Source organism: Coregonus clupeaformis, chromosome 21 (assembly GCF_020615455.1).
Source record: "Coregonus clupeaformis isolate EN_2021a chromosome 21, ASM2061545v1, whole genome shotgun sequence".
NCBI lineage: Eukaryota > Metazoa > Chordata > Actinopteri > Salmoniformes > Salmonidae > Coregonus > Coregonus clupeaformis.
In genome coordinates this window covers 49,404,865-49,512,611 of record NC_059212.1, presented here as the reverse complement: position 1 = coordinate 49,512,611, position 107,747 = coordinate 49,404,865, and the positions used below count along the sequence as shown (strand labels likewise).

At 43.4% G+C, this 107,747-nt stretch overlaps 5 protein-coding genes across 7 annotated transcripts; 2 read left to right on the top strand and 3 right to left on the bottom strand.

Annotated features, from left to right (window-relative positions):
- Window positions 1-17,944: 17,944 nt before the first annotated feature.
- On the bottom strand, window positions 17,945-50,442 carry scp2a (sterol carrier protein 2a). Its single transcript, XM_041842437.2, has 16 exons — window positions 50,164-50,442; window positions 49,277-49,331; window positions 49,004-49,075; window positions 48,489-48,620; window positions 46,922-46,986; window positions 46,377-46,503; window positions 46,136-46,199; window positions 45,365-45,451; window positions 44,993-45,143; window positions 44,675-44,822; window positions 44,109-44,216; window positions 34,761-34,914; window positions 29,782-29,875; window positions 27,591-27,720; window positions 23,136-23,215; window positions 17,945-18,167 (listed from the first exon to the last, which is right to left on the bottom strand). Exons 1-16 carry the CDS (start codon window positions 50,341-50,343, stop codon window positions 18,072-18,074), a joined length of 1,743 nt encoding a protein of 580 aa, XP_041698371.1. The 5' UTR covers window positions 50,344-50,442; the 3' UTR covers window positions 17,945-18,071.
- LOC121535402 lies at window positions 19,135-20,745 on the top strand. The gene is made up of 2 exons (XM_041842438.2): window positions 19,135-19,185; window positions 19,231-20,745. Exons 1-2 carry the CDS (start codon window positions 19,144-19,146, stop codon window positions 20,743-20,745), a joined length of 1,557 nt encoding a protein of 518 aa, XP_041698372.1. The 5' UTR covers window positions 19,135-19,143.
- A 281-nt stretch (window positions 50,443-50,723) lies between the features above and the next one.
- Window positions 50,724-53,443, bottom strand: czib (CXXC motif containing zinc binding protein). The gene is made up of 8 exons (XM_041842436.2): window positions 53,384-53,443; window positions 53,206-53,289; window positions 52,670-52,726; window positions 52,484-52,565; window positions 51,971-52,002; window positions 51,666-51,743; window positions 51,211-51,276; window positions 50,724-51,066 (listed from the first exon to the last, which is right to left on the bottom strand). The coding sequence occupies exons 1-8, from the start codon at window positions 53,387-53,389 to the stop codon at window positions 50,989-50,991; spliced, it is 483 nt and encodes a 160-aa protein (XP_041698370.2). The 5' UTR covers window positions 53,390-53,443; the 3' UTR covers window positions 50,724-50,988.
- A 1,199-nt stretch (window positions 53,444-54,642) lies between these two features.
- On the bottom strand, window positions 54,643-74,499 carry uck2b (uridine-cytidine kinase 2b). Of its 2 annotated transcripts, XM_041842434.2 has the most exons (8): window positions 74,356-74,499; window positions 60,200-60,265; window positions 58,645-58,738; window positions 56,285-56,381; window positions 55,931-56,073; window positions 55,650-55,747; window positions 55,494-55,542; window positions 54,643-55,243 (listed from the first exon to the last, which is right to left on the bottom strand). In XM_041842434.2, exons 1-8 carry the CDS (start codon window positions 74,458-74,460, stop codon window positions 55,104-55,106), a joined length of 792 nt encoding a protein of 263 aa, XP_041698368.2. In that variant the 5' UTR covers window positions 74,461-74,499; the 3' UTR covers window positions 54,643-55,103. The 2 variants fall into 2 exon arrangements, with proteins under 2 accessions (XP_041698368.2, XP_041698369.2); XM_041842435.2 differs by lacking the exon at window positions 60,200-60,265.
- Window positions 74,500-88,467: 13,968 nt separating this feature from the next.
- LOC121534670 (zinc finger protein 587) lies at window positions 88,468-92,614 on the top strand. Of its 2 annotated transcripts, none has more exons than XM_041841253.2 (4): window positions 88,468-88,990; window positions 89,591-90,151; window positions 90,412-91,177; window positions 91,558-92,614. In XM_041841253.2, the coding sequence occupies exons 3-4, from the start codon at window positions 90,772-90,774 to the stop codon at window positions 92,520-92,522; spliced, it is 1,371 nt and encodes a 456-aa protein (XP_041697187.2). In that variant the 5' UTR covers window positions 88,468-88,990; window positions 89,591-90,151; window positions 90,412-90,771; the 3' UTR covers window positions 92,523-92,614. The 2 variants fall into 2 exon arrangements, with proteins under 2 accessions (XP_041697187.2, XP_041697188.2); XM_041841254.2 differs by having other exon boundaries at window positions 88,469-88,990; window positions 91,561-92,614.
- Window positions 92,615-107,747: the final 15,133 nt, after the last annotated feature.

The following is a 107,747-nucleotide window of genomic DNA, read 5'->3' as shown; positions in this document are numbered from 1 at the left end:
CCAAAGTTTACTGACACCGGCCATATTCAACGGGTTTTGAGCGTTCGCAAATTCCTCAGTTATTCTGCGCTCTGGCACACTCAGACGAGAGTGCTCTGAAATTGGAGTAGATAGCCAGAGCGAATTTACGAATGCAACCTATATGACAAGGAGACATTCTATAGGACAAGGAGGTATTGTATATAACAAGGAGGCATTCTATATGATGAGGAGACATTCTAAATGACAAGGAGACATTCTATATGACGAGCAGCCATTCTATAGGATGAGCAGACAGTCTATATGAATAGCAGACATTCTATATGTTGAGAACACATTCTACATGACAAGGAGACATTCTATATGATCAGGAGACATTCTAAATGACAAGGAGTCATCCTATATGACGAGCAGACATTCTATACAATGAGGAGATATTCTATATGATGAGGAGTCATTCTATATGACGAGCAGACATTCTATACAATGAGGAGATATTCTATATGATGAGGAGTCATTCTATATGACGAGCAGACATTCTATACAATGAGGAGATATTCTATATGATGAGGAGTCATTCTAAATGACAAGGAGTCATTCTATATGACAAGCAGACATTCTATACGATGAGGAGCCATTCTATGACAATGAGACATTCTATATGATGAGGAGACATTCTATATGACAAGGAGACATTCTATATGACGAGCAGACATTCTATATGATGAGGAGTCATTCTATATGAAGAGCAGACATTCTATATGATGAGGAGTCATTCTATACTTTGAGGAGATGTTCTATATGACAAGGAGACATTCTATGTGACGAGCAGACATTCTATACAATGAGGAGACATTATAAATGACAAGGAGATATTATATATGAAGGGCAGACATTCTATATGACAAGGTGAAATTCTATATGAAGAGCAGACATTCTATACGACGAGGAGACATTCTATATGATGAGGAGAGATTCTATATGATGAGGAGTAAGTCTATATGAAAAGCAGATATTCTATATGTTGAGGAGACATTCTATACGATGAGGAGTCATTCTATATGAAAAGCAGATTTTTGATATGATGAGGAGACATTCTATGTATGATAAGCAGACATTCTATATGATAAGTATACATTCTATACGATGACATAAGGGATAAAGAAGAGGAACTGTGGGAATCTTCAGTCGGGGATTGGGGAACTGTGGACCTGTGGCTAATGACAGGACAGCTAAACTTGAGCTTTAGCCTTCCATCTTAGCTAATCAACGCCCCCCTCACAATGGATGTGTGAGTCTGTCAGTCTGTCTGTCTGTCTATCTGTCTGTCTGCTGAGCTGAGAGGTGAATGTGACTACGATCTCATTACCTCAGTTGGTAGAGCATGGCGCTTGCAACGCCAGGGTTGTGGGTTCGTTTCCCACGGGGGGGGGGGGCAGTATGAAAATGTATGCACTCACTAACTGTAAGTCGCTCTGGATAAGAGCGTCTGCTAAATTACTAAAATGTAAAAATGTTGTGGATTATGGATAAGTAGGAAGCGCTAATTTCTTTTTTGAAAAATTATTGAAATGTTATTGAAAAATGTTATCATATTTTGCGTTGTTTTTTTCTTGTTGATTTTTTTATGTTTTGATCAATCAGTTCTTCTCTTTTTGAACAACATCATCACACAAACAAATATAATGTTCCCTCAAAACCCCCACACAGGGTTATGGTCATTTTAGGCTCATTGGTTAGTCTTATATACCCAGCAGGTTACTCTCACAATCATCATTGGAGGTTATTTGTAAAACTTTTCAGCTAAGGTCAAATCTAGCTGAGGTCAAATCTAGCTAAGGTCAAATCTAGTTATTTAATTTTTTACCACATCTAAAACAAAGAGATACATGTCTAAATGTTTTCTGTCATTGAGAAATGAGTTGGTACATTTACTCTGGCGGTTATGTTTTGGAAGAACTCCGTTCATCGATATCTAGAACTGCTTTTCAAGACATTTGTGTTCACATTCAGCAAAGAAGGGATCTGTAGAACTCCTATTCTCACTGCTCTACTCTCCTTCCTCAGCAAACTGAGCATGTTGCATCTCTCTCACTGATTTCAACCTTTTGGTACCTTTTCTGCTCAACATTTCCATCCTATTTTCTTCTTTGCCTTTTTATTCCCTTATAACACCTCTGACTCATATATGGTACCTGGCATGATGGAGACCAAATGGCATCCTGTTCCATATACAGTGCACTGTACACTGTAGGGAACAGGGTTCTATTGCCCAAACTCTAATGCACTATATAGGGAATAAGATTCCATATGGGACGCACACAATGACGGAGATAGGTTATGTATGTGTCAGAGCCATAGTGCGCCAGTTGGTGTTAGCCCTTATTGAAAAATGTCTAGTGTAAAATTATTTGCACCCATAGTATTCCCTCTTTGGCTTAAAGTACAAAGGAGAAGCATGTGGGGAGATAATACAGTCGTATACAGTATGGGGGTACCCCAAACCATATGGGGGTACCCCTAAACATATGGGGGTACCCCTAAACATATGGGGGTACCCCAAACCATATGGGGTACCACTAAACATATGGGGGTACCCCAAACCATATGGGGTACCACTAAACATATGGGGGTACCCCAAACCATATGGGGTACCACTAAACATATGGGGGTACCCCAAACCATATGGGGGTACCCCTAAACATTCAAGGCAAGAGCAGCAAGCTAAAACTAAATAACCACAGGTCATACTCTGATAATGTTTATGATAATATATGCTGTACATATATTTATTTCAAAAGTGAAAAGGAATTTGTAGTTTGTATAAACAGACAGTATGATTCAACAGGCGCCATTATATCTCTTTGTCATGAAATGAACATAATTATTCATTGTTTCATCTAGTCCAATTGCACCAAATGTAACCCCCTTTTCTGTAAAAACAAAACAAAAAACAACAACAAATATATAAGGAAACACAAATACACATATTGAACTGTGGTGTATTGTTTCTTTTGATGATCTGATTGTTTGGTGTTCTTATTTGAAATCGGTAGTTTGGAATTGCTAGCCGAGTTGGATTTTCTTGCTATCGTAAACACACTTTCTGCGCCGTATTATGTTGAACAAAAAGAAAGACCATGTTAAGAGTTCAAAGAAGACCGACAACACAGAAGGGACATGGCAAACATTCAAAATGCTCCTCTGAGGAAGGAAACGGTCAGTTACAAAAGTTCAAAAACCAAATGGATAAATTCTCAAAGAACCCAACGTTCTATCAAAGTCATAGTTACCATAATCTATAGCAACCGCTAGCGTTGATGTGCACGGCCCACAGCCTGACAGGGTGAGAGAAGATAAGCTGCTACGCACTCCTTGGTGAGCTCTCCTGAGTGAGCCAGGAACGAGATACAGTCTCAGAATAGAACATTGAGTTCACACTTTCCATACTGTGGCCACTGTCGCATCCCAAATAGCACTCTATTCCCTGTGTAGTGCACTACTTTTGACCAGGGCTCTGGTCAAAAGTAGTGCACTATATAGAGAATAAGGTGCCATTTGCGACACAAACCCAAATCGGTAGTCCTTAAGGGATCCCCTTAGTCTTAACACCAGCCTGCCCTGGTTCTCTTCTTCTTAGATCAGATCCCACTAGTTTCCCTTATCCGGTAACGTTAAGGTGCCTTAAGTCTGGGAGCCCGGGACTGAGGGGATTGACTAAATGGTCCCTGAGCCAGGCCACACGGCCACAGCTGTTGGCACCGTTGGATGGAGGAAGGGAGGGGTGGATAGAGGGAGGGGAGTGGAGGGAGATATTAAGAGCCCAGGCTGTATCTGGCAGAAGGTGCGGCCCGGTGGGGTTAGATTTAGGGTGGAGGTGGGTTAAGCGTGGGGGGAGGGCAGGGCAGGGGGGGGGTAGGGCATCATGAGATGAATGCACAAAATGGAAATTACAAATGCCTCGGAAGCCATTCAGAATTTGTTCTAATTCGGATCATCTAGAAACAGTGCTTTTTGTTTTGTTCTGTTTGTTTTGCTTTACCAAAAAGCCTCAGAGGCTTAACCGCAATGACTGTATATATGAACCACAGGAGGCTGCTGAGGGGAGGACGGCTCATAATAATGGCCAGATCGGAGCAAATGGAATGGCATCAAACACGTTGAAACTATGTGTGTGATGTATTTGATACCATTCCACTGATTCCGCTCCAGCCATTACCATGAGCCCGTCCTCCCCAATTAAGGCGCCACCAACCTCCTGTATATATGAATGGACAAAGCCATCGGTCACGTGACACCATTCATTCCTATGTGAAGACTCAATAGCGCATTGAAGCCAAATGAAGTCTGTTAAAGATGGCGTCTCATGGAGACATAACATGCACAGTTTGAGCTACTCCAGGAAGTGACGTTACAGGCTAGCTCAGTGCTGCCCCCTCTCACTGAGTAACTCAAGTTGAAGGCCGACCGTGGTACTGCAGGCTGCAATTAGCAACTAAATGATCCTCTTCTGCGTGCGATTTTAAAATAATTGGTTCAAGGACATACATCTGGTGTACTATAAATAATTATTGGTACCATGATTGTTTTCAAAAATAATTTTTAGATACACAAAGATTGCAATTTTTCCATTCACTATAATGGGGATCCTGTTTTCTGCTAACAATGCGTGCAGTACCGCGGTCGGCCTTGAACTTCCGTGGCTTCAATGAGAGGGGGCAGTCGTTCTCCCCTGCTTAACCCTCATACTAGCAACATATTTTACATACATGGATTACCAATTGGGATCGTTTTGACCCCAAGAAATAACTACTGGAAAAAGCAACAATCATAGAAAAACATCAACTTAATTCTTATCAAAACATCATTAGACATGTAAATAATGTTATCTGAAAAAAAATAAAAAAATTAAATTACAGTAATTTGCATATTCTGTAAAACGAGAATATAAATGTTTCCCTTAAATAATGTGCAGCTTTTTTCCAAAGTACAATCCACATAAGTACTAAAAAGCATGATTTGATTGTGATATAATTTTAGTTTTTTGAATTTTGAAGTAAATACTACACTGAACAAAAATATAAAATGCAACATGCAACAATTTCAAAGATTTTACTGAGTTACAGTTCATATAAGGAAATCATTCAATTCAAATAAATTCATTAGGCCCTAATCTATGGATTCCACGACTGGGAATACAGATATGCATCTGTTGGTCACAGATACCTTACAAAAAAACGTTGGGCGTGGATCATAAAACCAGTCAGTATCTGGTGTGACCACAATTTGCCTCATGCAGCGCGACACATCTCCTTCGTATGGAGTTGATCAGGCTGTTGATTGTGGCCTGTGGAATGTTGTCCCACTCCTCTTCAATGGCTGTGCGAAGTTTCTGGATATTGGCGGGAACTGGAACATGCTGTCGTACATGTGGATCCACTGCATCCCAAACATGCTCAATGGGTGACATGTCTGTTGAGTATGCAGGCTTTGGAAGAACTGGGACATTTTCAGCTTCCAGGAATTGTGTACAGATCCTTGTGACATCGGACCGTGCATTATCATGCTGAACATGAGGTGATGGTGGCGGATGAATGGCACGGCAATGGACATCAGGATCTCGTCACGGTATCTCTGCATTCAAATTGTCATCGATAAAATGCAATTGTGTTCGTTGTCCGTAGCTTATGCCTGCCCATACCATAACGCGACCGCCACCATGGGGCACTCTGTTCACAATGTTGACATCAGCAAACCACTACCCCACACAATGCAATACACGCTGTCTGCCATCTGCCTGGTACCGTTGAAACCGGGTTTCAGCAGTGAAGAGCACACTTCTCCAGTGTGCCAGTGGCCATCGAACGTGAGCATTTTCCCACTGAAGTCGGTTATGATGCCGAACTGCAGTCAGGTCAAGACCCTGGTGAGGATGACGAGCACGCAGATGAGCTTCCCTGAGGCGGTTTCTGAATGTTTGTGCAGAAATTATTTGGTTGTGCAAACCCACAGTTTCATCAGCTGTCCGGGTGGCTGGTCTCAGACGATCCCGCAGGTGAGGAAGCTGGATGTGGAGGTCCTGGGCTGGCGTGGTTAAACGTGGTCTGTGGTTGTGAGGCCGGTTGGATGTATTGACAAATTCTCTAAAACAACGTTTGTGGTAGTGAAATGAACATTACATTCTCTGGCAACAGCTCTGATGGACATTCCTGCAGTCAGCATGCCAATTGCACGCTCCCTCTAAACTTGAGACATCTGTGGCATTGTGTTGTGAGACAAAAATGCACATTTTAGAGTGGCCTTTTATTGTCCCCAGCACAAGGTGCACCTGTGTAATGATCATGCTGTTTAATCAGCTTCTTGATATGTCACACCTGTCGGTGGATGGATTATCTTGACAAAGGAGAAATGCTCACTAACAGGGATGTAAACAAATTTGTGCACAAAATGAGAGAAATAAGCTTTTTGTGTGTATGGGATTTTTTATTTCAACTCATGAAACATGGGACCAACACTTTACATGTTTCTATTATATTTTTGTTCAGTGTAATTTGGTCATATTTATATGGTAAAAACGACTGCCATTTAAAGGGGCAGTACACAATACTGATACAGGTCCCCCTCCACCCACTGGTGGTATGTCTCCAGAGATAACGAGATTCAAATAAAGGTCCTATCTATCAAATTACTATAGGCAGAATTAGGTGTTTTTGGCGGGGGTGAAAATGACCTCAAAGGACTTTTATTAAAAGTCTATATTGATACAGAAATTAAACAATTATTTAGATTTATTAAAAACAAGTTGATGGACAAATCATGAAAATTTTGAAGAACTGAAAAAACCACCTTTGGGCTATGATCAAAAATATGCCTTTGGGGTCAAATTGATCCCAGTCGGTAGTATGAGGGATAAAGAGATTCTCCGGTACTTTTGTATACTTTTTAGCCAGTAGTTCTGAAAGTAGCGCTCATGAGCCAAAAGTGGTCCCCGAAAATTGCATAGCTGTCACCCAAAAGGCAAGGGGCTGAAGCTCACTAGATGAACCTCGAATTGCTAGGGGGCTGGCCCATGTGGGGGAAATATTTAGGGAAAATGGTGTAGCACAGCTTCCAGAAATCCGTCGCTTGCAAACTAGGGATTTCGTGGCTAATTGAGGTAAGACAGTAATTCTGCTCATAAATTATGTGTGTATGAACTACACATTGACACATCCAGCCCAAACCGGGAAGTTTTAAAACACACTAGTCACCAAAGTTCCCGGAACATGTCTTTAAGCCAGGATTCAATCAAATGCAGATAAAGGATTTTCCCTCCAAAAAAAGAAAGGTTTTCTTCCAAAAAGGTTTAGGAACAAATATACCACAGAGGCACGCTCAGAGGTAGATTGCCTGAGCATGTTCAGCCTAAGGATCTCTCCACCACAAATCTAATGTATACCTTCAGGGCCTGAGCATGAACCACATCAGCTCCTAACACGTCTGGTCACCTTCACCAACCAGAACTAACTCCCAACGCCACTACACAATCACCTTCACTCTCTGTCAGACAAACACGTGCACATGCACACTTAAGTGATAATGCCAGAGAAGCCGGTGTTTGGAGGATACATTGGCACCGGTGTTGTTCTCCTATATATCCTCCAAACACCGGTTTCGAGGGCATTATCACTTTTATACAACAGGTTACCAACATATTCAAATAATGATAGACATATTTTCGTTATAAATATTAGTTTCTATTAATTTATTCATGCTATTTCATCCTTCCACAAGATATAGTCCCGACACAAATCTAGGGCTGCTACCCAAGCCGGCTGGTCGTTCAGTCTTTTTGTTCTGTAACTATGGACGTAACACAGTCGTTCGTTCTAAATACTGGCTGGCAACGTACTTATCCCTTGCTTGCTAGCTAGCTAGCCAACTACGGCTAACTTACAGTCACGTCAAAAAGTGCAGCCAGAATAACAGTAAAGTAGCCGCATTTGCATTTGTTTAAGCTCTTTTCTAGTGACATTTATTTGGATACATCCATAACAATGAGCTAATGAGGTGCGATTTCGCCTGGCATAGAAAATGTGCTCACTCGTCAGGAAACTGTTGTTCAGAGGAGCTAGCAAACAACACAGCTAAAGCAATCACTTCCAACTGAAGCTGGAAAGACTGCAAACTAGCTGCTTACTTCCTAAATGGCAAAAGTAGTGCACTATATATGGTCAAAAGTAGTGCACTATATAGGGAATAGTGTGTCAACTGGTATGCAGAAGTTCTGTCTTTGTAGAAAACCAATCATGTCCTGAGAGAAAGATCAACATGACATTTGACCCTTAAAGATACTTGTGTACAACATAACAGAACAAAAATCTAGGGTCTAGATTCAATCAGATCGAGCGTTAACTAGCGTTGGCTGACATCCACATGTTCTGGTGGTGTTGGAGGTGTAACTGATAGCAGATGTTCTGGAGTGTTGGAGGTGTAACTGATAGCAGATGTGCTGGAGGTGTTGGAGGTGTAACTGATAGCAGATGTTCTGGAGGTGTTGGAGGTATAACTGATAGCAGATGTGCTGGAGGTGTTGGAGGTGTAACTGATAGATGTTCTGGAGGTGTTGGAGGTATAACTGATAGCAGATGTTCTGCAGGTGTTGGAGGTATAACTGATAGCAGATGTGCTGGAGGTGTTGGAGGTATAACTGATAGCAGATGTTCTGCAGGTGTTGGAGGTGTAACTGATAGCAGATGTTCTGGAGGTGTTGGAGGTATAACTGATAGCAGATGTTCTGCAGGTGTTGGAGGTATAACTGATAGCAGATGTGCTGGAGGTGTTGGAGGTGTAACTGATAGATGTTCTGGAGGTGTTGGAGGTATAACTGATAGCAGATGTTCTGGAGGTGTTGGAGGTATAACTGATAGCAGATGTTCTGGAGGTGTTGGAGGTATAACTGATAGCAGATGTTCTGCAGGTGTTGGAGGTGTAACTGATAGCAGATGTTCTGGAGGTGTTGGAGGTATAACTGATAGCAGATGTTCTGGAGGTGTTGGAGGTATAACTGATAGATGTTCTGGAGGTGTTGGAGGTGTAACTGATAGCAGATGTTCTGGAGGTGTTGGAGGTATAACTGATAGATGTTCTGGAGGTGTTGGAGGTGTAACTGATAGATGTTCTGGAGGTGTTGGAGGTGTAACTGATAGCAGATGTTCTGGAGGTGTTGGAGGTGTAACTGATAGCAGATGTTCTGGAGGTGTTGGAGGTATAACTGATAGCAGATGTTCTGGAGGTGTTGGAGGTATAACTGGTAGCAGATGTTCTGGAGGTGTTGGAGGTATAACTGATAGCAGATGTTCTGGAGGTGTTGGAGGTGTAACTGATAGATGTTCTGGAGGTGTTGGAGGTGTAACTGATAGATGTTCTGGAGGTGTTGGAGGTATAACTGATAGCAGATGTGCTGGAGGTGTTGGAGGTATAACTGATAGCAGATGTTCTGGAGGTGTTGGAGATATAACTGATAGCAGATGTTCTGGAGGTGTTGGAGGTGTAACTGATGGATGTTCTGGAGGTGTTGGAGGTATAACTGATAGCAGATGTTCTGGAGGTGTTGGAGGTGTAACTGATAGCAGATGTTCTGGAGGTGTTGGAGGTGTAACTGATAGCAGATGTTCTGGAGGTGTTGGAGGTGTAACTGATGGATGTTCTGGTGGTGTTGGAGGTGTAACTGATAGATGTTCTGGAGGTGTTGGAGGTATAACTGATAGCAGATGTTCTGGTGGTGTTGGAGGTATAACTGATAGCAGATGTTCTGGTGGTGTTGGAGGTGTAACTGATAGATGTTCTGGTGGTGTTGGACGTATAACTGATAGCAGATGTTCTGGAGGTGTTGGAGGTATAACTGATAGCAGATGTTCTGGAGGTGTTGGAGGTGTAACTGATAGCAGATGTTCTGGAGGTGTTGGAGGTGTAACTGATAGATGTTCTGGAGGTGTTGGAGGTGTAACTGATAGCAGATGTTCTGGAGGTGTTGGAGGTGTAACTGATAGCAGATGTTCTGGAGGTGTTGGAGGTGTAACTGATAGCAGATGTGCTGGAGGTGTTGGAGGTATAACTGATAGCAGATGTTCTGGAGGTGTTGGAGGTGTAACTGATAGCAGATGTTCTGGAGGTGTTGGAGGTGTAACTGATAGCAGATGTTCTGGAGGTGTTGGAGGTATAACTGATAGATGTTCTGGAGGTGTTGGAGGTGTAACTGATAGCAGATGTTCTGGAGGTGTTGGAGGTATAACTGATAGATGTTCTGGAGGTGTTGGAGGTGTAACTGATAGATGTTCTGGAGGTGTTGGAGGTGTAACTGATAGATGTTCTGGAGGTGTTGGAGGTGTAACTGATGGATGTTCTGGAGGTGTTGGAGGTATAACTGATAGCAGATGTTCTGGAGGTGTTGGAGGTATAACTGATAGATGTTCTGGAGGTGTTGGAGATATAACTGATAGCAGATGTTCTGGAGGTGTTGGAGGTGTAACTGATGGATGTTCTGGAGGTGTTGGAGGTATAACTGATAGCAGATGTGCTGGAGGTGTTGGAGGTATAACTGATAGCAGATGTTCTGGAGGTGTTGGAGATATAACTGATAGCAGATGTTCTGGAGGTGTTGGAGGTGTAACTGATGGATGTTCTGGAGGTGTTGGAGGTATAACTGATAGCAGATGTTCTGGAGGTGTTGGAGGTATAACTGATAGCAGATGTTCTGGAGGTGTTAGAGGTATAACTGATAGCAGATGTTCTGGAGGTGTTGGAGGTATAACTGATAGCAGATGTTCTGGAGGTGTTGGAGGTATAACTGATAGCAGATGTTCTGGAGGTGTTGGAGGTATAACTGATAGCAGATGTTCTGGAGGTGTTGGAGGTGTAACTGATAGATGTTCTGGAGGTGTTGGAGGTATGACTGATAGATGTTCTGGAGGTGTTGGAGGTATAACTGATAGCAGATGTTCTGGAGGTGTTGGAGGTGTAACTGATAGATGTTCTGGAGGTGTTGGAGGTGTAACTGATAGATGTTCTGGAGGTGTTGGAGGTATAACTGATAGCAGATGTTCTGGAGGTGTAACTGATAGCAGATGTTCTGGTGGTGTTGGAGGTATAACTGATAGATGTTCTGGAGGTGTTGGAGGTGTAACTGATAGATGTTCTGGAGGTGTTGGAGGTGTAACTGATAACAGATGTTCTGGAGGTGTTGGAGAGGTAACTGACATATGAGCTGACATATCGGTGAGCGGATGCTCGTGTGTCACAAACCACTACCTTCCTTATTGTCCCCACTGCGTTAGAAGTTCAAAATGGCGCAAGAAAGTGTAGGCTCTATCGATTTTAGAAATAAGGACTCTCAAATGTCAAACCATTGATGTTAGACTAATGCATGTTTTCATGTTCATTTGGGCGGGGGGGATTTATGGCCTATCGGTCTAATTCAAGTGTTTGAACTTGTAATTCTGCTGCATGAACTTCTAATGCGGCTGCATGTGATTTGCCGGATTAAAGTCGGGTGTGGTTTTGTTGCATCCAATGGCAGTGTCCGCGATAAGGTAATGCAACGAGCCGCTTGTGGATTTGACAGCTCTAATGCAGTTCCGACACCGCCAAAACAACCACTATGCTGATGTCAATTTGTTTTAATCTAGTCCTGGAACTTTGAACTTTGCATCATTACAATTCCAGAGTAGTTGTGCCAGAACAGTATTTAAAGGGGGCAATCCTCATTTTAAACAATGACAAAGTTAATCTCGCCACTTGACTTTTGGTAAAAATCTAAGGGATGGGGCTATTAAAATGTAACCACTCTCAAATTCATAGACAGAGCTATAGATGCAAGGACTGACCGTCCGTGATATGAACATTCTAGTTTTAACCATGGTTTGAGGCTATCTAGTGTTTGTTTACATGTACTTTGTTTACAAACATTGGAGTAAAACAAGCTTATATTTTGGGTTCTGATGGGGTAGGACAGTTTAACTAAGCTCATGAGCCATTTATAAGTCACTCTTCTAGAATCAATGGGTACGTAAAATGTATTTATAATTCAAAAAATTGATGTAGCAACTGCAGATTGCCCCTTAAGGCAAGGGGAATTTAAAAGGAAACTTTGACTTCTAGCAATACTCGTATACGTAATAAAACTAAAAAGAGGAGTGTCAAACATTGCATAATTACAATTCCAGACCAGTGAATACAGTGCCTTCAGAAAGTATTCACACCCCTTGACTTTTTCCACATTTTGTTGTGTTACAGCTTACATTTTAAATGTGTCACTGGCCTACACACAATACCCCATAATGTCAAAGTGGAATTATGTTTTTATAATATATATATATATATTTTTTTTATGACTAGCTGAAATGTCTCGAGTCAATACAGTGGGGAAAAAAAGTATTTAGTCAGCCACCAATTGTGCAAGTTCTCCCACTTAAAAAGATGAGAGAGGCCTGTAATTTTCATCATAGGTACACGTCAACTATGACAGACAAAATGAGAAAAATAAATCCAGAAAATCACATTGTAGGATTTTTAATGAATTTATTTGCAAATTATGGTGGAAAATAAGTATTTGGTCAATAACAAAAGTTTCTCAATACTTTGTTATATACCCTTTGTTGGCAATGACACAGGTCAAACGTTTTCTGTAAGTCTTCACAAGGTTTTCACACACTGTTGCTGGTATTTTGGCCCATTCCTCCATGCAGATCTCCTCTAGAGCAGTGATGTTTTGGGGCTGTCGCTGGGCAACACGGACTTTCAACTCCCTCCAAAGATTTTTTATGGGGTTGAGATCTGGAGACTGGCTAGGCCACTCCAGGACCTTGAAATGCTTCTTACGAAGCCACTCCTTCATTGCCCGGGCGGTGTGTTTGGGATCATTATCATGCTGAAAGACCCAGCCACGTTTCATCTTCAATGCCCTTGCTGATGGAAGGAGGTTTTCACTCAAAATCTCACGATACCTGGCCCCATTCATTCTTTCCTTTACACGGATCAGTCGTCCTGGTCCCTTTGCAGAAAAACAGCCCCAAAGCATGATGTTTCCACCCCCATGCTTCACAGTAGGTATGGTGTTCTTTGGATGCAACTCAGCATTCTTTGTCCTCCAAACACGACGAGTTGAGTTTTTACCAAAAAGTTCTATTTTGGTTTCATCTGACCATATGACATTCTCCCAATCCTCTTCTGGATCATCCAAATGCACTCTAGCAAACTTCAGACGGGCCTGGACATGTACTGGCTTAAGCGGGGACACGTCTGGCACTGCAGGATTTGAGTCCCTGGCGGCGTAGTGTGTTACTGATGGTAGGCTTTGTTACTTTGGTCCCAGCTCTCTGCAGGTCATTCACTAGGTCCCCCCGTGTGGTTCTGGGATTTTTGCTCACCGTTCTTGTGATCATTTTGACCCCACAGGGTGAGATCTTGCGTGGAGCCCCAGATCGAGGGAGATTATCAGTGGTCTTGTATGTCTTCCATTTCCTTATAATTGCTCCCACAGTTGATTTCTTCAAACCAAGCTGCTTACCTATTGCAGCTTCAGTCTTCCCAGCCTGGTGCAGGTCTACAATTTTGTTTCTGGTGTCCTTTGACAGCTCTTTGGTCTTGGCCATAGTGGAGTTTGGAGTGTGACTGTTTGAGGTTGTGGACAGGTGTCTTTTATACTGATAACAAGTTCAAACAGGTGCCATTAATACAGGTAACGAGTTGAGGACAAAGGAGCCTCTTAAATAAGAAATTACAGGTCTGTGAGAGCCAGAAATCTTGCTTTTTTGTAGGTGACCAAATACTTATTTTCCACCATAATTGACTAATAAATTCATTAAAAATCCTACAATGTGATTTTCAGGATTTTCTGTTCTCAATTTGTCTGTCATAGTTGACGTGTACCTATGATGAAAATTACATGCCTCTCTCATCTTTTTAAGTGGGAGAACTTGCATAATTGGTGGCTGACTAAATACTTTTTTTCCCCACTGTAAGTGTTCAGCATCTTTGTTATGGCAAGCCTAAATAAGTTCAGGAGTAAAAATTTGCTGAACAAGTCACATAATAAGTTTCATGTGCTCACTGTGTGCAATAAGTTTAACGTGGTTTATGAATGACTACCTCATCTCTGTACCCCACACACACAAAATTATCTGTCCAGTCGAGCAGTTAATTTCAAACACAGATTCAACCACAAACACCAGGGAGGTTTTACAATGCCTCGCAAAGGAAGGGCACCTATTGGTAGATGGGTAAAAATAAAATAAAAAGCAGATATTGAATATCCCTTTGAACATGGTGAAGTTATTAATCACACATGGTGAATCGATACACCCAGTCACTACAAAAATACAAGCATCCTTCCTAACTCAGTTGCCGGAGAGGAAGGAAACCACTCAGGGATTTCATCATAAGGCCAATGGTGACTTTAAAACAGTTACAGACTTTAATGGCTGTGATAGAAAACTGGGGATGGATCAACATTGTAGTTACTCCACAATACTAACCTAATTGACAGAGTGAAAAGAAGGAAGCCTGTACAGGATAAAAATATTCCAAACATCCTGTTTGCAACAAGGCACTAAAGTAATACTGCAAAAAATGAGGTAAAGCAATTAACTTTGTGTCCTAATAATAATAAGCCATTTAGCAGACACTTTTATCCAAAGCGACTTACAGTCATGCGTGCATACATTTTTGTGTATGGGTGGTCCCGGGGATCGAACCCACTACCCTGGCGTTACAAGCGCCGTGCTCTACCAGCTGAGCTACAGAGGACCACTGAATACAAAGTGTTATGTTTGGGGCAAATCCAATACAACACATTACTGAGCACCACTCTCCATATTTTGGTGGCTGCATCGTGTTATGGGTATGCTTGTAATCGTTAAGGACTGGGGAGTTTTTCAGGATAAAAATAAACGGAATGGGCTAAGCACAGACAAAATCCTAGAGGAAAACCTGGTTCAGTCTGCTTTCCACCAGACACTGGGAGATTGATTTACCTTTCAGCAGGACAATAACCTTAAACACAAGGCCAAATCTACACTCAAGTTGCTTACCAAGAAGACAGTGAATGTTCCTGAGTGGCGAGTTCCAATTTTGACTTAAATCTGCTTGAAAATCTATGGCAAGACCTGGAAGTTGTTGTCTATCAATGATCAACAACCAATTTGACAGAGCTTGAAGACTTTTGAAAAGAATAATGGGCAAATATTGTACAATCCAAGTGTGCAAAGCTCTTAGAGACTTTCCCAGAAACACTTACAGCTGTAATCACTACCAAAGGAGATTCTAACATGTATTGCCTCAGGGGGTTGAATACTTATCTAATCAAGATATATTAGTGTATTATTTTTCATTATTCTATTTACAAATATATTAGAATTTTTCTTTCACTTTGTGATATCGCTATGCAGACTGGAAGAGACTTACTACACAAACACAAAGCCATTTTCAAAACGGCACAGTATTCCGTTTTTAGTGCACTACTTTTCTGGTCAAAAGTAGTGCACTAAATAGAGAATAGGATGCCAAATCCCAAAGCTGTAGCCCCCTAGGTTTCATCAGAGAAAACTGGGGAAAGGGATTTCATTGCTATGCATTAGACCTTTAACGACAACAAAATAAACTACTTCAGAACAGAATAATTGTTGAGGAAAATGTAAGGAAGGCATATTGGGAACAAAGCAAACGGTCCGTGTACGTATGCACAGATAATTGGTTCACCCAAAACACTTCTGGTCAAGCATTTCAAGTTTCAGAGTGTATTCGCCACGTGCACAGGATACAACGGGTGTAAAACAGTACTGTGAAATTCTTACCTTGAGAGCTCTTTCCCAAAAATGCAGTGACTTTGTGAAGTAATTAAACGTAAAATCAGCAAACACATGATTAATACGGTCTCATCTGTATGTAATTAATGAAACGCTCAGTCTGCTGGTCAATATAGGGGGTTATTTATTATTTAAAAATCAATAGCATTCGCTCAGTCATTCACACATATACATTCTATACAAAATAATTTCCTCAAATCAGGTCCTATCAGACTGTCAGTTCATAGAAAAAGACCCCAGAGCCACATAAAGTGGTGTCCAGACAGTATTATTATCAACTAGTCCACAATGTTACATTACTATTAAACATTATTTACTACACAATCATAAAATATTGTATACATTTACTGCAATGACAGTGTTATTATTATGTAGCGGGAGAGCAGGCGAGAGTCCCTGCCGTCTTCTCACAGCTAACGCCTGGTCGCTGTGGTATTAAATGACTGAACAGCAGTGCCGGAGATCAAACCAGATTAGTTGGGTCTTAAAGATGATATTTTCCTTTTCTTGACACAGCAACAGCTTCATAAGCTGTTTATAAGATGGCCGTCAAAGAGTCCAGAGAGAACTCAATTGCGTTTCACAACTTTCACAATCTCTCCTCCTCCAGTTTATCCCAGCAGCTGATAGCAGAATATTGTGACAACAGTTAAGACACATTTCCCAGTTCTATGTGTATATATATATATGTATCTTCACATTGGTTGGTCGAAACATTAGGAACCCATAATCATGAGGAAAATGTGAATTAAATATGAAAAATATCTAATTATTAATTATGTTAGAGGACACTTGAGGCAGTTAGAATCTTGGCACACTGGGGTTGATTTCTAACTAATTATCTACTACAGAATCTATTTCAAAGATCGAGACAAAGAGATCGATAGACAGATCGAAAGACACAGAGAGATAGAGAGAGCAAGAGGCTATATTATTAAGAGTGAGTGTGAAAGGGTGTGGAGGAGAGAGATGAGATGGCATGAGGTGAGAGAGGAGGGGAAGTAAGAGGGGTGAGAGAGAGGTGAGAGAGGAGGAGAGGTGAGAGAGGGGTGAGAGAGGAGGAGAGGTGAGAGAGGAGGAGAGGTGAGAGAGGAAGAGAGGTGAGAGAGGAGAGGTGAGAGAGGAGGAGAGGTGAGAGAGGAGGAGAGGAGGAGAGGGGAGAGAGGAGGAGAGGTGAGCGAGAGGTGAGAGGAGGAGAGGTGAGAGGAGGAGAGGTGAGAGAGGATGAGAGAGAAGGAGAGGTGAGAGAGGCGGAGAGGTGAGAGAGAGGAGGAGAGGTGAGAGAGGAGGAGAGAGAGAGGAGAGGAGGAGAGGTGAGAGGAGGAGAGGTGAGGAGGCGGAGAGGTGAGAGAGGAGGAGAGGTGAGAGAGGAGGAGAGGTGAGAGAGGAGGAGAGAGAAGGAGAGGTGAGAGAGGCGGAGAGGTGAGAGAGGAGGAGAGGTGAGAGAGGAGGAGAGAGGTGAGAGAGGCGGAGAGGTGAGAGAGGAGGAGAGGTGAGAGAGGAGGAGAGGTGAGAGAGGAGGAGAGGTGAGAGAGGAGGAGAGAGAGAGAGGAGAGAGGGGAGAGAGAGGAGAGGAGAGAGGAGGAGAGGTGAGAGAGGAGGGAGGAGAGGTGAGAGAGGAGGAGAGGTGAGAGAGGAGGAGAGAGGAGGAGAGGTGAGAGAGGAGGAGAGGTGAGAGAGGAGGAGGAGAGGTGAGAGAGGAGGAGAGGTGAGAGAGGAGGAGAGGTGAGAGAGAGTGAGAGAGGAGAGGAGGAGGTGAGAGGAGAGGTGAGAGAGGAGGAGAGAGGAGGAGAGGTGAGAGAGGCGGAGAGGTGAGAGAGGCGGAGAGGTGAGAGAGGAGGAGAGGAGGAGAGGTGAGAGAGGCGGAGAGGTGAGAGAGGCGGAGAGGTGAGAGAGGAGGAGAGGAGGAGAGGTGAGAGAGAGGTGAGAGAGGAGGAGAGGTGAGAGAGAGGTGAGAGGAGGAGAGGTGAGAGAGGAGGAGAGGTGAGAGAGGAGGAGAGGTGAGAGAGGAGGAGAGGTGAGAGAGGAGGAGAGGTGAGGGGAGAGGTGAGAGAGGAGGAGAGGTGAGAGAGGAGGAGAGGTGAGAGAGGAGGAGAGGTGAGAGAGGAGGAGAGGTGAGAGAGGCGGAGAGGTGAGAGAGGAGGAGAGGTGAGAGAGGAGGAGAGGTGAGAGAGGAGGAGAGGTGAGAGAGAGAATGTGCATAACTGCTACATATGGCAGGAGTTCCAGAGCTGAGGGTCTATCAGCCAATCACAACTTGGCTTTGGCTGGCACCAGCTGCAGACTCTGAAGCTTCATGGCCATGCCCATGTTTCCTGCGATCTTCAGCTTGCCCTGGAAGAACGCCTGCAGCGGACATGTAGGGGAGAGAAATTATAATCAGAGGAGAATGGGTTAAAACATAGGGAAAGTCAACTACGGCTCAGGCTCAGCGGTTTAAAGGGTTCAGGTTACCCAGTTGCAGGATTAATACGGTACACTGAAAACTGGGACACCGGAGAGAGGGAGAGAGAGAGAAAGAGGGGGAGAGAGGGACGGAGGGAGGGAGAGAGGGACGGACGGAGAGACGGAGGGAGGGAGGGAGAAAGTGGCTGGCCATGTCAGTGTTGGTCAGGGTGACAGCTTTCAGCCAGGGAACGGCTCTGCTCTGACAGGAACCAACTGGAGGCGTGCCTGCCTGCGTTTCAGCCGTTCAGATAAAACCCAATGCAGAAACGGTGACAGGATTAATGGCCCAGACCTAAACCCTCAAAATAACCATAACATTACAGGATTCATCCTAGAGGAAGTATGTGTGTGATGTCTGTTAAAGTTACAAAAATAGGTTTCTAACCTCAAGTGTCTTTCCTGTTTAAATAAAGGTTCAATTAATTATGCTTGCTGATGCTGACTCTCAAAATAAAAGCTCTGATGAAGACTAAGAGTCCGACACGTAAAGCTTGAATAACATAAGTGATAGTAAGAAGAGCAGTGTGCGGGTTTATTTTTCCTTTGGGGAAATGAAGGAGGGGAAAACAGAGAAAGGATTGTGTTCAGTGTTGCTGAAAGGATAAATTCAACCAAATAAATCAATGGCCCCAGGTGTGTGGGTGGGAAGTTGGCCTAGATCTGGCCTGGCAACAAAAGTTTGATTGAAAATCGCCCACTTCACTTGCCCAAAAACATCCACTATCACTAATCACATTCTTCCCCTGTTGAATTTCTCCTCTAATTGTATTGTTTTTGTATCAGTGGCAAAAAGTTGATTGGAAAACGCCCACCTGCTGAAAACATCACGATAATCAATCTAATCTCTCTGCTGTGTCTTCTCCCTCTCTCCTCAATGTCAGACAATGATCCTGGGAATCACTTCAATAATAGTCTGGTCCCCCAGCTGGCCTCGGGACGAGGTTACTTCAATAATAGTCTGGTCCCCCAGCTGGCCTCGGGACGAGGTTACTTCAATAATAGTCTGGTCCCCCAGCTGGCCTCGGGACGAGGTTACTTCAATAATAGTCTGGTCCCCCAGCTGGCCTGGGGACGAGGTTACTTCAATAATAGTCTGGTCCCCCAGCTGGACTCGGGACGAGGTTACTTCAATAATAGTCTGGTCCCCCAGCTGGCCTCGGGACGAGGTTACTTCAATAATAGTCTGGTCCCCCAGCTGGCCTGGGGACGAGGTTACTTCAATAATAGTCTGGTCCCCCAGCTGGCCTCGGGACGAGGTTACTTCAATAAAAGTCTGGTCCCCCAGCTGGCCTGGGGACGAGGTTACTTAAATAATAGTCTGGTCCCCCAGCTGGCCTGGGGACGAGGTCACTTCAATAATAGTCTGGTCCCCCAGCTGGCCTCGGGACGAGGTTACTTCAATAAAAGTCTGGTCCCCCAGCTGGCCTGGGGACGAGGTTACTTAAATAATAGTCTGGTCCCCCAGCTGGCCTGGGGACGAGGTCACTTCAATAATAGTCTGGTCCCCCAGCTGGCCTCGGGACGAGGTTACTTCAATAATAGTCTGGTCCCCCAGCTGGCCTGGGGACAAGGTTACTTAAATAATAGTCTGGTCCCCCAGCTGGCCTGGGGACGAGGTTACTTAAATAATAGTCTGGTCCCCCAGCTGGCCTGGGGACGAGGTCACTTCAATAATAGTCTGGTCCCCCAGCTGGCCTCGGGACGAGGTTACTTCAATAATAGTCTGGTCCCCCAGCTGGCCTCGGGACGAGGTTACTTCAATAATAGTCTGGTCCCCCAGCTGGCCTGGGGACAAGGTTACTTCAATAACAGTCTGGTCCCCCAGCTGGCCTCGGGACGAGGTTACTTCAATAAAAGTCTGGTCCCCCAGCTGGCCTGGGGACGAGGTTACTTAAATAATAGTCTGGTCCCCCAGCTGGCCTCGGGACGAGGTTACTTCAATAATAGTCTGGTCCCCCAGCTGGCCTGGGGACAAGGTTACTTCAATAATAGTCTGGTCCCCCAGCTGGCCTGGGGACGAGGTTACTTCAATAATAGTCTGGTCCCCCAGCTGGCCTGGGGACAAGGTTACTTCAATAACAGTCTGGTCCCCCAGCTGGCCTCGGGACGAGGTTACTTCAATAATAGTCTGGTCCCCCAGCTGGCCTGGGGACGAGGTTACTTCAATAATAGTCTGGTCCCCCAGCTGGCCTCGGGACGAGGTTACTTCAATAATAGTCTGTTCCCCCAGCTGGCCTGGGGACAAGGTTACTTCAATAATAGTCTGGTCCCCCAGCTGGCCTGGGGACGAGGTTACTTCAATAATAGTCTGGTCCCCCAGCTGGCCTGGGGACGAGGTTACTTCAATAATAGTCTGGTCCCCCAGCTGGCCTGGGGACGAGGTTACTTCAATAATAGTCTGGTCCCCCAGCTGGCTTGGGGACGAGGTTACTTCAATAATAGTCTGGTCCCCCAGCTGGCCTGGGGACGAGGTTAGTTGAATAACAATACATCTAATCTCTCTCAGGTCTTTGAAATCCTTTATATCTGAACGGAGGTCTGGGACCAAACCTGGCCCCTCTGGCACCTGGGTTCTGAACGGAGGTCTGAGACCAAACCTGGCCCCTCTGGCACCTGGGTTCTGAACGGAGGTCTGAGACCAAACCTGGCCCCTCTGGCACCTGGGTTCTGAACGGAGGTCTGAGACCAAACCTGGCCCCTCTGGCACCTGGGTTCTGAACGGAGGTCTGAGACCAAACCTGGCCCCTCTGGCACCTGGGTTCTGAACGGAGGTCTGAGACCAAACCTGGCCCCTCTGGCACCTGGGTTCTGAACGGAGGTCTGAGACCAAACCTGGCCCCTCTGGCACCTGGGTTCTGAACGGAGGTCTGAGACCAAACCTGGCCCCTCTGGCACCTGGGTTCTGAACGGAGGTCTGAGACCAAACCTGGCCTTTCCCTCTGGCACCTGGGTTCTGAACGGAGGTCTGAGACCAAACCTGCCCCCTCTGGTACCTGGGTTCTGAACGGAGGTCTGAGACCAAACCTGGCCCCTCTGGCACCTGGGTTCTGAACGGAGGTCTGAGACCAAACCTGCCCCCTCTGGTACCTGGGTTCTGAACGGAGGTCTGAGACCAAACCTGGCCCCTCTGGTACCTGGGTTTTGAACAGAGGTCTGAGACCAAACCTGGCCAAATCTGGCCCATGTGTTACCTGGGTTCTGAACGGAGGTCTGAGACCAAACCTGGCCAAATCTGGCCCATGTGTTACCTTGGTTCTGAACGGAGGTCTGAGACCAAACCTGGCCAAATCTGGCCCATGTGTTACCTTGGTTCTGAACGGAGGTCTGAGACCAAACCTGGCCAAATCTGGCCCATGTGTTACCTGGGTTCTGAACGGAGGTCTGAGACCAAACCTGGCCAAATCTGGCCCATGTGTTACCTGGGTTCTGAACGGAGGTCTGAGACCAAACCTGGCCTTTCCCTGTGTTACCTGGCTTCCGAACGGAACTAACTCCTTCAATAAAATGTTTTCTCTGCCTGTTACATGTTGAGTGTATTGTCCTTGGTCTGTGGGCGTTGTCAGACTGTGTCCCTTACGTCCAGGGTCAATGTCCATGAACAGAGAGGGGGCTGATGCCCTTAGTACACTTAATACATCTGGAGGCCTTGACTAGACATTTATTTATTAGGGGAGGGGTGAGAGAGGGGAGGGGTGAGAGAGGGGAGGGGTGAGAGAGAGAGAAGGGGAGAGAGAGAGAAGGGGAGAGAGAGAGAAGGGGAGAGAGAGAGAGAGAAGGGGAGAGAGAGAGAGAGCTCATCAAGTTATACAAGCATCGCTAGTAGCTACCGAATGTCATTTTCAGTGAGTGGGGACATTTACAAGCGAAAGTGAACGAGATTAATTGTGAAAATGAACAAAGTTGTGATGCATGCTTTTCTGAAGGAAGAGCAGCATGTGCACACGGAGCAGAGGGGAGAACGGAGGAGGAAAAGAACACTAGCAGGAAGCACAGGGACAAAATGGCAGCTGTACAGAACTCATCCAGGGCTCTTTGACTTCTGGCAGAAAGCCATTATAAGATATCAAACATTTAGTAGTGAATTGCATACAAGTTTAACTTCATCACCTGTCCGCCGCACAACAGAGAGTATAGAACGCTATGGACTCACCAGCTCAACACCTGTTGTGTTATTTACAACAACAAAACACGTGACTGGCTCAACTGTTCTGGGGAACTACGGTAAGCCTCATAATGTAAAATAAAGTGACAAGTGAAATGAAGAATGTGATCTGCTTTATCTTCTAACGTATTGCACAAGTTCACTGCAGGTATTCACTTAAAAAGCAGCTACAAACATTGACATTTATTGAAAACTTTAAATAAATAGTTTTGACGGTATTGAAAAACCATCCCGTGGCTTTTTCCAAATGCCCTGGTGTACCGCCCAAGCCTAATTTGGACTAAAAGTGAGTGAAGAATCTCAATATAAAAGATATTGAAATGACTGATCTCCATCAATGAGACATAGAGATCCACTTTACTGTATATAACTTCAAGTGTGGTCATATCCAGGTGAAGTACTCACCCTTCACCCAAAAATGTGTAAACAGCAACACTTCGCCACTTTCATCCATGCATGATTATAACCAAGACGAGGGATCCATTTTAGGAGCTTTCATTCTCATGTGACATCTGTGTAAAGTAAATGCACACGTGTTCTATAAAAGGTCATCTAACACCTATTTACCTCGTGAAAACTGAACAAGAGGACAAGAGCATTGGGCTTTATCCCAAATGGAACCCTATTACCGTAGGTCTTTGGTAAAAAGTAGTGTACTATATAGGGAATAGGCAGCATTACTCATTGTTGTTTTAAAGACTCACCGTCTGTGGATTCATCTTGCCTGTCATCAGCATCATTAAGTCTTCATCTCCCATGGTGATAGTGCAGTCAGCCTTCTTATCTGAATGGAGGAGAGAATAAAATAACAGAGCTTCAATTATCCTGCCCTACAAAACCTTCCTTCAATTATCCTGCCCTACAAAACCTTCATTCAATGATCCTGCCCTACAAAACCTTCCTTCAATGATCCTGCCCTACAACACCTTCCTTTAATTATCCTGCCCTACAAAACCTTCCTTTAATTATCCTGCCATACAAAACCTTTCTTCAATTATCCTGCCCCACATAACCTTCCTTCAATTATCCAGCCCTACAAAACCTTCCTTCAATTAACCTGCCCTACAAAACCTTCCTTCAATTATCCTGCCCCACATAACCTTCCTTCAATTATCCAGCCCTACAAAACCTTCCTTCAATTATCCTGCCCCACATAACCTTCCTTCAATTATCCTGCCCTACAAAACCTTCCTTCAATTATCCTGCCCCACATAACCTTCCTTCAATTATCCTGCCCCACATAACCTTCCTTCAATTATCCTGCCCTACAAAACCTTCCTTCAATTATCCTGCCCCACATAACCTTCCTTCAATTATCCTGCCCCACATAACCTTCCTTCAATTATCCTGCCCTACAAAACCTTCCTTCAATTATCCTGCCCCACATAACTTTCCAGTATTAAAATGATTACTGTACTACTGATTACATGTGACATAGGCTATGTCCCAAATGGCAACCTTTTCCCTATAAAGTGTAGTACTTTTGACCAGAGCCTATTTGGGACACAGACATACATAAGTGGGTAGGGTGAGGTGAGAATGGTCTGATCAACAATGCAGTACATGGGAACATCAATTATTTGCACCATAATAATAAGGACTTTGCTATTCATAGCTAGACAGATGATAGACTCGGTTGTTGGGTCGTTCCACCAATTGGGTGCCTTTTGAGTAGTATAACTTTGTCCAAAAAAACCGTTTGATTTCACCTAATTTTAACATTGTTTTAAAGAGCACATGTTATGTGCGCTATGATGAAACTGACTCACATGTTCAACTTAATAAAATAACAAATGTTCACATCAAGAGTTTAAATGTAAAAAAAATACTATAGTAAAAAAAATAAATGCCTATAAGTTCCAAATAAAGTATCAGGGTTGATGATTTCATCTTATCAGCCATAACTCCCCTTGTGACAGGGGGAATGGAAGCTTGTTGTGTGCAACAGCGAGGGGCAATTGAATGCATGTTTCACCAAAAAAAATGTAATGGTTAAAAACATTTCTAGCCTGTCTATCTATGGATAAGAGGGTTTTTACGTGTTACGCTCGAGCCCCTCAGTTTTCCACCACAAAATGGCGAAAAAGAGCTCACCCTGATTGTACATTATGATTTCACTATTAGATGTTCAATATTTATTTGGAATATAAAACGAGAGTTCAGTTCAAGTAACAGGGTTGACCTTAAAATGAGAGACGTAAATGAATTACTAATCACATGATTAAATAATAGTCTTTCAGAAATGACTGTCAAAGCAACAACAATACCTAGAGCTTTACAATGATGGTGAAAACTTGGGGAAATGTTTGGGTGAAGTAGGTTAAAATCTTCCTAGTAGCTGTAAAAACATTAGGGGACATGGAAACTTTCGCAACCCACTGGGCACAGACGTCAGTTCAACGTCTAGTTTTTGTGGTCCTCTGTAGCTCAGCTGGTAGAGCACGGCGCTAGTAACGCCAAGGTAGTGGGTTCGATCCCCGGGACCACCCATACACAAAAATGTATGCACGCATGACTGTAAGTCGCTTTGGATAAAAGAGTCTGCTAAATGGCATATTATTATTATTATTATTATTATTATTAACTCAACATGAAAACAACAACAAAAGGCTAACTCAGCTCCATCATTCATTGAATCAGATGGCTCATTCATCACAAAACCAACTGATATTGCCAACTACTTTAATAATTTTTTCATTGGCAAGATGAGCAAACTTAGGCATGACATGCCAGCAACAATTGCTGACACTACACATCCAAGTATATCTGACCAAATTATGAAAGACAAGCACTGTAATTTTGAATTCTGTAAAGTGAGTGTGGAAGAGGTGAAAAACGTATTGCTGTCTATTAACAATAACAAGCCACCGGGGTCTTACAAATTGGATGGAAAATTACTGAGGATAATAGCGGACGATATTGCCACTCCTATTTGCCATATTTTCAATTTAAGCCTACTAGAAAGTGTGTAACCTCAGGCCTGGAGGGAAGCAAAAGTCATTCCGCTACCTAAAAATAGTAGAGCCCCCTTTACTGGCTCAAATAGCCGACCAATCAGCCTGTTACCAACCCTTAGTAAACTATTGGAATAGATAGTGTTTGACCAGATACAATGCTATTTTACAGTAAACAAATTGACAACAAACTTTCAGCATGCTTATAGAAAAGGACATTCATCAAGCACAGCACTTACATAAATTACTGATGATTGGCTGAGAGAAATTGATGATAAAAAGATTGTGGGGGCTGTTTTGTTAGACTTCAGTGCGGCTTTTGACATTATTGATCATAGTCTGCTGCTGGAAAAACGTATGTGTTATGGCTTTACACCCCCTGCAATAATGTGGATAAAGGGTTAACTGTCTAACAGAACACAGAGGGTGTTCTTTAATGGAAGCCTCTCAAACTTAATCCAGGTAGAATCAGGAATTCCCCAGGGCAGCTGTCTAGCCCCCTTACTTTTTCCCATCTTTACTAACGACATGCCACTGGCTTTGAGTAAAGCCAGTGTGTCTATGTATGCGGATGACTCAACACTATACACGTCAGCTACTACAGCAACTGAAATAACTGCAACACTTAAGAAAGAGTTGCAGTTAGTTTCGGAATGGGTGGCAAGGAATAAGTTAGTCCTAAATATTTCCAAAACTAAAAGCATTATATTTGGGTCAAATCATTCACTAAACCCTAAACCTCAACAACATCTCATAATGAATCATGTGGAAATTGAGTAAGTTGAGGTGACTAAACTGCTTGGAGTAACCCTGGATTGTAAACTGTCATGGTCAAAGCATATTGATACAACAGTAGCTAAAATGGGGAGAAGTATGTCCATAATTAAGCGCTGCTCTGCCTTCTTAACAACACTATCAACAAGGCAGGTCCTACAGGCCCTAGTTTTGTTGCACCTAGACTACTGTTCAGTAGTGTGATCAGGTGCCACAAAGAGGGACTTGGGAAAACTGCAGTTGGCTCAGAACAGGGCAGCACGGCTGGCCCTTAAAAGTACACGGAGAGCTAAAATTAATGACATGCATGTCAGTCTCTCCTGGCTCAGAGTGGAAGAGAGATTGACTTCATCACTGCTTGTTTTTGTAAGAGGTGTTGACAAGCTGAATGTACCGAGCTGTCTGTTTGGAATACTGGCACACAGCTCGGACACCCATGCATACCATGCATACCCCACGAGACATACCACCAGAGGTCTCTTCACAGTCCCCAAGTCCAGAACAGACTATGGGAGGCGCACAGTACTACATAGAGCCATGACTACATGGAACTCTATTCCACATCAGGTAACTGATGCAAGCAGTAGAATCAGATTTTTAAAAAACAGGTAAAAATACACCTTATGGAACAACGGGGACTGTGAAGAGACACACACAAAGGTATAGACACATGCATACGCACCCTTTGTGATATTGTTGTATGGTGGTATTAAACATGTTGTATTGTAGATAGGTAGTGGTGTAATAATGTTATATGATGTACTGTTTTATACTTTGTTTTTATATGTAATGTAAGTGTTTTAATATGTTTGGACCCCAGGAAGAGTATGTTCGCTGCACTTTAGAGACCGTTCAACGTACTGTTGGGGCTGTGTCCCAAATGCCACCCTATACGGCTCTGGTCAAAAGTAGTGCACCATATAGGGCATTGGGTGCAATCTGGGACGCACACAACATCCTAACAAGTGAGATGGGTTTGATAACATGCTCAGAGGAAGGTCAAGTTTAGAAAGGTTTTTCAACAGAGCTGAGTGGAAGAACAGGACACTGGTCCAGACAGCCATAATGGAAGCAATTTAAAAGTTTATCTGTGTGACTGTGTGTGTGTTTCCTAAAGGATGCAATTTAAAAGTTGTTTGTGTGTGCGTTTGGCGTTTGATTAAAATCCTTCTTTGTCTTTGCATTAGAGAGCTGCTCTCAGAAGACAGACTGTCCATCCTTTTATATTCTGCAGACAACCATCTCCTCAGACGGACATTCGTTCTGTTTTTTTTTTGTCAGGAAATCTAATATGGCAGAATCCCAGCTCCTCCAAGTCCTCTAACGCTCACATTGATAAAAACACTCAACATTGTCAAAACACAAAGACCAAATATTCTGATGAGACACGCACATAGACACACACGGACAGACACACGGACAGACACACACCAGCATCGTTGCTCACGGAGCCTTGTCCATTCTTCACGTCTACGACCCACAGAGCGTCTCTCCCCTCTGGTCCATCTTTCACCTTGAAGGCAAAAACTCCACCAATCTTCTTCACAACGTCTTTTCCTTCCTGCAATGTGACCCAATCAGAGCAGAGAGAGATGGACTGTTATGGCTTTGCGTTCTGTTGGGTTGTGTTAGGTTAATGTTGCATCACCATACTTCAAAGTCTTGTCCATCACTCAAACACGGAAGCGGAGGGCTGGCGTCGGGTTAACGTTACCTAAATATATACAGTACCAGTCAAAAAAGTTTGGACACCTACTCATTCCAGGGTTTTTCTTTATTTTTACATTTTAAAATAATAGTGAAGACATCAAAACTATGAAATAGCACATATGGAATCATGTACTAACCAAAAAAGTGTTAAACAAATCAAAATATATTTTATATTTCAGATTCTTCAAAGTAGCCACCCTTTGCCTTGATGACAGCTTTGCACACTCTTGGCATTCTCTCAACCAGCTTCATGAGGTAGTCACCTGGAATGCATTTCAATTAAACAGGTGTGCCTTATTAAAAGTTAATTTGTGGAATTTCTTTCCATCTTAATGCGTTTGAGCCAATCAGTTGTGTTGTGACAAGGTAGGGGAGATAGCCCTATTTGGTAAAATACCAAGTCCATATTATGGCAAGAACAGCTCAAATAAGCAAAGAGACAGTCCATCATTACTTTAAGACATGAAGGTCAGTCAATACTGAAAATGTCAAGAGTGCAGTCGCAAAAACCATCAAGCGCTATGATGAAACTGGCTCTCATGAGGACCGCCACAGGAATGGAAGACCCAGAGTACCTCTGCTGCAGAGGATAGGTTCAGTAGAGTTAACTGCACCTCAGATTGCAGCCCAAATAAATGTTTCACAGAGTTCAAGTAACAGACACATCTCAACATCAACTGTTCAGAGGAGACTGAGTGAATCAGGCATTCATGGTCGAATTGCTGCAAAGAAACCACTACTAAAGGACACCAATAAGAAGAGACTTGCTTGGGCCAAGAAACACGAGTAATGGACATTAGATCGGTGGAAATCTGTCCTTTGGTCTGTTGAGTCCAAATTTGAGATTTTTGCTTCCAACCGCCGTGTCTTTGTGAGACGCAGAGTAGGTGAACGGATGATCTCCGCATGTGTGGTTTCCACCTAGAAGCATGGAGGAGTTGGTGTGATGGAGCTTTGCTGGTGACACTGTCAGTGATTTATTTAGAATTCAAGGCACACTTAACCAGCATGGCTACCACAGCATTCTGCAGCGATACGCCATCCCATCTGGTTTGCGCTTAGTGGGACAATGACCCAAAACACACCTACAGGCTGTGTAAGGGCTATTTGACCAAGAAGGAGAGTGAGGAGTGCTGCATCAGATGACCTGGCCTCCACAATCACCTGACCTCAACCCAATTGAGATGGTTTGGGATGAGTTGGACCGCAGAGTGAAGGAAAAGCAGCCAACAAGTGCTCAGCATATGTGGGAACTCCTTCAAGACTGTTGGAAAACAATTCCAGGTGAAGCTGGTTGAGAGAATGCCAAGAGTGTGCAAAGCTGCCATCAAGGCAAAGGTTGGCTACTTTGAAGAATCTCACATTTATTTTGATTTGTTTAACACTTTTTTGGTTACTACATGATTCCATATGTGTTATTTCATAGTTTTGATGTCTTCACTATTATTCTACAATGTTTAAAATAGTAAAAAATAAAGAAACACCCTGGAATGAGTAGGTTTGTCCAACCTTTTGACTGGTACTGTATGAGGTGACGGACTCACATAAATCACGTAGCTAGCTAGTTGTACTGGGTTCTGAGACTACCTTGACATTGGTCTCTGGTGACAGACTGTTAAACAGAGACAGAAATGACCTCATAAAGTCATTATTATAATAATAAAAAAAAGCTTTGTTAAATAAAATTCAAATGTGGCAAATAAGTCATTATTATAATACAAAAAGCTTTGTTAAATAACATTAAAATGTGGCACTTAATTGATGTGACAAACAAGCAGCAATGACACTGCAGAGTGAGACTGAGGTAAGAGTCTGCAGTCGTCAGCACCCACACAGAACATGAATACATTTGGACTTTGCATAAAAAGGATATAAATGGTTAATAGGAATTTGGTTTGTCCAGGGGGTGTACCTCGTGTAGTTTCTTCTCTATCTCCTGGAAGACAGAATAGGCTTTGAAGCCCTCCAGACTTTCTGCTCTGGTGGGGACAGCCGCTATCTGGGACCTAGAACACACACACAGAGACAGGCTTCAGTTGGAGAGCGTTCTCTACGAGAGAGAAAGAGAGGCTATTAAAAATGAGTGTGTGTTTGCAACATCATCATTGAAGGACAGTCATAAAGTAAACGTGTGTGTTGAAAGGAGTCTGTCCAAGGTCATACTGCAGTGGCTCCACTTAAACTGTTCCAACACAGAAGGTTAAAGTACAGGCTGTGTCTGAGGCCCAAATGGTACCCTATTCCCTAGTTTGTGCACTACTTTTGACACACACAATAATGGCCTTGGACACACCACTTTCAACATTGGTACATTCAAACACAAAAACACACACACACACACACACACACACACACACACGCCTTGGCTTTTGTCCTACTAAAAAGGCATTTAATAAAACACCAGTAGCTAGTAGATCATAATGCTCTGCTGTTGTTAGTCCTTTGTACAGAATGTTTTAAGGTAAGTACCACAGTACTTTTAGGTCTGTCTACCTACACATCAGGTAGACTGAACGACAGGCCTACAGTTGAAGTTGGAAGTTTACATACACCTTGGCCAAATACATTTAAACTCAGTTTTTCACAATTCCTGACATTTAATCCTAGTAAAAATTCCCTGTCTTAGGTCAGTTAGGATCACCACTTTATTTTAAGAATGTGAAATGTCAGAATAATAATAGAGAGAATGATTTATTTCAGCTTTTATTTATTTCATCACATTCCCAGTGGGTCAGAAGTTTACATACACTCAATTAGTATTTGGTAGCATTGCCTTTATTATTATTATTTATTATTATTATTATTTATTATTATTTATTATTATTATTATTATTATTATTATTATTATTATTGCCTTTAAATTGTCTCCAGAGTGGCGCAGTGGTAGCTGTGCCACTAGAGATCCTGGTTCGAATCCAGGCTCTGTCGTAGCCGGCCGCGACCAGGAGACCCATGGGGCGGCGCACAATTGGCCCAGCGTCGTCCAGGGTAGGGGAGGGAATGGCCGGCAGGGATGTAGCTCAGTTGGTAGAGCACGGCGTTTGCAACGCCAGGGTTGTGGGTTCGATTCCCATGGGGGGCCAGTATAAAAAAATAAAATGTATGCACTCACTAACTGTAAGTCGCTCTGGATAAGAGTGTCTGCTAAATGACTAAAATGTAAATGTTTAACTTGGGTCAAACGTTTCTGGTAGCCTTCCACAAGCTTCCCACAATAAGTTGGGTGAATTTTGGCCCATTCCTCCTGACAGAGCTGGTGTAACCGAGTCAGGTTTGTAGGCCTCCTTGCTCGCACACGCCTTTTCAGTTCTAACCACACATTTTCTATAGGATTGAGGTCAGGGCTTTGTGATGGCCACTCCAATACCTTGACTTTGTTGTCCTTAAGCCATTTTGCCACAACTTTGGAAGTATGCTTGGGGTCATTGTCCATTTGGAAGACCCATTTGCGACCAAGCTTTAACTTCCTGACTGATGTCTTGAGATGTTGCTTTAATATATCCACATAATTTTCCTTCCTCATGATGTCATCTATTTTGTGAAGTGCACCAGTCCCTCCTGCAGCAAAGCACCCCCACAGCATGATGCTGCAACCCCCGTGCTTCACAGTTGGGATGGTGTTCTTCTGCTAGCAAGCTACCCTCTTTTTCCTCCAAACGTAACAATGGTCATTATGGCCAAACATAATGACCATTGGTCCTCTGTAGCTCAGCTGGTAGAGCACGGCGCTTGTAACGCCAAGGTAGTGGGTTCGATCCCCGGGACCACCCATACACAAAAATGTATGCACGCATGACTGTAAGTCGCTTTGGATAAAAGCGTCTGCTAAATGGCATATTATTATTATTATTTATTATTATTTTTGTTTCATCAGACCAGAAGACATTTCTCCAAAAAAGTATGATCTTTGTCCCCATGTGCAGTTGCAAACTGTAGTTTGGCTTTTTTATGGCGGTTTTGGAGCAGTGGCTTCTTCCTTGCTGAGTGGCCTTTCAGGTTATGTCGATATAGGACTCGTTTTACTGTGGATATAGATACTTTTGTACCGGTTTCCTCCAGCATCTTCACAAGGTCCTTTGCTGTTGTTCTGGGATTGTTTTGCACTTTTCGCACCAAAGTACGTTAATCTCTTGGAGACAGAACGCGTCACCTTCCTGAGCGGTATGACGGCTGCGTGGTCCCATGGTGTTTATACTTGCGTACAATTGTTTGTACAGATGAACGTGGTACCTTCAGGCATTTGGAAATTGCTCCCAAGGATGAACCAGACTTGTGGAGGTCTACAATTTCTTTTCTGAGGTCTTGGCTGATTTCTTTTGATTTTCCCATGATGTCAAGCAAAGAGGCACTTTGAAGGTAGGCCTTGAAATACATACACAGGTACACCTCCAATTGACTCAAATGATGTCAATTTGCCTATCAGAAGCTTCTAAAGCCATGACATCATTTTCTGGAATTTTCCAAGCTGTTTAAAGGCACAGTCAACTTAATGTATGTAAAACTTCTGACCCACTGGAATTGTGATACAGTAAATTATAAGTGAAATAATCTGTCTGTAAACAATTGTTGGAAAAATTACTTGTGTCATGCACAAAGTAGATGTCCTAACCGACATGCTAAAACTATAGTTTGTTAACAAGAAATTTGTGGAGTGGTTGAAAAACGAGTTTTAATGACTCCAACCTAAGTGTATGTAAACTTCCGACTTGTTCCGAACTGTACACATCAGGTAGACTGAACGACAGGCCTGTCTACCTACACATCAGGCAGACTGAACGACAGACCTGTCTACCTACACATCAGGCAGACTGAACGACACATCAGGTAGACTGAACGACAGACCTGTCTACCTACACATCAGGCAGACTGAACGACAGACCTGTCTACCTACACATCAGGCAGACTGAACGACACATCAGGTAGACTGAACGACAGACCTGTCTACCTACACATCAGGCAGACTGAACGACAGACCTGTCTACCTACACATCAGGTAGACTGAACGACAGGTCTGTCTACCTACACATCAGGTAGACTGAATGACAGGTCTGTCTACCTACACATCAGGTAGACTGAACGACAGGTCTGTCTACCTACACATCAGGTAGACTGAATGACAGGTCTGTCTACCTACACATCAAGTAGACTGAACGACAGGTCTGTCTACCTACACATCAGGTAGACTGAACGACAGGTCTGAACGACAGGTAGACTATTTACCTGAATGCCAAGTGTTTTTATATAGCCTGTCACTCAGGAGAAAGAACAGGTGGAAAAAAGACAAGTAGGTCTGTCCCTGTTGTTGTGTGTTTGTGTGTGTGTGTGTGTGTGTGTGTGTGTGTGTGTGTGTGTGTGTGTGAGAATGTTTGCTTTTCTCTGTTATTAGTGTCGTGGAAATTCTAATCAATAATGAGGAGAGACAAGGTCAATCACCAATCAGGATATTACTTTATTCAAAACGTATTAATAAGGTAGTAAAGTGAGGCTGGTCGACCCAACACTCTTGACTGTTGGGTTGAGAGCTCTGACATCTTTTATAGCACGATACCCCCTCTCACTCTACATGACAAACAGCAGATGTGTGGAATGAGTCAAAAGGTTAGGATTTGTATGAAATCAATTAATAATTCACAGCAGACAGTATCTGCGGTGAAGACTGTTCTCATTGTATGGAAACCAGGGTTTGGCCCCCAAGACAAGGTTCTTATCAACATTATCCACACCCGAGTCATCTCTCCCTGGTACCTTACACAAACACCAATGCAGGCTCAGTCAGACCGGAGACATCTCCCTCTCACACATCGTTAAATGGAATGTGGCTGTTGGTTTTATCACCTAGACATTCATAAATCAGTTGCCAGCTCCAGATACCCATATCTCAAGTAAAAACCCATGTCCTTGACCACACGCCTAGACTAGCTGCAGGGAGCTGGAGTAGAAACCATCCCTTTACAAAAACACAGCATTAATAGGACAGAAATGTCTTACTATTTGTTAAACAAAGCAGGTAAACATGTTACGCATTCATCTTTCTCTCACATTAGGAACTTTTTTACAAAACATGGGTTTGGTGCAGTATAGAGGATAAGACCGAGTTGTGAGGAATGCTCACATTTTACCTCACAATATTCACAACAACTATCATACAGAGAAGCAACAAGATTGTTCACAATGCCACCAACTGTTATCGTTGAAGCCAATTCAATACCGTGAAAAACAGTTTTGAGATGAGAACCATGTTACCCAGCTCAAACAATGACTTTTTGAAGATGTAAGCCTGAAGAGATCCTGTACCACAGCCATTTCCTCTGTAACAGAATTACACTGAGACGATTTTGTCACTTTAAAATATTTGCCTAACAAAAAAAACATTGATTTCAACATTTGATAAACCAAACAACTCTATGTACAATGACTACTTTGAACAATTTAAAACAGTCAATTGTTTTTATAAAAACCTTTACTGGAAAAACGTTGTATCTGTGTTGCAACATGTTCTGTGGAAATGGTTTAAAGTTGTCCTTGTGCATAGAGTTTTATGGTTTGTTAAACATGGAAAGCAATGGTTTTATTTATTGTACATTTTAAAGTGGAAAAATTCTGTTACCATGGAATTGCCCCTAAAAAAAAAATACTTTGCCTTTATGCTAAAGCTGGTTTCTATTATTTTAAACAACATACGATTTCTGCAAGGATCTGAGAGATATAGACTAAGAAATCACACATTATTAACTCTTCTAGTAGTCAGTTAAGTCAGTTCGCTAATTAGTTTAATAGTTTGTTAACTAGTTAGTTAGCTAGCCTAGTTATCTAGTTAGTTGGTAAATCACCTCAGTGGTGTGTTTCTCACCTAGTCAGTTAATTAGTTAGTTGGTAGGCAGATAAACTCACCTGGCGTCCTGAGGGAACCCCATCCTGTAGAGAGTGACGACCACAGCTCCTCCCAGGCCGATGTTGTGCTGCAGGGCCACCTTCGCCCCCGGGACCTGCCTCCTCTCAGCCTGGCCTCTCAGCTGCCAGCACAGCTCCGCACACTGGGCCAGACCTGAGCAAGCAAGCAAGCAAAGAAAAAGACAGACACACAGACACAGAGACAGAGACAGAGACAGAGACAGAGAGAGAGACAGAGAGAGAGAGAGAGAGAGGGGAGGTCAATGACACATACACAGAGAGAGAGATCAGATCAGAACACATGGGCCAGACCTGAGTAATCAACCACAGAGAGAAATGAGGCCAACACACTGGGACAGACCTGAGCAATCACACAAACCGATAGGGTCAATGCACTGAGCCAATCACAGAGATCAGAACGCTCAGCCAGACCTGAGTAATCAACAAGAACAAACGAGAGAGAGAGAGAGAGAGGTCAGAACACAGGGCCAGACCTGGGCCAGCACATCTGTAGCCATGAAGTGCTTTGAAAGGCTGGTCATGGCTCACATCAACACCATTATCCCAGAAACCCTAGACCCACTCTAATTTGCATACCGCCCCAACAGATCCACAGATGATGCAATCTCTATTGCACTCCACATTGCCCTTTCCCACCTGGACAAGAGGAACACCTACGTGAGAATGCTATTCATTGACTACAGCTCAGCATTCAACACCATAGTGCCCTCAAAGCTCATCACTATGCTAAGGATACTGGGACTAAACACCACCCTGTGCAACTGGATCCTGGACTTCCTGACGGGCCGCCCCCAGGTGGTAAGGGTAGGTAACAACACATCTGCCACACTGATCCTCAACACGGGGGCCCCTCAGGGGTGCGTGCTCAGTCCCCTCCTGTACTCCCTGTTCACCCATGACTGCATGGCCAGGCACAACTCCAACACCATCATTAAGTTTGCCGACGACACAACAGTGGTAGGCCTGATCACCGACAACGATGAGACAGCCTATAGGGAGGAGGTCAGAGACCTGGCAGTGTGGTGCCAGGATAATATAAAAATAAATAATATGCCATTTAGCAGACGCTTTTATCCAAAGCGACTTAGTCATGCGTGCATACATTTTTGTGTATGGGTGGTCCTGGGGATCGAACCCACTACCTTGGCGTTACAAGCGCCGTGCTCTACCAGCTGAGCTACAGAGGACAACCTCTCCCTCAACGTGACCAAGACAAAGGAGATGATTGTGGACTACAGGAAAAAAAAGAGGACTGAGCACGCCCCCATTCTCATCAACAGGGCTGTAGTGGAACAGGTTGAGAGCTTCAAGTTCCTTGGTGTCCACATCACCAACAAACTATCATGGTCCAAACACACCAAGACAGTCGTGAAGAGGGCACGACAAAGCCTATTCCCCCTCAGGAGACTGAAAAGATTTGGCATGGGTCCTCAGATCCTCAAAAAATTCTACAGCTGCACCATCGTGAGCATCCTGACTGGTTGCATCACCGCCTGGTATGGCAACTGTTCGGCCTCCGACCGCAAGGCACTACAGAGGGTAGTGCGTACGGCCCAGTACATCACTGGGGCCAAGCTTCCTGCCATCCAGGACCTCTATACCAGGCGGTGTCAGAGGAAGGCCCTCAAAATTGTCAAAGACTCCAGCCACCCTAGTCATAGACTGTTCTCTCTGCTACCGCACGGCAAGCGGTACCGGAGTGCCAAGTCTAGGTCCAAAAGACTTCTCAACAGCTTCTACCCCCAAGCCATAAGACTCCTGAACAGCCAATTATGGCTACCCGGACTATTTGCACTGCCCCCCCACCCCCACCCCCCACCCCATCTTTTTACGCTGCTGCTACTCTGTTAATGATTTATGCAGTCACTTTAACTCTACCCACATGTACATATTACTTAAACTAGCCGGTGCCCCCACACATTGATTCTGCACCGGTACCCCCCTCTATATATAGCCTCCCTACTGTTATTTTATTTTACTTCTGCTCTTTTTTTCAACACTTTTTTGTTGTTTTATTTTACTTTTTTATTAAAAAATAAATGCACTGTTTGGTTAAGGGCTGTAAGTAAGCATTTCACTGTAATGTCTGCACCTGTTGTATTCGGCGCATGTGGCCAATAAAATTTGATTTGATTTGATTTGACACATCAACCACAGAGAGGGGAGGTTAATGTACTGAGCCAGGCCTGAGTAATACGCCACAGAGAGGGGAGGTTAATGTACTGAGCCAGACCTGAGTAATACGCCACAGAGAGGGAGGTTAATGTACTGAGCCAGACCTGAGTAATACGCCACAGAGAGGGGAGGTTAATGTACTGAGCCAGACCTGAGTAATACGCCACAGAGAGGGGAGGTTAATGTACTGAGCCAGACCTGAGTAATACGCCACAGAGAGGGGAGGTTAATGTACTGAGCCAGACCTGAGTAATACGCCACAGAGAGGGAGGTTAATGTACTGAGCCAGACCTGAGTAATACGCCACAGAGAGGGGAGGTTAATGTACTGAGCCAGACCTGAGTAATACGCCACAGAGAGGGGAGGTTAATGTAATGAGCCAGACCTGAGTAATACGCCACAGAGAGGGGAGGTTAATGTAATGAGCCAGACCTGAGTAATACGCCACAGAGAGGGAGGTTAATGTACTGAGCCAGACCTGAGTAATACGCCACAGAGAGGGGAGGTTAATGTACTGAGCCAGACCTGAGTAATACGCCACAGAGAGGGGAGGTTAATGTACTGAGCCAGACCTGAGTAATACGCCACAGAGAGGGGAGGTTAATGTACTGAGCCAGACCTGAGTAATACGCCACAGAGAGGGGAGGTTAATGTACTGAGCCAGACCTGAGTAATACGCCACAGAGAGGGGAGGTTAATGTACTGAGCCAGACCTGAGTAATACGCCACAGAGAGGGGAGGTTAATGTACTGAGCCAGACCTGAGTAATACGCCACAGAGAGGGGAGGTTAATGTACTGAGCCAGACCTGAGTAATACGCCACAGAGAGACGAAGGAGGTCAGTCACAGAATTACATATAGAACTGTAGGGTGTCTGTGAGATCAGAACACTGTGCCAGAACTCCCAGGTCACAGGTCACAGGTCAACGCAATCTACAGCTATATAAGCGTTATATAAGAAACTCATCATGCTGACGACCAGAGGGATTGGAAAGCCTACTGTAATATCTACTTGAACAACAAACTGAATATCACGTATGAACATTTCATATTTCAAACGTTTTCATATTTGAAAAGGCATCTCAATGATCAGATTGATTTCCTATCACAGATGACAGATTTCCTGTTTCAGTCCTTCCTTACGCACACACACACGCACTGCACATGGGCACAGACAAACGGGCTCACACACAGCCCCATCCAGCCTGTGAGTGCTAATGCTGGATTGTTAAGTCTAACCAGATGGACAACAGGCATCTGAACCCAGAGTGTGGCTGAGGCAGGATGTCATTTCACAAATTAAAAATAACCCTAGGTCCCCGACACAGCACGTCATTGGTCCCTTTAAAAACACAACGACCTTCCATTTTGATTTTCTCATTTTTTACGTTGGAAAATGACCACACAGGGTCTCCATTACAGACATTTATAATCCTCTCCGATTTAACCAGGTCGGGTCATCGTGGTCAAAAATCTCACTCTCTCTAGTGTCGCAATGCACTTAATTTCCATAAACTCTTTCCTGCCACATCAAAGAGGGTTGACAAGTTGACACTGTAGCTGGTAGGGCTCTGGTCAAAAGTAGTGCAGTATATAGGGAATAGGCTTCCATTTAGGATGCATCCTGAGGCAAACTAACCTTTTAGAACAAAGTATGGAAGGATGCTAATACTGTAGTATAGAGGTCTATGCTAAAAAACGTTTTTTTAGGTTTAGGCAACATTAAATACCTCAAACCTCTCACATAACTAGAATTGAAAGCTGGATCTCTATGTACAATAATCAACAGTGTAAAGTCCATTTTGAAATCATCCTCCATCTACGCTCACCACAACTGACATCAGGCTGTCAAAGTGAAGGCAGAAAATGTGTAATGTCTGAATTAGTCGTGTCAATTTGTAAAATAAACAATATCTTCTATATTTTCAGTGTGCAAATGGCCAAACCGGAGGACACGTGCTGTGCCCCCTCCTTGCCATAATAAGCATCACATCCTGGACTTCCTGGCAACAACTAAAAACATGTTATTGTTGACAAAAAAGGCCTCCAAAAAGTTAACTACTGGTAATCCATACAGCCGAATAATAATTCATAACGGATCAATAATTTCCCCCATACATATACATTAACTGCCTTAAAGTTGCTGGACCCCAGGAAGAGTAGCTTCTGCCTTGCCCCAGGAAGAGTAGCTTCTGCCTTGGCAGGAACTAATAGGGATCCGTAATAAACCCCAGGGAGAGTAGCTGCTGCCTTGGCAGAACTAATGGGGATACTTAATAAACCCCAGGGAGAGTAGCTTCTGCCTTGGCAGGAACTAATGGGGATCCATAATAAACCCCAGGAAGAGTAGCTTCTGCCTTGGCAGGAACTAATGGGGATCCATAATAAACCCCAGGAAGAGTAGCTTCTGCCTTGGCAGGAACTAAAGGGGATCCATAATAAACCCCAGGGAGAGTAGCTTCTGCCTTGGCAGAACTAATGGGGATACTTAATAAACCCCAGGGAGAGTAGCTTCTGCCTTGGCAGAACTAATGGGGATCCTTAATAAACCCCAGGGAGAGTAGCTTCTGCCTTGGCAGGAACTAATAGGGATCCGTAATAAACTCCAGGAAGAGTAGCTTCTGCCTTGGCAGGAACTAATAGGGATCCGTAATAAACTCCAGGAAGAGTAGCTTCTGCCTTGGCAGGAACTAATAGGGATACTTAATAAACCCCAGGAAGAGTAGCTGCTGCCTTGGCAGGAACTAATAGGGATCCTTAATAAACCCCAGGGAGAGTAGCTTCTGCCTTGGCAGAACTAATGGGGATCCTTAATAAACCCCAGGGAGAGTAGCTTCTGCCTTGGCAGGAACTAATAGGGATCCTTAATAAACCCCAGGGAGAGTAGCTTCTGCCTTGGCAGGAACTAATGGGGATACTTAATAAACCCCAGGGAGAGTAGCTTCTGCCTTGGCAGGAACTAATGGGGATACTTAATAAACCCCAGGGAGAGTAGCTTCTGCCTTGGCAGGACTAATGGGGATCCTTAATAAACCCCAGGAAGAGTAGCTTCTGCCTTGGCAGGAACTAATGGGGATCCTTAATAAACCCCAGGAAGAGTAGCTTCTGCCTTGGCAGGACTAATGGGGATCCTTAATAAACCCCAGGAAGAGTAGCTTCTGCCTTGGCAGGACTAATGGGGATCCTTAATAAACCCCAGGAAGAGTAGCTGCTGCCTTGGCAGAACTAATGGGGATCCTTAATAAACCCCAGGGAGAGTAGCTGCTGCCTTGGCAGGAACTAATGGGGATACTTAATAAACCCCAGGGAGAGTAGCTGCTGCCTTGGCAGAACTAATAGGGATCCGTAATAAACCCCAGGAAGAGTAGCTTCTGCCTTGGCAGAACTAATGGGGATCCTTAATAAACCCCAGGAAGAGTAGCTTCTGCCTTGGCAGAACTAATGGGGATCCTTAATAAACCCCAGGAAGAGTAGCTTCTGCCTTGGCAGAACTAATGGGGATCCTTAATAAACCCCAGGGAGAGTAGCTTCTGCCTTGGCAGAACTAATGGGGATACTTAATAAACCCCAGGAAGAGTAGCTGCTGCCTTGGCAGAACTAATGGGGATCCTTAATAAACCCCAGGGAGAGTAGCTTCTGCCTTGGCAGAACTAATGGGGATCCGTAATAAACCCCAGGAAGAGTAGCTGCTGCCTTGGCAGGACTAATGGGGATCCTTAATAAACCCCAGGAAGAGTAGCTGCTGCCTTGGCAGAACTAATGGGGATACTTAATAAACCCCAGGGAGAGTAGCTTCTGCCTTGGCAGGAACTAATGGGGATACTTAATAAACCCCAGGGAGAGTAGCTTCTGCCTTGGCAGGAACTAATGGGGATACTTAATAAACCCCAGGGAGAGTAGCTTCTGCCTTGGCAGGACTAATGGGGATCCTTAATAAACCCCAGGAAGAGTAGCTTCTGCCTTGGCAGGAACTAATGGGGATCCTTAATAAACCCCAGGAAGAGTAGCTTCTGCCTTGGCAGGACTAATGGGGATCCTTAATAAACCCCAGGAAGAGTAGCTTCTGCCTTGGCAGGACTAATGGGGATACTTAATAAACCCCAGGGAGAGTAGCTTCTGCCTTGGCAGGACTAATGGGGATACTTAATAAACCCCAGGAAGAGTAGCTTCTGCCTTGGCAGGAACTAATGGGGATCCTTAATAAACCCCAGGAAGAGTAGCTTCTGCCTTGGCAGGACAAATGGGGATCCTTAATAAACCCCAGGAAGAGTAGCTTCTGCCTTGGCAGGACTAATGGGGATCCTTAATAAACCCCAGGAAGAGTAGCTGCTGCCTTGGCAGAACTAATGGGGATCCTTAGTAAACCCCAGGGAGAGTAGCTGCTGCCTTGGCAGGAACTAATGGGGATCCTTAATAAACCCCAGGGAGAGTAGCTGCTGCCTTGGCAGAACTAATAGGGATCCGTAATAAACCCCAGGAAGAGTAGCTTCTGCCTTGGCAGAACTAATGGGGATCCTTAATAAACCCCAGGAAGAGTAGCTTCTGCCTTGGCAGGAACTAATGGGGTTCCTTAATAAACCCCAGGAAGAGTAGCTGCTGCCTTGGCAGAACTAATGGGGATCCTTAATAAACCCCAGGAAGAGTAGCTTCTGCCTTGGCAGGACTAATGGGGATCCTTAATAAACCCCAGGGAGAGTAGCTGCTGCCTTGGCAGAACTAATGGGGATCCTTAATAAACCCCAGGGAGAGTAGCTGCTGCCTTGGCAGGACTAATGGGGATCCTTAATAAACCCCAGGAAGAGTAGCTGCTGCCTTGGCAGGAACTAATGGGGATACTTAATAAACCCCAGGAAGAGTAGCTTCTGCCTTGGCAGGAACTAATGGGGTTCCTTAATAAACCCCAGGAAGAGTAGCTGCTGCCTTGGCAGGACTAATGGGGATCCTTAATAAACCCCAGGGAGAGTAGCTGCTGCCTTGGCAGGACTAATGGGGATCCTTAATAAACCCCAGGAAGAGTAGCTGCTGCCTTGGCAGGAACTAATGGGGATCCTTAATAAACCCCAGGAAGAGTAGCTTCTGCCTTGGCAGGAACTAATGGGGTTCCTTAATAAACCCCAGGAAGAGTAGCTGCTGCCTTGGCAGGACTAATAGGGATCCTTAATAAACCCCAGGAAGAGTAGCTTCTGCCTTGGCAAGACTAATAGGGATCCGTAATAAACCCCAGGGAGAGTAGCTTCTGCCTTGGCAGGAACTAATGGGGATCCGTAATAAACCCCAGGAAGAGTAACTGCTGCCTTGGCAGGAACTAATGGGGATCCGTAATAAACCCCAGGAAGAGTAGCTGCTGCCTTGGCAGAACTAATGGGGATCCTTAATAAACCCCAGGAAGAGTAGCTGCTGCCTTGGCAGAACTAATGGGGATACTTAATAAACCCCAGGAAGAGGAGCTGCTGCCTTGGCAGAACTAATGGGGATCCTTAATAAACTCCAGGAAGAGTAGCTTCTGCCTTGGCAGAACTAATGGGGATACTTAATAGACCCCAGGAAGAGTAGCTGCTGCCTTGGCAGAACTAATGGGGATACTTAATAAACCCCAGGAAGAGTAGCTGCTGCCTTGGCAGAACTAATGGGGATCCTTAATAAACTCCAGGAAGAGTAGCTGCTGCCTTGGCAGAACTAATAGGGATCCTTAATAAACTCCAGGAAGAGTAGCTTCTGCCTTGGCAGGAACTAAAGGGGATCCTTAATAAACCCCAGGAAGAGTAGCTGCTGCCTTGGCAGAACTAATGGGGATTCTTAATAAATACAATACAGTGCCTAAAAAACATGTCAACCCCTATTATTTCACACAGAGGGAGTCCATATAACTTATTATGTGATTTGTTAAGCCAAATTTTACTTCTGAACTAATATAGGCTTGCCTAAACAAAGGGGGTGAATACTTATGCAACAACTATATTTTATTCATTTATTTTGTACATTGAGTATTTTGTGTAGATCAACAACAAAAAATTACAATTAATTACATTTCAATCCCACTTTGTAATGCAACAAAATATGATAAAAGTTCAAGTGGGTGTAGGGCTATATTTTTCAATAATATAATCTTTGAGAAATAACAATCACCAAAATAAAAGCTACACAGTCAGAGAGAATAGAAAATCAACAATTAATTTAGCGGTATAGATTTTGTTATTATGTTTGAGAAAAAGAACACAACATTAGTCATGTCAAAATACATAGAATTGGCAGCAAATTTGCTTTAAACTGCAAAAATGTCTCTCAGCTCTATGGAGAAATGTGTAGAAATGCTAACATTTCTCTACACCGCCAAGATGGGGGCCTCTAAAATTATTTCAAATTCAGCTGCGCCGACGGGCCGACCGCGCCCCCTGCCACGCCCACCACATATGCCCCTTTTTGATCACTTATTGCTCTCTCGAATGGACCCAGCACTTAGCAGACCGTTCAATATCCTCCAGGATGTCACAGCCTGTCTGTCTCTCTCTGTCTGTCTGCCTGGCTGGCTCTCTTTCTGCCTGTCTTTCTGTCTGCCTGCCTAGCTGCCCGTCTGTCTGCCTAGCTGTCTTTCTGTCTGTCTGCCTGCCTGTCTGCCTAGCTGTCTTTCTGTCTGCCTGTCTGCCTAGCTGTCTGTCTGCCTAGCTGTCTGTCTGCCTGTGTGTAACAGGCAGAGCATGGATAAAGGCTTTTGTGGGAGTTACTGACTTTCCCAGGAGACTAGTTCCCTCTTGTGGTCATGACTGAAACACATTAGTCACATCACACATCCAGATTCCATTAGATATTTATTTTTTTGCAACTTCTGAATCTATAATGTTGCTTTTTCAACATGATTTATTACATACATAATTAGTTGTTGGATTAGGAGGATGATGAAGTCAGGGGTGAAAGGTCAGGGGGTTAGAGATCACTGGGTCAGCAGGAGGTGGTTGTGTTGTTTACCTGTAGCTCATATAGGGGTCAAGGGTTACGAGGTCAGGGGTTATTGGGTCAGCAGCAGGTGGTTGTGTTGTTTACCTGTAGCTCATCTAGGGGTCAAGGGTTACGAGGTCAGGGGTTATTGGGTCAGCAGCAGGTGGTTGTGTTTACTTGTGACGGCCAGACGGGTGAGGGGTTAGAGGTTGTTATTACCTGTGGCTCCCAGAGGGTGACCTTTAGAGATGAGTCCTCCGCTGGGGTTGACCACCCACTGGCCTCCGTACGTGTTGTCTCCTCTGTCTATCAGCTCTCCAGCCTTACCTAGGAAAATAGAACAGTGATACATTAAATCATATAATCCACTTCATCTTTAAAGCACTTTTCATGTAGGCCTACAGGCAGACAGTCACAAAGTGTGGTACAAAGGTAAAACAGAACAGAATGCTAAGGGAACACAGCCAGGGGACAAACTCAGAATGCTAAGGGAACACAGCCAGGGGGAAAAGTCAGAATGCTAAGGGAACACAGCCAGGGGGAAAAGTCAGAATGCTAAGGGAACACAGCCAGGGGGGAAAACTCACTATGTTTATGACAGGAGTATGACAATAGTTAAAATAGACACACAGATGGCCTCTCATTCTGACTATTAATAATTAAACTATAGTAAGACATTGAACTGAACATTAAATCAGAGACGGTGAAAAAACATTATAGGGAGTTTAACAATGCTACTTTTATGTGACCAGAAATAGGTCGTAGATTGGTAGGGTCAGACTCACCCTCTGGGCACAGCCCCAGAGCCTCGTACGTGATCAGCTCGTTGGCAGAAAAACAGTCGTGCAGCTCGATCACATTGACGTCACTGGGTTTCAGACCCGCTGACTCAAAACACTTCTTGGCTGCCAGGGAGGTCATGTCATATCCAACCTAACGGGAAACAACTCCAAAAGGTCACTACTTGGTGTTTTATTGAGAAACCTTGCTTTTCCCCCCCCCAGATTTTAGCTCAAGGGAAATACCCACACCTTGAATAATAACTGATCATGCTATCTTTTTGTTGGAGACACTACTTTTGAACAGCTTTAAGTCCCTCTCACCATTTTCATGCAGCTGTTGTCCTCGAACGTGGTGGCGAGGTCTGTGACCATCTCCTGGGCTAAGATCTCCACCGCCTGGCCCTCTAGACCATGGCGCCTCACAAAGTCCTCACTGGCCAGGACAGCTGCCCCTGCACCGTCGGAGGTAGGACTGGGAGGGGGGGTAGAAACAACAGTGTTAGTTTCCCCTAGATTGTTTTCCGGACAGAGTGCAAAAGCCCCAAAGCAACACCCTGGTCCTTAACACCAACATTTTAAATTGTATTCAAATAAAGCCAAACTCTTTTAGGTGGAGGTCAGAGGGGCCTGCCCCGCCCTGCCTATCCTCTGGTAGGGGAAACACTGCCCCAGAGAGCTAGTGGGGCTCCTTACCAACACTGGAGCAGAGTGAGGAATTCAAACACCTTCCTGGACTGTTTGACCTGGTCCAGACTGTACTCATCCTGGAACTGAGAGTACCTGTTCCACACACACACACACACACATATATACAGTGAGGGAAAAAAGTATTTGATCCCCTGCTGATTTTGTACGTTTGCCCACTGACAAAGAAATGATCAGTCTATACTTTTAATGGTAGGTTTATTTGAACAGTGAGAGACAGAATAACAACAACAAAAATCCAGAAAAACACATGCCAAAAATGTTATAAATTGATTTGCATTTTAAAGAGGGAAATAAGTATTTGACCCCCTCTCAATCAGAAAGATGTCTGGCTCCCAGGTGTCTTTTATACAGGTAACGAGTTGAGATTAGGAGCACACGCTTAAAGGGAGTGCTCCTAATCTCAGCTTGTTACCTGTATAAAAGACACCTGTCCACAGAAGCAATCAATCAATCAATCAGATTCCAAACTCTCCACCATGGCCAAGACCAAAGAGCTCTCCAAGGATGTCAGGGACAAGATTGTAGACCTACACAAGGCTGGAATGGGCTACAAGACCATCGCCAAGCAGCTTGATGAGAAGGTGACAACATTTCTTTGTCAATGGGCAAACGTACAAAATCAGCAGGGGATCAAATACTTTTTTCCCTCACTGTATATATATATATAAATAAACATATATGTGTTGTCTTGCAGTGGCAGGAAAACATTGATCAGGCCTTCTGTGTGTTGAAAATAGTTGATGGCTGCAGTCTTACGGGTTGTTGGTGGAATGCTTGTGGTTCTTCCATGCGATTTTGGCAAAGTGCTCTGGTGTAGTGCCTGGAAGAGTCCCGAGAATTAATAGAAATAGTTAACTATTCTATGACAGACTTCCCAGAGTTCCACACTCACACGCTACATGGTGTATCATCTAAATGAAAGAAAAGGCTAAGCACAGCACCAACAACACACTTCATACAGTACTGCGCACACGTGCACGCACGCCATCATGTTTACCGTATTTCTCCATGTGTTCTCTGCCGGCGTTGCCGAACATCTGTGGTGCTGCTGGTGCTGCTGCCATCCCATATGTGTTGAACATCACCTCCATGTGCTTGTCCATGGGGTTAGTTCTGTCCATGAACTATAATACAAAAACACACTGGGTTAGTCCTGTCTATGTACTACAACACACTGGGTTAGTCCTGTCCATGTACTACAATACACTGGGTTAGTCCAGATCATGTACTACAATACACTGGGTTAGTCCTGTCCATGTACTACAATACACTGGGTTAGTCCTGTCCATGTACTACAATACACTGGGTTAGTCCTGTCCATGTACTACAATACACTGGGTTAGTCCTGATCATGTACTACAATACACTGGGTCAGTCCAGATGATGTACTACAATACACTGGGTTAGTCCTGTCCATGTACTACAATACACTGGGTTAGTCCTGATCATGTACTACAATACACTGGGTTAGTCCAGATTATGTACAACAATACACTGGGTTAGTCCTGTCCATGTACTACAATACCCCACCCCTGGTCTTACCTTTGATGACAAGGAGCCTCTCTCCATCTTCTCAAAGCCCAGGGCTAGTGCACACTCAGCCAGACCTACAGTCAGCAAAGATAAGGTAAATGTTCAGGTCCAGCATAAAACGTATCATAGGAGATGAACACGCGTCCTATTTCAGTTTGCTTATTTGTCAACTTTCAACAGGAAATCTTCCAGGACATGGCATCACTAGGGCCAGGAGTTTGTCCTGAACATGTGACCAGAGCAGGGAAAGACTAGGCATTAATCCTGCCCCCCTCTCTCCCAGTTCCACTCACCTCCCTGTGTCTCATCCAATGACGTACTGAAAAAAAAGTATGTGGACACCTGCTCGTCGAACATCTCATTCCAAAACCATGGGCATTAATATGGAGTTGGTCCTCCCTTTGCTGCTATAACAGCCTCCACTCTTCTGGGAAGGCTTTCCACTAGATGTTGGAACATTGCTGTGGGGACTTGCTTCCATTCAGTCACAAGAGCATTAGTGAGGTTGGGCACTGATGTTGGCCGATTAGGCCTGGCTCGCAGTCGGCGTTCCAATTCATCCCAAAGTTGTTTGATGGGGTTGAGGTCAGGGCTCTGTGCAGGCTCCAGTCATGTTCTTCCACACCAATTTCAACAAATCATTTTTATACGGACCTAGCTTTGTGCACGGGGGCATTGTCATGCTGAAACAGGAAAGGGCCTTCCCCAAACTGTTGCCATAAAGTTGGAAGCACAGAATCATCTAGAATGTCATTGTATGCTGTAGCGTTAAGATTTGCCTTCACTGGAACTAAGGGGCCTAGCACGAACCATGAAAAACAGCCACAGACCATTATTCCTCCTCCACCAAAATGTACAGTTGGCACTATGCGTTCGGGCAGGTAGCATTCTCCTGGCATCCGCCAAACCCAGATTCGTCCGTCGGACTGCCAGATGGTGAAGCGTGATTCATCACTCCAGAGAACGTGTTTCCACTGCTCCAGAGTCCAATGGCGGTGAGCTTTACACCACTCCAGCCGACGCTTGGCACTGCGCATGGTGATCTTACGCTTGAGTGCGGCTGCTCAGCCATGGAAACCCATTTCATGAAGCTCCCAACGAACAGTTATTGTGCGGACGTTGCTTCCAGAGGCAGTTTGGAACTCGGTTACAACACTCACGATTTTTACTCGCTACAGGCTTCAGCACTCGGCGATCCCGTTCTGTGAGCTTGTGACCTACCACTTCGCGGCTGAGCCATTGCTGCTCCTAGACGTTTCCACTTCGCACTTACAGTAGACAGGGGCAGCTATAGCAGGGCAGAAATTTTACGAACTGACTTATTGGAAAGGTGGCATCCTATGACGGTGCCACGTTAAAAGTCACTGAGCTCTTCAGTACGGGCCATTCTACTGTCAATGTTTGTCTAGGAGATTGAACGGCTGTGTGCTCGATTTTATACACCCGTCATTAACGGGTGTGGCTGAAATAGCCGAATCCACTAATTTTAAGGGGTGTCCACATACTTTTGTATATATAGTGTACTGTATGTATAACACAGATATGATTAATGTATCTATGGTCGAGTCCCACGCACCTCCCTGAATTAGCTGTCGGGTCATGAACAGGGCAGTGGAGCCTGTGGAGCAGTTGTTGTTGACATTGATGATGGGGATCCCTGACAGGCCAAGGCTGTGGTAGATGGCCCTCTGGCCACAGGTAGAGTCACCTGAAAAAGTATGATAATAACATGGTCATTTACATCGACAGTAACACAAGTGGAGTCACCTGAGACATGATGAGACACAAAGATGGACGGACAGATGTCAAAATGACTTCATCTTAAAGTGATCTTGTATTAAACACGATAGTTCATCACTAGATAGTTATCTTCATGACACAGACACAGGTCAGCTCAGGTGAAGGATTACATTGTGTTATAATATCTTACAGGCCTATACAACATCATAGCTTATTACTAGGCGGACACTTACAGCCCTTTTTAACTGAATTTGAAGCCAACTCACAAGGCGTTTAATATGCCCAAAAGAATACAGTTAAGTAACGTACCGTTAACCAACTTACAATTAATAATCAATGACAGTCTCTTACCATACACATAGCCCACACAGGCTTGCTCTATGGCAGAGTAGGGGACTCCAGCATCAGACAAGGCCCTCTCACCTGACTCATAAGAACGTGATTAAAAGACACAAGCACAGGGAACATCACTCAAAATGTTGCATGTAGAATGGGGCTATTATATGACATGTATAACACAGGGTATTATAACCAGGTAGTATCCAGGTGAATGTAGTAATGTTGGCAAAAATGTTTTATTTATAGCTAAGTACAGGACAGGTGCAGTAATGAAATGACAACCACCTGCTATCTTTGCCATGTCGGGATAGTCAAAGTCTTCTTTTCCTGGCTTCTCAAACTGCAAAGACAAAACACGGGAGAGGGCTACGGATAAAACCTCAGACTGGGGATAACAGTTCAATTACTACACAGACAGCGCTCTAGGTCAACATGACTGCTGCGTACTTGAGCAAGGCACTTTGCCCGTTTACTGCTCGGGCCTATAGCTGACCCTGGCTTCCAACTCCTGTGTGTGATCTAAAAAGGCAATGGACAAAGAAAGTATTCTTCTAATTCTGACTGTACAGGAGGTACGTCCTTCAGCTGCATGTAATGTAGCTAGTGATTATCTAGCTATCGGTGTGTACAATGCATCCATGACCCTTGGCACAATTAGCCTTTGACCATGGAGTATTGGACTTTCAGATAAGACGGTGTTTTAAAATGCCACGTATGACAATTGCATTTAGCAAATGCATTTCCAAGCCATACTTCACAATACAATTGTAAACATCGTTAGCCCAATACATTTGTTATTCAATGTTTCGTGTTAGCTAACTAGCAGAGCTAGAAAGCTGACAAGTAGCTAAGTTAGCTACGGTAGCTACCTAGTCAGCTAGTAACACCAACATGAACAGCTCACAAAAGCCTTGAATCTCGCGTTAGATGTTAACTAGCTAGTTAGCCTACGTTAAATATCGAAATAAATTACAAGCTACTGTAGCTACCTACGTTTTTGGGAAATGCTGCTAGCCAACGTGACATGACAGGTAACGTTTGCTAGCTAGCTAAGGACAACTCGCTAGCTCTTTGCTAAATTGTCTTTCAATGCCAGATAGCAATCCAGCTAGCACGGATGCTAGTCGAAATGCAACCCTTTATAGGTTATTATATCGAATAGCAAGATTTACCTTTGTCATTCCCACTCCAATGACGAATACTCTGTTCTTTTGAGGAGCCATTCTGGTTGTTGTGCTGAGACTAGTGCTTCCAAGAGGGCAGAGTGACAATACGGATGATGACAGTTTACCCAACTGAGAAGTCAAAGTACTACGAAGAAGGAGTTTCAGTGGAGCACGTGAACGCAGCATAACTCCTTGCCTGTCGTGTAGCTAGCTCCCTTTACCCATATTAACGTTACACAATTCAATGACTTCTTAATGAAGTCAGTTGAAAGTGTATCCAGTTGTGTAAGCAATGGATATACTCTGTTGACATAAAGGGGCTGACCAAATACGTAGCTAGATAACGTTTTGCTATTGGCTGTATTAAAAAGTGCATTTAAGAGCAAAGTACTGTACTATTGTTGACAATAGTAACAGACAAACTTTCAAAAAAAGTGGCAGTCACACATTGCTGAGTTTCATCACTACTTCTTGTGACCGAACTGCCTCAGATTTACTCAATGCATTCTGATACTGATCATTCCAGGCAGAGAAGAAAACATTTAAAAAAACACATGATCTGGGGGTTTTCTTCCATTCATGATCTTTATTGGGGTAGTGACAAGGCAATGCATTTTGGATCATTCAATCCAGCATGATGTGGACGGCCATTCCATCCAATCAATCCTCCAATGCTTCTTGCTCGTCACAAACCAAACAGCACTGCATTATAACTGTCAACAGCACTGCATTAGCATTGGAAGTGTCTGATACCGACAGACATTTCAGCCAGTGGATGAGTGGATATCTGGCCATAGTGTAGCTGGTCGTACAAAAGCGCTTGACCGTAACTCAACACTTGATGAACTGATGTGTGACCTCATAGATGCCCACTGACTCGCTGGCCTTCTCGTCGTAGTCTGTCCAGTCCTGATATGGAGAAGAAGTATTAAAAATGCTTTCCTAGAACTGAAAATAACTGTATTGTATTGGGTACTGGAAACTAGCCTTATTATCAATATTCACATTTACTATGTTGACCTACTGGCCGTAGAGAAAGAAAAAAATACTCACTTTTTCCAGTAGGGTGATTTCAGTAAACTTGGTCCCAGACTCAGCTCCCTCTGCTGCAAAGCCCGCCTGGTGTGTTTCAAGGTCAAAGTAAAATGTGATGTTAGAGACATGGGACAAGGTTGAAGTGTTGTAGTATTGTAAAGCAAATGTTTTAGTTGACTTTATTGTTATTTCAGCAGTATTACAAGTTCTTAAGAACAATTGTCATTGAAAACTGAATTATTTGCTGTTACAAAAAAAAAACTTTTACAAACTTACTAAATAAAGAAAATGTCAAGGTTTTAGAAATGTCTATGCTAAACATTTGGAATCTGTTTTTGAATGGTAGAGTGGATCCAATTTTTATACTTTAATCAGAAATAGTCATAAAGGAAACAAATTCCACTTTGATGCTGTAACCGCAACCTTAGTTGAGATTTGACAACATATAGTACAAGAGTGTACTCTGTTCTCACTTGTGGTTGGAAGTCCACTGGCTCCAGGCCTCGACACTCAAACTGCACCATGGTCTTAAACCTCTCACTATCCTCAGCCTTCACAGCAGCAGCACCGTGAGAAAGAGATAAGATGGTGTGAGTGGCTGAAATAAAGAAATACTCTTGTGTTTTAAAGATGTATTGTTCTGTACCAGTACAGCAGAACACTTCAAGCATCAGCAGCAACAGAGTGGTAGGATGAAATAGGCAGTATTATTACTAAACATTTCCCGCCTTCAATTGATCGATTGAGAGGTAAGCTTCGCAATAAGTACTGTACTCACGTTGTAAGGGGTGATTGTGTCTCTCATGATATCTGTGAACAGACACATACATATGAACATCATTGCAGAAACAAGGTGGAGCTGTTGCTTACCCCTATCCAGTCATCTTAGATCCCCAAAGGAGAGTGAAATATTTACATTTTAGTCATTTAGCAGACGCTCTTATCCAGAGCGACTTACAGTTAGTGAATACATATTTTTTTTATACTGCCCCCCCGTGGGAATCGAACCCACAACCCTGGCGTTGCAAACGCCATGCTCTATCAACTGAGCTACATCCCTACCGGCCATTCCCTCCCCTACCCTGGACGACGCTGGGCCAATTGTGCGCCGCCCCATGGGTCTCCCGGTCGCGGCCGGCTGCGACAGAGCCTGGATTCGAACCAGGATCTCTAGTGGCACAGTTAGCACTGCGATGCAGTGCCTTAGACCACTGCGCCACTCAGGAGACTATATAGGCAGAATGTGTGAAACAACTTAAAATGCAGATGTGTAATGCTTCTGTTTGCTTACCGATAGAATTCTCCCTGGCACAGAGTTTACATTTCTGCACCATGCTGGCACTCCCTCGTCCTCCTTTGAGTGGCACACTGTCCTAGGGAAACTGACAGTCACTGCAAAGTGTGCGATAACCGTTGTCACCATATCAATGTGACATTAAATAACAAAAAAGACATTTATAAATCCACCTTTACTTACCATAAGGTTGATATACTGCCATTTCTCTGGGATCTCACCACAATTGGCACATTTTAACTGTAACAAAAGTAGGTATGTTATATTTGTCCCAAATCGCACCCTATTGCCTATATAGTGCACTACTTCTGATCAGGGCGCATGCTCTGGTCAAAAAAGTAGTGCACTCAATAGGGAATAGTGTGTCAACTAGGGAAGCACACATTGTGTGTGATTGTGGCATAGAGATTCTATTCTAACCCTAATTCTATGGGTTATTGTGAGTCCACAACACTGCATCAGCATTGCTTTTGTTACCTAGCGAACAGTAGCGTAGCTAACGTTACACGTCACATACTTAATGCTTACTGGCTAAAAACGAGCAATAATGTTTTGAAAATAACGTCGCATGAGTACCTTTCGTTGCTAGTCGTGTTTTAAATGTCTTGTTTATGTAGTGACACACCTTTTCACCATTTGACAAATTCGCTTATTGTGTGTCATGATATAGAGCTAATCGTAAATAGCTAGCTTCAGCTTGTTAGCAAGTTCTTAGTTACCTTTAGAAACCAGCGGAAGTCTTCACCCACTGGCCGCACATTTGTGACATTTTCCAAAGTGGCTTTGAACTGCAGCCCAATTTTCTATGAAAAATATAATAACACGTATTTAATTCATTATAATGTAGATATTATTGTTGGCAGAAGTGCATGCTCTGAATGATGTGGCCTCACTTACCACCATCTTGACACTAGTACATTTGCGTAAACACTAGTTTCAAAATACGGAAGCGTAGCTACGTCAAGGCACGCTTTTCCGTATTCAATTACACTGTTACTCGTACATACCGAACTGAGATTCTCAAGAATCAATGAGTTATTGAATGAAGCCAAACACGCTTCCAGTTTTTCATAGACCATTGTGCAATGGGCTTTTATTGTTTCAATCATCCAACATCGACTCCACAAAATTGTATGGTAAAAATCAAGTCACAATTCCGCAACTGTATGCTTATTAAATACAGCACTTGGCATATAAAAGCCATTTGAACACATGTGTATTGCTGTTACGTGACCCTTCAATCAGTTTGACTAATATCTCTGCACTTTAATGGTTTTCCGTCAACCTGAGAAAAGTATTCAGAAAAAATCATCACGCTATTTCTGGAAATAACCACTACTAAATGACGACTAGGGGAAATTAAACTAATATAATTAATTTGTTACTAATGATAATTAATCTTGAAGCATAATTAATTTAAGGAACATTTTATAAATTAACCTGACAAAAATAAAATATATATTTGTGCTATATCACGCATCATGACTGTGTTGATGACGAGTTTGGATTGGGATTACCCCACCAGGAAATACACAATACAATTATCATGGACGAGTCAGCCCAAACTAACCACATCACTGCTGTCAGGTAAGTAACATCTAAATTGGGCTTCCATAAAGGAAAACCCATGTTTGAGAATATTCAGCCTTTGTTACTACTTCTTAGCTCACTTTTCTCAACCTCATATTCTGTGTGTCTATTAGCGTTTCTGAATGCCATGGAGTTTGGAACTGCCCTACTGTGGAGGTTCTGTAGCTTTGAGAATGGTGCAGGTTAAGCGCACAGGTACAAGACAACTCGGCTAGGGAATGGAACATACAGATTTAAAAAAAACACAATAGGACTGACAAAAAGGGGTAGGAAAAACCTACTTCAAGATTGTCAACAAAAACAAAACATTTTTTACATTTTATTCATTTAGCAGACGCTCTTATCCAGAGCGATTTACAGTTAGTGAGTGCATACATTTTCATACTTGCCGCCCCCCCCCCCGTGGGAATCGAACCCACAACCTGGCGTTGCAAACGCCATGCTCTACCAACTGAGCTACACAGGACTACGTGAGCAATCCTGAGTTCACATTTCAACTTTCAGTCTAGTTTCGTCCACATTTTCTAAATCCAAAATTCTTCTCACTGATGAATTGGATCCCAGCCTGTGATTTTAGGGTTTCATTTTCATTGGACAACACCAACAGTTTCCCCTCTTTTATTCAGTCTGCCAAAATGCAGCAGACGATATGAAATACTTTTTTAAATACAAATTTGAAATAAACGGATGAAAACAGAAAAGGGGTTCATTCTTAACACATGGTCTCGTTGCAAAAACCAGAGGTTCTCTCTCTCCCCGCCTGAAACAAATCAAGTCCAACAAATACAATAAAAGTAACTGTAATAACAGTAGTAGTAATAATAATAATAATGAAGGCATTGTAGTTCCTCTTTCGGCTGCATCCCGATTCTCCACCCTTCTCCTATAAAAGGACTTCTCCTGCAAGCACAAACTCCGGTAAAAGGGTAGAGAATCAGGACGTAGCCTTCCTCCATCTTAAATACAGCAATGCCATTGGGAATTATGTACAGGTCTAAACCACACTCCACCTTCAATAAAGGAGAGGTCAATGAGGGCGACTGCTGGACTCGGAGGTCAGTCGTTGCCGGGCGGGCGTGCTGTGCCCGTTCATGCAGCCGTTGTGCCGCTTGGTCAGTCCGCCGTTCAGAATGTCCTGGATGTGCTGTACTATCAGGTTTATTGCCACTGAAGAAGAAAAAAAGTCAGGAGGAAGGGAAGAGCGAAGTCAGTGTGACCATGGTACATTCACAAAGAGGTATCAACAAGGAAACTACTGAGGGAAAATTAATGAGTCATGTAACGTGACGGCTCCATAAGAGCCAACATTTCCTTACCATACCCCTTTACTATATTATTGACAAAAAGGGGCAAAAAATGATTCCATACAACACAAAGGAGTATTCAAGGATCGGATCTCATGGACCTTCCTCCTTACCCAAGTTATCTGCTCCACGAGGGATGATCACGTCAGCATACTTCTTGGTCTGGAAACAAACATTACAATAACTAGGCAAGTACTTGCAAAGATTGTGCTGGTCAATGAAGCCAGGCATACAATATAAACAGAGACGTACAGAGAGTGGAGACTTACTGGAAGACAGAACTCCTCAAAGGCAGGCTTGACAAACGTGATATATTGAGTAAGAACCTGCTCAAGGTCCCTGCCCCGTTCACCTATGTCTCTTAGCACTGGAAGAAATAAAACATTAAAAAACTGGAACACAGAACACACACACACACACGTTAGATCTGGAACACAGAACACACGCGTTAGAAGTGAAGAGATACTGACACCAAGTCTGACTGGCAAGAGTTTGTACGACTTCACCTTATCCAGAAATATACACAGAAGTGGAGTCAGCAAACACACACCTCTGCGTGAGAGCCGTGTGTCTGCATCCGTGTCTACGAACAGTTTCATCTGGAACAGGTCTCGGATCTCCTGGGAGTAGAACATCAGGATGCCCTCGAACAACACCACGTCAGCCGGGTACACAGTCACAAACTCATCCTTCCTGGAATCGAACAAGACACCATGAATATAAAAATCAGGATGACCCAACAGGATGCCCTCGAACACCTGGGTACACAGTTACAAACATCCTTCCTGTGACGGAGAAACATTGAATACAGCATGGGAGCCTAATATGGCTTCTAGAATGTATCACCATAACGGCACTGCATCAGATTGGACACACCACACTCACAGAGTATCGAGGAGCTCACCTGGAATGGGTGAAAAAGTCGTACACAGGGATCTGTACAGTCTTCCCCTGCATGATCTGCCACAACGTCTGCATGACCAGCTCATTGTCAAAGGCATCTGAAGAATGACAGTTTTAGAGAAAGAAATTCCACGAGGTTCACACAAGTAAAATAAGAGACGGGAGAGAAATGGTTTAAGAGAAAAGTGAGAGAGACATTCCAATAAGGTTTCTCACTTCTATTCCATTGGTAAAATACCTGACCATACATGGGCCTCCCCTCAACCCACATGTGCACAAGTACACGTGTGAGCCCACGCTATCACACACACACACTAGCCTAATGTAATTGAGGAATCTCTGTGGAGTCTACTGGGTCACAGCTGTTAAGGTTTTTCTCTCAGTCCCTGGGTGTGTCCTAATAATATCTCCTGACACTTCTTCCCACAAATCTAAAAGCATTGGATTGGTGGAGACATGGGCTAGACTAGAGGGAGTTTCCCCAATTTTGTATGCCAGGCATTTCCCTTTTAAAATCAGTGAAAGGAAATGAACAAGTGCACACTTCAGGAGAAAGTAGGGATTGAGACGCACCCCCTGCCTTGCAGCAGCTGAGAGAGACTCTGCTACTATAGCTCTGCTGACTAGGAGTATGTCAGGAAGATGGGCTAAGAGTATCAGGGATGGATGGCCAACAGAGGCCAAAAATGGATCAGGTATGTAATGGTAAAAACTTGAGTACCTCTGAAATGTTATATGGAATGTGGCCGTGGGTCATGTGATTTTTAAAAAATGTAGTGTTGTTTGAAATGGAATCAAAAAGGGTGAATCATTGGATCAACTATCAACTGGGTCCGGCCCCTAAGCTCGTGCTAGCAAACTTGCAACATTGTATAAAATATTCTGTACCCTCAGAGTTTCCCGAGCATGTGAGCTCCGGACTGACACAGCTGTAGACTATTCGTGCAAGAGATAAGAAGTAATCAGGTAGGCCTATTTTATGACATTTCCACTGGATCAGAGCATGACATTTTTCCCTTTCACGCCAAGTGGTTATCGAAAGGGAGAGAGCTGGAAATATTTTAAAAAATACATTGAGGAACTATTGTCACTCATTGAATTTAACTGTGGAGCTTCTCAAAATTACTTTGAGAAGCTCCACAGTTCATTAAAAGGTGGTGAGTTAAGACAATAAGAAATACTAATCAGATCCCCAAATGGGCACATTTATACAATCGCGTGCAGGCCAGGTAGGCTAGGCCATACTTCTATGTGTAATCAGGTACAAGTCCTTACTCAACATTGACAGGAGCGCTCCAAACAAAAGACAAAGAATTAATTGACAAAATTCGTAAATTGAATGAAATAAACTTAAAACTTGTTTCTCACAAGTCTAGCATTGGTTGTGCGCTCTGCAAACAACTAATAATAATATTATATTGAATGCATTAGCAGAAATTACCATAGCCAAACAAACATTGTAGATTAGAAATGATGTTATTAACAGTAAATGTACTACTGGTGATATATGTAATTGGGAATTTGTATGTGTATTTATTATGGATCCCCATTAGCTGCTGCCAAGGCAGCAACTACTCTTCCTGGGATCCAGCAAAATTAAGGCAGTAAATACAATTTAAAAAACATTACATTCACATGGTGTGCCCTCAGGCCCTTACTCCACCACATATCTACAGTACAAAATCCATGTGTACATGTGTGTATAGTGCGTATGTATGTGTCTGTGCCTATGTTTGTGTTGCTTCACGGTCCCCGCTGTTCCATAAGGTGTTTGTTTTTTAAAACTAATTTTACTACTTGCATCAGTTACTTGATGTGGAATAGAGTTCCATGTAGTCATGGCTCTATGTAGTACTGTGCGCCTCCCATAGTCTGTTCTGGACTTGGAGACTGTGAAGAGACCTCTGGTGGCATGTCTTGTGGGGTATGCATGGGTGTCCAAGCTGTGCGCCAGTAGTTCAAACAGACAGCTCGGTGCAATCCTATGTGTAGCTAGCAGCCCCATAGTTACCAGTCCTGTGTGTAGCTAGCAGCCCCATAGTTACCAGTCCTGTGTGTAGCTAGCAGCCCCATAGTTACCAGTCCTGTGTGTAGCTAGCAGCCCCATAGTTACCAGTCCTGTGTGTAGCTAGCAGCCCCATAGTTACCAGTCCTGTGTGTAGCTAGCAGCCCCATAGTTACCAGTCCTGTGTGTAGCTAGCAGCCCCATAGTTACCTGTCCTATGTGTAGCTAGCAGCCCCATAGTTACCAGTCCTATGTGTAGCTAGCAGCCCCATAGTTACCAGTCCTGTGTAGCTAGCAGCCCCATAGTTAGCAGTCCTATGTGTAGCTAGCAGTCACAAGCGGCCCTGACCCCATACCTGGGTGATCGAAGTTGAACTGGCCCTTGAGTGCTTTTGCCTTCTGTTCTGGAGTCAGCTCTCTGTAGAAACTGTCCTGGCTGAGGATGGCTACCTGGAAAACAACGACAGATAAGTCAGCACTACACTGTGGCAGCTAACCATCTCAGGTTGTATAATACCGGTATATAGAAAAACCTGAACAGGGATAGATTGGAGAGAGGTTGGTTTCCTGGAAAAATAATGACACCGATAGGTCAGGGCTACACATTGGAAGCTAACCCCTGACCCCTGAGTGCTGGGGCTGTGAGCTACGGTACAGAAAAACCAGGACCGGAAGTGGAAGCTAACCCCTGACCCCTGAGTGCTGGGGCTGTGAGCTACGGTACAGAAAAACCAGGACCGGAAGTGGAAGCTAACCCCTGACCCCTGAGTGCTGGGGCTGTGAGCTACGGTACAGAAAAACCAGGACCGGAAGTGGAAGCTAACTGACCCCTGAGTGCTGGGGCTGTGAGCTACGGTACAGAAAAACCAGGACCGGAAGTGGAAGCTAACCCCTGAGTGCTGGGGCTGTGAGCTACGGTACAGAAAAACCAGGACCGAAAGTGGAAGCTAACTGACCCCTGAGTGCTGGGGCTGTGAGCTACGGTACAGAAAAACCAGGACCGAAGGGAGCTAACCCTGACCCCTGAGTGCTGGGGCTGTGAGCTACGGTACAGAAAACCAGGACCGGAAGTGGAAGCTAACCCTGAGTGCTGGGGCTGTGAGCTACGGTACAGAAAAACCAGGACCGGAAGTGGAAGCTAACCCTGACCCCTGAGTGCTGGGGCTGTGAGCTACGGTACAGAAAAACCAGGACCGGAAGTGGAAGCTAACCCCTGACCCCTGAGTGCTGGGGCTGTGAGCTACGGTACAGAAAAACCAGGACCGGAAGTGGAAGCTAACCCCTGACCCCTGAGTGCTGGGGCTGTGAGCTACGGTACAGAAAAACCAGGACCGGAAGTGGAAGCTAACCCCTGACCCCTGAGTGCTGGGGCTGTGAGCTACGGTACAGAAAAACCAGGACCGGAAGTGGAAGCTAACCCCTGACCCCTGAGTGCTGGGGCTGTGAGCTACGGTACAGAAAAACCAGGACCGGAAGTGGAAGCTAACCCCTGAGTGCTGGGGCTGTGAGCTACGGTACAGAAAAACCAGGACCGGAAGTGGAAGCTAACCCCTGACCCCTGAGTGCTGGGGCTGTGAGCTACGGTACAGAAAAACCAGGACCGGAAGTGGAAGCTAACCCCTGACCCCTGAGTGCTGGGGCTGTGAGCTACGGTACAGAAAAACCAGGACCGGAAGTGGAAGCTAACCCCTGACCCCTGAGTGCTGGGGCTGTGAGCTACGGTACAGAAAAACCAGGACCGGAAGTGGAAGCTAACCCCTGACCCCTGAGTGCTGGGGCTGTGAGCTACGGTACAGAAAAACCAGGACCGGAAGTGGAAGCTAACCCCTGACCCCTGAGTGCTGGGGCTGTGAGCTACGGTACAGAAAAACCAGGACCGGGGGGGAGAGAATGGAGAGTGAGGTTGTCTACCTGTCGCTGGTGGTGGTCGATTTCGTTCTGCCCCAGAAGCTCCATGATCTTCTCACACACCGACGACTGCAGACACAGAAGAACACGGACGCATTTTACACTGTTGTAGGATAGACTACGCATGTTGTAGAACATTGATATCTGATAGGCTTAAACATTGGTGTGCAGAGATGTGTAGCTACACAAAGCCCATACCATAGTCATGTGTAGTATTTATACACAAAGGATTGACTAGCTAAGCATTTCCTTTGGTGACAGGAACAGGAAGCGCCACACGTATGTGGTTCAAGATCCCCTTGCATGTTAGAAGAAAGTGAGAGTTAAAAAGGTAGTGTAACTAGTATACAGTACAGTGTTTTCCATTAGCCCGGTTACAGGCATATTTTCAGCCGGCTACATTTTCCACTTCATATTAACTAGCCTACTTTTCTTTTAAAAGTTTCAATTCGCTAGTACGTCGAGCCCTCTCCCGCTAGAATGAACATTTTAGAGATCTATTGATAGGATAGACGCCTGTCAGTCACAAAGCGATGGTGAAAAGGGAAACGCAGGAGAGAGGAAGAGGCGAAGCGAGAGGTTTCACTCGCCAAAAATCGGTCCTAAATAAGCCCAATGCGTTTCTATGGGTTTATTGTAGACTTAAGCTTATCGCCTGCCTTCCCGCCTTTGGAACAACGACTCCCATCGTTAGGGCGAAGACATGAACATCACGTCATTATATTACAGATCTCTGGTTGCAGTCACATTTCTTTACACGGGAGTTCGGAGAGAGCATGATGTTCGTGAATTTGCACGTCCCATTTAACGTAAGTGGTAACGTTGAGTCTAAATCCACGAGTTAGCTTAATTGTCTTGTGACACATTCATTTATATTTCTTTCTCGTGTTCCACATAGCCAGCCACGCGGAGTTGTAGCACACAGTAGGCTGTTTACTGTGTGTTGATTGACAACTGAACAGCAAGTGTTGACTAGTTTATAAAAGGTGTGGAACTGACCGCATAAAGTAAATCTCCTACAGTACCTTCGGAAAGTTTTCAGACTTGTTAAGTTATAGCCTTATTCTAAAATTGATTAAATAAAAGAAAATCCTCAGCAATCTACACACACATCCAGGCTCTGTCGTAGCCGGCCGCGACCGGGAGACCCATGGGGCGGCGCACAATTGGCCCAGCGTCGTCCAGGGTAGGGGAGGGAATGGCCGGCAGGGTATGTAGCTCAGTTGGTAGAGCATGGCGTTTGCAACGCCAGGGTTGTGGGTTCGATAAAATAATGTATGTGCTAACTGTAAGTCGCTCTGGATAAGAGCGTCTGCTAAATGACTAAAATGTAAAATGTAAATGTAATGACAAAGCGAAAACAGGTTTAGAATTTTTTGCAAATGTATTAAAAATAAAGAGAAATACCTTATTTACTTAAGTATTCAGACCCATCGCTATGAGACTTGAAATTGAGCTCCGGTGCATCCTGTTTCCATTGATCATCCTTGAGATGTTTCTACAACTTGATTGGAGTCCACCTGTGGTAAATTCAACTGATTGGACATGATTTGGAAAGGCACACACCTGTCTATATAAGGTCCCACAGTTGACAGTGCATGTCAGAGCAAAAACCAAGCCATGAGGACGAAGTAATTGTCCGTAGAGCTCCGAGACAGGATTGTGTCGAGGCACAGATCTGGGGAAGGGTACCAAAACATTTCTGCAGCATTGAAGGTCCCCAAGAACACAGTGGCCTCCATCATTCTTAAATGGAAGATGTTTGGAACCACCAAGACTCTTCCTAGAGCTGGCCGCCCGGCCAAACTGAGCAATCGGGGGAGAAGGGCCTTGGTCAGGGAGGTGACCAAGAACCCGATGGAGATGGGAGAACCTTCCAGAAGGACAACCATCTCTGCAGCACTCCACCAATCAGGCCTTTATGGTAGTGGCCAGACGGAAGCCACTCCTCAGTAAAAGGCACATGACAGACGCTTGGAGTTTGCCAAAAGGCACCTAAAGACTTTCAGACCATGAGAAACAAGATTCTCTGGTCTGAAAAAAACAAGATTGAACTCTTTGGCCTGAATGCCAAGCATCACGTCTGGAGGAAATCTGGCACCATCCCTATTGTGAAGCATGGTAGTGGCAGCATCATGCTGTGGGAATGTTTTTCAGCGGCAGGGACTGTGAGACTAGTCAGGATCGATGCAAAGATGAACGGAGCAAGGTACAGAGAGATCCTTGATGAAAACCTGCTCCAGAGCACTCAGGACCTCAGACTGGGGCAAAGGTCCACCACCAACAGGACAAAGACCCTAAGCACACAGCAAAGACAATGCAAGAGTGGCTTCGGGACAAGTCTCTGAACGTCGTTGAGTGGCCCAGCCAGAGCCCAGACTTGAACCCGATCTAACATCTCTGGAGAGACCTGAAAATAGCTGTGCAGCAACGCTCCCCATCCAACCCAACATACTTATGTAAATATGATATCAGTTTTTTTAAATTAGCAATTTCTAAAAACATTATGGGGTATTGTGTGTAGATTGATGAGGGAAAAAAACAATTTAATCAATTTTAGAATAAGGCTGTAACCTAACAATGTGGAAAAAGTCAAGGGGTCTGAATACTTTCCGAAGGCACTTTGCCATTCATATACCATGCAACGTAGTTACATGTCCATGGTATCACGTCGGGACAAGTAAACCAAAGGATTTCCTAGACGTCGGGGCTTGCCAAACAGTGACGCTAAAGTGAGTGACTCGTCTGTAGACTACCGGATCGCATCGGTGAGAGAGAGCCGCTCATTTAGCTCGCTAATTTGCATATGCTACTGGTAGGCCTAGGCTTTTTGACAATTACCTTCAGATAAATTATGGAAACATTCGATGAAGATGGTGAATCATCACTGCAGGAACAATAGGTAGTAGTGCAGAGCCTCTGATCATTTGGGCCCTCGCGGAATCCAGGCATTAAAACCAAGTTCATCATAAGACATGAACAGAATGCATCAGTGATTCTTATTTCCTGCAACTTTCTGAAGCAACGAGAATGCCTCTGTCGGTGTGTGTGTGCGCGGTGCGCGCGTCTACCACTGTGTAGCCATTAGTGATTATGCTAATGAACAGTCTTCTGGTAGACTAAACTACAAGGTACCTATGCTTACCTGGCAGAATATGATTATTTTCTTCAATCCAGTGGCTATTTGTTTTGCAAACTCTACCATCACATATGCGCTAAAAAAACACAGCTAAACAGCCTCTTGCTAGGTATGCACATAAATTAAAGGGTAAATACACCCAAAAATAAATCTCCGATTTTTCCAAGACTTCAAAAGTGGTCTCCTGCTGTGGTTTAACCTTTTACTGCAGTGGGCTTAAATTTACATTTACATTTTAGTCATTTAGCAGACGCTCTTATCCAGAGCGACTTACATGAGCAATTAGGGTTAAGTGCCTTGCTTAAGGGCACATCGACAGATTTTTCACCTAGTCGGCTCGGGGATTAGAACCAGCGACCTTTCGGTTACTGGCACAACGCTCTTACCCACTAAGCTACCTTAAATCAGGGTCACAGTGTTTCTTGGTAGTCAAACAAATCTACTTTGAAACAAGAGTATATGCCACACACACGGTTATGCGCTTAAACAAAGAAGACACCTGTACCATGTCAGAGTTGAAATGTATTACATTGAGTTTGCATCCCAATATTACACTTTTATACACACACATCACAGAAGACTGAAATATAACAAAATCGTTTGACAGAAACAGATAAAATAAATAAATGTTTATTAATAATTAAAAATATTCATAACATTCCACCCATGAGGCCACTAGAGGGCGATTTGGTCATTTGACTGGAGGAAAGGGTTTTAAGATTGTTGTGGACTTCCATCCAATTTTGTTTTTCTATTTTAAAAAAGTGATTGAGAGCGAAAACCTGAAAAAAATGGAAACCTGGAAAAACAATACCTTTAAATAAATTTTTCAACGTGGGCTATTTACTTCATTTTTAGTTAACAAAATACATAATTTGAAGAACAGTGGCAATTCATATCTTGCATACTATAAACATACAGTAACTAGTTACAGTATGTTCTACTGTACTAGTTACAGTAACTAGTACACAGTCCTAGGGCTGGTTAAGGTGACTATTACCGCCACACGAGTCATGACCACAGTCAAATTCCAGGTGATTGTTTAGTCTTCTTCAAGCTCTGGTGGCCATTAGTAGCCTACCAAGCTCTGGTGGCCATTAGTAGCCTACCAAGCTCTGGTGGCCATTAGTAGCCTACCAAGCTCTGGTGGCCATTAGTAGCCTACCAAGCTCTGGTGGCCATTAGTAGCCTACCAAGCTCTGGTGGCCATTAGTAGCCTACCAAGCTCTGGTGGCCATTAGTAGCCTACCAAGCTCTGGTGGCCATTAGTAGCCTACCAAGCTCTGGTGGCCATTAGTAGCCTACCAAGCTCTGGTGGCCATTAGTAGCCTACCAAACATGCCTGGTACTCAGCACTCTATTGTCCCTGTAATCACTCTGACATCAATGCAAATGTCATCAAAAATAGAAATCAAACACTTCATGAGAGCCCATGACCTCATGTTGCGCAACATTTCTATAGGCTATGCAATTGTGAGAACAGTTGAGATGGCCTCTAATAGAGGAGCCCATCAGCTTTCTATAGGCTCCTATATTTATGTCTCAACCTTCCTAATATTAAGCACATTGCTTCTCTTTACAACAGGAGTATAGCCTACCTGGCTGGCATGAAAATTAACCACGGGAAAAGTGTCCCCCATTCGCTATTTAAGTGCATAGATGTATTTTTCCCCCTGCTTCGAGGCAGGTGCATGATAACTGTCCATTCTAAATGAAAACAAATTTCACACATGATTTAGTATATGTAAAGACAAGATTGAATTAATAACAGTCTGATGGGTGACAATATTAGCCTATCACTTGTGATACTATAATAATGGCTATTGTGTGTGTTTTGTCGCGTTATCTGGAACTTATTTGTACATAATGTTTCTGACCGAAAAGAGCTTCTGGAAATCAGGACAGTGATTACTCACCTCATACTGGACAAAGATGTTTTCTTTAACCAGTCGGACGCGAATGATTTACTTCAGACACCCGACAAGACACAAATCCCTGTCATTCGCATGAAGAAGAGACTGATATTGGGGACGTAGGTTAGGGTGCCTTGTAAGGATCCGATGGCGAGTGGGTAATCTGCCTCTACCATCAGTCCTATTGGCCAACGTACAATCATTGGATAATAAAATGGACGAGCTCCGATCAAGAATATCCTACCAACGGGACATTTAGAACTGTAAATATCTTGTGTTTCACCGAGTCGTGGCTGAACGACGACATGGATAACATACAGCTGGCGGGATATACGCTGCATCGGCAAGATAGAACAGCTGCCTCCGGTAAGACAATGGGTGGCGGTCTGTGTATATTTGTAAATAACAGCTGGTGCACAAAATATAATGTTAAGGAAGACTCGAGGTTTTGCTCACCTGAGGTAGAGTATCTCATGATAAGCTGTAGACCACACTGTTAACCAAGAGAGTTTATCTATATTTTTCGCAGCTTTCCATTTACCACCACAAACCGATGCTGGCACTAAGACCGCACTCAACGAGCTGTATAAGGCCATAAGCAAACAAGAAAATATTCATCCAGAGGCGGCGCTTCTAGCGGCCGGGGACTTTAATGCAAGGAGGGCAACTTAAATCAGTTTTACCTCATTTCTACCAGCATGTTAAAAACTCTAGACCACCTTTACTCCACACAGAAGCGTACAAAGCTCTCCCTCGCCCTCCATTTGGCAAATCTGACCATAATTCTATCCTCCTGATTCCTGCTTACAAGCAAAAACTAAAGCAGGAAGCACCAGTGACTCGGTCAATACAGAAGTGGTCAGATGACTCAGATGCTAAACTACAGGACTGTTTTGCTAGCACAGACTGGAATATGTTCTGGGATTCTTCCGATGGCATTGAGGAGTATACCACCTCAGTCACTGGCTTCATCAATAAGTGCATCGATGACGTCGTCCCCGCAGTGACTTTACATACATACCCCAACCAGAAGCCATGGATTACAGGTAACATCCGCACTGAGCTAAAGGGTAGCGCTACCGCTTTCAAGGAGTGGGACTCTAACCCGGACGCTTATAAGAAATCCCGCTATACCTTCCGACGAACCATCAAACAAGCAAAGCGTCAATACAGGACTAAGATTGAATCGTACTACACCGGCTCCGGTGCTCGTTGGATGTGGCAGGGCTTGCAAACTATTACAGACTACAAAGGGAAGCACAGCCGCGAGCTGCCCAGTGACACGAGCCTACCAGACAAGCTAAACTACTTATATGCTCGCTTCGAGGTAAGCAACACTGAAGCATGCATGAGAGCACCAGCTGTTCTGGACGACTGTGTGATCACGCTCTCCGTAGCCCATGTGAGTAAGACCTTTAAACAGGTCAACATTCACAAGGCCGCAGGGCCAGACTACCAGGACGTGTACTCCGAGCATGTGCTAACCAACTCCCAAGTGTCTTCACTGACATTTTCAACCTGTCCCTGACCAAGTCTGTAATACCAACATGTTTCAAGCAGACCACCATAGTCCCTGTGCCAAAGAACACTAAGGTAACCTGCCTAGATGACTACCGACCCGTAGCACTCACGTCTGTAGCCATGAAGTGCTTTGAAAGGCTGATCATGGCTCACAACACCATTATCCCAGAAACCCTAGACCCACTCCAATTTGCATACCGCCCCAAAAGATCCACAGATGACAGTCTCTATTGCACTCCACACTGCCCTTTCCCACCTGGACAAAAGGAAGACCTACGTGAGAATGCTATTCATTGACTACAGCTCAGCGTTCAACACCATAGTGCCCTCAAAGCTCATCACTAAGCTAAGGACCCTGGGACTAAACACCTCCATCTGCAACTGGATCCTGGACTTCCTGACGGGCCGCCCCCAGGTGGTAAGGGTAGGTAACAAATCTGCCACGCTGATCCTCAACACGGGGGCCCCTCAGGGGTGCGTGCTCAGTCCCCTCCTGTACGCCCTGTTCACCCATGACTGCATGGCCAAGCATGACTCCAACACCATCATTAAGTTTGCAGACGACAACAGTGGTAGGCCTGATCACCGACAACGATGAGACAGCCTATAGGGAGGAGATCAGAGACCTGGCTGTGTGGTGCCAGAATAACAACCTCTCCCTCAACGTGATCAAGACAAAGGAGATGATTGTGGATTACAGGAAAAGGAGGACTGAGCATGCCCCCATTCTCATCGACGGGGCTGTAGTGGAGCAGGTTGAGAGCTTCAAGTTCCTTGGTGTCCACATCACCAACACACTATCATGGTCCAAACACACAAAGACAGTTGTGAAGAGGGGACGACAACACCCTTCCCCACTCAGGAGACTGAAAAGATTTGGCATGGGTCCCCAGATCCTCAAAAAGTTCTACAGCTGCACCATCGAGAACATCCTGACCGGTTGCATCACTGCCTGGTATGGCAACTGCTCGGCATCCGGCCATAAGGTGCTATGGAGGGTAGCGCGTACGTTCCAGTACATCACTGGAGCCAAGCTTCCTGCCATCCAGGACCGCTATGCTAGGTGGTGTCAGAAGAAGGCCCCAAAACATTTCCAAAGACTCTAGCCACCCAAGTCATAGACTGTACCCTCTGCTCCCGCACGGCAAGCGGTACCGGAGCGCCAAGTCTAGGTCCAAAAGGCTCCTTAACAGCTTCTACCCCCAAGCCATAAGACTGCTGAATAATTAATCAAATGGCTTCCCAGAGACTTTTTGCATTGACCCCCCTCCTACTGCTACTTGCTGTTTATTATGTATGCATAGTCACTTTACCCCTACCTACATTTACATATTACCTCAATTACGGCAACTAACCTGTACCCACACACATTGACTGTACCGGTACCCCCTGTATATAGCCTCATTGTTTTTTTGTTTTTTTTGTAAATCTGCATTGTTGGTTAAAGTCTTGTAAGTAAGCATTTCAAGGTAAGGTCTACACCGGTTGTATTTGGTGCATGTGACACTTGATTTGATTTTCCCGCTAACTGATTGCATTTTGGAACAATCGCGCTTATAGCCTACTGCCATGTGTGCATTGCTGAGCTTATGTGAAGAAATAGCCTAATAGTTTAACATTTTGATCTAAACGTTCTGATCCGTTGCATCAGCCACATTGCTTAAAAAATGTTTTTTGATGCTAGTGGTTGTATTAATTTGGGATCTATCGCACCCCACAACTGTCCCAGACAATGTTTGTATATTTGTTTCTCGCACAAAAGGAAAAGTTGACCAACAGAATAGGTCAACTTTTGTGCTATGGGGGATAGTAGATCGACATAGGCTAGTGCTTTTGTTGTTCGTTAGGCCTACTCATTTCGTTGGCTGACGAAAAGTAAATGTGGACAGTTCTTCCAACATCCGATGTGTCTCTTCACTTGTAGCCTGTGAGAAGGACCCGATCACGTGACGGGCATTGGCTAATAACAATTGAGATATCTGTGAGAGGTGCTTCGGAGCACGCAGCCGGGAATTATAATTATTATAGTCAGCCCAAGGGCACAACGGCCACAAAAGGCAAGCATTTTTTTAGGGGTCATTACGGGAAATTCAAGGCATTTTCAAGTCCTTGTCAAATTGTGAATGAGAGACTGATGAAGTGTGTGCAGCCTGCGCAAAAAACAAAGCTCATGCCTTTCATGTGACCTTTTTCAAATCATCATTAGAGTTGCATCATGCAGCCAAACATATAGCCCAACGTTTATATCACAACTGAAGTTTCATAAATAACTAAATTAAACAGCTCAACACAGAATAGCCGCATGTGCGCACTCCCTCAAATGGTTTGGAGAAAATAACCTTTCTATTTTATTCAGCTATGTTCAACTGTGTTCTTCATACTAAAAAAATAATGCCACGGAATTCTAAGCAAATCTTGTCTGCTAAATGAACTAGTGCAGCCCACAGCCTGACATAAGGACAACTCAGAGTATGCTATTCTGTTCTTCTGAACTAGACTACATTTTCTTCATTTCTTGTTTCTTTAGACCGGTCTAAAATAAATAATGGATTTATTAGACTTTTTTAAATGTAGATGTTCCAAAGGTCTGTATCAGTGGCTTGTAGGCTATGCGTGGAAGCCAGGAGATGCTAAATGTGTTTGTTAATTAACGGTCAATTACCGTGAGACAGGCAGTTATTTGCTTGACAATCACTGGCTGACACAGTACACCAGTACAACATGTGGTCCTCTGTAGCTCAGCTGGTAGAGCACGGCGCTTGTAACGCCAAGGTAGTGGGTTCGATTCCCGGGACCACCCATACACAAAAATGTATGCACGCATGACTGTAAGTCGCTTTGGATCAAATCATCTGCTAAATGGCATATTATTATTTATTATTAACATACTGTAACTAGTACACAGTAGAACAGAATGTAACTAGCACACCATATTGTACAGTACACAAGTAGAACATACTGTATAGAATATACTGTCCCTAGTACACCAGTAGAATATACTGTCCCTAGTACACCAGTAGAATATACTGTCCCTAGTACACCAGTAGAATATACTGTCCCTAGTACACCAGTAGAATATACTGTCCCTAGTACACCAGTAGAATATACTGTCCCTAGTACACCAGTAGAATATACTGTCCCTAGTACACCAGTAGAATATACTGTCCCTAGTACACCAGTAGAATATACTGTCCCTAGTACACCAGTAGAACATACTGTCCCTAGTACACCAGTAGAATATACTGTCCCTAGTACACCAGTAGAACATGGAGCACTATGGAAGCACCACCCCGGACCCAAGTGGCCTTCCCAGTGCCCAGGCCATCTGCCATCTGTACAGGTCTAAGATTGAATCATACTACACTGGCTCTGACGCTCGTCGGATGTGGCAGGGCTTGAAAACTATTACAGACTACAAAGGGAAGCACAGCCGCGAGCTGCCCAGTGACAAGCCTACCAGACGAGCTAAACCACTTCTATGCTCGCTTCGAGGCAAGCAACACTGAAGCATGCATGAGAGCACCAGCTGTTCCGGACGACTATGTGATCACGCTCTCCGTAGCCGATGTGAGTAAGACTTTTAAGCAGGTCAACATTCACAAGGCCGCAGGGCCAGACGGATTACCAGGACGTGTACTCCGAGCATGTGCTGACCAACTGGCAAGTGTCTTCACTGACATTTTCAACATGTCCCTGACTGAGTCTGTAATACCAACATGTTTCAAGCAGACCACCATAGTCCCCGTGCCCAAGAACTCTAAGATAACCTGCCTAAATGACTACCGACCCGTAGCACTGACGTCTGTAGCCATGAAGTGCTTTGAAAGACTGGTCATGGCTCACATCAACAGCATAATCCCAGAAACCCTAGACCCACTCCAATTTGCATACCGCCCCAACAGATCCACAGATGATGCAATCTCTATCGCACTCCACACTGCCCTTTCCCACCTGGACAAGAGGAACACCTACGTGAGAATGCTATTCATTGACTACAGCTCAGCATTCAACACCATAGTGCCCTCTAAGCTCATCACTAAGCTAAGGATCCTGGGACTAAACACCTCCCTCTGCAACTGGATCCTGGACTTCCTGACGGGCCGCCCCAGGTGGTAAGGGTAGGTAACAACACATCTGCCACACTGATCCTCAACACGGGGGGCCCCTCAGGGTGCGTGCTCAGTCCCCCTCCTGTACTCTCTGTTCACCCATGACTGCATGGCCAGGCACGACTCCAACACCATCATTAAGTTTGCCGACGACACAACAGTGGTAGGCCTGATCACCGACAACGATGAGACAGCCTATAGGGAGGAGGTCAGAGATCTGGCCGTGTGGTGCCAGGACAACAACCTCTCCCTCAACATGACCAAGACAAAGGAGATGATTGTGGACTACAGGGAAAAAAAAGAGGACTGAGCACGCCCCATTCTCATCGACGGGGCTGTAGTGGAACAGGTTGAGAGCTTCAAGTTCCTTGGTGTCCACATCACCAAAGAACTATCATGGTCCAAACACACCAAGACAGTCGTGAAGAGGGCACGACAAAGCCTATTCCCCCTCAGGAGACTAAAAAAATTTGGCATGGGTCCTCAGATCCTCAAAAAAATTCTACAGCTGCACCATCGAGAGCATCCTGACTGGTTGCATCACCGCCTGGTATGGCAACTGCTTGGCCTCTGACCGCAAGGCACTACAGAGGGTAGTGCGTACGGCCCAGTACATCACTGGGGCAAAGCTCCCTGCCATCCAAGACCTCTATACCAGGCGGTGTCAGAGGAAGGCCCTCAAAATTGTCAAAGACTCCAGCCACCCTAGTCATAGACTGTTCTCTCTGCTACCGCACGGCAAGCGGTACCGGAGTGCCAAGTCTAGGTCCAAAAGACTTCTCAACAGCTTCTACCCCCAAGCCATAAGACTCCTGAACAGCTAATCATGGCTACCCGGACTATTTGCACTGCCCCCCACCCCATCCTTTTTACGCTGCTGCTACTCTGTTAAGTATTTATGCATAGTCACTTTAACTCTACCCACATGTACATATTACCTCAACTACCTCAACTAGCCGGTGCCCCGCACATTGACTATGCAACGGTACCCCCTGTATATATAGCCTCCCTACTGTCACTTTATTTTACTGTATATATAGCCTCCCTACTGTCACTTTATTTCACTTCTGCTCTTTTTTCTCAACACTTTTTTGTTGTTGTTTTATTCTTACTTTTTTGTTTAAAATAAATGCACTGTTGGTTAAGGGCTGTAAGTAAGCATTTCACTGTAATGTCTGCACCTGTTGTATTCGGCGCATGTGACCAATAAAATTTGATTTGATTTGATGGAAGCACCACCCCGGACCCAAGTGGCCTTCCCAGTGCCCAGGCCATCTGTCCTCACCGACACCCTCAAATGCCAGGATCTCCTGCCTACCAGTGCTGACTGGGCATTCTCCTGCCCTGCCACAGACTATGGTGCTTTTGTGTCCGTGAAAAGGTGTCACAATGAAATCAGACACCCACTCGGGAGACCGTGTTGTTCAGCACTGCAGCACACAGACTAACCTAAAGCTGCTCATCTAAGAGCCTATCAAACATGATGTAGCTTCTACATACAGACTAACATTTGAAATAAAATTGCCTCATTTGTCTATGACTTGGCAAGACATCCCACTACAGCAGGGAGTGTGTACAGTAAATATTACAGGCAGTAAGTAATCTCAGTTAACAAATACAAGCATGCAAAAGCCTGGATGTCATTCAACCCGAGCCATATTGGTTTCATTGCACTTACAGTAGGGCAATGTTATGTCATGTTTGTTACACCAGTTTACCAGAAACTCAGTGATCTAACACCTTGGGATACTGGGGGAGGGGGGTTATTACTGTTAGCTCACTACTTCCTCATAACTCTGGGGCCAGCAATCCCAAACCACCCACCCAACGCCATGTACGGGATTTTCAAGGAGCCAAACAGTGGCCCTATGCCAAAAGCTAACTTCATATCTGGGTCAACTGAACAGTAGGACCGGAGGGCAAGGAAGGGGCCAGGGAAAGAAAAGGGCATGGGATGGGAGCTTCAATCGAGTTAGTTCAAGAACTTGAACTTTAGTTTAGTTCACAAGGTGGTTTCAGAATGGTTTATTACCAATGCAACTACTATTCATTTGCTTTCCAAACTACTGTTGGTATCAAGACTGGTATTTAATTCTGGTCTCAAACCAACAAGTAGGAACAAATAGTGGAAACAAAACTACTGCAGAAAGCTACAGACCATACTAGGCTCGGTGTTCCCACGTTGTCATTATCAATCACACAAAGCTATTAACTACATAGCGTGGTAACTACATAAAAATCTTGACATCGTCCTGTCCTACTTTATTAACTGTAATAATGTCTCTCACAAATACATTTCTTTATAGCCTGGGTACCAGTATTTTTAGCAAACATTCGACTCCTTGCCACTCCTTTCATTTGCCAAAGACAGGAGTGGAATGAATGTTAGCTAAAAAGATTAGTACCCAGACTAATTTAACCCCCCCCCCTCACATCTGAAAAATCCATGTATGTCTATGTCATGTCGGCTCAAGGAAGGAACTCTAAGTCGGATGTGATTTATTTGCTTTAAAGGATAAACAATTATTTGGTTGACATTGCCGATATTCCCATAAAATATGTTATTGCATACCTGGGAATCAAAATATGTAAAAACCAAACAGAACGGGCTCATTTGAATTGTAATCCCAACGCTGAGAAAGTTAAGAGAATGAATATATATATTATTTTTTATGAGTCGGAACTGACGCCCGTTGACCGCTAGCGCCCACCTCTGTTATTGTTATGTAGCTAATGTTAGCTAGGTAGCTACGCGTCAGCAATCGATTAAATAAAAATAGCCAAAAGGCGTGTTCCCCCGTCAATAAATAAGTCCAATCGTGGGTAATAGCCACATTGTGTCGAATAGTTCGTCACTTTGACATTCAAAAGGGCGTACGAACAGTGGTCTTATTCGGCTAACAAGCGGTGCTAGCTAGCTAATCAAAGAAATTTAAACAAAAGAATGTTTTAGCTGGCTGTATGGCGCGAGCTAGATAGCAAGCTAACCTTAGTCTCATAGCAGAATCGGGTAGGCTTTCTCAATCTCTAGCGGTGTGCGCAAAAATGTAGCTAGCCGTCTAGCCAGTCTAGTTACAAACCTAGCTAGTTGGCATTTAGTGCCGGGGATGAAAACTATTATAGTTTAGCTCATTTACTTACTAGAAACTTTTGGTTGATTTCATAGCCAAATATAATAATTAGCTATTTGCCAATTTTGCAAACTGTTTCCATTGTGTGTGGTGGAATTAGGCATCCTGGGGCAAGGGATGAAGGAGACCACATGTAAAAGTTACAATCAATTAGCTAACTCATCAATAAACGCTGATGATGACTAAAGGATGGAAAGAGGCTGATGTCATTCAAACAGTTTGATATGAGCCACGCGGTCGGCGAGTTGACGAGCGACTCGAACACATTCCATCAGTTGCAACAACAACAAAAAACATACAACAATAGACAATCTATGTAAGGTGCCAAATGTACTGAGGTCCCAACCTTGCCACTGGCAGTGCCTCCGGACACACCGATAAGGAATGATTGTCGGATAATGTTGTCATTTTCGGCAGAGTCGCTCAGATGTGTTTCAGTGTCCCCGGCCATGCTTGCAATAATGTGCCTACAACAACGCAGCTGTGAAGAATCCACGATCCCGCTAAACTCCTCCCATCATTTCCTTCACTTAATTTATAACTTTTTTTATTTCTTTCGTATTAAGGAATTTTGAAAATGTCCTTGTCTTGTACATAATGCGATTTGTATGTAAATTGATTCATATAACTGTATTATTTATATCAAATAATTGATTGTATGTTTGCACTTCATAAATGGTCAGTGCTATACTGAATCCTTGGCAAAACCCTACCCTAAAACCTAACCTTAACCCTTACCCTAAACCTAACCTTAACCCTTACCAGGGCAGGCTAAATTACTTTCTAAAGGTAATCCTTTACAGTTACTAGTTACCTGTCCACAATTGTAATCAGTAACATATCTTTTGCATTATCCCACACTCAGTAATGGAATCTGATTACTTTCAGTTACTTTTGGATTATTTTTCCCCTTAAATCCAACTGCCCCTTAGAACCAACTTCTCCGTTTTTAAACGGCCTGTATGGCATCGATTTGAGTCAGAAACATTAATTCTAGTGACAAAATGTACTACGAAGTATGAAAAATGTATGCACTCACTAACTGTAAGTCGCTCTGGATAAGAGCGTCTGCTAAATGACTCAAATGTAAAATGTAAATAGGATAATTTTGGTCATTAAGTCAGTCTCGTCCAAAACAGAGTTTTGTAAGTGAGTTCAGTGCCCAACACTTCGTATGTAAAATTTGCCTATTTAATTGTGAACTTAAAAAAATAAAATAAACGTACATATACAGTACCAGTCAAAAGTTAGAACACACCTACTCATTCAAGGGTTTTTCTTTATTTTTTAAATACTATTTTCTAAATTGTAGAATAATAGTGAAGACATCAAAACTATGAAAAAACACATATGGAATCATGTAGTAACCAAAAAAGTGTTAAACAAATATCAATTTATTTATATTTGAGATTCTTCAAAGTAGCAACCCTTTGCCTTGATGAATGCTTTGCACACTCTTGGCATTCTCTCAACCAGCTTAATGAGGAATGCTTTTCCAACAGTGTTGAAGGAGTTCCCACATATGCTGAGCACTTGTTGGCTGCTTTTCCTTCACTCTGCGGTCCAACTCATCCCAAACCATCTCAATTGGGTTGAGGTCGGGTGATTGTGGAGGCCAGGTCATCTGATGCAGCACTCCATCACTCTCCTTGGTCAAATAGCCCTTACACAGCCTGGAGGTGTGTTTTGGGTCATTGTCCTGTTGAAAAACAAATGATAGTCCCACTAAGCACAAACCAGATGGGATGGCGTATCCTGCAGAATGCTGTGGTAGCCATGCTGGTTAAGTGTGCCTTGAATTCGAAATAGATCCCAGACAGTGTCACCAGCAAAGAACCCCCACACCATCATACCTCCTCCTCCATGATTCACGGTGGGAACCACACATGCGGAGATCATCCATTCACCTACTATGCGTCTCACAAAGACACGGCGGTTGGAACCAAAAATCTCAAATTTGGACTCATCAGACCAAAGGACAGATTTCCACCAGTCTAATGTCCATTGCTCGTGTTTCTTAGCCCAAGCAAGTCTCTTCTTCTTATTGGTGTCCTTTAGGAGGGGTTTCTTTGCAGCAATTCGACCATGAAGGCCTGATTCACGCAGTCCCCTCTGAATAGTTGATATTGAGATGTGTCTGTTACTTGAACTCTGTGAAGCATTTTTTTTGGGCTGCAATCTGAGGTGGCATTAACTCTAGTGAACTTATCCTCTGCAGCAGAGGTAACTCTGGGTCTTCCTTTCCTGTGGTGGTCCTCATGAGAGCCAGTTTCATCATAGCACTTGATGTTTTTTGCGACTACACTTGAAGAAACTTTCAAAATTCTTGACATTTTCCGTATTGACTGACCTTCATGTCTTAAAGTAATGATGGACTGTTGTTTCTCTTTGCTTATTTGAGCTGTTCTTGCCATAATATGGACTTGGTCTTTTACCAAATAGGGCTATCCTCTGTATACCACCCCTACCTTGTCACAACACAACTGATTGGCTCAAACGCATTGAGAAGGAAAGAAATTCCATAAATTAACTTTTAAAAGGTACACCTGTTAATTGAAATGCATTCCATGCGACTACCTCATGATGCTGGTTGAGAGAATGCCAAGAGTGTGCAAAGCTGTCATCAAGGCAAAGGGTGGCTATTTGAAGAATGTCAAATATAAATATATTTTGATTTGTTTAACACTTTTTTGGTTACTACATTGATTCCATATGTTATTTTATAGTTTTTATGTCTTCACTATTATTCTACAATGTAAAAGAATAGTAAAAATAAAGAAAAACACTTGCATGAGTAGGTGTGTACAAACTTTTGACTGGTGAAACATTGGTTTTAGAAGTGTGGGGGGGGGGGGATAACTTATTTTATTTTTTATCCAGTTGGACACTCCAAACAGCCTGCCCGACCGCTCGGAGGCATCCACATGGTCCTAAAGCACACTGTTGCCTAGTTTTCTATCACATTGCAATGATAAAACTGTGTGGAACAGAAATCGTCTGAATACTTATGTAAATGTGATATTTCTGTTTTTATTTTTCATACATTTGCAAAAATGTCTAAAAACCTGTTTTTGCTTTGTCATTATGGGTTATTGTGTGTAGATTGATGAGGATTTGTTTTATTTAATACATTTTAGAATAAGGCTGTAACGTAATAAAATGTGGAAAAAGTAAAAAGGTCTGAATACTTTCCGAATACTGAACCAAAATATAAATGTAACATGCAACAATTTCAAAAATTTTACTGAGTTACTGTTTAAATAAGGAAATCAGTCAATTGTGTTCGTTGTCCATAGCTTATGCCTGCCCATACCATAACCCCACCGCCACCATGGTGCACTCTGTTCACAACATTGACATCAGCAAACCGCTCGCCCACACAACGCCATACACACTGTCTGACATCTGCCAGTGCAGATGAAACTGGGATTCATCCATGAAGAGCACACTTCTCTAGTGTGCCAGTGGCCATCGAAGGTGAGCATTTGTCTACTGAAGTCGGTTACGACGCCAAACTGCCGTCAGGTCAAGACCCTGGTGAGGACGACGAGCACGTAGATTTAAAGTACTTAAGTAAAAATACTTTAAAGTACTACTTAAGTAGTTTTTTGGAGTATCTGTACTTTACTATTTATATTTTTGGCAACTTTTACTTCACTACATTCCTAAAGAAAATAATGTACTTTCTACTCCATACATTTTCTCTGAAACCCAAAAGTACTCATTACATTTTGACAGGAAAATATTCCAACTCACACACTTATCAAGAGAACATCCCTGGTCATCCATACTGTCACGCCCTGACTCAGGGGACGCTTAAATGTTGAGTCAGGGTGTGTATATTCTTTGTTGTGCGTTTTCTATGTTTGTGTTCTAGTATGTATAGTTCTATGTTGGCCGGTGTGGTTCCCAATCAGAGGCAGCTGTCGCTCGTTGTTTCTGATTGGGGACCATACTTAAGCAGCCTATTGGCACTGTCTAGTTGTGGGATCTTGTTCCTGGTAAGGTATGTTGTGTGTGCCACCTTGGACTTCACGTTTCGTTTATTGTTTTGTCGTGTGTTTAGTTGGTTTAATAAACATGTACGTATATCACGCTGCGCCTTGGTCTGACCCGTCCTTCAACGAACGTGACAGAAGATCCCACCAAACATGGACCAAGCAGCGTGCCCAGGAGCAGCAGACACCCTGGACACAGGTAGTGGAGCAGAGATCATGGACTTGGGAGGAGATAAGAGAGGATCTGGCCAAGCATATGGAGGCCCTGAAAGGGATGAGGGAGAAGGAGGTGAGATTAGCCGATAGCGGACCCTGGGCGAAGGAGGAAGCCCAGGCAGGAGAGGTGAAACGGAGACCCGAGAGGCAACCCCAAGAAAACATTTTTGGGGGGGCACACGGTGTGGACGACGAGGCAGCAGGAGGCCGTTAAAGGGCGGATCTGCAGGTTAGGGAGGCCACCATGTTACGGGGCTGATGGTTCAGAGGGAGCAGGAGTTATTCGGTCAGAGGGAGGCGTTACAGGAGGCTAAAAGGGAGAAGGAAAGAGTAGAGGCACGGCGAGAGGAGCTGGTTAGGCAGCAGAAGGAGCGGGGGTTAATAAAGGAACCCAGTCCTGCTCCTCGCACCAAGTAAGTGGTGCGTGTCGCCAGTCCGGTCCGGCCCGTTCCAGCTCCCCGCACCAAGCCAGTGCTGCGTGTTCCCAGTATGGGCCGACCCGTTCCTACTCCTCGCACCAAGCCAGTGGTGCGCGTCGCCAGCTCTGCCTGTTCCTGCTCCTCGCACCAAGCCAGTGGTGCGCGTCGCCAGCCCGGCCCGGCCTGTTCCTGCTCCTCGCACCAAGCCAGTGGTGCGTGTTCCCAGCCCGGCCAGGCCTGTTCCTGCTCCTCGCACCAAGCCAGTGGTGCGCGTCGCCAGCCCGGCCCGGCCTGTTCCTGCTCCTCGCACCAAGCCAGTGGGTCCAGACAGGGCCTGGCGTATCGTGGGAAGAAGGAGATGGAAGCAGCGCGACGAGGTCCAGACCAGACCAGTGGCGCAACAGGGAGGCGGAGAGTGAGAGGTCGTCACGCCCCGAGCCGGATCCGCCTCCGAGGCGGAATGCCCACCCGGCCCCTACCCTGTTATGTTTATGTTGTGCGGTTGGAGTCCGCACCTTTGGGGGGGGGGGGGTACTGTCACGCCCTGACTCAGGGGACGCTTAAATGTTGAGTCAGGGTGTGTATATTCTTTGTTGTGCGTTTTCTATGTTTGTGTTCTAGTATGTATAGTTCTATGTTGGCCGGTGTGGTTCCCAATCAGAGGCAGCTGTCGCTCGTTGTCTCTGATTGGGGACCATACTTAAGCAGCCTATTGGCACTGTCTAGTTGTGGGATCTTGTTCCTGGTAAGGTATGGTGTGTGTGCTACCTTGGACTTCACATTTCGTTTCGTTTTGTTGTGTGTTTAGTTGATACTACATTTTTGATACTCCATTTTAGCAATGCCATTTACTTTTGATACTTAGGTATATTTAAAACCAAATACTTTGACTTTTACTCAAGCAGTATTTTACTGGGTGACTTTTACTTGAGTCATTTTCTAAAATATATATTAAAAAAACATGCACTCACTAACTGTAAGTCGCTCTGGATAAGAGCGTCTGCTAAATGACTAAAATGTAAATGTAATGACAATTGAGTACTTGTTCCACCACTGCGTAGATGAGCTTCCCTGAGATGGTTTCTGATAGTTTGTGCAGAAATTCTTCGCGGGGTGGCTGGTCTCAGACGATCCCGCAGGTGAAGAAGCCGGATGTGGAGGTCCTGGGCTGGCGTGGTTACACGTTGTCTGTGGTTTTGAGGCCGGTTGGACGTACTGCCTAATTTGTTGGAGGTCGGCTTATGGTAGAGAAATGAACATACAATTCTCTGGCAAAAGCTCTGGTGAACATTCCTGCGGTCAGCATGCCAATTGTGCGCTCCCTCAAAACTTGAGACATCTGTGGCATTGTGTTGTGTGACAAAACTGCACATTTTACTGTGGCCTTTTATTGTCCCCAGCACAAGTTGCACCTGTGTAATGATCATGCTGTTTAATCAGCTTCTTGATATGCCACACCTGTCAGGTGGATTATCTTGGCAAAGGAGAAATGCTCACTAACAGGGATGGAAACAAATTTGTGCAAAACATTTGAGAGAAATAAGCTTTTTGTGCATATGGAACATTTCTGGGACCAACAATTTACATGTTGCGTTTATATTTTTGTTCAGTGCATATACAGTGCCGTGAAAAAGTATTTGCGCCCTTTCTAATTTTCTCTACTTTTGCATATAAAGGGAACCTGAGTGAACAAATAACACAACAATTATATACTTATTTCATTTATTTAATTAACAAAGTTATGCAACACCAAATGCCCCTGTGTGAAAAAGTAATTGCCCCCTTACACTCAATAACTGGTTGTGCCACCTTTAGCTGCAATGACTCCAACCAAACGCTTCCTATAGTTGTTGATAAGTCTCTAATTTCGCTGTGGAGGAATTTTGGCCCACTCTTCCATGCAGAACTGCTGTAACTCAGCGACATTTGTGTGTCCAAAAAGTTATACTTTTGAATCATCAATCCATAGAACATTCTTCCGAGAGTCTTGATGATCATCCAGGTGCTTTTTGGCAAAATTGAGTCAACTTTTTGGATGACATGGGTCCCATTAATGCCTGGTGAAAACCAAACACTGCATTCCAGAGTAAGAACCTCATACCAACGGTCAAGCATGGTAGTGTGATGGTTTGCGGATGCTTTGATGCTTCAGGACCTGGACAAATGTTTTTTTTAATTTATTTTTGACATTTTTTCTAGGGGGTAGATCAGCTTTAATATTGTAGATAGATTGTAACTTCCATCAATGTAATTGTCTGCATCACGTCCAATCCCCCATATGTTTTTTTCTCCAAAATATATATATATATATATATACACACACATTCATACATACACTACCGTTCAAACGTTTGGGGTCACTTAGAAATGTCCTTGTTTTTGAAAGAAAATTATTTTTTTTGTCCATTAAAATAACATCAAATTGATCAGAAATACAGTGTAGACATTGTTAATGTTGTAAATGGCTATTGTAGCTGGAAACGGCAGATTTTTTATGCCCATTATCAGCAACCATCAGTCCTGTGTTCCAATGGCACGTAGTGTTTGCTAATCCAAGTTTATCATTTTAAAATGCTAATTGATCATTAGAAAACCCTTTTGCAATTATGTTAGCACAGCTGAAAACTGTTGTGCTGAGTAAAGAAGCAATAAAACTGGCCTTCTTGAGACTAATTGAGGATCTGGAGCATCAGCAATTGTGGGTTCGATTGCAGGCTCAAAATGGCCAGAAATAACTTTATTCTGAAACCCGTCAGTCTATTCTTGTTCTGAGAAATGAAGGCTATTCCATGGGAGAAATTGCCAAGAAACTGAAGATCTCGTACAACGCTGTGTACTACTCCCTTCACAGAACAGCGCAAACTGGCTCTAACCAGAATAGAAAGAGGAGTGGGAGGCCCCGGTGCACAACTGAGCAAGAGGACAAATACATTAGAGTGTCTAGTTATGGACACAGTATGTTTTACATTAGTTATTTTGTTGCTATTAGTTGTTATTAGTCCCAACCTTCAGCTCCATTCAACCCCTCCCATCTATCTCTTAACACCATCCATATTCTATTTGCCAATATATTTCAACCGTACTGTGATTTTCACAAAAGTTCTGAACCCTTTCTATTCTCGTTGTTTCTACAGATTGTAAATTGAAAATATAAAATTTTTGCTTGATTGACTATGACTTTTCAGATCACCCAGTAGTGCTATCTGCAGGGTTAGCTCCAGGTAAATATTGCAATCCTTTAGCCATTCCTGGACCTGTGACCAAAAACAAGCTACAAATGGACAGTACCAAAACAAATGATCTAATGTTTCTGTCTCTTCGCAGCAAAATCTGCAGAGCTGGGAAGATTGTATCCCCCATATAAATAACATTCTATTGGTAGCAAGAATTTTGTATAGTCATTTCAATTGAAAAATTAGATGTTTTGAATCCGGCGTCGTTTCATAAACACTATGCCATGGGATCGGTATGTCAAAAATCTCTTCCCAACTATTTTGCAATCTATATGGGACGGCTGTCAATCCTTTGGTCCTTAAATGAAACTGGTATACTGTCCAAAGACCAATTATGGTCTTTAATGCAGGGCCGACAGACAAGTTCCTTACTTTTACCCCGTTCCACTTTCCTCTTCCATTTTTGCAGTAATGCTGCATTTCCGTATGTTTTTGATAGCTGCATGTGCGACATAACTCCACCAGTCCTACCTATGACATCATTTACGAAGATTATACCTTTTAAAAAATATATTTGTTTTTTATCAATTAGTACATTTGAGTTTAACAACAATATTTGTTGCATTATTTCTTCTGTCGTTTCTGGAGGATTAAATTGAAATTGTAACCAACTTTCTATGGCTTGTTTTAGAAATAGTGATATTTGGGAGATTATTTCCTTTTCAAATAACTGAAAGTGAGAGGTTGTAATCTGAATAAAGGGAAAAAGGCCATTCTTGAACATGGGGTGAGACAATCTTACTCGTTTGCTAGAGAACCAGTTCGGATTTAAGTATAATTTTTGTATGACTGAAGCTTTTAGTGATAGGTCTAATGCTTTAATATTTAATAATTTCTGTCCTCCAAATTCATATTCATTATATAAATAGGCCCGTTTAATTTTGTCTGGCTTGCTGTTCCAAATAAAATTGAATATTTATTTCTCATATAATTTTAAAAACTGTAGGCAAGACCATAAGCAAATAGGTAAACTGGGATAATACTAAAGAGTTAATCAGGGTGATTTTTCCACAAATAGACAGGTATTTACCTTTCCATGGTAGCAAGATCTTATCTATTTTTGCTAACTTTCTATTAACATTTATTGGAGTGAGATCATTTATTTCTTTTGGGATATGTATTCCGAGTATATACACCACCATCAGACCATTTTATCGGTAAACTACACGGTAATGTATATTTTTTATTTTCTAGTGATCCAATGCGTAATACATTTAGTACATTTATCATAATTTGGTTGTAATCCAGAGAGGTTAGAACATGTACAGTGGGGAAAAAAAGTATTTAGTCAGCCACCAATTGTGCAAGTTCTCCCACTTAAAAAGATGAGAGGCCTGTAATTTTCATCATAGGTACACGTCAACTTTGACAGACAAAATGAGAAAATAAATTCCAGAAAATCACATTGTAGGATTTTTAATGAATTTATTTGCAAATTATGGTGGAAAATAAGTATTTGGTCAATAACAAAAGTTTCTCAATACTTTTATATACCCTTTGTTGGCAATGACACAGGTCAAACGTTTTCTGTAAGTCTAAGTCAAGGTTTTCACACACTGTTGCTGGTATTTTGGCCCATTCCTCCATGCAGATCTCCTCTAGAGCAGTGATGTTTTGGGGCTGTCGCTGGGCAACACAGACTTTCAACTCCCTCCAAAGATTTTCTATGGGGTTGAGATCTGGAGACTGGCTAGGCCACTCCAGGACCTTGAAATGCTTCTTACGAAGCCACTCCTTCGTTGCCGGGCGGTGTGTTTGGGATCATTGTCATGCTGAAAGACCCAGCCACGTTTCATCTTCAATGCCCTTGCTGATGGAAGGAGGTTTTCACTCAAAATCTCACGATACATGGCCCCATTCATTCTTTCCTTTACACGGATCAGTCGTCCTGGTCCCTTTGCAGAAAAACAGCCCCAAAGCATAATGTTTCCACCCCCATGCTTCACAGTAGGTATGGTGTTCTTTGGATGCAACTCAGCATTCTTTGTCCTCCAAACACGACGAGTTGAGTTTTTACCAAAAAGTTATATTTTGGTTTCATTTGACATTCTCCCAATCCTCTTCTGGATCATCCAAATGCACTCTAGCAAACTTCATATGGGCCTGGACATGTACTGGCTTCAGCAGGGGGCACGTCTTGCACTGCAGGATTTGAGTCCCTGGCGGCGTAGTGTGTTACTGATGGTAGGCTTTGTTACTTTGGTCTCAGCTCTCTGCAGGTCATTCACTAGGTCCCCCCCGTGTGGTTCTGGGATTTTTGCTCACCGTTCTTGTGATCATTTTGACCCCACGGGGTGAGATCTTGCGTGGAGCCCCAGATCGAGGGGAGATTATCAGTGGTCTTGTATGTCTTCCATTTCCTAATAATTGCTCCCACAGTTGATTTCTTCAAACCAAGCTGCTTACCTATTGAAGATTCAGTCTTCCCAGCCTGGTGCAGGTCTACAATTTTGTTTCTGGTGTCCTTTGACAGCTCTTTGGTCTTGGCCATATTGGAGTTTGGAGTGTGACTGTTTGAGGTTGTGGACAGGTGTCTTTTATACTGATAACAAGTTCAAACAGGTGACATTAATACAGGTAACGAGTGGAGGACAGAGGAGCCTCTTAAAGAAGAAGTTACAGGTCTGTGAGAGCCAGAAATCTTGCTTGTTTGTAGGTGACCAAATACTTATTTTCCACCATAATTTGCAAATAAATTCATTAAAAATCCTACAATGTGATTTTCTGGAGAAAAAATTCTCAATTTGTCTGTCATAGTTGACGTGTACCTATGATGAAAATTACAGGCCTCTCTCATCTTTTTAAGTGGGAGAACATGCACAATTGGTGGCTGACTAAATACTTTTTTCCCCACTGTATCTAGATCCTCTATGAGGCTGTGGAGGGATTCAAGTTGTGGATTTAAAAGAACATGAATCCTCAGCGTATAATGACAACTTTGTTTTTAAGCCCTGGATTTCTAATCCCTTGATATTATTGTTGAATCTGATTTTAATAGCTAACATTTCGATGGCCATAATAAATAGATATGCCGATTGTGGACAACCTTGTTTCACTCCTCTTGGCAGTTTAAAACTTTCTGAGAAATAGCCCTTATTTACAATTTTACACCTATACATGTACATGATTTTTAACCCATTTTATAAGAGATTATCCAAAATTGAAATGCTCCAGGCATTTATATATATAAACTCCAGTCGTACTTTATCAAACGCCTTTTCAAAGACAGCTATGAATAGCAGGCCTGGTTTCCCAGATTTTTCAATGTTCTAATGTTTCCAGTACTTGCCTTATATTATCTCCAATGTATCGTCCATGTAAAAAACCTGTCTGATTAGAATGAATAATGTCCAACAATACCTTTTTAATTCTATGCGCTATAGATTTTGCTGGAATCTTTGCATCACAATAATGAAGTGTAAGGGGCCTCCAATTTTTTTAATGGACTGGATCTTTATATTTCCCACTTGTATCCTGTTTCAGTACTTATTGGATGACATGTGTCCCAGTAATGCCTAGCGAAAACCAAACACTGCATTCCAGAGTAAGAACCACATACCAACGGTCAAGCATGGTGGTGGTAGTGTGATGGTTTGGGGATGCTTTGGTGCCTCAGGACCTGGATGACTTGCCTTAATAGAATGAACCATGAATTCTGCTCAGTATCAGAGAATTATACAGGAAAATGTCAGGCCATCCAGCTGTGAGCTGAAGAGCAGTTGGGTCATGCATCAAGACAATGATTCAAAATACACAATCAAGTCTACATGAAAATGGCTGAAAAGCAACACATTTGAAGTTTTGGATTGGCCTAGTCAAAGTCCAGACCTACTGCCAATTGAGATGTTGTGGCAGGACTTGAAATGAGCAGTTCATGCTTGAAAACCCACAACCCACTTTTTCACACAGGGGAATTGGGTGTTGCATAACTTTGTTAATTAAATAAATGAAATAAGTACACTTTTTTTGTTATTTATAAACTCAGGTTCCCTTAGGTTTTGGTTCAAGAGCTGATAAAACATATGCAAAAATTGAGAAAATCAAGATAGGGGGAAAATACTTTTTCACGCCACTGTATATATATTTAACACCTCGCCAATGTTTTGTTGAAATAACCCTTGGCCCTAAGTCCTTTATGGAGTGGCTACTTGCGGATGTTTGATAATGTTAATCACTTGAGTCTGCCACTTTTCTGGGCAAAATTAGAATTGAGACGATCAGAGTACACTTGTATCCCAACTGCAACTTGTCAATATTCCAAAACCTATTCACGAGCATCTTGTATCCCCCCGCGACCTGTTTTGCAACATGATTCCCTATGAAACAGTGACAGACAGACGCACAGTTTGGTGATAGATAGTTAGAAAGTTCAAAAAAACTAAACGGCACCGAAGCACACACGTCGCCACTCACCAGTGACTTGATAAACTGATTGTGGCCTGGCTGCTCAATGTGCCTGCTAGCTACTACTTGCTAGCTTCATTGCCAAACACAGAGTTGGAACTTAGATAGCTAGCAAGTGATTTTGGGCACTGATAAACAGCGTGTAGCTTGTGCTTAATTTACGATAGTTTGACATCTTGCAAATTATTAAGTTGTAGACGTTATTGTTGTCAGAAATTGTAACAACCTAAGCATTACAAAATGACATTCTACTCAAATAAGCCATACGTAGAAAATAAGCCATTATTTTTGTTAACCAAATTCGACATTCTCTCATTGACCTTCATACAAAAACTCATCGATCCCATCCGTGCTGGAGAAGACAGATTTTGGGCTCAGTTATCATTCTCGCTTTGCCTCTTCCTCTCAGGTCAAATGCATTTGGTGTGTCATCATAATGGTCTCTGACTTATGGTCAGACTTGTAGTATTAGTATTTATTTTTTGTTGTTGTATTGTTTGTATATCGTTGTATTTAACATTTGTGTGACTTTCCTTGTCTATCAGTGTTTTGTTACTTCTCATGTTTTGTGTTTTTTTGTGGACCCCAGGAAGAGTAGCTTCTGCAAAAGCTAATCGCGATCCGAATAAACCAATAGACTTGATCAGGTGGAACAAACTTAAATTTGCGCCTTTTTTCAATGCTGAATTGAATGTCATTGAGAAAACAGAAAGGTGTCATAATGTATCCTTTCTGAATTTAAAAGAAATGTTTTCAAAATCATCTGGAATCTGATTATTGATATTTTTCGCTGGTAAGGTACCTGATTACAGTTACCAGTTTTTTGTAATCTGATTTAATGTAACTGACCCTTCCCTTAACCCACGTGCCACGGAGGTTTGAGTGTCTGCGGGTTTTTGCTCCTCCCTTGTACTTGATTGATGAATGATGGTCACTAATTAGTAAGTAACTCCCCTCACCTGGTTGTCTAGGTGTTAATTAAAAGCAGGGGCGCAACTTTCACTGGGGACGGGGGACGGACGGGGGACGGGGGACGGGGTGGATTTTTGTCCCCCCCAGTTTTATCATTGGAATGTGATACAAAACGATGCCCCGGTGTGCTTTAGGACCATGCGGACGCCTCCGAGCGGTTGGTAGGCTGTTTGGAGTGTTAATCTGACTGGATTTAAAAAATATATATATATATATTATATTATGCCCCCCCTCCCACTTCTAAAACCAAAGTTGCGTCTCTGATTTAAAAGGAAAAACCTAAATCCCACAGACACTACATTTCTACTTCAATGGGGTGATGTCAGAGTTGGACGTCCCAAGGATTCCTGATAGCAAGGACACTTCTTAAATGACCGTAAAAAACATATAATAACATGTTTATGCTGGTAAACCAGCCAATCACTGTCATAGTGTACATCCCGCCCACAGCCTAAATGGTTACATTTCCAGTTCGTGTATTTTGGGATTCAAAATCAAGTTTACTGGATATATTGTATACCTGTACTGGGAAGGTTTAAGTTTCCAAAATATGAAGTATTCATATATAAAGTATTAAAGATGTTGAACCTCATCATGTTATTTTTCTTTGCCTCGTCAAAAAAGTGACGCGAGATCTCAAATTCCTTTGCGCATAATCGCTTCTATTTACGGTTCACTATTTTCATCACTTCCGGCCATAACACCTATTTTTAGTTTGTTGCATCGAAGATTGTCTATTATATTGACAAGATGTTCGAGTTACTACTCTAACAATGGAAATACATGTCCTCAAAGATGGAAGGCAGGCGGGAGGAGGCGAGATCAGGTGGGACCATTCTAGCCAATGAGCGGGCAGAAACGCGTGTGAACAGCCATAGAGATAGATAGAGGACTCATCTTTGTATCTGTGCCATTGTAGCGTCCGTGACAGCATGGGCAGCGCCATTGAGTCTGTCTCCATTTTAAAGTAGTTACTTTTTTTTCCCACTTCATTGGCTGATTGCGCACAACTCATAGAAATCACCACCAAGTTGATTACTTTAAAATGATGGAAGCCCTCAATGGCACTATTATATCCATGATGAGGTCTCTATCTAGCTCTATGACAACTCAGATATAGTCGTTTTCCCCCCCTAAATTGCCACATGGGTTCACTTATATCAGTACATTCATAACAACCTAACCATTACGAAACGTCTATTCTTTCAAATAAGCCTCACGTAGCAAATTACCAATTAATTTTTTTGCTGACCAAATTCGACATTCTCTCGTCGACCTCCATACAAAAATTCCTCACTTCGTGGGCTTATTTTCTTGGACAGAGTTTGGGTGGACTAAAAGCTCTCGCTTCGCCTCTTCCTCTCTGTAGCTGCACAGAACTACACGGTTCACATTGTTGCTAGCATATTTAAACCAAATTATTAGCATATTACTTAGATACAAAGTTTCAATCATCTGCTGAAGCAAACGTTTGAAAATGTTGAGCAGTGTTTCTCTCCGGGCTCAGATCGCTTCCATCATAGAGTTACTTTCTAAAGCTGCGGTTGCAGAAATTAGCAAAGTAGTCGACGATGGCATAGTTGTGTTACGTGTGGAAATGTGTCAACGGGAAAATGAAATCAACGTCCTGAAAAAGACTGTACAACAACTTGACAGCGAGCTTCGAAGAGCTCGAGGGATTCAAGCTCGAAAACGCATTCATCATGGTCGATCAGTCGCTGCTGGGAATCTTGGGAGAGGTGGGTCGACGTAGTAGCAATAACTCTTTTACAATCAATCAATAGTTATCAATAGCTAACTATGCACGTGACGTAACATTAGTCAGCCAGCAATATTACACATTTTGCAGGTAAACAATGTAACTAGGCCTATTTAATCAGCCTGCTCACGTTCAGACTGCGCTTAGCCCAGGGCTAACGTTAATCATTTTCAGTCTGAAGGCCTCGTGTGTCTTCCAGTCATATCTCTGACTGCCCAATGGGACGGGAGATGAATAGGAAAGACTATCATTATAACCAACTCCGTGGTCAGAGTGCAGGCCTACGCCCTGAGATTGGAAGGTTGGGGGTTCGACCATAGAGACTCTCTCTCTGCTTGGCACTCAGCATTAAGGAGATGGATTTAGGGGTAATGCCCCACAACAGACTAGTATCCTGTCCAGGGTGTGTACTTGTACATCCCGCTATAGAAACAGGAGACTTGTGAAATCAAATCATTACAAACCATTACACCCTTCTTTGACACAACTGTCCCACAGGCACACATTCATTTAGATTACTATTAAAACAAACAGTGAATGATTTTGATGACTGACACACAATACTTATTCATTTCCACAGGGCCTGGTAAAAGTGGTACCACTTGTGTGGGGAGGACGTCGCCTGAGGAAGACGGTAATGAAAAGGATGAAGGCGTTCGACCTGCGGATGAGACTCCAGTGAAGACTGAGCCAGGAGTGGAGGAGGGTGACCAGGAAGAGCACACTGCAGGGAGAAAAGACAAGGAAGCATCATGCAGCAGTGTTTCGTTTCCAGGGAAACCATATTTAGAGTCAGATGTCGGACAGGATATGATTTTACAGCTCAGACAGCAACAACATTATCATCAGTCAGACGCGCTCAGGAGAACAAGCGACGGCACAGTAAAGTCAAACCCAGACCCTCAAAGCGTATTCGGTTTTGGCCCGAATTATAATACTGCAAGGAGAGCGAGGACCAATAGGTTTTGCCAGGTTAATAAACACTTCATTTGCACACTGTGTGGAAAGAGTTTTGAACGTTACGGTCATCTTGAAAGACATCTGCGAATTCATACGGGTGAGAAACCGTACAGTTGTGACATATGTGGAAGGTGTTTCAACCAGAAGGGTAGCCTCAAAGGGCATCTGAAGACTCACAGAGGTAAGAGATTAGAATCACTTCATAGGTTATAGGTCAAAGACAATTCCATGCCTGTGTACCAAATAACCTATTCCCTATTTAGTGCACTACTCTACTTCTGACTAGGGCCCATAGGACTCTGGTCAAAAGTAGTGCATCATATAGGGAATAGGATACTGTTTGGGACACATTCACTACATAATGACATCCAATATATTGGTTATTATAGGACATAAACAATTCTATGCCTCCATTGTTTTATTAATCCATTTTCCACACAGTATCGATGGACGGACTAGCTAACAACGAGGAGAAGCCTTCCCTGGATAGACGTCAGTCTGAGGAAGAGCAGTGCAACGAAAAGGACGAAGTGATCCAAACTGCTCCTGAAATGCCTATGAAGTCTGAGCCAGGGGAGGAGAAGGATGCATCCCAGATACTGGATCATAAAGCAGAAGAACAGACTGCAGGGAGAGCAGAACATCAACTGGATGAGGAACTGTCAATGTACGAGAGAGACAGCCAGCCGTGGATGTCCGGTTCACAAGCAGACAATGATATAGAGATGAGCAATTCAGAATATTTCAGCAGTTCAGGTCAGAACTCCCAGTGTCTTCACTGATCACTCTCCTGTCCCAGGAATGGCGGAGGCGTCATGCAGCAGTGCTTCATCTCCAGGGAAACCATATGTAGATGTCAGAGAGGATATGATTTTACGGGTCGGACAGCAACATTATGGACCTTCAGACACACTCTTGATAGCAAGTGACGGGACAGTACAGCCAAACTCACAGGGCATGGACGGGGCTTCTCTGAACCATCAGCCCATCTTCTCTGGTTTTCCAAGGAAAGTTAAAACCTTCCAAGGAGTCACCAAGGACAAGAAGTGCTTCATCTGCTCATTCTGTGGGAAAGTTTTTGAGCGTGTTGGTCATCTGGAAAGGCACCAGCGAATTCATACGGGTGAGAAACCGTACAGTTGTGACATATGTGGAAGGTGTTTCAACCAGAAGAGTAGCCTCAAAGGGCATCTGAAAACTCACAGAGGTAAGAGACGAGAATAATATTGATGTGTTTTCATACTTTTAATACATGAAAAAGGTTAACTCTTAAGTGCGTAAATCAGTTAATTATTCTGTAATTAACAGACCGTATGCCTGTTATATCATTATATAAGGTTGTGTCCTTAATGACACCCTATTCCCTTTATAGTGCACTACTTTTCACCTGGGCCCATAGGGATCTGATCAATAGTAGTGCACTACATACAGAATAGGGTGCCATTTGGGACACAAAGTGTTTTCCCGTTCTCTATCAGTGGTTTATGATGAAGTTAAACAGTTCACGTTGGATGATTTACATTGTTTGAATTGCCGTATTGTTGTTAAAATCTATGCTAAAATACTTCATACTCTTTTCCTGTCAAGCAGACGGTGCTGACATGCTAACGGGACAACCTCCGCTTGATGATGAGAAGCCTGACGTTTATCCTAGACCCTCGGAGAACCCAGAGGAACCGACGGATCAGCCCCCACCTGCTGAAGCACAGCCTGTCTGTGGGCACAGTGAGGAGGAGGGCAGGGGGCAGGGCTTGGTGGGGAAAGCGGAGCAAGAGAAACAGTTTGGATCCCAGATACTCAGTCAGTCAGGACATCAACACCAACAAACCACAGAGCGACCAGGTTATCAGGACGACCCAGAGTATGTCATGGATGGGAGGGAGACGCAGCTGTGTAGATCTTTCACAGAGAGGCACAGTGATACCGAGTCTGGATCAGTACATCCAGGTTGCTCCTCCGATGTGACAAAGCAGCAGAATTCCCATCCTGTTTCACCCAGTGTCAAATACCATCCCAGTCCTTTTGATGGACTGCACCAGCAGCACCACCAGGGGTTCTATACGTCAGCTTCTAGAGAGGTGGAACTTGAAGACTTGTCTTTTCAGGATGAGGAAGACAAGCTGGATATGATTGAGGAAGAGCAGTATGCAGGGATGGCTCTACATGCAAGGAACAGGGAGGATGCTGATGAGAGAATACTACCCAGGTTTCAGGACCGGGTACTACCACCACCACCACTTCCTGTAGAGGAGGAAACAGCGATGAGAGAGTACATCACAGAACCAAACTACAGTCAAGAGGGAATTTTATTTGCCCTTGGTATAGACAGTTTTGACAGTACAGAGGGCAGCAGTGCCAGTGCCACCACAGACGACACCAGAAATAGATGTTTCATATGCTCCTTTTGTGGAAAGAGTTTTGATCGCCATAGTCATTTCGAAAGACACCAGCACACTCATACAGGTGAGAAGCCCTACAGCTGTGAGATATGTGGTAAGAGTTTCACTCAGAAGAGCAGCCTGAAAGCTCATCAGAGACTTCATACAGGTTAATCAAGGGCCAAAGAGTCTTGGTTTGCGTTCCGAATGGCACCCTATTCCCTATTCAGTGCACTACCTTTGACCAGGGCCCATACAGTGAGGGGGGGGAAAAAGTGTTTGATCCCCTGCTGATTTTGTACGTTTGCCCACTGACAAAGACATGATCAGTCTATAATTTTAATGGTAGGTTTATTTGAACAGTGAGAGACAGAATAACAACAAAAAAATCCAGAAAAACGCATGTCAGAAATGTTATGTTTGTTGTTATTCTGTCTCTCACTGTTCAAATAAACCTACCATTAAAATTATAGACTGATCATTTCTTTGTCAGTGGGCAAACGTACAAAATCAGCAGGGGATCAAATACTTTTTTTCCCTCACTGTAGGTCTCTGGTCAAAATAAGTGTACTATACAGGAAATTGATTATAATTTGGTACGCACCCTTACTGAAAGTTGTTTCGTCCTCATCAAAACTCAATCGACAGCAGTTAATGAGTATGTGACATTTGTCTGCTATTGGTAACAAGTTGATGGTGTTGCAACAGTTTAGAAGTCCAACTAAATTGTGATGATAAAACTTCATATTTGTTTGAAATGGTTGATTCCAGTACACTTTGTTAAAGATATTCAAATGCTGGGGCTATGGAAAATGAACATTTTTAGTAGTTCTTAGTTTATAATGTTGTCATCAGGTATCTCTCCCAATAATGTATAAAGAAAAAACGATTTCATTATTCAAATGTTTTCGTATCTTCCTGCATCAAACTTATGGATCATTGATTCTATTTAGCATATCTTTTACATTTTACATATCTTTTTTTGTGTGTGAAGATGTTGATGGTAGGGGTTGCCTATTACTCAATGGGTATGTTTACATGCACAGTAATAATTAGATATTAAACTGATTATGGCAGTAGACAGATTATGCAATAGTCATGTAAATACCTTACATACGCCGATTAAAACACCAGGTTTTCTGAGTAATCTTGCTAATTATTAGGACACCTTGAGGCCATGCACCACAGGCTGAAATTACATTTTTGCATCTACCTATCAATTTTGATATTTGTTGGTATTTTGGTCAATTTTTTTATATTAGTATTTTCAAAAAGTAAACACAAATATAAATAACTTAAATACATTTATATTTTATTTCGTTTATCATACTACCGTCATCAACAGTTTTATGAATTTTAACGACTTTAAAATCGACATGCATCAATCATTTCAAAGTTCACTACACTGAATTACACAATTTCAAAGCCCATTTTATAGAGAATGTTACAAACTGGACTACATTTAGTAACTTACTTTGAGATGATGATTGGGTCTAAATAGGCTTTTGGCGTTTGGTAGTCTTAATTCAGTGTACTTGTCTTTAACTGTCATTTCCTGAAAGTCAGACTCTTCCCACACGCAAACTAATTTTCTTCAGCTTTAGAAGCATCTGCATTCACCAAATTGTGTGTGGTTATCCTTAGATACAGTTCCTTCTGAAAGTATTCAGACCCCTTTACTTTTTCCACATTTTGTTACATTACAGCCTTATTCTAAAATAGATTAAATAAAATAAATCTCAGCAATCTACACACAATACCACATACTGACAAAGCGAAAACAGGTTTTTTAGAATGTTTTGCTAATAAAACAAAAAAAGCTTCGGGACAAGTTTCTGAATGTCCTTGAGTGGCCCAGCCAGAGCCCGGACTTTAACCCGATTGAACATCTCTGGAGAGACCTGAAAATAGCTGTGCAGCAACGCTCCCCATCCAACCTGAGAGCTTGAGAGGATCTGCAGAGAAGAATGGGAGAAACTCCCCAAGTACAGGTGTGCCAAGCTTGTAGCGTCATACCCAAGAAGATTCAAGGCCGTAATCGCTGCTTCAACAAAGTACTGTGTAAAGGGTCTGAATACTTATGGAAATGTGATATTTCAGTTTTTAATTTTTTATACATTTGCACAAATCTTTAAAAAACCTGTTTTTGCTTTGTCATTATGGGGTATTGTGTGTAGATTGATGAGAGAGAGAAAACAATTGAATCCAGTTTAGAATAAGGCTGTAACATAAAAAAATGTGGAAAGTCAAGGGGTCTGAATACTTTCCGAATGCACTGTATCTTCTCCAGACTTGCCCAGAGGGAATTGTTGATATGCTGTAAAAAATGTATTCTAGGTAACATATTTTGACAAATTTAAAAAAAAAAGTATTTATTTTACAGATAGAAAGATGAAAAAAGTATTGATCCACAATCTGCTCTGGACAAGTCTGGATGAAAGTAGTGAGCCTCACTCTTTAGCGCAAGTAAATTGAGTTTGGAACAACTGAATGTATGCGTCTTACAAGTAGTTTTAACATACAAACTTTATATGTCCGTACTCAAATCAAATATGCTTCCCAAAAATAACATGGTCACTGCTGTAGAATGTTTATTTTGATTGGCGATTTTCTGCATTCATCAGTGCTATCAGGTAGCCTGATTTCAGATGTGTCCATGTAAACACGATTATTAATATAAACGTTTTAATCAAATTATTATATTAATCTGACAAGCCACAGTAATCACATTATTGTGCGCATGTAACCGTACTCGTTGAGTAGTTGAAATTATTGAGTTTCTTACTCCAGCTATCAAAAAGTTTTAGTTTTTTTGTTTCTGCTGGTGTCTTTTTATAAATGTAATAAATTATATTCTGAATGTGTCAATCTTGTGGGTTCACTGTTTTACTTATTCAGAGTAAAAAAATAATAATTCTATAAGAGATTCCTATTTCTGCCCTTGCAAATTTGGTGCTCACTTTTCTAGTATTTACGGTAACCAAAAATGTGACAATTAGCTAGTTTGCCAAACCGTTGTGAAGCTAACCACAATAAGGATTAGCCACAATAGTGGGATTTGCGGTTCGCCTTCAAAATAAAAGTTCCCCATTGAAACCGATGCAAATGGATACAAATAGTGGAATAATGCCACATTTTGGACTAGATGCTAAACAAGGTTGGAATGTTCTATAAATTAAACAAAAGACAATTAGTTAATTTGGCTCCATTCACACCATTGTCAAAGTCCCGCAATAAGTGCTATGGCGCTAATATTTGTGTAAACTTTTCACTTATGTTTTGTGGGTGTCACTGAGAAGGCTCATACCCTATTTCATAGACCCAAGATCCAAATGCAAGGCTGTACAGTGAAATAAGTATGCCCCAATTCAATTCTGAAGTCTAATACATTCACTGTGCGATTTCAACAGATTTTTCAAACTTTTTGGGGTCAAATTAACTCATTGTCTTTTGTTGAATTTATTTACCAACATTCCAGCCTTGTTTAGCATGATCTAGTCCGAATATGGCATTATTCCACTATTTGTATCCGTTTGCATCAGTTTCAATGGGGGGACTTTTTATATTGAAGGTGAACCGCAAATCCCACTATTGTGGCTAATCCTTATTGTGGCTAGCTTCACATAGGCCTGGTTTGCTAGGTTTATTTTGGAGACATATTTAAAGATGCAATATGCAATTTTGGGTGGGCGACCCGACCAAATTCACATCGAAATTTGAGTTATAGATCTGTACTTCTCATTGAAAGCAAGTCTAAGAAGCAGTAGATCTGTTCTATGTGCGATATTTCTTTTTGTTTTTGCTTCTTTTTACGTTCGGTTTTGTACACCAACTTCACAAACAGCTGAAAATACTATGTTTTTGGTTATGGAAAACATATTTCACAGCAGTTTAGATGGTACAATGATTCTCTACACAATACTTGCTTGTTTTGTCACAAAAACGTAAATTAGGCGAAGTTTTTGAATTTTTGCGATCAGGAAATGGCGGAGAGATTCCTGCATAGTGCACCTTTACATTTTGGTTGATGGGTCTATGGCTGATGTAGCTAGCTTTTAGAATAACAATTGCTAACATTCATAGACTTCTAACCATAGACATTAAGACCTGTAGATAGTGATAGCACTGTCAACATCCATGTATTCCTATGGAAAACTCCCGATGGCGCATGAAGCCATCGGGACTATTTTAATTTGAAGCGTGCCATGAATTGAGGTATAGGAAGAACATTAATGGCACCAAAAATGTGCTGATGATCATGGTGAAAGTGGCCGTAACTAGCAAATGATCACGGTCGATGTAATCATTTTCACCCTGCCTGAGAGTCAATCTGGAGCCTCCTCGAAGTCTATGTCAGCACGTTGTCCTGTGTGAATGGTTCACTATCTTATTAAATATCTCGAGTTGTAGCGAACTTGAAAATAATTCACAGTGCGCATTGAACTTCATCATAATAAACACATTTTAAAAGATCCCAAAACGGGTGTCTATAAAAATGTTGTTTGGCTGTTCTGGCGATTGTAAATTACATAGCCTTTCTATGGCAGACCAGGGCTTTTGGCACCGCTAGATTGCTAGCAGAACTCTTGACTGGGGGCCTGCGTGTAACATTGGACGCGTTCGAGCGGATCACTTTTGTCAAGTCGGTGACTAACGTTTGTAACCGCCTTTCAAAGTGTGTTGCATTATGGGGTTAGAAATTGTCAGACTTGCGCCTGCGCGTCGACTGAAGTTTTGACTGCAGTCGACTGCAAGTTTCTGCAGTTGATCTTCACCAACTTCATCCTGCAGCCATCGCCTGCATTGTGGGAGGCTCTATTGTCAACCAATCACTATGGTGTTTTTGTTTGACCCACGCAAATGTGACCAAAGACATGACTGAAACCGGTACCAATTTCATTTAGGCTATACAGTGGATAGCTCATATACAAATGAATGTGATATTTGAGGCTCTCTCTCAGTAATAACATGGCTATAAACAGGGAGTACCAGGTAATAACATGGTTATATACAGGGAGTACCAGGTAATAACATGGCTATATACAGGGAGTACCAGGTAATAACATGGTTATATACAGGGAGTACCAGGTAATAACATGACTATATACAGGGAGTACCAGGTAATAACATGGCTATATACAGGGAGTACCAGGTAATAACATGGCTATATACAGGGAGTACCAGGTAATAACATGGCTATATACAGGGAGTACCAGGTAATAACATGGTTATATACAGGGAGTACCAGGTAATAACATGACTATATACAGGGAGTACCAGGTAATAACATGGCTATATACAGGGAGTACCAGGTAATAACATGGCTATATACAGGGAGTACCAGGTAATAACATGGCCATATACAGGGAGTACCAGGTAATAACATGGCTATATACAGGAAGTACCAGGTAATAACATGGCTATATACAGGGAGTACCAGGTAATAACATGGCTATATACAGGAAGTACCAGGTAATAACATGGCTATATACAGGGAGTACCAGGTAATAACATGGCTATATACAGGGAGTACCAGTACAGAGTCGATGTGCAGGGGTACGAGGTAATTGAGGTAGCTATGTACATGTAGGTAGGGGTAAAGTGACTAGGCAACAGGATAGATAATAGACAGTAGCAGCAGTATACTGTAGGTAGGGGTAAAGTGACTAGACAACAGGATAGATAATAGACAGTAGCAGCAGTATACTGTAGGTAGGGGTAAAGTGACTAGGCAACAGAATAGATACTAGACAGTAGCAGCAGTATACTGTAGGTTGGGGTAAAGTGACTAGACAACAGGATAGATAATAGACCAGTGGCGGCTCCTGAAAAAATTCTCAGGAGGGGCAATTTTTCTGATGATTTAGGTGACCTACACACATTTTAAAAAAGATATGTCCAGCAACAACATGAAGACAGGGGCAGCATATAAGTCAATACCAGAAGCATTTATTGACTGATCTGGGGAGATGGATTCCAGTTTCTGTGACAGATTATAAATAATCTCTGATGCCTTTGTTATATTAGCTTTTGGTTGAATGTACTGTCGTAGTAAATATATAATGTTATAGCTTGGTCTGACTAAAATCTTGTGCATGACCCATTTTGTGTTGGGCGTTTGTTTTCAATCAATGCTGTTCCTATCCTATAACAATGGACAAAAGAGTCCTATCTTGTCAGCCTTGTCAGCAGGTGGCCAAGGACAACACCCACGCCATAGGTCTCTCAGTTCTTCCAACTCACGAGTTCTTGCTCTGAGGACACACACACACACACACACACACACACACACATCATCACTGATAACACACACACACACACACATCATCACTGTTAAACACACACACACACACACACAAAAATCCCCTCTCTTTAGGCTGAACATTTGAAGACAGAGAACCCGACTCAGAGCCAATGCAACAGTGGAGGGACCTCGCCCAACTCATCAGGACCAATCAGAAGATCAGAACTACTAGATTCAACCTACATCATTTATTGTATAAAATGTCTGCACACAATGTTTTCGGGGCTCTCTTCTCCCTAAGAGTTTGACGAACGAGTCCGTGCACGCGATTCCAGATATCTTTACCTCTGAATAAACTGCCTTTATTATACCATATCCACCCTGTCCAAAGTCTCTACTTGGTCTCAGTTCTCCAGTAAACTTGTGATTATCAACAGTACACAACGGTAACAAACAATTGGGGGAACTCACGGGGCAGATAGTAAGGTCGCAATGACACAGAAAGCAGTTCAATGTCGGGGTACAGAGTCGCTCTCTTACCAGGATCGCGGTCCGCTCTGACCAGGGTGAAGCCGGCCGGCTCCACTTCTCTGTCCGGGGACTCTGTCATCCAGCCAAGTCTCCCAGCTGTATTGGGATTCCGCTGCCAGCAGCGTTTTCATTATTTAGTCCGTTCGTAGCGGGTATGTACACGATCAACAAGATCAGTCCAAAACCAACCACTGGAAATCCATGGTTGGCAGAATGTTTGTAAACTAAGTCTACAAATTAAAAACATAAAATAACGCCACACTGCAGGTCGCAACAGAGACGCTGCTAGCCGCTATTGTCTTAGTTACGTTCATGGTTACGTCACGTATGACGAAAGCGCGTAAGTGCAAGCCCACAGACACCCATAGAGAATGTATTGAAAGCTTTGAAATTTGAAAAAAATAGATTTTACATGACAGGCTATGAGAGACTTCTGGGCGATTTTCAACTTGACTGAAATCGCCCCAAAAACGGGCGGGGCCATTTGAAGCACGACTTTAGCCTGATTTGACATTTAGTGGCTGGCAGATCAGACGTGAACACTGATAACTACTGTTGCCGTGATATAATTGATTAGAAAAAAAATCCCTTCCTTTTCCCGTTTGGCAGTGCGTCGCCCATATCGCCCTATTGAACAGGCCGTCCCTGTAATAGACAGTAGCAGCAGTATACTGTAGGTAGGGGTAAAGTGACTAGACAACAGGATAGATAATAGACAGTAGCAGCAGTATACTGTAGGTAGGGGTAAAGTGACTAGACAACAGGATAGATAATAGACAGTAGCAGCAGTATACTGTAGGTAGGGGTAAAGTGACTAGACAACAGGATAGATAATAGACAGTAGCAGCAGTATACTGTAGGTAGGGGTAAAGTGACTAGACAACAGGATAGATAATAGACAGTAGCAGCGCCTGGTACGGCAACTGCACCGCCCGTAACCGCAGGGCTCTCCAGAGGGTGGTGCGGTCTGCCCAACGCATCTCCGGGGGCACACTGCCTGCCCTCCAGGACACCTACTGTATTCTAGTCAATGCCATTCTGACATTGCTCATCCTAATATTTATATATTTCTTAATTCCATTCTTTTACTTTGCGATTTGTGTGTATTGTTGTGAATTGTTAGATACTACTGCACTGTTGGAGCTAGGAACACAAGCATTTCGCTACACCCACAATAACATTTGCTAAATATGTGTATGTTTATTTGGTGAAAATGCATTCACTTTTGGTTAATGGCTTCCCCTGTGTTGGGTCTACATGGCCCCAAAATAGCTTAAAATGTTTGAGGAACACATTCAACCAACAACCAAACCATATGGCCTTTGTTTTGGCCTTCATGATGGTAACAATGATGAAAAAACATCAGAAATCACAGTAAAATGTTGATATTTTCACTTTCAAAGTGGTGTATTAAATACAAAGTTACCGTTTACAAAAAGTGATATTTGTTTCCTGAAGTCTATTGATTACAATGATATATGATATTATATACTGTGTCACTTTTAAGAAATGTCAGGAAACCTGCCCTGTACAAGTATCTCTGTGTAAAACCCCATAGGAATGCCAGCAGGGACAGAGATAACCCATTTTAGCAAAATCCCTTTATGATGAGACCACAAAACTTTTTCAAAAAGCCAGGATGTGTCTCAATAAAGATGTCCAGCTATAGTGCCATTGCAGATTTTACCTTTTACACTCTAGGGCAGCAGTTTTCCAATATGGCTGCCTACCAGCTCCATGGTGCCAAATAGACGTCAATAAATAATTGCTACATAATGCCCAATGGTGGCTTAAAATATTTTAGTTGGTGTTTAGAACACAATAACATTGCCCAAATATGCCATATATATATATATATATATATATATATATATACACACACATACATACTACCGATTAAAAGTTTAAATCCGGAAAATGTCAAGAACTTTGAAAGTTTCTTCAAGTGCAATGGCAAAAACCATCAAGCGCTATGATGGAACTGGCTCTCATGAGGACCGGCACAGGAATGGAAGACCCAGAGTTACCTCTGCTGCAGAGGATAAGTTCATTAGAGTTACCAGCATCAGAAATTGCAGCCCAAATAAATGCTTCACAGAGTTCAAGTAACAGATACATCTCAACATCAACTGTTCAGAGGAGACTGTGTGAATCAGGCCTTCATGGTCGAATTGCTGCAAAGAAACCACTATTAAAGGACACCAATAAGAAGAAAAGACTTGCTTGGGCCAAGAAACACAAGCAATGGGCATTAGACCGGTGGAAATGTCCTTTGGTCTGGAGTCCAAATTTGAGATTTTTGGTTCCATCCGCCGTGTCTTTGTGAGACGCGTTGTGGGTGAACGGATGATCTCCGTATGTGTATTTCCCACCATAAAGCATGGAGGAGGAGGTGTTATGGTGTGGGGGTGCTTTGCTGGTGACACTGTCTGTGATTTATTTAGAAGTCAAGGCACACTTAACCAGCATGGCTACCAGAGCATTCTGCAGTGATACGCCATCCCATCTGGTTTGGGCTTAGTGGGACTATCATTTGTTTTTCAACAGGACAATGACCCAATACACCTCCAGGCTGTGTAAGGGCTATTTTACCAAGAAGGAGAGTGATGGAGTGCTGCATCAGATGACCTGGCCTCCACAATCAACCAACCTCAACCAAATTGAGATGGTTTGGGATGAGTCGGACCGCAGAGTGAAGGAAAAACAGCCAACAAGTGCTCAGCATATGTGGGAACTCCTTCAAGACTGTTGGAAAAACATTCCAGGGGAAGCTTGTTGAGAGAATGCCAAGAGTGTTCAAAGCTGTCATCAAGGCAAAGGGTGGCTATTTGAAGAATATATTACTTTTTTGGTTACTACATGATTCCATAAGTGTTATTTCATTGTTTTGATGTCTTCACTATTATTCTACAATGTAGAAAATAGTAAAAAATTAAGAAAACCCTTGAATGAGTAGGTGTTCTAAAACTTATATAAGTATTCACCCCCCTTGGCATTTTTCCTATTTTGTTGCCTTACAACCTGGAATTAAAATGGATATTTGGGGGGGTTGTATCATTTGATTTACACAACATGCCTACCACTTTGAAGATGCAAAATATGTTTTATTGTGAACAAACAAGAAATAAGACAAAAAAACTGAAAACTTGAGCGTGCATAACTATTCACCCCCCCAAAGTCAATACTTTGTAGAGCCACCTTTTGCAGCAATTACAGCTGCAAGTTTCTTGGGGTATGTCTCTATAAGCTCGGCACATCTAGCCACTGGGATTTTTGCCCATTCTTCAAGGAAAAACTGCTCCAGCTCCTTCAAGTTGGATGGGTTCCGCTGGTGTACAGCAATCTTTAAGTCATACCACAGATTCTCAATTGGATTGAGGTCTGGGCTTTGACTAGGCCATTCCAAGACATTTAAATGTTTCCCCTTAAACCACTCGAGTGTTGCTTTAGCAGTATGCTTAGGGTCATTGTCCTGCTGGAAGGTGAACCTCCGTCCCAGTCTCAAATCTCTGGAAGACTGAAACAGGTTTCCCTCAAGAATTTCCCTGTATTTAGCGCCATCCATCATTCCTTCTATTCTGACCAGTTTCCCAATCCCTGCCGATGAAAAACATCCCCACAGCATGATGCTGCCACCATCATGCTTCACTGTGGGGATGGTGTTCTCGGGGTGATGAGAGGTGTTGGGTTTGCGCCAGACATAGCCTTTTCCATGATGGCCAAAAAGCTCAATTTTAGTCTCATCTGACCAGAGTACCTTCTTCCATATGTTTGGGGAGTCTCCCACATGGCTTTTGGCGAACACCAAACGTGTTTGCTTATTTTTTTCTTTAAGCAATGGCTTTTTTCTGGCACTCTTCCGTAAAGCCCAGCTCTGTGAATTGTACGGCTTAAAGTGGTCCTATGGACAGATACTCCAATCTCCGCTGTGGAGCTTTGCAGCTCCTTCAGGGTTATCTTTGGTATCTTTGTTGCCTCTCTGATTAATGTCCTCCTTGCCTGGTCTGTGAGTTTTGGTGGGCGGCCCTCTCTTGGCAGGTTTGTTGTGGTGCCATATTCTTTCCATTTTTGAATAATGGATTTAATGGTGCTCCGTGGGATGTTCAAAGTTTCGGATATTTTGTTATAACCCAACCCTGATCTGTACTTCTCCACGACTTTGTCCCTGACCTGTTTGGAGAGCTCCTTGGTCTTCATGGTGCCGCTTGCTTGGTGGTGCCCCTTGCTTAGTGGTGTTGCAGACTCTGGGGCCTTTCAGAACAGGTGTAAATACGCTATCGTTCAAAAGTTTGGGGTCACTTAGAAATGTCCTTGTTTTCGAAAGAAAAGCACTTTTTTTGTCCATTCAAATAACATCAAATTGTTCAGAAATACAGTGTAGACATTGTTAATGTTGTAAACGGCTATTGTAGCTGGAAACGGCTGATTTTTAATGGAATATCTACATAGGCGTACAGAGGCCCATTATCAGCAACCATCAGTCCTGTGTTCCAATGGCACGTTGTGTTTGCTAATCCAAGTTTATCATTTTAAAAGGCTAATTGATCATTAGAAAACCCTTTTGCAATTATGTTAGCACAGCTGAAAACTGTTGTGCTGATTAAAGAAGCAATAAAACTGGCCTTCTTGAGACTAGTTGAGTATCTGGAGCATCAGCAATTGTGGGTTCGATTACAGGCTCAAAATGACCAGAAACAAAGAACTTTCTTCTGAAACTCGTCAGTCTATTCTTGTTCAGAGAAATGAAGGCTATTCTATGCGAGAAATTGCCAAGAAACTCGTACAATGCTGTGTACTACTCCCTTCACAGAACAGCGCATACAGGCTCTAACCAGAATAGAAAGAGGAGTGGGAGGCCCCGGTGCACAACTGAGCAAGAGGACAAATATATTAGAGTGTCTAGTTTGAGAAACAGGCGCCTCACAGGTCCTCAACTGGCAGCTTCATTAAATAGTACCCGCAAAACACCAGTCTCAACGTCAACAGTAAAGAGGCGACTCCGGGATGCTGACCTAGGCAGAGTTGCAAAGAAAAAGCCATATCTCAGACTGGGCAATAAAAATAAAAGATTAAGATGGGCAGTCTGAGATATGGCTTTTTCTTTGCAACTCTGCCTAGAAGGTCAGCATACCGGAGTCGCCTCTTCACTGTTGACAAAAATTCGAAGTGACCCCAAACTTTTGAACGGTAGTGTATACTGAGATCATGTGACAGATCATGTGACACTTAAATAAAGTCCACCTGTGTGCAATCTAACTAATTATGTGACTTCTGAAGGTAATTGGTTGCACCAGATCTTATTTAGGGGCTTCATAGCACAGGGGGTGAATACATGTGCACGCACCATTTTTCTGTTATTTATTTATTTGAATTTTTTGAAACAAGTTATTTTTTTCATTTCACTTCCCCCATTTGGACTATTTTGTGTATGTCCATTACATGAAATCCAAATAAAAATACATTTACAGGTTGTAATGCAACAAAATAGGAAAAACGCCAAGGGGGCTGAATACTTTTGCAAGGCACTGTATATACACTGCTCAAAGAAATAAAGGGAACACTAAAATAACACATCCTAGATCTGAATGAATGAAATAATCTTATTAAATACTTTTTTCTTTACATAGTTGAATGTGCTGACAACAAAATCACACAAAAATTATCAATGGAAATCAAATTTATCAACCCATGGAGGTCTGGATTTGGAGTCACCCTCAAAATTAAAGTGGAAAACCACACTACAGGCTGATCCAACTTTGATGTAATGTCCTTAAAACAAGTCAAAATGAGGCTCAGTAGTGTGTGTGGCCTCCACGTGCCTGTATGACCTCCCTACAACGCCTGGGCATGCTCCTGATGAGGTGGCGGATGGTCTCCTGAGGGATCTCCTCCCAGACCTGGACTAAAGCATCCGCCAACTCCTGGACAGTCTGTGGTGCAACGTGGCGTTGGTGGATGGAGCGAGACATGATGTCCCAGATGTGCTCAATTGGATTCAGGTCTGGGGAACGGGCGGGCCAGTCCATAGCATCAATGCCTTCCTCTTGCAGGAACTGCTGACACACTCCAGCCACATGAGGTCTAGCATTGTCTTGCATTAGGAGGAACCATGGGCCAACCGCACCAGCATATGGTCTCACAAGGGGTCTGAGGATCTCATCTCGGTACCTAATGGCAGTCAGGCTACCTCTGGCGAGCACATGGAGGGCTGTGCGGCCCCCAAAGAAATGCCACCCCACACCATGACTGACCCACCGCCAAACCGGTCATGCTGGAGGATGTTGCAGGCAGCAGAACATTCTCCACGGCGTCTCCAGACTCTGTCACGTCTGTCACGTGCTCAGTGTGAACCTGCTTTCATCTGTGAAGAGCACAGGGCGCCAGTGGCGAATTTGCCAGTCTTGGTGTTCTCTGGCAAATGCCAAACGTCCTGCACGGTGTTGGGCTGTAAGCACAACCCCCACCTGTGGACGTCGGGCCCTCATACCACCCTCATGGAGTCTGTTTCTGACCGTTTGAGCAGACACATGCACATTTGTGGCCTGCTGGAGGTCATTATGCAGGGCTCTGGCAGTGTTCCTCCTGCTCCTCCTTGCACAAAGGCGGAGGTAGCAGTCCTGCTGCTGGGTTGTTGCCCTCCTACGGCCTCCTCCACGTCTCCTGATGTACTGGCCTGTCTCCTGGTAGCGCCTCCATGCTCTGGACACTACGCTGACAGACACAGCAAACCTTTTGCCACAGCTCGCATTGATGTGCCATCCTGGATGAGCTGCACTACCTGAGCCACTTGTGTGGGTTGTAGACTCCGTCTCATGCTACCACTAGAGTGAAAGCACCGCCAGCATTCAAAAGTGACCAAAACATCAGCCAGGAAGCATAGGAACTGAGAAGTGGTCTGTGGTCACCACCTGCAAAACCAGTCCTTTATTGGGGGTGTCTTGCTAATTGCCTATAATTTCCACCTGTTGTCTATTCCATTTGCACAACAGCATGTGCAATTTATTGTCAATCAGTGTTGCTTCCTAAGTGGACAGTTTGATTTCACAGAAGTGTGATTGACTTGGAGTTACATTGTGTTGTTTAAGTGTTCCCTTTATTTTTTTGAGCAGTGTATATATATACAGCTGTGGAAAAAATTAAGAGACCACTGCAAATGTTTCTTAAATCAGCATCTCTACATGTATGACAGCCATTCCATTCCAGTGTCTGTTGAATTCCAACAAAGGCACACCTCATTCTACTGAATTAGGTACTGATTAGGTGATCACATTAACCAAATCTTTATTTAACGAGGAAAAGTATAAAAACCACTGCTGTGGTCATCACTATCCTCTTGCAATAGGACCAGCTGGATGGCAAAAACAGTGCTAATAGTATCTCAAAAGTAATATTAATCAAAAAAGAACTATTGACCATGCCAAAAGAGTTGAAAAGGAAAGTTTTGAGTGAGGAAAAGAAGGGTTCAATTCTGGCTTTACTGGCAGAGGGATACAGTGAGCGTCAGGTTGCTTCCATCCTTAACATTTCAAAGACGGCGTTTCATAAGAACAAGGTCAAGCAGTAGACATTGGGGACAACAAAGCTACAGACCGGCAGAGGGCGAAAACGACTCTCTACTGACCGGGATGACCGCCAACTCATTCGAATATCACTCAACAACCGTAGGATGACATCAAGTGACCTACAAAAAGAATGGCAAACGGCAGCTGGGGTGAAGTGCACAGAGAGGACGGTTTGAAACAGGCTCCTAGGAGCAGGGCTGAAGTCGTGCAAAGCTAGAAAAAAGCCCTTCATCAATGAGAAGAGCCAGGCTGAGGTTTGCAAAAGACCATAAGGATTGGACCGTAGAGGACTGGAGTAAGGTCATCTTTCTCTGACGAGTCCAATTTTCAGCTTTGCCCAACACCTGGTCGTCTAATGGTTAGACGGAGACCTGGAGAGGCCTACAAGCCACAGTGTCTCGCACCCACTGTGAAATTTGGTGGAGGATCGGTGGTGATCTGGGGGTGCTTCAGCAAGGCTGGAATCGGGCAGATTTGTCTTTGTGAGGGACGCATGAATCAAGCCACGTACAAGGTTGTCCTGGAAGAAAACCTGCTTCCTTTTGCTCTGACATTGTTCCCCAACTCTGAGGATTGGTTTTTCCAGCAGGACAATGCGCCATGCCACACAGCCAGGTCAATCAAGGTGTGGATGGAGGACCACCAGATCAGGACCCTGTCATGGCCAGCCCAATCTCCATGGCCAGCCCAATCTCCAGACCTGAACCCCATTGAAAACTTCTGGAATGTGATCAAGAGGAAGATGGATGGTCACAAGCCATCAAACAAAGCCGAGCTGCTTGAATTTTTGCGTGGCATAAAGTCACCCAACATCAATGTGAAAGACTGGTAGAGAGCATGCCAAGACGACCAGTTGTCATTTTCTGCAAATAAATGCTCTAAATGACAATATTTTTATTTGGAATTTGGGAGAAATCTTGTCAGTAGTTTATAGAATAAAACAAAAAAAATATTTTTACCCAAACACATACCTATAAATAGTAAAACCAGAGAAACTGATAATTTTGCAGTGGTCTCTTAATTTTTTCCACAGCTATATATATATATATATATATATATATA

What these genes read in the sequence shown, in the direction of transcription:
- LOC121535402 (XM_041842438.2), top strand. Translation starts at nt 19,144, where the DNA reads ATGTCAGACAATGATCCTGGGAATCACTTCAATAATAGTCTG. An exon ending in ATCACTTCAATAATAGTCTG is followed by an intron (nt 19,186 to 19,230) that starts GTCCCCCAGCTG and finishes AATAATAGTCTG; the next exon opens with GTCCCCCAGCTGGCCTCGGG.
- scp2a (XM_041842437.2), bottom strand. Translation starts at nt 50,343, where the DNA reads ATGCTGCGTTCACGTGCTCCACTGAAACTCCTTCTTCGTAGTACTTTG. An exon ending in TTGGAGTGGGAATGACAAAG is followed by an intron (nt 49,332 to 50,163) that starts GTAAATCTTGCT and finishes TTGTCTTTGCAG; the next exon opens with TTTGAGAAGCCAGGAAAAGA. An exon ending in GCAAGATGAATCCACAGACG is followed by an intron (nt 18,168 to 23,135) that starts GTGAGTCTTTAA and finishes TGTCCGCTGCAG; the next exon opens with GCGTTCTTCCAGGGCAAGCT.
- czib (XM_041842436.2), bottom strand. An exon ending in ACTTCCGCTGGTTTCTAAAG is followed by an intron (nt 52,727 to 53,205) that starts GTAACTAAGAAC and finishes CTTTTGTTACAG; the next exon opens with TTAAAATGTGCCAATTGTGG. An exon ending in TGCCAGGGAGAATTCTATCG is followed by an intron (nt 52,003 to 52,483) that starts GTAAGCAAACAG and finishes GTCTGTTCACAG; the next exon opens with ATATCATGAGAGACACAATC.
- uck2b (XM_041842434.2), bottom strand. Translation starts at nt 74,460, where the DNA reads ATGGCCGGGGACACTGAAACACATCTGAGCGACTCTGCCGAAAATGAC. An exon ending in TTGAGGAGTTCTGTCTTCCA is followed by an intron (nt 55,543 to 55,649) that starts GTAAGTCTCCAC and finishes GTTTGTTTCCAG; the next exon opens with ACCAAGAAGTATGCTGACGT. An exon ending in TCGTGGAGCAGATAACTTGG is followed by an intron (nt 55,244 to 55,493) that starts GTAAGGAGGAAG and finishes TTTCTTCTTCAG; the next exon opens with TGGCAATAAACCTGATAGTA.
- LOC121534670 (XM_041841253.2), top strand. Translation starts at nt 90,772, where the DNA reads ATGGCGGAGGCGTCATGCAGCAGTGCTTCATCTCCAGGGAAACCATAT. An exon ending in GCATCTGAAAACTCACAGAG is followed by an intron (nt 91,178 to 91,557) that starts GTAAGAGACGAG and finishes TTTCCTGTCAAG; the next exon opens with CAGACGGTGCTGACATGCTA.